Genomic DNA, 143845 nt, shown 5'->3' with positions numbered 1-143845 from the left:
CACGCCCACATGATCAAGGGTTCCTCCTCCCACTGGCCCAAAATCAGAATAATAAGAGTAATTATGGCATTTATTGAACGCTGGACTGGATTCAAGGTTATGAGATCAGACACAGTCCCTGTCCCATACGCAGTTCCCCAGCTCCATTTCCCCACCGTATGGATGAGGGAATCGCGGCCCTGAGAGGTTAAGCGACTTGTCTCAGGTCACACAGGCAGTGGAGGGAATCTGGGACTCGAATCCAGAGCTGACCCCCAGCCCTGTGCTCCTCCCCCACTTCCATGCTGCCGCCTCCTAGAGCTCGAGCAGTGGGAGCTCAAGGTGGCTTTCCCCCAGTCAGTCCAGGGATTTATTGAGCTCTTACTGGGTGCAGAACACTGTAAGAAGCACTTGTGAAAATCATTAGACACAATCCCTGCCCACAAGGAGCTTACAGTTGTCTGTGGGCCTTGCCAGGAGCTGCCTGGCCTGCCAGCCGTCTGGCATACTGCCATCCCTTCCCCTCCCCCCAGCACTGTACTCGTCCGCTCAACTGTATATATTTTCATTACCCTATTTATTTTGTTAATGAGATGTACATCACCTTGATTCTATTTATTTGCTATTTTAATGAGATGTTCATCCCCTTGATTCTATTTATTGCTATTGTTTTTGTCTGTCTCCCCCGATTAGATTGTAAGCCTGTCAAAGGGCAGGGACTGTCTTTATCTGTTACCGATTTGTACATTTCAAGCGCTTAGTACAGTGCTCTGCACATAGTAAGCGCTCAATAAATACTATTGAATGAATGAATTTGGGCCCCCAGCCGGTGGCACCGGGGTGGAGCCCGTTTCCTTCGCACACACCACCGTTCCAGGGAGGGTCGGCCTGCAGCTCGTCCCCCGGGCCACCGTGGCCTCCCCGGTTCCCACCGGAACATCCGGCCCGGCTGGCATCATTTAGCAGCTGCCCGTTCCGAAGGATTCCCGCTCACTTAGGGGAATGTGTGTTATATCAGAGTCTCCCAAGTGCTTAGTTGAGAGCTCTGCATCCAGCCATTAATATTCATTAAGTGCTTACTGTGTGCAGAGCACCATGCTAAGCGCTTGGGAAGATACAATAATGAATAGTGACCATCCCTGCCCACCACAAGCTCACAGTCTGAGGGTGGTGGGGGGAGACAGACATCAATACAAATAGACATCAATTCAATAACAGAGCTCAATAACTATGATTGACTGACTCCACCCTGCCCTATTATACTGTCTGTGTGCACAAAATACCAGGTGAGCAAAACTTAAAGGTACTTGCAGGGCAGATAGGTGGGGATTTTTGAAGTTCTTTACATCCCCCACCCGGGCTTTCGGGGACGTTTTCCCCTCCTGCCAGCAATAAAACACTGTTTCCAACCCAGTTAAATGTCATTGAAGTCTACTCACCAGGAGGATGAGCAGAATGGTTTTTCCTTGATATTTTATTCGGTTGAAGACTTTGCCTTCCTGCTAATCATAAAAAAGTGTTTTTTGTTAAGCAATTTTTTTAAAAATGGCATTCATTAAATGCTTACTCTGTGCCAGGCACTGTACTAACTACTGAGGTAGACACAAGGTTATCAGGTTGGACACAATCCCTGTCCCACATGGGGCTCACAATCTTCAATCCCCATTTGACGGACAAGGTAACTATGGCACGGAGTAGTGAATCTCCAAGATCTCCATTTGGGAGTTCGTGTTTTCAGGTTAGGGGTGAAAAGTTAGAGGGGAGGTAGACCTAATTTCCGTTACTGGTCAGAGAGTGCGGGCTATCCACGTAAAGAGTGCTTCTGCTCTCTGCAGGTGCATCACCGGGACATTTGCAAAATCATTGGCATAGTTTTCAGGAATTGTTTTGTTTCAGAGGTCTCCCTTAGAGCAAATATTCTCCATTATAAAAGGGCAGAAGAGGACTTTGGCTTTGAGTCTCTCAGGAAATTGCTTTATCTTCCTGACCGTCCTGGAGCATTTTGACAAGCTATCGCTGTTTGCTATTTTTTTTTCCAATTACTCCTGCCATAATTATAGTCCGTTCTGCCCTTCAGGTGAAGGCCTCCAGCTGCCAGCCTGCCAGAAATCTGAGAATGAGCGAGCAGGTGAAGCGAAGATGGAACAGAGATTTAGCTACATGATTTACCTCCCGCCCCACCTTGAATCCCCTTTGATGTCCAAATCTCGGTAGTTAATCAAATGCTGCTGCCATTAACAACAGAGCCGGAGTAATGGATGCCAGATCTCCTTCTAAGTTCTACCACCAAACTCAATCTTTCCTCTTGCATTCATTTTTTTTTTAAATGCAAAGGAGAAAAGGACACGTTGACTTTCTGGACGGCAGAGCCGCATGAAATCAACAGCCTTCCCTTGCAAACAGGAAGGGCTTTCCGCCCTTGCCGAGGTATATTTTCTGCCTTCTACAGAGTTTATAACTACAGTGTGTCTATGGGAGGTAATCAATCAATCCATTCCAGTCAGTAGGCTCGTCGTGGGTAAGGAACTGTTAAATTGTACTCTCTGAAGTGCTTAGTATAGCGCTCTGCACATAGGAAGTGCTCAATAAATACCACTTGGATAAGTATTCCAAGCAGCATGGCCTCAATAGAGAGAGCCTGGGCCTTGGGGTCAGATGGAGCTGGGTTCTAATCCCTGCCCCACCACTTGTGCTGGGTGACCTTGGGCAAGTCACTTCACTTCTCTGGGACTCAGTTACCTCATCCGTAAAATGGGGATTGAGACTGTGGGGCCCGGCCTGCGTCCAATTTGCTTAGCTTGCATCTACCCTGCGCTTAATACAGTGCCTGACACAAATATAGTACTCTGGTTAGGCCGTCTCTCCATCAGTTATACAACAGTTCAAGGATCGACGGTTGTATTTATTGAGTGTTTACTGTGTGCAGAGCACTGTACTAAATGCTAGGGAGAGAGTACAATATAACAGAGTCAGTAGACACTTTTCCTGCGCACGACCAGTTTACAATCTAGAGGGGGAGAAGTAGTAATAATATTTAGCTTGGTGGAGTGGATAGAGCACCAACCTGGGAGTCAGCAGGTCACGGGTTCCAGTCCCAGCTCCACCCCTCGTCTGCTGTGTGACCTTGGGCAGGTCGTGTCACTTCTCTGTGCCTCAGCCACCTCATTTATAAAATGGGGTTTGAGCTCCACGTGGGACAACCCTATTTTCTTTTACCCACCCCATATCTTAGTACAGTGCGTGGCCCATAGTAAGTGCATAAATACCACAATTATTATTATTTGAGGGCCCAAGCATAATCCCTGCGTTCTATTTCAAATGGTCAAGAGCTTGACTTTCTCAGCAAATAGAATGATGATGATGATGATGGCATCTTTTTAGGGCTGAGTATGTGCCAAGCGCTGTTCTCAGCCCTGGGAGAGCTGCATTCTGACTGACTGAACTACTTGTAGGTGCTTCTTTGTCCTTGAATTTTTAGCCCCGAAGTCGTTCCCCTGGAGAAGTTGCAAGAGCCCCAAGGTGGCTGCAGAAATTGCGGGGGGGGGGGGGGGCTGAGGCTGAGTGTCACGGTGACTTCAGTCCCTCGTCCTCCCACAAGGGGGCAGCACTCTGACACAGAATCACCCTTCGGGGCCGGCCAACAGTCCCAACTTCTTGGGAGGCCTTTAAGGGGAAAAAGAAGAAAAAGGGGGGGAAAAAAGAAGAAAAACGGGGGGAAAAAAGAAGAAAAACGGGGAAAAAAAAGAAGAAAAGAACTAAAAAAAAGGTTGGGACACGAAACAGCCGATTTTTAGATCATCAGGAGAAGCAGCGTGGCTCAGTGGAAAGAGCCCTGGCTTAGGAGTCAGGGGTCATGGGTTCTAATCCCGACCTCGCCACCTGTCAGCTGGGTGACTTCGGGCAAGTCACTTCACTTCTCGGTGCCTCAGTTCCCCCATCTGTAAAATGGGAATTGAGACTGTGAGCCCCACGTGGGACAACCTGATTACCCTATATCTCCCCCAGCGCTTAGAACAGTGCTCGGCACATAGTAGGCGCTTAACAAATACCAACATTATTATTACTGTTATTATCGGGAAAGGCTTGGCCTGGTGGGTAGAGCCCGGGCCTGGAAGTCAGGAGGTCACGGGTCCTAATCCTCGCTCTGCCACTTGTCTGCTGAGTGACCTTGGGTAAGTCACTTCACTTCTCGGTGCCTCAGTTCCCTCCTCTGGAAAATGGGGGCTGAACCTGTGAGGCCCATGCGGGACAAGGGACTGTGTCCAGCCCGATTTGCTTGTATCCACTCCCGCGCTTAGTACAGTGCCTGGCACATAGGAAGCCCTCAACAAATACCATCATTATTATTTTATTATGATCAGTCTGGGTGGCAGTAAACGTGTGCAGTGTTCAGGGGCGTTTGGAGCCTCCCGGATCTCCCTTAGTTATGCATCAAGTTTAATTTTGTTTTTGCTGTCCTTGCAGAGATGGCAGTTGAATGCAATTCAGCCCTGCATTTGGAAGGAACTACTGTGGTGTGGGAGAAACCCTGTTTGCCTCATTCATTGACTGGTGGATTTTCAATGCTAATTGAGTCATGGTATTTACTGAGCATTTACTATGTGCAGAGCACTGTACTTAGTGCTTGGGAGAGTACAGTACAAAAGAATCTCAGATTAGTCACATTCTCTGCCCAACATCTTTTAAACTGGACTCCCTGTTTCACCTGCTTGGCAATGCTCCTGCTAGCAATTTGCTCTGCTCTAATCAGCCACTGGCTATAACTTACCCACCACATCATTCTGCAGAACAAACTCTGAAGAGGAGAAGATTAAGTGCTTAGCACACAGTAAGTGCTCAATAAATACTATTGAATGACAATACAAAATAATCCTAATAAGAAGCTCTTACAAAGAAGTTTCTGCTAAATTTTCCAGGATGGTATTTTTGTTCCTTTTGCTTCCCAAAGTTTTTCACTCAGTGTCTTTTGAATACCATTTAGAGTGATACTACTGGATTTTCAAAGGGAACTGTGCAGCGATTTAAGGCAAAAAAAAAAGTTTTCCAAAAATAAAAAGGGAAATAATCAGAGCCATAATGCTTCCAACTGCCCCCCTTCCCCACCCTTAAATTAGGGTTTTGATTTCCTTTTCCAAACTAAGGTGATGTCTCTTCATTTAGGATACCAGCATATGTTTAGTTCAAGAAAGCAAAAAGTCACTGTAGCCTGACTCAGTGGTTGGAGCTCTGTATTCTTTTCGTTAGCGTTAATCCTGAGACTTTATATTTGAGGAGTGCACTGACATTTTCCCAGTCTCAGGCCAAAAAATGCTGATAGAAAATATATACACAAATCAGTACACCACTGATTCACTCAAATAAAAAAGGTAATTGCTATAAAACTATGACAACTCCTTGATTGTGGAATTGGAATCATTCTCCATATAATGACAACTGTAATTGCTCAGATTAAAAGTTACAAATATTTTCAATAGCAGATGAGTGTTTGTGGGAAAACTCTAGTTTTTTGTATATGCTTCAAGAGGCAATTGGTTTGTCCTTGCACATTCATGAACTTGCAGGTAGGAAAAGTTAAATGAACGGTATAAATTCTTCTTGATAATTTCCCTCCCCACCCAATATTGACTGTACGAAGCACAGTCAGTGTAGCTTAGTCTAGATTCCTTAGAAAGAGCTCACAAGAAATTTTCAACTTCAAATTTAAGTCTAATACACATATCACATCAGGGGGACCTTTTGTCAGCAGGGTATACAGAAGGAACAATTTCTTTACTCGCATCAATTTTTTTTTTCCAAGCTTCCACCCGGAGAAATCATATGGCTGAATTTATGACCTCTTTTTTTTTAAGCTGTGAGCCCCCCCAAAACCCAACAAAAGGTCCCTCTGTGAAACCTGAAGCTCTAGTCACTGCTTTTCTAGCTGATGCAATTTATATGTCATATGTTTGCCTGCGATAGAGCCACAGCAGGCTTCTGCCTCTCTTGGTATTTCCGTCTGTTCCCTGGCGGAAAAAAAAAATCTCTCGGGAATTGCGCTTAATGTATTGCTCCCGCTTCTATTAGCCTCCCAGTCTTTTAGACTCCCAGCATCTATTCCAAGGGGAGGAGAAACTTCCGAGGAGAAAATTTACTTACAGAAAATTAAATTCTCTACTTGTAGTCCTGATCTGGAAATCAAGTTTGAGCGATCTCCACCTATGGAAGGGAAATGTTACCAACAAAGACACTTTCCAGTTGCTTTCCCCCAAAGGAAAGATTTTCTCAAAAGAATCCTGTGCAATCTCCCTCATTTAGAAACAATTATGATTGGAGCTAATTTTCTCTGACCTATTAGTTAGTCACCCTCTCTGTTTGTAATCCAGGAGCAAATTCGCTCAAATGGTCCTGACAGTGTTGATTCTAGACGAAAGAATCTGTCTTTTATAGCAAATGACTACAATGAGTAGAAGAAATCCATGATTGGCTAGTGGTCCGTTTTCCTGACAGAATGGCTTTCTATAAAATTAGAAATTTTAGAAATTTTAGAAATTCTAAATTAGAATTTTAGAAATTTTAGAAATTCTAAATTAGAATTTTAGAAATTTTAGAAATTCTAAATTAGAATTTTAGAAATTTTAAAAATTTAGGAATTTTTAGAAATTCCTGGAGTGCATTAGATTTGCTCCTGTGGGACAAGAGCATAACTTGCTTTCCTTAATATAAGCAGAAGGTACTTTTGTTTTACCTCAGGATGACCGCTTTGACTGTTTTTGGCTCTGCCGTTAAATCCCTGAACTCAGCTCAAATTTAGACTTTTGAACACCTGTAGTGCCAAAGTTGGTCAACTGACTGGGGCAAAGTTAACCAGTCAGTCAGGCAATCGTATTTAGTGAGTGCTTACTGTGTGCAGAGCATTGTAATGAAGGCCTGGGAGAGTACAGTACAACAATATAATGGACATTCTCCCTGCCTACACAACAAGCTTACAGTCTAGAGGGGGAGACAGACACGAATATAAATAAATGACAGGTACATACAGAACGGCTGTGGAGCTGGCAATGAATAATGGGAGCAAATCAGGGGGAAGCAGAAAAGAGTGAAAGAAGAGGAGAGAAGCAGCGTGGCCTAGTGGATAGAGCATGGGCCTGGCAGTCTAATCCCGGCTCTGCCACTTGTCTGCTGTGACCCTGGGCAAATCAAGACCTTGGGCAAATCACTTTATTTCTCGGGGCCTGTTACCTCATCTGTAAAATGGGGATTATGACTGTGAGCTCCATGTGGAACAGGCTGTGGCTAACCTGATTACCTTGTATCTACCCCAGTGCTTGCCCCTCTCAGGTCCGCACGTGGAGAATTTTTGGTACTCTACAGTCTCGACTACGGGAGGGAGAGTCAAACAGAGGCAAATCCAGGAAGGCAATCTGCTACAAGTCAAAACTCACCTGTGTTGGGCAGCAGCAGCACGGGAGAGAGTCAAGGGCGGAGACGCAAGTTGACTGTGCAGAAGGCGGCAATGGTAAATTGCTTCTATATTTTTTACCAAGAAAAGTCTATGGATACACTAGCAGAATGATTGCAGGTGGAGGTGGGGCGTTCTGGGAGAGATGTGTCCATAGCATCACTGTGGGTCAGAGACAACTGGACAGCTTAAGACAAGATCCCAGTGCTTAAAACAGTGCTTCACACACAGCAATAGCTTAACAAATACCATCATTATTAGGAAAGGAGGGCTTAGTCAAGGAAGGCCTCTTTGAGCAGATGTGCCTTCAATAAGGCTTTGAAGGCAGGAGAGTAGTTGTCTGTCAAATATGAAGAGGGAAGGCATTCCAAGCCAAAGACCACCAGGACAGGATTTTAAGAATGAAATAGGGTCTTAACTGCCTACACCAAGTTCATGCACTAAAAACCCCACCCCCGTTATTGGCAGAGCCTGGTTGTGAGAATGTTAAGACCCCTTTTGGAAATGGAAATAGGTTGGCCATCCTGCTTTTAAATGAGACAGTCCAGTTTCAAGTGGCTAATCTGCTTTCCGGTGCTGGTACAATACCAGGTGCCTACATGATCTCATCTATCTCACCGCCGACCCCTTGCCCACATCCTCCCTCTAGCCTGGGACTCTCCCTCCATATTCGAAAGACCACCCTTTTCCCCACCTTCAAACCCTTATTAAAATCACATCTCCTCCAAAAGGTCTTCCCCAGTTAAGCTATTTTAATTTTTCCTGCTTCTCCTTCTCCTTTCTGTAATTTTATTATAAACTCCCAGGCTCCTTCCGCCTTTACTCCTGCCTCCTTTCCCTTGGCAGCAGGAATCATAAGCAATATCTTGCTCACGGGGCTCTGGGAGGGGAACTCAGGGCCTCTGGAGCAAAGGCGGGGATAAAGTGGTCTCCGCTGGGCTATGCGGATTTCCGTAAAAACTTCCACATGTAGCGTAACCTGCACAACAAACATCTGGTTCTTCTGGGTCAGCAAAAGAACATCCGGTTTCCATGCGTGTCATCAGGGTCCAATCTAGATGGAATCAAGATCAAGGGCCTGAAGGGAAAGAAGAAATTTATGGCCATGGCACTGGCTGCCTGAGAATGGCAGACAGCCTTTGAAATTCATTCATTCAACTCGACTGTATTTATTAAGCATTTACTTTATGCAGCACACTGTACTAAGCACTTGGGAGAATCCAATATTAGCACAGGAGAGGGCACACTTTTTTTTAACCTCTTCCTGCTTATCAGGGCACTCTCTGGAAACGCTGTCAGATGTCCTGTTCCATGTGCTGATTTTTGAAGACATCCGTTCAGGTCTCTGTGTACCTAAAGATACTTGCATATTTATGGTAATTTGTATGTAATTTGTTTGTGTTTCTAGGGGTGTTAGGCTGTATCTAGGCTAAGCTGGCTTTTACATAGATGGATGGAAGTGACCGGATATTTCCCAAAAGCTCAGAAATGAGGAAACTTCTTCCTGAGCATCCCATTCAGAGGAAAAGCTGTTTGACCTACGGTATTACTCTCTCACTGACATCAGCTGTAATCCAGTCCATTACTGGGAGGCTGGGGGGAATGGGCGAGGAAGCAGGGACTAAAGAGGGAGAGAAAACTTCAGTCTCGAGTGGAAAGACCAGGCTCTGCAAGGTTTCTAATTTGGATAAGCTGAAACATTCCCATTTTCTACTCTCTCTGAAAAGAGCAAGGGCACTGAGCTTCACTATTCCCAAGTGGACATATGATTCCCATTCTTTGTTTGGAATAAGCTGGTCTAGGAAGGGAGCAAGAAGGAAAGATGAGAGCCCAGGGACTGAGATCTAGGCAAGGGAATCCAATCTCGCCTCCGGTGAGTGTGTGTTTTGGTGAGCATTGGTGCTTGGCCCCACTGGGGCTCAGGACTGTTAACTTGGGGTTCTGGGGATGGACTCCTCGAGTCAGCAGATCAGCTCCATTTCCATGATTCTGGGCTACTGGTTGACCTCTAAGGGGACAACTCCCGGGATCGGGGAGCTTTCTTGAGTGACTGCCAGCAGGCCCTGGAGGTGAAGCTGCTGGCTAATCAATGCCCTCCTTCCTGTGCTCTAGACTGAGAGCTCATTGTGGGCAGGGAATGTCACTGTTTATCGTTGTATTGTACTTTCCCAAGTGCTTAGTACAGTGCTCTGCACACAGTAAGCGCTTAATAAATATGATTAAATTGAATGAATGAATGAATGAATGAATGAATGAACTGGGCAGATACTGGAATACCGGGGAGAAATATTCCACAGGGCCAATAAATGAATCCCCACAGCTCTTATGTATATATCCATAATTTATTTATATTAACATCTGACTTCCCCTCTACACTGTAAGCTTGCTGTGGGCTATCAACTCTGTTATATTATGTTAGACTCCCAAGCACTTAGTAGACTGCTCTTCGCAAAGTAAACGCTCAATAAATACGATCAATCGATTGATTGATTGCTCAAATCACTGGAAATAAAGCAAATGAATCTCCAAATAGGTTTGATTTCCTCCTGTGGGGCTTGGAAGTCATGGAAGTAGTTTCTGCTGAAGAAAAAGACATTTCCACCAGTTCTGCGGGTTGGTCAGGAAAGGAGATATCACGAGAGTGGAAAGATTTATTTTACCTCTCGCCAACCCAAACAAGACAGTCGTGGGGTTTCACAGGGTCCCCGGCATAACAGGATGGCCATTGTGCTCTTCATCTAGTAATTTATACCTTCTGACTGTCTGAGTTGGTGTTCCACCTTCTCAAGAAAAAATCTGTCTGACAGTCGAAGAGAAACAACACAACTTTTCAACGCTCCCCCAGCCCAAATTCCTGGAAAAGAACGATAAAACAAAGACCTTCTATTCCTCCTGTCAAACGCCTGTCTGTTTTGGATTGTTTAGTATAAACTGAGGCTCCAGCTCCTTGGCTGGAGGGAGGAGGGGAAAGGTCCCCATTGTAAGGGAGTGTGAAAGTGGAGAGTGTGTTCTGGGTGAGGGAGGGAGAGACGGAGAAGGACCATGGGTCGGAGGGTATGGGGATGAAGGAGACTGAGGGGAGCAGGAAGATCACTCCCTCTTTTACATTTTCAAAGGAGCCTGAAATTGTCAGGTCTGGCTTCATTCTGCCACACCCAATGACTGACGGTACAGCTAGGGAAATGCTGACATGGACAGTCCCTGGGAAAGGAAATTGAACATCCCTTCTCCCCGAAGCAAAATTTTCCAAATCACCGTTTCAGCGTAATGATTTGCTAACGTGGACACCAAAAACAGCTTTTTGAGTTCAATATTAGTTTCGGGACAGCGGCCGCATCTGCTCCGATGATCTTGTATCCATCCCGGTGCTTACCAATAGTAATACTAATATTATGATATTTAAATATTGCCAGGTACTGTACTGACTGGAGTGCTGGGATAGATATAAGTGGCACATAGTAAGTGCTTAATGACTCTGATGATGATGGTGACAAAATCAGCGAGGGACTCAGGAAAGCTCTGAGGAAAGAATGAAGCAGTTTTAGCATCTCTGTTCCCAAACACAAAATTCTAACTTCGGAGAGGATGTCACTCTGCTCAATCCATCTGCAAGATCTCCTGCAACCCATTTCCTGAGTATCCAGAGAATGCTCAGACCACCCCGAGAGCCGGGCTGACCCCCTACTCTCGGAGGACTCACCGTGACTTTTCGGTTATAAACCAGATGACGACACACCAGCCAATCCCTTGACTGGTCAGCCCGTTTCAGTTCTGCCTTATTAAAAGCTCACTGTGTTTCTTTGAGATTCTGTAAGGCTACAGGGTGGCACTACAGATTATCTTTGCAAAGAAGAAATGTGTATTGCAGATGTATATTAGAAATGTGGATTACTTTCGGCCCCCGCCCCATAGATTGAGAGGCTCATGCCGGACACGGATTCGTACCAATCTGATTATTTTGTACCAACCCAGGCTCTTAGGACAAATACAGGACATATCAGAGGCTCAGTGAATAGCATATTAGGTTAACAATTAGACCTATCACAGTTTTCCTATGCCCAGCAGCACATTTCAATCTATTTCTTTCATAAATTTTCATGAGTTACTCCTCTAAGTGATCACAGACTCACTTTAAATGCAGTTCTAATCCCCATTTTTGACCCATATATTTGTTATTTTAATATTTTCTTTATTGAATCAATTTTTAAATGCATTTACCCTCATAAATGCAATGGAATTTTATGGATTTAAAGTGCAGGTCGGAAATGAAAGTTTAAGTGTGTCAATTAATGCACAGTAAATGTATTGTCATGACATTGTCAAGGAAACACAATTGCATGTGTGCACACACAAGCGCACATACACATACCCTGCTTGGCCTGTCTCTCATCCCCATCCCCCTACTTCAGCTTTTCAATAATGCTTCGTATTTCTCAGGATATTAAATTCAAGCTCAAGAAAAACCAGACATCATGTAATCCCTGTTTGGAATAATAGTACATCTAATAAAAGTGCAGGGAACTTGCCAAAGAAATGAAATCTTGTTAAGAGGTGTGTGTGTGTGTGTGTGTGTGTGTGTGTGTGTGTGTGTGTGTGTGTGTGCGCCCCTGTGTGTTTGAAAGCCAAGAGCAGGGTAAGAGACAGTGTGAATGAGAAGACTGATCTCCAGGGCAGACGTTGGATGAAAACAGAATCCTTGAAATGGGGAAATATTTATTGCAAAGTATGCAAGGAAGGGAAGAACTGGATCAGGACTGGAGTCCCTCAGAAGGGACAGAGCTGATATAAGGTCAGGGGGCCAAGGGGGGCACTGAGAGTCAACTTGGCAATTCCTCTGCAGCTGGGTAGTATCCTCCCTTTTTGAATCTCGCAAACTCACAGGCAGGGAATTCCTCGGGCCTAATCTAAATCTGTCATGCTGCAATTAAAAACCCATCTCTTTTCTCCTCCAAGGAGAAAGATGGGAGCTGGCCTCTCTTCCCTTTATAATATTGTACTCTTTGAGGTGGTTTTAAGTCTCTGCTGGGTCTTCCCTTCTTTGAGTTGATTCACCCCAATACCTGAAGCCTTTCCCTCTAAGCCCTTACCATCCAAAACACTTTATCTTCAATTCACTCTGAAACCTCCCGGGTTGAGAACCGGATAGGAAGTTTGTCGTACCAAAAGGTGTTGGATTCTTCCATCTGCTAACCTGTGAGGGAAACATACTCCAAGCTTTTCTCACCAGAGATAAGATGTTGAATCAGAGGATCTACGACCACCCTCGATTTGACCCTTAGGGAACAAGGTCAAGCTAAGTTAAGGACAGACTCAGACCCCCAACTTGATCCAAATTGTACATTCCAAGCGCTTAGTACAGTGCTCTGCACATAGTAAGCGCTCAATAAATACTATTGAATGAATGAATGAATGCCATTGGCTCTCTTGTCCAGGTAAGGTCTTGTCCTGGACCTTGATCCTTCTAACCTATGGCCCAGTGGATAGCACATGGGCTTACGTGTCAGAGGACTTTTTTTTTTTTTTTTTGGTATTTGTTAAGCGCTTACTATGTGCAGAGCACTGTTCTAAGCGCTGGGGTAGAAACAGGGGAATCAGGTTGTCCCACGTGGGGCTCACAGTCTTCATCCTCATTTTACAGATGAGGTAACTGAGGCACAGAGAAGTTAAGTGACTTGCCCACAGTCACACAGCTGACAGGTGGCCGAGCTGGGATTCGAACTCATGAGCTCTGACTCCAAAGCCCAGGCTCCTTCCACTGAGCCACGCTGCTTCAGGGTGAGATAAGGACTTGGGTTCTTATCTCAGCTCCATCCCTTATATGTTGTGTGACCTTGAGCAAGTCACTTCATTTCTCTGAGCCTCAGTTTCCACATCTGTAAAATGGGGACCGAATACCTCTTTTATGCCATTTGTTAAGTGCTTACTATGTGTCAGGCACTGTCCTAAGCACTGAGGTAGATACAAGCTAATCGGGTTGGACATGGTCCCTGTCCCACAATGGGGATCACAGTCTCAATCCCCACTTTATAGATGAGGGAACTGAGGCACAGAGAAGTTAGTGACTTGCCCGAGATCACATGGCAGATAAGTGGCGGAGCCGGGATTAGAACACACACCTTTCTTTCGGGCCCATGATCGAAACACTAGGTCAAACTTCTTCTCTCTTATTCACCCTTTTCTCTGAACTGTGTTCCCCTTATGTGACAGGGATGATAGCCAACCTGATTAACTTTATACCTACCTCAGGGTTTACTACAGTACTTGAACATAGTAAGCACTTAGCAAATATACTAATAATAACCTTGTTTCCAAGCTTTGAGGATACAAACCTCAACCCTCTCCAGAACAACTGTGGACAGAAATGGCCTTCAGGTGCTTCAGAACGTTGGAAAAATACTAAAAGAAAGTGGAGGAAATCTTTGTTTTTTTATAACTACAGGACCTTGAGAAGAGCTGAGGTGTCTAGTTCAGGCACAGGTTTCTCACTCTTGCTGTTAGATTACTGCCTCTCCTCTCCAGGATCTACTGAACACCATCTGTGTGCAGAGTGCTGCAGTAGACACTTGGGAGCCATCCAGAAATTCAGTTAGTTCTCCTATACCATGTGCTCTCACTCTGCCTTTTGGGCTAGAATGTGGTGTCTGAATTAAGGAATGTTCTTTTTGACAGCTTGGATCTCTCGGAATGGGGTATGATGCGGTCGGTGTCAGAGGAAATGGCTGTATAAAAGCCTGTGGTGGAGGTAAAGCCTTGAATGCAGCTGGGCAAGCTTTGATTTACCTGGCATTCTCCCCTTCATGTCCCCACGTTCTAGGGCTTTTGGTGAGGGTGACAGAGTTAGGACTGGCCCAGCATTCTCTACACTCAGGGGAAGACATGCATTTCGAAGTGGATGATCTCTACCACCTCTACTGCTAGCAAAAGTTGCTACTTGCCTGCTGTGTAACCCTGGGACTCAGTTTCCTCAATTGTAAAATGAGGATTCAATACTTAGACTATGGGCCCTATGTGGAACAAGGACTACATCCGAACTGATTAACTTGTATCAAGCCCAGCACTCAGAACAGTGCTGGACACGTACGAAGGGCTCAACAAATACCATTAAAAAAAGGAAAGATGTCCAAAGATCTCCTGCTCTTCCCAGATTCTAATCAACAGTATTTATTGAACATCCGTGTGCAGAGCACTGCATTCGACACTTGGGGGGAGTACAACTATATAAAGCGTGATCCCTGTCCCCCAGGAGCTTACAGTCCAGAAGCAACGTGGCCCAGAGAAAAGGGCATGGGCCCAGAAATCAGGCAACCTGGGTTCTAATCCCAGCTCTGCCACTTCTTCACAGAGTGACCTGGAGCAAATCCATTAACTTTTCTGTGTCTCAGTTTCCCCACCTGTATGTAGATAGCGAACCCCATGGGGGCTGGATACCGTCTGACCTGATTATCTTGTATCTACCCTGATGCTTAGTAGGGTGCTTAGCACTTCACAGATGTCATAATTATTATTATTAGGGGAGAGAGATTCAAAATAATTTACAGCTGGAAGAGAAAGGAAAATGGATGATTAGGTGAATAAGTGCTTACGTAGTAAGGGATGGAAGTTACTTTCTACAGATGTGCTGGTGCATAGGTGTGTGATTAGCCCAGAGTACTGAGGTGGCAAAAGGGGGATATAGAATCTGGGGAGAAGAAATAAAAATCCTACCTAGTAATCCTCGGGCTCACAATTGGTTCATTCATTCAAATGTATTTATTGAGAGCTTCCTGCCTGCAAAGCACTGTACTAGGTGCTTGGAGGAGTTCAATATAACAACAGGCACATACTCTGTCCAAAGCAAGCTTACAGCCCAGCAACCCCTCTCTAAAATAGTAACGTCCACTACTGATCATCCAAAAACCCTAGAGCTCCAGCAGCAGGGAGGGTTTTGAGCTAAATAGCAGAAGTGAAAGAGGGTTCTGTGTCATTTCCCGGATGACTCTGAAAGGCCTCAGCCTTAAATCCAGGCTTTGCCTCGTTGACGGGTTATCATCTGGAAATTCAACGAGAACTTTCAATTACGACCTCCTTCCTTTTTAAGTCCCCCAAGGCATCTAGGACAGTGCTCGGCGCCCAGCAGGGTCCGTAAATGCCATTGGCTGACTGACGGGTCACGCATACCTTGCTCAGCAAGCCATCGACTGGCGGGAAGATTGAGATCTATGACCCCTGTTGCAGCTACTCTGAATATTGCTAAAATAACACAGCTATATTTGCTATGTGGCCTTTGAGAGTATTAAATCCTTCAGTGAGAAAGCAAGCATCAGCGTGGGAATATTCTATCCTCAGTTCATGCACAAATCCCCCAACTCTGAGGTCCGTGTATACATGCAGAGGCCAACTATATTCTTGCAGAAGAAGGCTAATCTGAGGGAAATTCAGGATTCACGTAGACTAATCCCTGGCACGATGAATTTACAACTTCTGCAGCCTGGAAGGAGCCGGTTTAACTCTGAAGACCAGAATCCTGTTCGTCCCCTCTGAATACAGGGTCCTCCGTCTCTCAATACAGGATCCCATCCCTGAAAGGTCTTGACAAAGACTATCTCAGTATTCCTCTGGAGAGGCAGCATGACCTAGTGGATGATCACGGGCCTGAGAGTCAGAAGGATCTTGATTCTAATCCCAGCTCTGTGACCTTGGCCAAGTCACTTCACTTCTCTGTGCCTCAGTTACCTCATCTGTCAAATGAAGGTTAAGACCAAGCTCCATGTGGGACAGGGATTCTGTCCAGCCTGATTAGCTTGTATCTACTCTGTGCTTAGTACAGTTTCTGGCATCTAGTAAGTGCTTAATAAATACAATAAAACCAAACAAAAAACTAAGGGGAATTGGGTGGGTGTTCCTTAAAAGGGCTTCAGGAAAGATCTGCAATAAAGAAAAAGAAACTCAAAGGGAGAAAAATAAGCAAGGTGGAAATGAGAGAAAGAGTTTTCCTTTTTCAGCACGCAGTCATCACCAAAGCCCATCACCAGGTGAAGTTGAAACGAGCCTCTTCCTGCAGGGGTGATGAAGATCAGCGAGGCCTCTGGTAAATTCTGCAGTGCAAACTCCTGCTGTTTAAACCAAAGGTGGCTTAGACTGGGACAGTCATCATCAACAATGGTATTTATTGAGTGTTTACTAAATGCAGAGCACTATCCTAAGCACTTAGGAGAGAAGCAATCTGGCCTAGTGGATAGAGCACGGGCCTGGGAGTGAGAAGGACTGTGTTCTAATTCCCACCCCACCACTTGTCACTTAACTTCTCAGTTACCTCATCTGTAAAATAATAATAATAATGGTATTTGCTAGGCACTTACTATTTGTGTTCCAGGCACTGTATTAAGCCCTGGGGTGGATACAAGCAAACCAAGTTGGACACAGTCTCTGTACCCCGTGGGGATCACAGTAAAATGGGGATTAAGACTGTGAGCCCCATGTGGGACATGGACTGTGTCCAACCTGATTAAGCTTGTATCTACCAGCGCTTTAACACAGTGCCTGGCATGGAGTGTTTAACAAAAACTTCATTAAAAAAAAAATAGGGAGAGTGCAACACAATAGGGTTGTCAGACATATTCCCCGCCCACATATGCTCCCAGCTCTTAGGAATAATAACAATAACGATAATAATAATTGTGATATTTGTTAAGCACTTATTAGATGCCAAACACTTACTAAGAGCTGGGATGGGTCCAAGCAAACCAGGTTGGACACAGTCCCTGTCCCACGTGGGGCTCACAGTCTCAATCCCCATTTTACAGTTGAGATAACTGAGGGACAGAGAAATGACCTTCCCAAAATCACACAGCAGTCAAGTGATGGAGGCAGCATTAGAACCCATGACCTTCTGACTGCCAGGCTCGTGGGCTACCCACTACCCCATGCTGCTTCTAAAGATCATCAAGTCAGACATAGTCCCCTGTCCCAGATGGGACTCACAGTTTAAGGAGGGAGGAGAAGAGGAAGGAAAGTTTGGGCAGGTAATGTGTCTGTTATATTGTTATACTGTACTCTCCCAAGCACTTAGTACAGTGCTCTGACCACAGTAAGTGCTCAGTGAATACGACTGTCTGACAGGTGTGGTATTCCTTAAGCGCTAGGTGTCAAGCTCTGTACTAAGCACTGGGGTAGATACAAGGTAATCAGGTTGGATATAATTCCTTGTCCCTACCAAGGCTCCCAGTCTAAGAACAGGTATTCAGATGAGGAAAGAGGCCCAGAGGCTTGCTCAAAGCCACACAGCAAACAGTCACCCTTTCACGGGACAGCCACACGGCTCCAATCCATTCTGCACTTGGAAATCACATAGAGTGTGAGAACCTCACAAGCTGAAACCTCAAGGTGGGGGCTATTTCCCGCCACATGGAGCAGATGTGCTGGTCGTTTGGGGTTCTGTGCTGGCCGCTCTTGTGCTTGAGGTCACAAATGGAGCTGGATGTTCGCAAAAATCTGGCCCTGACGTTACTTAAATATCTTGAAAATTTAGGGAAAGGCAAATGACCTTGGCCGGAAACCCAAGAACAGCAGGAGCAAGGGGAAGAATGCACGGCCACATGTGTCCGGGAGGCCTCCGCACTGGGCTGGAGGCCTCCACCCCCGGCTGAGGGAGAGGCTCAGTGGAGGCAGAACATGAGGGGGGCGAGGGGCGGGGGAAGGTGGTCGGGGGCGGCTGAGGCCCGGAGAAAACTTGCTAAACTCGGACCAGAGCCAAGACAGAGGTGGAAAAAAAATGACTTCTGGAGAAGGCCAGATCTGACAATAAACACACTCCCTTGCAAATCATGATCACCTAATTTAGGGCTTCACAAGGAAGGCCTTGCATTTTAATTTATCTGTTTCTTTTTAATTGACCAGATTAATTATTTCCACCTTGCCTTCTGGCAGGTAGGTCACTGCTCCTTTTCATAGCATTAATGAACTAATTCCGTTTTTCTCCATGTAATTAAGACTGTGAGTTACAGATCTCATTTTGAAATCGGTTTAGTGTACAGTTAATTCACTCTTTTATTAAATAAAATATATGACATCAGCTATTTCTCACAGGGAAAGGGTGCTGGAGTTACATCGAGTTTTTCTGAAGGCGAAAGGAAACTTTCTCCGCAGGGAAAGCAATATAGACCAGAAAGCTGCAATAGGCTGAGCTCGAACTTCCTTCTCGTGAGCTCGAGGTCCGTGGACTGATAGGGCAGAATCCCTTAAGCCATTAAAACCTGACCGAGCTCAGCCACAAATCGTCCCTGAAGAAATGTCCCTGCCTCTCTTTGTTCTGCTGAGTTTGGTGCTGTTAGCTTGATTTCAAGGCCATTTAAAGGAAGCTGCAGGAAGATTAAGACTCACTGCAGTCAACGCAGTAGCAGAACGTAGTCGCGGGGGCAGGGATGCTTTGTCGGTGGTGACTACAGCATTCGAGAGCAAATTTCAATTATGACAACTGGAGCTATCCTCCAGTCACTGACTGCAAATGGGGATTTTATATCTCAACCCGTTTCTCAGGGAACCCGATCTATCTGGTGCAAACTCAAGCAGTCCTCATTTTCCCATTCCTCAAGACCCTACAATGGTTGCCCATCCACCTCCGCATCAAACAGAAACAAACTCCTTACCGTCGGCTTTAAAGCGCTCAATCACCTTGTCCCCTCCTACCTCACCTCCTTGATTTCCTACTACAACCCAGCCGGCACACTTACACTTTGCTCCTCTAAAGCCAACCTACTCACTGTAATCTCGATTTCTATCACTGCCCACCTCTCGCGCACATCCTGGCTCTGGACCGGAACACCCTCCCTCTTCATATCTGATAGACAATCACACTCCCCACCTTCAAAGTCTTACCAAAGGCCCATCTCCTCCAGAGGCCTTCCCCAACTAAGCCCTCATTTCCTCTTCTCTCACTCCCTTCTGCATCACCCTTGCAGTTGAATTTGCACATTTTACTTAGCCCTCCTTCAGCCCCACAGCCCTCATGCACATCTCTGTAATTGATTTATTCATATTATTGTCTGTCTCCCCCTTTAGACCTTAAGCTCACTGTGGGCAGGGAACGTGTCTACCCACTCTGTTATATTGTACGCTCCCAAGCGCTTAGCATACTGCTCTGCACACAGTAAACACGCAATGAATATGATTGATTAAATACAATTGATTGAAAGCCACTGGCCATTCCAGCAGTATATCTAGGCCACTGATAAATTGGGGGATCTCATTGCCTACAAAGAAAACAGTGTTACCTAATGGAAAGAACATGGGCCTGCGAATCAGGGGACCTGGTGATAATCCCAGTTTTGCCACTTGCCTGCTGGGTGATTTTGGGCAAGTTGCTTAAATGCTCTGTGCCTCCATTTACTCATCTGTAAAATATGGATGCGATATCTTTTCTCCCTCCTGCTTAAACTGTTAGCCACCCCATATGTGTCTGACTTGATTCTCTTGAATGCACCCCAGTGCTTTGCATATAGTGGGGCTTAACATAAACTCAATTTATTACTATTATTAGTAATGTTATTATTAGTATCAAATGGACAGATACAAGCTTGGTTATCCACAAAGCAAGTAGCAGCATTCCACACCTCCAGAGACATCTGAAATATGTCCTTGTTCACAGTTTCCAACAGGAATAAGCAAAAACATCAACAATAATAACTTACATAGAAATAGATATTTTTCAAATTGCCAAACTCCTGTCAGCAAATCTAAGAGGGCTAGCTTAATGCAACGGGATCATGATGCAAAATCTAGCAACTGCTGTTTCACTCATTCTAATTCCATTTCTCAATGGAAACTTTCTAGCAACAGCTAATAACTAAGCTTTCAGAATCAACTGGGTGACAAAACCACTGAATTATGTGATAAAACATACTAAGTTTGGGGTTTTTTTGTGTTTTTTTTTAAACCGGACCCTACATGTTGTAACGTCCTACCCTACTGTTATAAAATTTTATGACCTTCTCCTTTGTCTACTGAGCGTTCAGGTGGTTAACGTCTGCATTTTTTTAGAACAAAAAACGAAGCTAGTAATAATGGTATCCATGTGCTCCTGTAAATGAGCGCTCGCTGAACTTGGACCACAGTTATAGTGTAATAGATACACACACCCAGATCTACACTCACATGCACCACGAGTCAGAGACTTGATCGCAGCAGCTGCCTCACTGCTGCCATATTTAGCAGCAGCGTGGTGTCAGTGAGGAAAAGCATGGATCTCCTTCCTATGGGTCCCTGGCATACCCTGCGATTGGGCTTAGCACATAGTATGTGCTTAGCAAATATGATTTTTTATTAACACTGTTATTGTTATTATTAGTTTAGGAGTTAAGATCTTGGCTGCGGTTGGGGAAAAGGAAGAATACGAGTCTGACAATTTTGGTAGTGTATCACTGTCAGAGGGTACCCAGTGCTGCCCAGTCAGAGAGGACTGAAGAATTTTAAAAGTTAAACAATAATAATAATAATGGTACTTGTTAAGCACTTAATATGTGCCAAGCATTGTTCTAGGCATTGGGGTGGATACAAGTTACTCAGGTTGGACTCAGGCTCTGTTCTACATAGTTTTCACACTCTTAATCCCCATTATACAGATAAGGCCCAGAGAAGTGAAATGCACTCATAAGAATACCACATCTATTCTCCCTGTCAAAATCTCCTCTCTCCATCACCCCAGGGATAGCACCAGACAGACCTGGGAAGCAGTATGGCCTAGTAGGTAAGAGAAAAGGTCTGGGTTACCCAGTGCTTGGCATGTAGTAAGAGTTTACCAGGATAGCACAAGTATTGTTTTAGGTTTCCCACACATTAACAGCCCAGCTCTTCCCAGTAAATGGTAAGAGATCTGGGTGTGGTATTCAGTTGGGTGCATAAACATTTCCACTGCCTCTTTGTCATTAATTCATTCATTCAATGGTATTTATTGAGCACTTACTGCATGCAGAGCACTGTAGTAAGTGCTTGGGAGAGTAGGATATAAGAATATTGTCCTGCTTGGAGCAAGTCCCCTGGATCCCAGTTGGCCAACTGGGGCAGGGTCACCTGGGGTGAGGGGTCTTGGGCAATTAACCCCATCATCCTTCCCCAGGGATGGTTGCTAGAATGTAAAAAAGGGAACTTCTCCCCTAGCAGCCTGGCCTAGTGGCAAGAGCACAGGCTGATACGTGGAGGACCAGGGTTCTAATCCCAGCTCTGACATCTACCTGTTGTGCAAAATGGGACTCACGGTCTATGTAGGAGGGAGAGAGAACAGGTATTGTATGCCCATTTTACAGGTAAGGAAACTGAGGCACAGAGAAGGGGTCCAATGTGGGGTAGGGACTGTGACCCACCTGATTATCTTATAGCTATTCCAGTGCTTAGTACAGAATCTGCCCTAGAGACCCAGTTGATTCTGATATTTACTAGAGAAGACCTAGAGAATCAATTCTAGTTTAGATACAAGTCAGCCATACGATAGCCACAATAAGGGACCAGTATTCCCTTATTGCCAAACCTAGGAGAGTAGAGATATAGCTGTTACTTTAAAGCAAAACTCTGCAAAGAAGCTCTGCAGAGAAATAAGGTAAGCCAATTTGTAGGATAGAGAGCCTAAGAGACCCTGGGGTGAAACTGGCCTGGAAGGATTGAGGGAGCCATTCAGCCCCCTACAATCAATCAATCGATCAACAGTGTTTATTGAGCATCTATTGTGTGCAGAGCAGATGTTCTATTTTGGCCCTGTCTGGGAGAGGCCAGGAAAAGACTTGCAGAGGCTTGCTGGGCTGACCTAACTGGGTGAGGACTGGAGACAAAGTCAGAATTTCCCAGAGTCCCGAGAAGAGACACTTTCAGCAGGGTTCTGAGGCTCCCTGCTCGGTCAGGTGGATCCAACTGTGCCCGACCCCTCCCCTTGTCGGTGCCGACCGTTTGACAGAAACAACGGTCAGTGGATCCGCCGGGCCCCGGCCGTAGCATCTGCATGTTAAATCTCCCGAGCTGGCTCGTGTTCCAGATCGATCCGCACCCGCTGCCCCGGCTGCCATTTCCAGAAGCCCCGGCACCAGAAGCCCACAAATGACACTGGACAAAGAATGGGGCAAACTCTCCTATGGGCGGAATCTGAACGCAAGCTCGTTTCCAAGATGCTGCCTTCTTTTTTCTGTGTGGGACCCCGATCGACCTAGGGGACTCACTCTCTGCCCTTGGGACTCAGAGCAGGGTGGTTTGAGAGGAATTGCTTTCCCATCGGCTGTTTTCCCGCTGGGTCTCCCACCTGACCCTCCGTTACCGGCAGCTGGACTGCCAAGTCCTCCCATTTCTAAACGGGGAAAGGACCATCTGAGGCTCAATCCCTGCCAACACTGACTCAACGAACCCAGAAACTTCATGATGTGGCTTCACCCGTTTGTGCCCTGCAGAGATCTGGTGCCTCTTTCCAAGCTGAACTCTGGCACCTGGCATATTTTCCTCATCCTCTGTCCCCGCTGCTTCCCAGGCTGCTCTCTCTGCTCCTCCCCAGTTCATCTTTTCACTGTGTCTCACTCCTGATTCTCTCATCTCTGACCTTCCCCCTACAGGGGACTGCCTCCACCTTCAAACTGATCAATCAGGAGTACTTTTTGAGCATGTTCTGCGTGTAGTAGCATTGTATTAAGCCCTTGGGGGCTGTACAAAAGAGTTAGTAGGAGCTTACAATCTCTGGGGGAGATGGACACTAAAATAATTCGCAGCTAAAAGGAAGAAAGAAAGGGAATAGAGAAATGTTCTCACAACTACCTTTAACCCTTTGGAACGTAGCCTATTATGTAAGCATTCATGGTGCAAAATGCAAGGTGGTAATTGTGGAGTGGAGATAAGATGCGGGGAGAGGAGAGTAGAGGAAGGCATCTTGAAAGAGACTGTAAGTTCCCTGAGGGCAGGGATAGCATCTATCAACTGCATTATGCTCTCCCAAGCGCTCAGTACACTGCTCAGTACAGTGATTGATTGTGAGTGATAAGATTTCAGAAGGGCTGTGAAGATGGGGAGAACTGAAGTCTTGTGGATTTGAAAGGGAAGAAAACTCCAGGCAGGAGAATGGATGTGAACAGGGGTTAAAGGCTGATGAGATGAGAGCAGAGTACATCTTCGAAGGAGGAATCTCCCCCAGCCCCAATCTCCAGCACACCTGGTTGTGGCCCCTCAGTAGTCTCTCAGCACCCATGTGTTACATCATCAATTCATCTGTAACCATTAATGTATGTACTCCATTTTACTCATTAATTTTTTTCCCTAGACATGGATGCTCACCAGAGAAAGAAGAACAAACTCATTGAGTCCGCTGAGCCTTTGTGGGTCCTAAGAGCACTCATTTCACACTATTCAGTACTTCCGCTTTGTCCCATAAACAAAGAAGCAATTTATTTTTTTATAATGGAGTGGAGGTGGGAAGGTTTGGATAGGACAATATTCTAGAGACCCTCATCTTTCCTTCTACGCTGGACCATTAAGCCCTCTAAACCTGGGAAATGGGAAAGTCTCTGCACTGGGGCAAAACAGAGGCAGAAAGACAGGTTAAAAAAGTGAAACCCTTGTCAGTGTTGAGCTGTCAGCAAGGCAACAATGTTATGGGGCCTCATACTGTATAGATAGATTTGAGCCTGGGAGATTGTTGTTCTTGGCCAAACTCCTGTTGAATGAAAACTCGGGTTCTACTACTCACACATTGAACACCATCTTGCACGTGACCACAGTTGTTTCTTCGGTCCCAGCTCTGCCGCTTGCCAGCTGACTTTGGGCAAGTCACTTAACTTCTCTGTGCTTCAGTTACCTCATCTGTAAAATGGGGATTAAAACTGTGAGCCCCACCTGATCACCTTGTATCCCTCCAGCGCTTAGAACAGTGCTTTGCGCACAGTAAGTGCTTAATAAATACCACCATTATTATTCGGTCACTGTCTGGATGCGTGCTATCGGAACAAAATGGTGTTCTATCCAAAACACATGGTAAAGACATGCGATATGGGACAACTGCCCGAATGTCCATAACCATAATGCTCTGGGACTTTGTGTCCTGTGGCCACACCCACAGAGCCACGGCGCCGCTGGACCTGCGGCCTCTGACATCAAGCGTTTCCTAGGCTGACATAATCCATTAGGCAACACATTCCAGGCGACTCGACATGATCCCGTGTTGACTCGGTCCTGAAACCGTCGGAGGCAGTAGATTTCAATTTATGGCTACTGTAAACTTTGGCATTTGGACTGCTGCAATCTGGGGTGTGTTGGAAATAATAAGCAGGAGGCAGGCATTTTGGGCAGCACTCAGAGTTTACGTTTTGCCAGGAGGCTCCAGGGCTCAAATCTGTGGTGCGTTTGTTAATATCCTGTGGATTCCACAATGCTCCGAAACATTGTTTTAATTAGACTAAGATGGTTTTAGTGCTCTTTGCTCAGATGCCTTTGATGGAGTGGGGGGGGGGAGGGCCTGTGCTTTAGAATGGAACAGCAAATCTCCACCAGAAGGTGCCTCTCAGAAGAGGGTCGCCTGGTTTTATTTCTTCCCTCTCTCTTTGCCTCTCCTCACCACCCATTTTGTGCGATTGCATTAAGGAAGGAACCATCTGAGGCTGACCAGTGCCTTCTTAGTAACTTGTTGACCAATCAAGCATTGTTATTGAGTGATTACTGTGTACAGAGTATGAGAGAGTTGGTAGACATGATCCCTGCCCTCAAGGAACTTGCACTCTGGCGGGGTTGCCGGAGGGTGACATTTTCCTACTTGCTAAAGCAAAGCAACTGCGGTAACGGGAATAAACTGGAACTTTGGAGAAACTGTTCATTCTGAAATCCCTTTCCCGGGTCTGACAGTTTGCTACTAGCCAAGAGTCAAAACTTCCCAATCATCAACAGGGAGTGGACAGGCCCTGGTCAATACTTGCTTCTGTCCCTTTCTGTTAATGCAGCATTGGAATAAAAATCTCTGCCTCAGTTTCCTCATCTGTAAAATAGGGATAAAATACCTGTTCTCCCAGACTGTATCTGATCTGCTTATGCTGTACTTACGCCAGTGCTTAGCACAGTGCTTAACAAATACCATAATTATTATTATTATGATCATTATTCTGTCCTTTGGTTTTAAGATGATGCAATTACCAGTAAGAGTGAGTCTTCAGAGAGAACCTCTCCCAGGCTTGTGCACTGCCCGCAAGAATGCCACTGATTTCCCAGCATCCAGGAAGTGTGTCTGGAGCAAGGGGAATCAACAGGAAACCGGTCTGGATTTGTGTTCCGACAGCTTAGATTCTCTCATCAAAGTCAGACCTCGCAGGAAATGGAGAGAAACAGAAGCCAGGAGTCTAGAAGCGACAGATCTGGGACATTCTGGGTGTGGAAAAAACAATTCAAATGAGACACTTCAAGTTACAGCCTAAATCGTACTCGGGGGAGAAAGGGGCTGAGGGAGACAAGAAGGCCAGGGGACTTAACCTGTCCAGAATGAAATAAACATGCCCTGAACTCACCCCGGAGACTTCCACTGGGTCACACTGAAACCCGTGGACGAGGGGAATTCCATCCAGCCAAAAGGCTGGAACAGAACTAAGCACATATGAGTGCACAAGAGTGCATTCAGGGCCCAAGTGGTGGGGACCAGCTAGGATCAGAATCGAACACTCCCTGCTCCAGGTAATGGCTCTTCCAGTGACCCATTAACACCTCGTAACAGTAACCTGACCCCGGCAGCAGAAATTTTTCCAAAAGAAAGGAACCCCACACCAGAAAGTAGTCAAAGCTGCCGGTGGAAAACAGACACTTCTTCCAAGAAACGCTGTGCCTTGAACAAAGTGCTGCATTTGGGGATTTTTTTTTTTCCCCTTTGCAGCCTCTGGGCTTGGATTGGTCATTCAAATATGTTGTTCCTGGCAACGTGTTGGCATTTTTCTTTTTTGTGGGCTGGTTTCAGCCTCCTCAGGGATCCATCTTCTTTTCAATCCATTCTGAGGGGGCAGTGCATGGGGCCACGGGGCCGTATCTTCCCCACCATCCTCCATCTCCCTGCATCTGTGTGACATGGACTGAAATAGACGGCAGATCCTTGCTCTGGCAGGGACTGGAAGGCCCAGGGGTTTGGATGTGGGGGATTTGAAATTTAAGCAAGTTTTCGACCAAAGTGGCAACCCCTGAGTGCCTGGTAGAGGACCTGAATGATCGATCGTTTGAACACCTACAGTTTATTCAGTTACAGATACATTAGTATCGAAATCTTCAGTTAAGGAAAAACAGGCACTCGATCACTCAATCAATCGTATTCACTGAGCACTGACGGTGTGTAGAGCACCTTACTAAGAGCTTGGAAGAGTACAGTATAGCAGAGTTGGTAGACTCATTCCCTGCCCATAGCGAGTTTACAGTCTAGAGGGAATATTTAAGCACTTGCTATGTGCCAAGCACTGGGATAGAAATAAGATAATTAGGTCCCACGTGGGGTTCACAGTCTAAGTAGGAAGGAGAACAAGTAATAAAAATAATAATTGTATTTGTTAAGTGCTTACTATATGCCAAGCACTGTTCTAAGCACTGGATATGGGGGGGATACAAAGTAATCAGGTTGTCTGGCGTGGGGCTCACAGTCTTAATCCCCATTTCACAGGTGAGGTAACAGGCACAGAGAAGTGATGTGACTTGCCCAAGGTCACACAGCTGGCTGGGGTTAGAACCCATAACCTCTGACTCCCAAGCCCATGCTGTTTCCATTGAGCCACACTGCTTCAAGCCCCATTCTGCAGATGAGGGAACTGAGTCAAAGAGAAGTCCGTGTCCCTTTTAATTCACTAGATTGGGAACCCATTAAAGAGGGAGAATAATTTGAAATAGCAGTATGAGAGAGGCACCATTAGAAATATTGGCAAAGAGAAATTGTTGAGACCTGTTTTGAACCCCTCTGCTGATTCTAAATCCCTGCTAAAGAGAATCTGCATCACCTACGAAAGTTGTTTCCTTAAGGAAACTATGCTGCTTTGCACATTTTAAAACACAAAAATAATTTAAATAGACTTCCTTTCTGGTTCTGTAGTTATTATACAGAACTGCTCACAATTCTATAGAGTAGGCCTTGAGGCTCCACACTGCCAGGAAGAGACGACACAAAGCTTCCATCGATAACCCCGAGAGTGTAATAAACCCAAACATCACAAGAAACATGATAAAAATTCAAAACCACCTGGAACTGCAGGTAGGAGAAATAGGACTGAATCCCTGGGCCAGCAGTGTGGCGTTTTGTCTTTTTTAGTACCTCTAGGTTTTCATAACATAAATTGCTGTGGTGATTTGATTACTTCCTGGCCAACTCCAAAGTGGATTTTGTGGGGACTCTAGGGGATCAGTCTGGCAACTCACAGTGATCGAATCACCTCATCTCCCCTTTCCTTTGTGGAACTTTCAGGTGTTCCTTGTCGTTTTACAGCTCTCTAGCTCACCAATAGTAAATACTGACTACAGTAGGGGTTAACTTTTCATTTTGAGTCCAGAGGGGGTAGGGGACCAGGGATTTTAAGAGGCCTGGGAAGGGCTTTGGAGAGCTAACAGACCTGGGTCTTTCCAGCTGTAATTGTTAACTCTCAAATCGTGTCCAAGATTCTGGGAGACCGGCTCACAGAATTAGAAGGGCCGTCCTTTCCGAGGAGCAGACCGACACCTGTGCCCTCCTTAACACAGAATGGTGATCCTGGCCATGCAGCTACCACTGATGACTTGTGGAAAGACATCTTAACTGGTTCTGCCACTTGTCTGCTGTCTGACCCTGGGCAAGTCACTTAACTTCTCTGTGCTTCGGTTCCCTCCTCTGTAAAATGGGGATTTAGACTGTGAGCCCCATGTGGGACAGGGACTGTATCCAACCCGATTACCTTGTCAGCACTTATTACGGTGCCTGGAACATAGTAAGAGCTTAACAAATACCATTTAAAAAAATCCAGAAGTCCAGATATCTCAGATGGGATCTCTACATTTGAACATATTGGTACTAATAATTATTATAATTATGACATTTGTTAAGCACTTATTATGTGTCAAGCAGCATTCTAAGCATGGGGGTAGATCCATGGTAAAAAGGTTGGACACAGTCCCTGTCCTACGTGGGGCTCACAGTCTAAGTCTAATCCTCATTTTTCAGATGAGGAAACTGTGGCACTGAGAATAATAATAATAATGTTGGTATTTGTTAAGCGCTTACTATGTGCCGAGCACTGTTCTAAGCGCTGGGGTAGACATAGGGGAATCAGGTTGTCCCACATGGGGGCTCACAGTCTTAATCCCCATTTTACAGATGAGGTAACTGAGGCCCAGAGAAGTTAAGTGACTTGCCCACAGTCACACAGCTGACAAGTGGCCGAGCCGGGATTTGAACTCATGACCTCTGACTCCAAAGCCCATGCTCTTTCCACTGAGCCACGCTGCTTCTCTGATAATGTTGATATTTGTTAAGCGCTTACTATGTGCAGAGCACTGTTCTAAGCGCTGGGGGAGACATGGGGGAATCAGGTTGTCCCACATGGGGCTCACAATCTTAATCCCCATTTTACAGATGAGGTAACTGAGGCCCAGAGAAGTTAAGTGACTTGCCCACAGTCACACAGCTGACAAGTGGCAGATCTGGGATTCGAACTCATGACCTCTGACTCCAAAGCCCATGCTCTTTCCACTGAGCCACGCTGCTACTTAGGCAACTTGCCCAAAGTCACCCAGCAGACAAGTGGGAGAGGGAGGATTAGAACCCAGGTCCTCTGACTCCCAGTCCCTTGCTCTTTCCACTAGGCCACCCTGCTTCCGGTGCCAACGGTGAAAGTATCAGTGTTAAGGAGGATGGTTGGATAGTCACAAGTGGGCAGCCTCCCCGTCCCTATTCGTGTTCAATATGCGTAATGATAAGCCTGAATTAATAGAGTCCTTTTATTTCTCCAAAGAACCTTCCCCTCACAGATCTCGTTTCAATCTCCCAACTTCCCGGGGAGGTGAGGAGAGGCAGGGATTATTATTTTACCTCTCTTGGCCTCAGTACCTCTCCGGGCTTTTGTTAAGCAGGGATAAGTGACTTGGCCAAGGTCACACCACAGGCCAGTGGCAGAGCTGGGTCTTAGGATCTTAGATCTCCTGACAAACGGCCCCTGTGCTCTCTCCGTTGGACCTTGTTCCCTCATAGAACTAGAATGGGTTGAAGTGATCAAGACGCCTACTGAAGTCCTTCATCCCTTCTGTAAAAGCCATAGACCACAGCAGGTGAACAGAGATGGAAGAAAAGTAGCTTGGAGGGGTTTGCTGAGGTGTTACTGATTTTCCTCTGTGGGTTGGGGTGTCTTTACCCCAGGCTCTGATGACCACATGTAGTCCTTTGACAGATTCAAGTGAATTCCTGGACTTCTGTTATTATCTAAGTGGCATGGGGAAACGACATGACCTAGTGGAAAGAGCATGGGCCGGGGAGTCGAGGGGACCTGGGTTCTATTCTCAGCTCTACCACATGTCTGCTGTGTGGCCTTGGGCAAGTCACAACCTCTCTGTGTCTCAGTTTCTTCATGTGTAAAACAGGGTCTCATTACCTGTTTCTCCCTCCTACTTAGACTGTGAGACCCATACGGGATCTGATTAACTTGTGTCTACCCTAGCAGTTAGTATAGCACGGGGCACATAGTAACCACTTAACAAATATTATTACTATTATTATATCACTATTATTACAATATGGATTTTGGAGATTGCTTCTGGATTCTTCCCAACATGCCACATAGAGGAGGTTCCAACATAAGACAAAGGAGCACTCCACCAATTGGACCGTATATCCAATTTTTTTTATGGTATTTGTTAAGTGCTTACTATGTTCCAAGCACTGTACTAAGCGTTGGAGTAGGTACAAGCTAATTAGGTTGGACACATTCCATGTATCCCATGGGATTCACAGTCTTAATGCCCATTTTTACAGATTGAGGTAACTGAGGCACAGAGGAGTTAATTGACTTGCCCAAGGTCACACAGCAGACAAGTTGCGGAGCAGGAATTAGTACCCAGTTCCTTCAGACTCCCTGGCCCGGGCTTCTCTATCTAACATGTAACCAGCTCACTTTTCATCTGTGATCTAACCAGCACCAATGGCTCTGAAGGAGAAGATGGCTAGGAACAGTGATCGAAAAAACCTCCTCCTCTCAAGCAGTTCCTGGGTCTTGGCTTGGAATTAAGATTTACAGAAAGTCAAAACATGGTCTAGACATAGAGTAAAATCAACTGAAAAGCTAGAGGTCCCCTTATTCAATGTCATTTTCATCGTGGCAGGCAAGTAGAAGGTGACAGCTGTATTTATCACCAAACATTTAACTCCAGAGCAAGTAACTAGAATCGTTCACCCTGCCAGGCTCATGGGGAAGGAACAGACAGCTGCTGCTGGTTTTCCGACTAGTGCTCTCTCTGTTGTTGCCTAATGCTTTCATAATTCAAGTCCTGGAAAATTTTTTTTTAATTCCCCTCTTTTCTTCTTCTGCTCTTCCCCAAACAAATCTCAAGGAGAGGTTCTGGAGATTCTGATGTACCCCTGCTAAGTTCTCCATTTTACTAGAAAAATGGGCTAAACAACCCACCATCTCAGGAAGAGGAGTGATTAGTTTGGCCAAGATAGAATATCTCACATTTATCCCATGGCCGGGGCCATCCTATCGGCGAGGGGGTGTGTCAAGCTAAGAGAGATGGCATTTTTCTTTTTTGGATAGATTTCCTGCTGCTAAGGAATTTAAATCTCAAGCAATGGAAAGGTGGAATGGGGAAGTAGAGAGGCAAGCTTTAGGAGGGTGGCCTGGAAGCTTCTTGGGAAGGAAAAATAGTTTCCACCCATCAATGATGGATTTACAGTAGTCCTAGCCAATGGCCTTGGGCAGGGGGCCCTCCCTGGCATTAAGTAGGGACCACCCCCCCGCCCCCGACTCCAAATGGACTAGCCTGTGTGAGGGGGCACTTGGAATGCCCACATAAGATCGATGGTTGAGGACTCACCTCTCCGCCTACTCCCACTCTCAGTTAAAGCCCAGGGAAGGTGTTCTGGACTGAGACCCAGAGAAACTTTTCCCCAACATGGGTCAGGAAGGACCCAGAGTTTGGAGCAGAGAACCCCCCTCTACCCCGCCGGGGGAGAGAGCCATTGTTTGCACCCACGGCTGTTTGTCCATCTGAGCAAGGCTGGGAAACCAGCCCAAGGCCTAGCCCGGGAGCTGAGCAGGACTGACAAGAGCCAAGGGTGTCTGAGCGGGGCATTGCCCGTCTGCCCACCATCATGACTGCCATTCCCAATTCCACACTCCCAAACTCTCCCACCCTCTTCTCAAATAAAAGGTGGAGCACCACCCCCTCCCTCTGAGAATGATGATGATGGCAATGGTTTTTAAGTGCTCACTATATGCCAAGCACTGTTCAAAGCACTGGGGTAGATACAAGTTGATCAGGTTGGACACAATCCCTGTCCCATATAGGGCTCACATTCTTAATCCCCATTTTATAGATGAGGTAACTGAGGCCCAGAGAAGTGAAGTGACTTGCCCAAGATCACACAGCAGACAAGTGGCAGAGCTGAGATTAGAACCCAGGTCCTTCTGTCCCAGGCCTGTGTTCTATCCACTATGCCACGCTGCTTCTCTAGAAACGAGAAAAGACAAGATCCCTGCACTCAGCGAACCTCAATCAATCATATTTCTTGAGCACTGGAATAATAATAATAATAATGATAATGTTGGTATTTGTTAAGCACTTACTATGTGCAGAGCACTGGTCTAAGCACTGGGGTAGATACAGGTTAATCAGGTTGTCTCACGTGAGGCTCACAGTTAATCCCCATTTTACAGATGTGGTAACTGAGGCACAGAGAAGTTAAGTGACTTGCCCACAGTCACACAGCCGACAAGTGGCAGAGCCCGGATTCAATCCCATGACCTCTGACTCCCAAGCCTGGGCTCTTTCCACTGAGCCACGCTCCTTCTCCGTACTAAGTGCTTGGGAGAGTACAATATAATTCATTCAATCATATTTATTGAGTACTTACTGTGTGCCAAGCACTGTAATAAGCTTTAGGAAGAATACAGTGTAACATTAAACAGACACATTTCCTACCCACAATAAGCTTACAGTCTAGAGGGGGAGACAGCCATTAATATGAAGACATAATAAATTAGTTATGTACGCAAGTGCTGTGAGGCTGGGATGGAGGATGAATAAAAGGGGCAAGTCAGGATGACGCAGAAGGGAGTGGGAGAGGAGGAAAGGAGGGCTTAGTCAGGGAAGGCCTTTTGCTCTTTAGTAAGAGAAACTCCCTAAGTCTCTGGATCCGCAGAGTTGGCAGACACATTCCCTGACCACAATGAGCTTACAGATAGCCTAAGCCAAGCCCAGCTGGGAGAAAATCATAGGTTTTGTAAGATGAGAAAACATCAGCGCTAGTCAGTGCAGCCGCGAGGGCGGCAGACCCCTTCTTCAGGTGCTGCACTTTCCAAAACCTGCCGTCAGCTTGGACCCAGGTCGGACCTCCAGCTTCCCTCCCAGGGAAGAATAGACTGACCTTGTGGAAAGCCCACATAGCCCGTTGATCATTTCCTAAAGGTCGCAAACTACCTAGAGCAAGAAAGAGCCCGGGCCCAATTTTCCAAACCCCTACGTATCTTAAGAGAAAACATCCATCTGTTTCTGATCGAGTTTTACCTGCAAGAGTCCGGCAGTGCTCAGGAAACTTTATTGGCTTTTTTATTTTGAGCAAGAAAGTTGCATTTTTGTCTGAAGAAAATGAAACAGACCTCTGACTCTCCCACAAGCTCTGTGTGCTGCCATCTATATTGCTCAAATAAAATTAATCAAAACATTTTTTTCCCACCTCCCAAACAGTGGGCTCTTTTGCTACAAAGTCCTGGCCACCATAAAACTTGGGCTCTGATGTGTGCTCCTAACTCTGGCTTCCTTCAAAACAGGTTTGGGAAAAAAGGCCCCCATCCAATGAATGCTCCATTCTCCCACCCTCTTCAACAGCATCGCTCCCTCCACGCCCAGGGAGGCGGTGGGGATGAAGCGGCCTAGTGATTGGTCCAAGGAAAGGTCTGTGGGCTCTGCGATAAGGCAGATCTGCCCTCCAGTCACCCTCAAATGGGCACTTTCCTTCACCCCGGCATCAAGACTTTAAAAAGGACAAAACCCTCACAAAAAAATCCCCTTCCTGAAGGCCCTTCATTCTTCTTTCGTAGCCCAGAGCAATATGTTAGTGTGGCCTTTGAACTCGAGGGGTTGGATTAGATGATTTTCCACATGGTTTATTGTGAAAGGTTTTATTGTGCAATCAAATTGCAGGTCCCCCCCACCCCCGGCCCCCCAACACACACGCACACAATTTAATTGCCATAAAAATGGGTAACACATGTGGCAGGTTTGAGACAGACTGGGCCAGTGGTAGAGTCCGCCTTCCCCGGCCACCCGGCCTCAGTGGGCTCCGGCTCACGGCCGGCAGCCGACGGAGTCGGCTCCGGGGTGAGGCTTTTATTGACTGCACCATTACCAAATGGGCTTCTGCATCAGGGTGGAGACAGATTCTGTCACCGCGTCCCTCTGAGAAGATTCACGGCCTCCTGTGAACGGAAAATGCCGCGGCAGTGGCTTTATCTTTGGGCTCTTTATTTTCAGTTCGGAGGGGTCTGTGCGCCAGAGTCAATGGCAGCCAAAGCACCAGCCCAGGTCTCTTCCCTAGAAACCAGGGTGATGGTCATCCCCCAGAGGTGGGTTGAGGGTGGGCAGAGGGAGAGGAGCAGCAGACAATCAGACCTAGCCAAATAGAAAAGCAGTGTGGCCTGCTGGATAGAGCACAGGCCTGGGAGTGTCCGAAGTACCTGGATTCTAATCCCGGGTCCACCACTTGTCTGTTTCTTGGGAAGGAAAAATAGTTTCCACCCATTAGCTCTCCAAAGCCCTTCCCAGACCTCTTTAAATTTGGTGACCTTGGGCTAGTCGCTTCACTTCTCAGGCCTCAGTTTCTTCATCTGTAAAATGGGGACTGGGAGCCACATGAGACATGGGCTATATGTCCAAGTTGATTAGCTTGTACCTACGTGTTTAGTACGGTACCTGCCACGTAGTAAGCACTTAATGCCATGAAAAAAGAACGCCCACTTGTTGGGTTGGACCATTAGCTGTAGCTCCTTTACTCATTAAGATCACACAGCGGGCAAGTCACAACGTCTCTGGGCCTCAGTTTGCTCACTTATAAAATGGGAATTAATTACTCATTCTTCCTCTTCCTAAGTACAGTGCCTGGCACATAGCAAGCATTTAAAGTGCTGGGGTGTATACAGTGCTGTTACCTACAGCCCCCATCTCACAGAGGGTTCACAGCCTAATACCACATTACGATGTCTAGACCGCACCTCTCTGCGGGCAGGAATCGGGTCTACTAATGTAATTGTATTGTACTTTCCTAAACAGTTAGTATGGTGCTCTCTGTACCTTAAATGCTCAATAAATAAAATTGATCGATTGAGCTCTCCTCTCTTTAAAGGGTCACCTCTATCAGGAGTGGCAATTTGTGTATACAGGGGAAAGGAGGATTTGGGGAGCTAGTCTCTCCTCCCTCTGCTCTGCTGGGCAGCTCTGGCCAGTTGCCATTTTTTCTTTTAATGGCATTTATTAAGCACTTACTGTGTGCCAAGTACTGTACTAAGTGCTGTGGTAGATACAAGTTAATCAGGTTGGACACAGCCCATGTCCGGCATGGGGCTCACAGTCTTAATCCCCATTTTACAGAGGCACAGAAAAGTTAAGTGACTTGCACATGGTCACCCAGTTACTGACTCTCAGGCCCAGACTTTATTCACTAAGCCAAGCTGCTTCTCGTTCCTGATGGGGTTCTTTCTGCCCCTTCCACCCCCACACATCCCCATCAAACTGTAGCTGCGCTCCCAGACCCCCCTTCACCTCCCATCATGACTCGAGACACGTCCGCTAGTGCTTTGGGAGCTCCGAGGTGGTGGAGAGGTCATTGTGTGGGCCCTTCTCCTTAAGGTCTGTACCCCAAATTCTACCAAGTAAGCCCAGGCCTCGGGCTTTGACTCAACCTTTGGGACCTCACTGTTCGGAAGGGTAGAAGCCACCACAAAGTTGCAGCCTCCTTTGAGACTTGGTCACGACACACACAGAATAACGTCCTTGCTGTAGCCCCCACAACAGCGAGACTGATCTTCCCACCCTGTTTAAAATGAGCGAGATGCAGATTCTGCTACCGCCACGCATGTGATTGTCCTGCAACAACCCCAACTTCCCTTCTTCCCTTCCAAGACAGAGCGGCAGAGCAATCTATTCTCAGAGTTGAGCTACAGCCTGGGTTAAAGGGACTCCTAGACACCAGAGAGTCAAGGGAGATCCAATCCCAACACAATCTACTGTTCAATGAACAATAATAATAGTATCAATATAAGTCCTTACTTATGCCAAGCACTGCTATACACGCTGGGGTACATAAAAGATATTCAGGTTGGATATAGCTCCTGTCCCACATGGGGATCACTGTTTCTGGGAAGGGGTGTTCCCCTTTTCAAGAAACCCAGCCCTCATAACACTGCGTGGCACATAGTAAGCGCGTAACAAATACCATTATTATTATTATATGAAGACCTCTGCAGGCCCAAGGCCGGGGAGAGAGTTGGTAGCACTAGAGCAAAATGGGTGGGAGCATATCCAAATGTAAACTTTAAATGAAACTGTTTGTGACTGTGCTATGGGCACTGGGGGTGGAGGGAAGGGAGGAATTGGATTCCTTTACTGCCAAGGAATCCTGGCACTAGTCAATCTAATGCCTTCAGTGTGGGAGCGTCGGAGCGCTACGATTATACACCATCCAAGGAGGCAGGCTTGAATGGACAAGCTGGCTGAGGGACTTGTCCCAGAACCTCATTTGTCTGCATGTCTGCTGCGTTACACCACACAAGACCACACATACACAATGACACAATGACACCAGGCCCATCGCTTTTCAGAAGTCTGATCCTGCCTAAGGGCCCAATGCCGCCACCTCCACGTGCTCCAGAACTTTTACGAGAGCCTAGCAGGGGAATGCGAACAGAGGCACCACTTCCATATCATGGAACTCGGTAGCGGCAACTGATGTGAGGGAAGGTGGGGAGCGTATAATAAAAACACCAGACATGAAGGTGGGGGGGGGGCCATGGCAGGCAGGGACTGTACACACTTGATTGACTTGTAAGTAACCCAGTTCTTAGTATAGTGCTTGGCACATAGTAAGTACTGAGTACTTATATACCACAATTATTCCTAGTCATACCAGAGAGAGGACAGCACCTGATAACTGGGCAAGTAGTAATTATAATTATGATACTTGTTAAGCACTTACTATGTGCCAAGCACTGTTCTAAGCCCTAGGTAGATATAGGTTAATCAGGTGGGACACAGTCTCTGTCCCACTTGGGGCTCACAGCCTTAATCCCCATTTGACAGATAAGGTAACTGAGTCCCGGAGAAGCTTACTGACTTGCTCAAGGTCACCCAGCAGCCATGTGGCAGAGTTGGGATTAAAACCCAGGTTTTTTTTATCCCCAGGTCCGTGCCCTAACCACAAAGCTACACTGCTTCTTTGGTCAATCACTTTAATCTCATAGGGTATTGGGAGTGGTCATTAACATTTGGGTTTTTTTGTTCTTTTTTTTTTTAAAATGGGCCCATTCAAACTTTCAGACATGATCCCACTCCAAATTGGCTCTCCAAGCTAGGATGCTGCTCATTAATGTACTTTCCAGGAAGCTGTCACAGTGGGTGTGCTAAAAATGGGGGTGGCTGGGGATGACCTTACTCCATTTTTATCCAATCCAAACTCCTCCGTGCACCTCTCTCTCTGTCTCTCGAGCCTTACTGCACTGGGAAGGAAATGGGATTTTAGAATGTGTTTGTTTACAAGATTCCAGCCTTATTTTAGCCAACTGCCTCTAAACAACTTTTTTAAAAGCATCCGTGAGGATAATGTTTTCCGCACCAAAGCAAATGTTTTCCAGATTCCATTTTGGAAAAAGCCCAGCTTTTATTCTGCCACAATTTATTTACCCAGGTGCTAGGTATTTGGTGGTGGTGGTGGTGGCAGCGCGGGGGGGAGAGTGTATGTACAATTTGGCTTTTTAGGACATAAAAAAAGAGGGGCTTCTAACCCCCAGGCACTGGGCCAGTAGGATTTCCTGGCTCCTAGGGCTACTGCACTTTGCATCAGAAAATCCTTCCTGCCGTCACCACCATCCAGAAGAGGAATAAAGGCCAGTTGCAACGCCTGTCCCTTCCCATCCCCCAATCCCCAGAGAGCTGTGGTGTCGCGTCTCGCTGGAGAGCAACAGTGCAGGTCGGCGCACTTCCCTGGCATTCTCGGGATGGGAGCGCCAGGTGTCCCACTGGGAGCCTGTCGCTGGAAGATCAGTACTCCAGATGGACCGACGCTTCAGCTTTCAGTCTCACTCAACTGGGGAATCTGCCATTTAGGTCCTTGGACTTTAACAATATTCTGATCATCAAAGAGCTGCACTGGGGCATTATTCCTCTCATATCAGGAGGACTCCGCTTTAAAATTTGCCAGAGACTTTTAGCAGTGTAGGGATATGTTTTCTCTAAGCCACAGCACTAGACAACATCCTGCTTTGGAGCCTACAAAATCGTGTTCTGCTCACTGACTGGGGATCCTCTTGCCGAGCATCTCCCTACCCACCTACTGCGTGGTTACAGTTCAGGCCAGGCCATGTGCACACGGGACTACGCGGGTGGTCTGGCACAAACACGGATGCCCACGAGTGAGCCGGGGAACCCTCCAAACAGGGTCACGGCTTTGCTCGTCGTGGGGTACCCACAGGTCCAGGTAAAGACCAAAAGAGACTCACCAGGTCTCTGCCTCCAGCTGAATCTCGGCAATGAGAAGTCTGCTTCTTGGTGGTGGGGTGGTTTCAGCTCACTTCCACTTATCCATGAGTGCCACCTTTCCTGCTTCCCTAAGAGCCCTGCCCTTAGCTATGCCACTGCCTCTTAGGCAGGGGAAGAGGGAGGGAGAAGCAGATGGCACGAGTCAGTCAATTGTACTTACTGAGTGCTTACTGTGTGCAGAGTACTCTACTAAGCGTTTCAAAGAGTATGACATAATATAACGGAAACATTCCCCACCCACAATGAGTTTACAATCTGGAGGGGGAGACAGACATTCATATAAATAAAATTACAGAAACGTACATTGAGTGCTGTGGGGCTGGGAGGGGGGCTGGATAAAGGGAGCAAGTCGAGGTGACACAGTAGGGAGTGGGAGAAGAGGAAAGGAGGGCTTAGTCAAGGATGGCCTCTTGGAGGAGATATGCTTTCAATAAGACTTTAAAGCCGGGGAGAGTTCTGCTTCTCATTAGAATAGACATAATCTGACGACAGTTTGTTGGGGAAGAGACTCAGATATCATTTTCACTATGGGATAGGTGAGAAGATGCTTTGCCCAAGTTTGGGGCTCACGTTTCCTTCACTAAGCTTCTTGCTATAAATCCATCTAAGGCACGGAATGGGAAGCCGGGAGAAACTCTTCTCTGAAGATGGGCTGGGGCTGACAGCCACAAGGAGCAAAGTGAATCACTCAGACCCATGCATGGGATGTTGGTTCTAAGGTACTGCTCTTGTTTGAAACTTGGATCCTACAAAAAAAAAAATCGACAAAGCTTCACTGTTAACAAGAGCCAGACCCAATCCCTTTATGCAATTTAGCCTACGCATTTTCATGATGTAGACTACATCAAAGATATCCTAATTACAATAGTAACCAAGTACTTTTCATTCATTTTCCCATTCAGAAGAAAGTGGAAAAAGCAACCCGGCACCTCCATAAAGATTTATAACTCATAAAACACAAAACCCAATTCTTTAGGCCTGTTTTCCTTTTATTAATAATATAAGTTCTATTATCTCTGAACATTACAATCGTAGTTTTACAGTTAATCTCACACTAAGACAAACACTGTTAGGTTTAGATAGCAGAAAGTTAAGTAACTTACATCCTTGATATCAGACACTAAATTTCAAGACAGTTTGAGGAAAACCTTTTACAACATTCTGGATTTCAGTGCTAATGTATATGTCTCTCTTTACTGCACAATTTCAATTAATGCAACTATGGAAGAGCCATCAATTTGGTGCCTTGTCTGCACTGCAGCTTTGAGACAGTAAATGACACTTGTGTGGTCAGCCAAGCCAAGCCCATGATATCTACAGAGCTAAAGGTTATCTGTTCCTTCTGCTTTCCATCTCCTAACGTGTTCTGTGGCTTCCTCTTAGATTGTGAGCCCTGGAGGGGCTGGGACCCTCTCTAATTCCCACCTGGATTTCTCTCTCAGTGCTTAGTACTGTGCTTTGCACCCAGTAAAACACTTAATAAATGCTATTACTTCCCCTCTGCATTTGCCACTTTTGGGTTAAAAAAAAAGAAGCAAAGTTTTTAAGGGGATTAAAGAGGAGGCTGGAGTTGCTCTGAACTAGGGCAAATCTCCACAGCAGCCCTTCCAATGAATTTGCTGGCTATCCTGAAACAAACGCTTCCCTTCCTCCACATTCAGCTTTTATTGGAGAAGCACAGAAGAAAATCAGCTGCTGGGAAATGACTGTTTCCCACAACTTGACTTCATACCTGGCAAGCTGCTCTTCCACAATGACTTAGAATGCAAACGGAGTTTGAGATATGGCTTCAGTTTGAGATATGGCTTCAGTAACTGTCTTGCCAAGTAGGGGGAAGGGCAGACTGAGGCCAAAGAGTGGGAAGGAGAAGGCCACGGAGGACATCGAGCGCTGCTCAGACTGAGAATTCTTCAGAGACAAGTGTATGCTCGTTTTTGCAGCTCCCAACTTACCCGAACAACAAATGCCTTGTCTGGGTCCTCGGTCCTCTTGACGACACCCGCTAAGAGAGAATAAGTGCGCTTCGAATCCCTTAAATGGAGTAAACATCGTTCTCAGCCTTTTGGGGGGAAAAACAAGCCAACTGCTTGGGAAAACAACAGGTGTTTAACCCTCGTTCTCCTGCCCTGTTTTAAAAAACACTCCCAAGCCCACGATGTCTTCACTTCGATTTCCTAAAAATGTGTTGCGAACCATGCCCCAAATAACTGCAGAGAAATTTTAGCGTACTTACCATGCCAAAAAAAAAAGGGGGAGGGGGAGGGGGAAGAGGGGGGCATCTTTCTCTAAACGTGAATGAGCACTACTACGGAGAGTCCTCGGACAGTATAGCGTCACTCAGCTCGCTGGCAGGCAACGTGTGCTCCTGTTCCGTCTCCACCCACCAAAAAAAAGGGCAGCTCCCTTACCCTCCAAGTGAGATCACCAGAGTCCCAGAAGCACGGCTCGGTAAAAAGTGTCTGGGGGAAGCCAGATAGCTAGTGAGCTCCCATTACATAACATAAATCAAACCTCGATGGATTTAAGAGGCCCCATGGACACCACGCCCTTCGGCCTTCCAACTGGCGCACTGTTTCCGCAACAGACTGATACTTCCGGGTTAAGAGGTATAGGGAAAGAGTGCTCCAGGCATATTTCTCCCCAGATTTACTCTTCCACAGGTCCTCAGTGTATACTGAGGTGAGGCAAACAGTACAGTGGGAGGAAAGAAGAGGGGCAGCAATGTAACAAGCAGGCTGGAGTACCAAAACCACTTTAAGATGGGGATTTCAAAATTACCTATAGAAACCTTGCTTCTAAGTAGACAAGGGGCTGTTCAACCCAGTGCACACAGAAAGGACCATGGAGACATAAATCAAGGGCTTCCATAAAGTTCCTGGTGACAAAGGAGTACTTAACCCTGCAGAGCTAAAACCCAGCGTTTCCTAATGCCAAATGTGGATTTCTGAGGGTGTCAACGCAGGAATTCCCTGGGAATGAATCAAATGTAAATGCAGGCAGTGGAAGGGAATCGATTAACCTACGACACCAGAATCTGGATAAAACTGAAAACTAATAGGGGACACTCTCTCTTTCTCTGACACACACGCACACGCACGCTAAGGGTATTAACGCCATATTAATTTCATGCTTTTGATCCACAGATTAGAGAAGGATTTTAATTTGGCATCTTCATGAACTGACAATGATTTTTATGGTTGGAAGGTGATTTTCTTCATCAACTGGCTCAAAACCCAGGGGCCTCACGCAAAGTCTTATGATCATTTTGCAGTCATTTTTAAGCAGAGCCAATGACGGAAGGCAGTTTATAATAAAGCGGCGTTGGTCGTGTTTCCATGACACGACAGTAAGTTAGCTTGTTTACAGACTTATAATTGATTTTGTGCCAATTTTAATTACCCTAAAAATCAGTAGTCATTTTGAAATCTTAAAAATAGTACCCTCAAATTAAAATTTTAAGTGTTTTGGAGAAGGTTATTTCAGATATAAAAGGTATCAAACTGCCCAAAACACACTCTGGAACTGATACTACATAGACAGACAGTATGTCCTTTTAAAGGATAGTCTGCCCATAGAGTTGCTAAATCTGATCCGATACTAATATTTAAAAAAAATATAAAAAATTCAGGTAATTTGCATTACGAAAAGAATCCACCTCAAAATGTGACTCGTGAACTGACAGACACTGATTCAAAGTTTTTGTTTTGCTTTAAAGATCCAGGTTTAAATGCAGAAATGTTGATTAAATGTGATTAGTGGTACTCTACTTAATATATAAGAAAGATGAAGGTTCAGATTTTTCATTCTGGCATATGAATTTCAATGTTACAGTTGTGGTTACTGCTTCTTTCAGTTAAGTCAAGAATCCAGAAAGACATCAGGTCATTGTTAAAAACAACTATTCATCCAAAACTGAAGGTTTCCGTTTTAGATTAATAAAAAGATTTCAGCACTAAAATTGTGGAAACTTTCACAAACAGTGCTGGGTAAAGCTTAGGACAGCATTTGTTTCAATAGCCAAACCACTCATACTGCTGAAAACATAAAATTTAGCCTTTTTTTTTTTTTTTTTTTAACATCCTTGGTGTTTCAGCAACAAGAAAGTGAAATCAGATACACGGGGACCATGGTTGGGGGAGGGGGGTGGAATGGGGATTTGTTTTACATGAAACCTGTTCTTTACATATAGTATGAGAAAAAGTCAGCTTTTTCTGTACAAAACGTGTGATGAATAAACCAGGATAGTACAGGCGATTATCCCAGCAATACAAATACAACTTAGACCTCAGCATAAACGGAAGCATACAGAGCAGAAAACAATCCAGAATAATGGTATCATTTCTGTAGCAATTCATTGTCCTTCAAAATAATTCTACAAATCCTAACCAAGGTGGAGCTAAGCCCCTTAGAGAATTGGGTGTTTTCTTATGAAAGACCACTGCTCCTAGAACAAACTGACTCCAGCTCCTCACCTTCTTTCCCAACCTTACTCACACCTCAATCATCCCCTTGATGGCACCTTATCTCTGATCTTGTGCCTCTCAGAAACTTTTTTTTCTTTGCAGAAGGAGGCTGGAGAGGCACCAGTCTCAACGAGAGACAACACCAATGCTAGCTCTTTGGTCCCCCATTCCTGGGACGCTTCAGTTCCCAATGGCTGGCTGCCCCTTTCCCAGAAATTCCCAGCTCCCAGCTCCAGGCTGCCTAACTTAAAGTGACTTCTATCTTATCTCCTGGCTGAGGTGAAGCAGATTGACCCATGCTCACTGGTGCGTTCTGGAAGAAATTGAGCAACACCTCCAGCCAAACTATGCACATATGCGATGAGAGTAAAAACAAAGCATGAAAGCGGCCTTTTTTCAAAAAACAAAAGAAAAATACCCAAAATACAGTCCATGATATATTTGCTTACTGGGATAACCGTACAGTAGTAGACTAAAAAACAAATTTGGAAAGATTTCAGGACATCAGATTGCAGTGGATTTATAAAAGGTTTCTGTTTCCAAAGATATTCTTGGGGTCCACGTACTCCTTGACAGACTTCAGCATTCCAAAGCCGACGTCAGAGATACTTTCCTTCAGCCACTGTTTCCGCAACTTGCCCACTGAAAAAACAAAATCAAAAACTGCTTCAATATACAGCGTGATGCTGGGAGCCAATCAATCTTGTGACCATGAATGAGCAAACACTGTGTGATAAATGCTTTTATTCAAAAATGAGAAATGTTTTGCTTTATTTGATTTATTGAGCCCACCAGACTATCAAGCTCATTAAGCTCAGTGCATTCCCAGAGGAAGGCTGTGTTCCACACTGTCTCCTTTCTTTGCAAACTCTGGGAAGGAGATGAAGCTTAGGCCGAGATTAGGGGCCATTTTACAAATAACAAAATGGGAAGTGCTCTTATTTCCAAAGAAACCAGCCCCTACTTAAAAAGGAAATTACTTAAAGTAACTGACTAAACTGAAAAAGTCATGTTGCTTGGGAACTAGTTTGCTATGACTTTACACTGAAATTTCAAAAGCCAAAGCTCTCGGATTTTTACACATTCGAGGAGCAAAATAGTTTTAGAATGTACAATTTAAAACATAATGTGTACTTGGTTTAGAAAAAAATTATTTCTGGCAATCCAGTTTAATTTTCTTTTTATGACACTTTAGCTTGAAAGCTTGGAATTAAATTTTTGTGTCTCACTTATTGATAAAGCAGCATACCTCAAAGGAAGATTTCAATGATCTTGAAAAATAAACATCTAATTTCTTTGTACTAGGACAATCCAATTCTGGAAAATAAATCAGTTCAATTCTATTCATTTTCTCAGAGTAAAATCTTCTTTTCCTCCTCTTTCTAAAGTCTTGTTAACATAGTGTAAGAATGAAAAAGATTAAAAAAACCCTCAGAAGCACAGGAGAAAATTAACCTAAACTTTATTTTCCAAATAAATAAAAATCTCTGAAGTTGAAGCAGATATTTTCATCTTTAATTTTTATGGTATTGCAAACTTGTAGGCCTTATTCATCCTCCTGCTAAAGAGGGATAGTCTAATTTCAATGTCAAAAAGCAAAAAGTAGTTACCACAGCTCTAAATTGAAGCCACGGTCAAAAGGGGACTCTTCCAGCTCAAAGTATCAAGCATATTTCAAACATTTCTCAAGTAAACTTAATTATTCTAATGATTGAATTTAAATGGTCAATTTCCACAAATGGTCATTAATTAAACTAAAATCATCAACACTGATTTAATAGGGGAATCAAAATGGTGAACAACCATTCAGTGGAAGGTGGTAGAGTCTTAGACTTGTCATCTTAAAATGCAAACCCATTCATTAGGATGAGGCGATTCACAGTAGCATCTGCTTTTCAGAAACCTTAAATACCAGTGGAAGTTAAACTCGAAATGGTCTTTTGTGACCCACTCTCTGGGTAACCATCAAACTGTCGTCAGAATAATAAACGACAGGAACACCCCAGGAAAGCGGAATATTTTTGTTGATACCTCTGAGGGATAAAGTGCATCAGTGGTGCCGAATTGGGGGGGTGGGGGTAGGAGGGAAGAAGAACAACAGAAGAAAACCTTTAAAATCAGTTAAGGAAAAAAAATTATTCAACGTACACGTTTTAAGCGAAAAGAGCAAATGGAGTCCAAGTGTAACTGTTCTCGCAAGTGCCAGAGTCTCCTCTAAATTACTTCCCAGCCCTCCTCTCCGCCTCCCCGTAAATGAATCAGTCCCTGAAACGCTCTTTTAGGAAAAGTAACCAAGCAGTTGTTTGGAGATTTGCTCGTGCATCTCGTTACGTTCGTAGAAATATGTTTATCGGCTACCGTGGGGTGGGTCGGACCCAGCTGCTTCAAGCCACACTGACAAGTCGGGCGGCTTATTGCCGGGAAGGTGGGGAACACAAGCACTGTCAACTGTTATCAGTAATATAGTTTCACTGAACGTGTCCTGTGGTTATGGATGTAATTGTCCTGAAAAGGCTGCAAACAACTGCTCCAACAAGATGGAGCACATTAGAACCTCAGCAGGATGCCCAACAGCTAGCTTGTCTGCCTGGTTTTCCACCTCTAGTAATAATGCAATTCCACGAGGAACTGAACTAACGTCTGAGAAGCCACCCAACAGCCATTGCATATTTAATGAAGTCGCTCGCCAAGTGCTGGAAAACAGAAGGTGCTTGGAGTGCATCATTAGTTCTGTCAGAGTGATAATTTACACATCTATCTTGTCAAATTTTCTATGGTTTATACTTTTACAATAATAAATCTAACATACATTTGATTAGTGAACTAGAAAGTTAAAAAAAAAAAAGAGCTCTTCAGCAGGCAGAGCCATGGTCCTTCATGAACATATTTGATGGAATATTTTTAACCCCTTGAAGGCAGGGGTGGTGAGCTCCTGCTTCTGTGGATAACTGATTTTGATCTGGGGTGTCACACTGAGGCTTTTTTTCCAGTGGAAGGGATAAGTCAAAATTGCGTTTTCTGTGCTCTCGACTGCACAAGATATTGGCAAATAAACATGATAAAAAAGCTAAAAAGTGGGAAAAATTCTGAACTATTTGTGTTCTGTTATGAAGCAGGGCTTATCTTCAGCAGGGTTTATCTTGCAACGAGTTTCCCCAGCACAGGTGGAACACTTCCTTGCCCTGCCCTTATTCGCCTGCTCACCTTAGAAACTAAATAAATGGTCACTAGAGAAAGTGTGCCAGACTTTTATCACTCTTTGGAAAGTGACCAGTACACCACAGTAGAAAAGCAGGAGAAGCAGCGTGGCCTAGTGGATAGAGCAGAGGCCTGGGAGTCAGACGACCTGGGTTCTAATCCTGACTCCGCCACTTGTCTGTTGTGTGACCCTGGCCAAGTCACTTAATTTCTCTGAGCCTCCGTTACCACATCTGTAAAACAGGGATTCGATACCTGTTCTCCCTCTTACTTAGGCTGTAATCACCAGGTGGGACAGGAACTGGGTCCAACTTGATTACCTTGTATCTACTCCAGTGCGTAGTACAGAGCCTGGCACATAGTAAGCACTTAACAAGTACTATTTAAAAACATTTACAAATGAGAATACTCAATGTGCAAATGTGGAATTTTCCATTTTATCTCTACTTAGAGGCCATTATCCCCCTAGATCAATTGATAAATTGCATTTATTTAGGATTTACTGTGTGCAGAGCACTGTACTAAGCACTCGGGAGAGGACAATATTGAATGAATGAATACAATATACAATCACACTCATTTTCCCTCCTACTTAGATCGTGAGTCCCATGTGGAACAGGGACTGGGTCCAATCTAATTTGAATGTAACCTAGCATTTAGAACAGTGCTTGACATAAGTGCTTTACCAATAGCATAAAAAAATATTACACAAGTACAATTTCAAGTATTTTCAGCCCTCTACCCCTCCTTACTCTCTCTCCCCCCCCCACCCCCCGCCCACTCAACTCTTTACGGTTCATTGCAGACACTTTCATGTAAAAATTTTTCATGCTCTAACTGGGGACACAACACGTGAACAATCCAAACAACTTAGGTCTGCATAATTTGTAGAGTGTCCTGCACACTGTAAGCATTCAATAAATGCCACTGACTGATCATTAAGTATCTTCAAAAGAGAACTGACTCATTTTTTTGTCACAGGAAAAAAGCAAGCTTCTGGTGTACACTATTACAGTGATACAATACAGATGAGATGGGACAAAACCAATTAAATGTATAAGGGAGGTGATATTTCATTAGTTAAAGATGCACCCTTGAGCTTTGTGCTACAGATCAAATAATAAAAAATGGTCTTTTTCTCTAGGGATCTCTGAAAAAAGACGTTACAACTGAAAGCTTACGTGTATGTCCTAGGACATACTGGATATTTGATGTACATGGATATAACCTCTGTCCAAACTTTACCCAAAACATACTGCCAGGGTTTTCTCTCAAAGTACCAGATGGAATCTTGCTCCTGTTCTGAGAATTGAACAAGAAAAGTCTTTCACATCACAGTTGGGGATGCCTAGGTTGTTGGCTTCTGAGGTGGGGAGGCTGAAGGCGTTACCCTCTTTCTCTTTCATTCATTCATTCATTCAATAGTATTTATTGAGCGCTTACTATGTGCAGAGCACTATACTAAGCGCTTGGAATGTACAAATTGGTAACAGATAGACACAGTCCCTGCCCTTTGACGGGCTTACAGTCTAATCGGAGGAGACAGACAAAAACAATAGCAATAAATACAATCAGATGAGGTAACTGAGGCACAGAGAAGTTAAGTGATTTGCCCACAGTCACACAGCTGACAAGTGGCAGAGGCGGGATTCAAACCCATGACCTCTGACTCCCAAGCCTGTGCTCTTTCCACTGAGCCACGTTGCTTCTCTTTCAACCTTTATATTTAGTCTGCCACCTAACCCTGTCGGCTCTTCCTCCACAACATATTCAGGATCCACACTTCCCTCTCCGGCATTATGATGGTTGAGGCACACACCATATCCTCGCTTGACTACTGATTCAGCTGTCTCATTGGTCTCCGGGCCTAGAATCTCTCTACTATCCAGTCTGTTCTTCACACAGCTGTGTGGACAACTTTTCAACCACTAACACTACGCACATTATACCACTCCTCAAAACCTCCTATGAGAAAAACCTCCAGCCACCTATTCCTTTCTGGCTACCTTAAACCCAGTAGTATCCTCTTGAGCCAAAAGGCTCTCTCCTTCCCATCTAGCCACTTTTCTGTCACCACACCCCAGCTCACACTCTTCATTCCTCTCTTGCTAGTCTACTTACTGTGCCTTGTTCTTCTGTCTCACCTGGAACTCCCTCCTGCTTTACACCTGACAAAGACCAGAGGTCGTGGGTTCTAATCCCAGCTCTGCCACTTGTCAGCTGTGTGACTTTGGGGAAGTCACTTAACTTCTCTGTGCCTCAGTTACTTCATCTGTAAAATGGGGATTAAGACTGTGAGCCCCAAGTGGGACAACCTGATTACCCTGGATCTACCCTTACCTTGTATCTACACTGTGCTTAGAACAGTGCTTGGCACATACTAAGCACTTAGCAAATACCATCATTAATTAACTCTCCTCATCTTCAAAACTCATCTTCGCCAGGAGGCTTTCCCCAGAAAATCACTCATCTCCCCACCTTATATGCTATAAGTTCTTAGAATGGCAGTTATTACTCACAGATGACCTCATTCATTCATTCAATAGTATTTATTGAGCGCTTACTATGTGCAAAGCACTGTACTAAGCACTTGGAATATACAATTTGGCAATAGATAGAGACAATCCCTGCCCAATAACAGGCAATTTCCAATAGCATATATCCTCAACCCTTGAATAAATTACAGGTAGGAGAAATTAAGAAAATATATGTTTCCTCCGGCAAGACTGTAAACTCTCTGGGGGCAAGGATTGTATCTTATCTCTTCTATTCTGCTCCCCTAACCTCTGGTTCTGCTCAAGGCTAAGGCTCAATAAATGGTATTGACTGAGTGCTATTAGGTCCAGTTTTCCTGTTGGTCTTGGGTGAGCCAAGGATCGCGTGGTACACAATCACACATTGCCCAGAAAATTAACGGATGACCAGGGTCCTGGAGTCAACACTGCACCAAAAGGTGGCACATGACAGAAATATTGCAGAAAAAGTGAAAAAGAAGATGCCTTCAGAAGCTGAAGCCAGCACCTGAATTCCAAGCTACTTCATCGATGAATCCAATTTTAAGAAGCACCTATTTTACACTGGCTCTGCTACTGAAGAGTCACTTCCCAAAGCCATAAGTAATTGCCTGCTGACCTAACAAAGTACAAGGGTGGTCCTATTATCATCAAGTAACACACACCAGGCTGAAGACCAATACACAGAGAGAAAACTACTCCTCAACATTGTGCAGACCACCTTAGAAATAATGAATACCAAATGAATTCAAGTATCCTCAACTTTAACTTACTTGAGAGGCAAGCTAACCTCCCCTCCCACTGCCCCACTAATGGAAACGTACCATAATACTGCTTTAGGACTTTTAAGCAGGGGTTTGCTTTCTGTTGGGTTTTTTTTTGGTTAAGTGAAAACATTTAAAATGTTCCTTTAAAACGATGCTTCTTCAACAGCTATTACAGGAGTGAATTAAAACAAAATAATAAATCCATATTCATTATTTATATTCCTATATATAAATGTTTTAAACTGCAGTTCAATCACATGCCTACGGTTGAGAAAATTCAGGGTCCAGATTCAAGTCCAGATTTGGGAGCAGAGGGAGGTGAAAAGGCCCTATGAGGAACATAGGACTGGAAGTCAGGAGTCATGGACTGCTTGTTGCCTAACTTCAAAAGTAGGTCAACTTATCTGTGTCTGAATTTCCTCACCTTAAAATGAGGAATCAAAACATGGTCCCTTCCCTCTAAGACTCCGATACACAAATGCGGAGGAAATGCATCTGATCCAATTGTGCTAAATTCTGGAACAAACACAATACAGTGTTTGGCACATAGTAAGCATTTCAATACTATTATTATCATCGTCGCTATCATTATGATTATTATTAGGCTCTCCCGGCTAGACTGTAAGCTCTGTGGAGGCAAGGATAAGTAATTATTAATAATAACTAAACACCATGTGTAAATAATCAGACAGTTTGGGGATCTCCAGTCTTCTAAGCTTCTTTTCTGTTCCCAAGGAAGGCCTTCAAAGATGTTCTACCCTTGGATTTCATACGATACCTCTGATTGAATCCTGAATAAAGTTTAATAATGTCTGGATTGTGCAATCAATCAGAAGTATTTACTGAGTACTTACTGTATGAACAGCATTTTACTAAGCACTTGGGAAAGTACAAAAAGAAGTCAGAGACATGGTCCCTGCCCTCAATCTAGTGTAGCAGAGAGGTACACACAAATTATACATAAATAGTGGGAGCAAATGGAAGATCAAGTAGCAAGAGTTTGGAATGATGAATAGCTGAATAAATAAGGTCAGTAAATAGATCAATAAATATAAGTGTTAAGGATTGGGGAGAGGACAACCTGATGTAGTAGAAGTCAACCATGAGAGACGCAGCATGGTGTAGTGAATACAGCATGGGCTTGAGAGTCAGAAGGTCATGGTTCTAGTCCCAGCTCCATCACTTCTCTGCTATGAGACCTTGGGCAAGTCACTTTACTTCTCTGTGCCTAGTTCCCTCATCTATAAAATGGGGATTGAGACTGCGAGCCCCACAAGGGACAGGGACTGTGTCCAACTCCATTTGCTTGTATCCATCCCAGCACTTAGTAGAGTGCTTGGCACATAGTAAGCACTTAACAAATACCATCATTATTATTACTCATACAGGTTTTAGTAAGAGGATATGGGCACTCTGACGACCAGCAGAACTACACTCTGGATGATTTGTTGAAGTACGAAGCTCTATGCAGAGGGAAGGGTGTGAGCAAGTCAGGAGAGTTAAGAAAGAGGCACATTAAGGTCAACTTGGAGGAGTGAAGAGGAAAAAAAAGTGCCATTCAATTATATGTTTGTGTTACATAAGATGATCCTGACACAAATTTTCATGCATGCAACAAAAACCAACATACACTATTTCTCCAATTTTCTTGTAATGGGATCATGTTGCTTATTACACCATCAAAGACTGGATTGAAAGACAAAAATGATAAGACAACCATGTTGAGGAGAGAACTGTTAGAAAAAAACCCCAAACCCTACAATATTCACTATACTGTCCAATTCACTACATTCCACACAGAAAATGCTCAATGAACAATGATTAGTGAATGACATCTGAATCTAAACCTTTTTTCTAACACTGCCATAATTTTTTTCTTAGTCAATAATTTTCAAAATAAACATAAATGAAAATCTAGATCGTTGATATCCACTTCTAGAAGATTCAAACTACATTAAAGTTTTTGAAGGGTCGACTCTATCAAGTTTTACCCTCCTAAGAAGACTGAAATCACGGTGGCTTATAATGGAGACAGAAATGTCAGGTGGGGCCTTCTAGCAGCAGAGGGGCAAATGGGGGACTCCCCCCAAATTCCCACTGATCGCTGCACTCTGCTCCTCTCCTCCCTGGGAAGACAACTGCCTATCATGTCTCTCCATCAATGTATACAACAGCCCTTTCCAAAAATGTCTGAAATCTGCCTGCCCTCCCTGAATCTCCCCACCATTCTTCTGAATCCAAACTGCTCGGATTCCTGAGAGTTGACTTTCTGAGCACTAATGCCCCATCTGGAACACTGTAAATTCTTAACAATCCACACGGTCTCAAAAAATTAGTAACTGACTGAAAAGTTCAATTTAGTTTTCTGCAGGAGATTTAATTGGATAATTTTTACTTGACAGTTGTTGGCATTAACTCTGCATTCAAGTGCCGGGCCAACTGGATTTGCTACTGAAACTGATTGTAATTACAGGAGGAGGCCTGAAAAACATTAACTAAGGCCTTATAGATCAGATCTTTTTGCTCTATATGACTGCATCCTCCTCGTGCCCGTTTTGTTTCCTGACTGGGGGATCCAACTGATTGACAGCTGATGCCCAGAGGGAAGGGTGACTTTGGCCCTCCTCTCCCTACGGGACTTCCTGAACTCAGTGACTCCAAAGACTGGCCCTAATCTGAAAGAGCTGAAAATGTTCTGTCAATCAGGTGGATGTGCTGAATGCCAGGATTCTCTGGGTGAGCTTGAAGGTGGGACTAATAGTTAATGCCAAAACAACATTCTTGCTTCCTCGGGGAAATGCCTGCCATGTAAACCCTGCCTAGATGTGAAATAAATTCCTGTTATAATAATGTATATTGGGAGTAGACATTAATTAGGCACTAAAACTTTAGCAATAGGTCACACAGCCGATTACTGGGCAGCAATAAGTAGGTTCACTGTAATAAAGGGACCCCTATAAAGGAGTAATTACAATATTTCGGAATGCGGGAAAGGAAAAGCCTTGTGTCTGTACCAGTCAGTCCTCTCTTCAATACCTGCAGTGGTATTTATTGAGCGCATACTCTGTGCAGAGCACTGTACTTAGCAGTTATAGATTAGTTTAAATGGGGTGTGTTTTCTTAAGTCTGAATCAGATATATATTTCTGCATCTAGCTCAAAGCAGTTGTCTTTACTATATTCTTAAATTTGTTTTCTATTTTATATGTTGATGAAGACTAAGCCTGCTTGGACTTGAAAAAAAAAATCCAGCTAAAACATCATGCCTGACATTAAATCAATTTACCAAGACCTGAGGGAATGGACAGGTCAAAGAGACTAAAATCTATGGAAAAATAATCTGCTTTGCTAAATTTTCTGGCCATTTTAGTAGTAGAGGCCACCTTTGGGGTGTTTGAGCGAATATAACAAGTTGAAGGCAGAAATACAGGTGCTAAGCTCTTAGGTGAAGCACAATATTAAGCTTTATAAGGAGAATATACGAGATAATCTTATTAAAATCTTCCTTGGTCAAGTGTTGTCCTGCCTTTAGTGTTTCTGTTGGTGGGCTGGAAAAGGCCAACATTCTTTGTTGCCACAGACTCAGGTACAGATTCTTATTAAGTGGCTCTGTCTACAATGTAATGGGTCTTTCACTTTTGTCTAAATAATCTTTCACCGTCTTTAGTTTGGAAAAATGATCAACTGAGAAGATACTTCCGACCTGAGATTCCCACTAGAGCCTAAAAAAAAAAGCCTAAAAAAAAGCACAGGCGAAAAGAACAAGGTAAAAAAAAAAAAAAAGCTCTTGGACAATTTCTAGTCAAAGACGGGGATGTTAGGAATAGCCTGTGAAAACCGAGGCCTGAAGGCTCCACTTGTTTGGAGTCTGAATTAATATAATTGAGGAAAGGATTATTTTTAGTAGCTGACTTACAGTCCATCAAGATTTTTATTTCCCAGTAAGGAATTTTGTGTCAGGTTTCAGAACACTTACAATTAAAAAGTTACCCATTAACTGAAATAAATATGTTTCTAGAATAAAGTTTGTTATTTAAACTGACTGGTCCTTCATTTACAAAAACAAGCACTAGGAAGATTAAGTTAAGCAGGCTTTATATTTCCTATAGCCTCAAGTCCCAGACTACATCTGTTTTCTTTGATACACAAAACCAGAGTTAAAATAGCTCCATTTATCACAGAGTGATTGTACGCAGACAAACCAGCCTGTCTGTTTCCAGATAGCGAAAGCAACTGTTATTAATCACAATTACAGGCCAAACACTACAAGAGAAATTGCATCAATATTCTCCCAACCCCCAGCCCTTCCACTCCAGACCTCAAAAGCAGTGCTGAGAATGTCATGACAGGACCTGAAGGTCAGTAAATAAAGAGGATGCTATCGGGATAATTCCGCTTAGTAAGTTTATGGTGCACAGTCAGAGAAGATCGGGCCATAAATTAAAAGCAGTGATTTCTTTTCATGGATCTAGAACTGGACCAGTTCAGAAGCACAATGAGTACTAACCATTGTAATTCATTTATACGTACGACTCATTTATACGTATGACTCCTATCGTCTACCAATCTGCATTTAAAGGTTTCTGTTTCACTTATCTGAAGCTGCTATTCAAAAATATATTTAGGATTTATCGGTGGGTGGTAAATTACAAACTACTTTCTGAAGAAGGTTCCGAATGTATGGCACTTTACAGTGGAGATATTTGTAAATGTATTATTGCATAATGGTGTTACAAAATGAAAATGCATTAATATAGGAATTCTCCAAAATGAGTTTACATCCAATCCTGGGTCAGGAATCCATAACTTCTTTTATATACAGATTGAAGAGGACAGCCTATCCTAGTAAGTGAGAATAACTGCAGGTCACAGATTGATAAAGTATTAATGGACCACTAGTGAATCTCTTATCCCCAGAGTGTGGTAATAACTTGGAAATAAATTCTAACCATTTCCTCAACAGTTAGGGCGAAGGACCCTATACTGATTTATTTCTTACATATCATTTACAAAAATACACTGAACATTTCCAGATGGGACTGTCCATTAAATCTCAGACCGCATTTTAAGGAGAAGAATGAAGGGGACTATGTGTACCCTTTTTTACCTAGAGAACTGAAATGCCTAATGCGTTCACATGGTAGAGAAATGGGTACCACTCTAGTAAACTCCTACTTACCCTGTTGGCTAAAATCTAAATTTGCATACATGCACATCCCAAAATAATGGAATAAATCAATACTTCATGGTCAAATTCCAAGACAATTATATTTATCTGCTATTTAGTAATTAAGTTATCAAGAATTGACAAGTAATGGTATTGCTGATAGAGAAATTTGGAAAATGGCACAAATACTCAATAAAAGGCACTATTGTCATCCATGCAAATTTCACCATTAGGCACCCATTTCAGCATCACAAGGAAAGATATTGGCATTTTTAATTAGACAGACTCTTTGGATTCTCTGTTGGAAAAAGAGTTATACAGATAAAGGTTTTCAAATTTTTACACAGATTTTAATGCATATAAATTACAATTCAAGTTTTTAATCCTTTTATTATATTTGTTAAATGGGCAAAAAAATCCTTTTCAATTCTTTATCTCTTGGGCTTTGAAGTAAATGAAAATAAATATTTATTGTTCCTCTCTTGGGAAATGTTTTGAGTCTAAACTCAGTAAAACTGTGTTGGGGTATAAGAAGCAAAAGTTGATTATGGCCCAGGCATAATAAAATCAGTTATCAAAACAGTGAGCATCAAGTTGAAAACTTGGAATGGTATTTTCAGCATTATCTATTTCATTCAGACCCAAGGAAAGCAATACAAATTCTAAATATCACCTCAGCTCTAGCTAAATGAAGTTGAATCCCCATATGGGCTGCTCTTAGCCTTCCTATTCAATTTTAAGGATCATTTATTATTAAAATCTATTTGGGAAATATGTAGGGGTAAGGCAAGTCCATATAATTCAGTAAAATTAATCAGTTTATCCTATGCAGTTCTTTGATATTTGATATTGTAGGTCTGTACCAACACATTTGATTGAAAATAATGCAGTGTAAATCACCAAAGTACACTTCATAGCTCTTTCCCAAGAACCATCTATTTTGTGCTCACAACTAGAAGACATGAAATTCAAGATTTCCGGCTCTATTAAAGGGAACAAATCTTTTTTGGCTGGTGCACTGTGGCTTACTACTAGTGAGTTTGGGGAATACTATAAGGAGAGCGCTCATTTAGCTTTCAATTGTCTTATGGCATTTTATAATTTAGCCAAAAACGTTTTTGAATAATATAGCTCAATTATTAACTTGGCTCAGTAAATGTGAAATATTTTTTGATTACATTCCTTATATTACTACATGAAAGATCTTCTTTTGGGCATTAATCTTCGCTCAAGAGATGAGGAATAATGCACTTGTAGCTTCGTCAGTAATGAATTATCTCTTATTTCCACACTTGTGAAGATAAATGTCATTGAGATTAATACCCAGCTAGACACACAGACCTATACTGTAAACCCATACAGCACATCACGCAAAGTATTTCCTCTCTGTTCCCCCTGTAATCTTTGTTAAAGAACAGTTTCTACATACGATATGCACGACAGATTTCAGCCATGCAATTTAACCTTTTAATTGTGGTTACTAGGTCATAATGGAGACTATCTGTAAAGGCAAATGTTAAGGCTTCAAGCACAATTTTACAATAGAGAGCAGAAGTATATCCTAGGGTCCTACTTTAATTCTTTTATCAGCATAGGCAGTTAAGCTCAAAGACTGGGAGGTAAAGGAAATCAGTGGCTGAGGAAAGCTCTTTCCTGGCTCTCGGTGACTACGGTTTATCCTCACAATCCTTCTCCCCACTAGGGGGAGGCTCCGTTCTCCCCTTTGTGTCTGAAAAGACGCTGGCAATGCGTCCTTTGTGGGCGGAAAGCATGAAAGATTCCTGACATGGTGGTTTGGCCCTGCGGGAAGATTTAGGGGGGGGAGGGAGGGCGAGGCCTGGATTGCAGCCGCAGGGAGAGGCTGGGAGATCCCACTCGCACAGCTCTTTGCCTGGCTGTGGCTCCGATTTCTCAATCCTCAGTCCAGAGCTGCACTGGCCCACGTCGTCCTGGGCCCTGGCTCACCCGGCCTAGCAAGGCCAGAGAAATGGCCAGAAAGGTAAGAACTCCTGGCCAGTCAGGTATACATACCTAACCAAAAGTGAGAGTTTCTCCTTAGTGGATTGAACCTACTATTCCTTCCCATGACAAGCAAAAATTCTAACCACTGGCTTCAAGGCATTCCACCTGCTGTTTCCCTCTTACTTATCCTCCCTTCTCCCACTACACCCCAGCTCAAACTCTTTGTTCCTCTCAAGATAGCCCTCTTGCTATGTGTTTCTTCCGGCTCTGACCCCTTGTTCACCCCTTCCTAACTCCCTTCCTCCCTTCTCCTTCCTACTTGCCTGACCACTGCTCTCCCAATTTCCAAAGCCCTCCTGAAATGTCATGTCCTCTAGGAGGCCTGCCCTGAATCCTCTTCCCTCCTTTTATCTCCCCACTATCATCCCAGCACTTGGGAAATTGGGATATGGCAGTTAGTTATTTTAGTGTCTGCTTCCCCAGCTAGACTCTATAAGCTCCTCAAGAACAGAGATCACGTCTGTTAATTCCACTACCTCAACGAGGAGCAGTGTGGCCTAGGGGAAAGAGCACAGGCCTGGGAGTCAGAGGACGTGGGTTCTAATACTGTTTTGTCATGTATCTGCTCTGTGGCCTTGGGCAAATCACTTAATTACTCTGTGCCTTAATTACTTTATCTGTAAAATGGGATTCAATCCCACTCCTTAAACAGACTGTGAGCCCTGTGTGGAACAGGGACCGTGTCCAACATGATTAACTTGTATCTAGTGTGTAGAACAGTGCTTGGCACATCGTAAGCGTGTAAGGACGTAAGCCTTTTGAAATGCAGTACCTGCTCACTAACTTTTTCATGATGTTTCTTCTTCAAAAATAAACCTCCACCCAAAAAAACCCAAATTTTGGCTCTGACAGGCTGCAGCCCCAGTCTCATAGGAAGTGCACTTCACTGGGGTTTATTCCACTAAGCAAAGACCAGCTGAGAAGCAAGGGTCGCTCAATAAATACAGCTGAACGAAAGAATGAATGAAAGGGGGCCGGGGCCACAATGATCACCATCTCTGGCCTCTCAGCTCACCCTGTGGCCCTTGTTCCTTGTTGAAGGCCAAGAGCCCAAAAGGCTACAGAGCCAACCTACTCCCTAGAGCTCAGATCGAGCCACCAGATAAAAGGATCCCGAACTTGGGAGAGATTCTGAGCAGTAGCAGTGGAGAGACATTTGAAGGAATGCAAAAAAATCCCAGAGTCTCATCTCCACTATGCCTCCAAGCACCACAACAAGAAGTAAAACATTTTCAAGCACAACAAATTAACTATTTTAAAAAAATAGATGTGTTCATGAGAAATACCTCCATGGTGGTGAGACAGACTCCCTCCATTGGCAAGAATTTCATCTCTTGCAGCTGCCTAAATGAGGAAAACATTAAAACAGTTACTAATTTAACACCACTCTGGAAGCATAACAAAGGAAAAAAATAATCCTTAAAAGCCTTAACCAAAAGTGCACTTCTCAGATAAACACTGAGGACAGGCATGTCAAATTCAGGGTGCCCTGCAGAGAGTTCTCTGACACACACGGGACAGCTGGCCATATCAGAAAAGAAGCAGGAGAAAGATGGAGCTCAAGTACCATCTCCCCTTCTGGCAGGCTTAGTGGATAGAGAATGGGCCTGCGAGTCAGAAGGACCTGGGTTCTAATCCCAGCTCTGCCACATGTGTCACTTAACTTCTCAGTGCCTCAGTTACCTCACTGCAAAATGGGGATACAACTGTGAACCCCATGTGGGACAGGGATGGTGTCCAACCTGAATACCTTGTATCTGCCCCAGTGCTTAGGATAGGGCTTGGCATAGAGTAAGCACTTAACGAGTACCATAATTATTATTATTATTACTCCGGGTTAAGCTGAAGGGAGTGATTCTGCTGCTCTCCAGGGTTTCCAAGCCTGAAGATGCTCTGCCTGCAGCTAGTACGGGACCTACACACTTGGAAGAACACAAGCCCTTCTGGCTCTGGGGCAAAGTGTCCATCTGCTTGACATACACCTGGAGATGCTCAGCCTCCAGCTTGCAGACAGAGGAGAGAGGTGCTCTCCATCAACCGTTCTCCTCCCATTGCTGCTGTTGCCGCACTGTCTTTCTGAAAGGAAATGACATGTGCGTGTGTGTGCTTTGCACACGGTTAGGTGCTCAGTAAATGCCACTGATTATGTATGTGTCCCTAGTCTTGGAACACTGACCCTAAGGAGGTCCCACCTACTAACCTGGTATCTGATCTGCAGGGAGAAAAGACAGTGCTAGATTCCACTGTGCCTTCCTTTTGTTCAATTCAATAACGAACCAGGGGCTGATGATACTTTGTGCTTAAAACTTTAAGGTGTGGTCTGGACCAAGATGTTAACCTAATGTGGCCACTGCATAGGAGTGAGTTTGACGTGCCTGGTCTTCGGGAGTCATGAGCTCCTATTTCTATTCCTAACGGCCACTGTTAACTGCTGGATGATCTCTGGTTATCAACAGCAATTACGGAGCCTCAGCTAATCTTTAGAACCCAATCTGTCCAGCGTTTTCTTACGAATCGTTCCAATGTCTGGGAAGAGTTTGAAGTTTGGGGGCTGACAGAGCGATAACACAATCCAATTCTGCTTTGAGTCTGAATGCCTATATGATTGTCAGTGAGTGAGGAGACATTAGCCTGCTCTTCAGTGCAGTCATGGCTCAATGTTATCCATGGGGCAAAGGGTTATATTAACAAGGTACCAGAGGTCGGGGCCTGTACTTTTATCTAGTAGTTTTGTAAATAATGAGGTTTAATATGCTGACACATTGATAGATTAATGATTTAGCAAAAAGGGAGTGTGTAAAAAGGCGCAGTATAGATGGGTACCTGAAGGTAGCTAATGTGGATATTTTCCAAAGTTCTCTCCAAGTTATAGCATGCAAACTGGGTACCAAGAATATTTAGAGAATTTTGGAAAGTAACCAAAGGAGACCAACCCAACTGATTAATGGCTGTAAAAGTACAACTCATGATTAAGGGTAAAAGAACTGGGATTATTTTAGCTGGGAGAAGAGAAGGCCAGTGGGTGACTTAATAACCATATATCATAAGAGGTTGTCCAGATTCCCTTTTTTCCCACTGAGAACAGAAGAGGAAATGGGCTCTAATTACAGGGGTGGGAGGGAGGGGACTCAGAAGAACTTCTGAAATAATGTTTCACTGGAATGGAAAAAGAGAGTAGTTTGAACATTTTCTTTCTTGGGGAATAGGGCAGGCACCCATTTTTCTGGGGTGGATTGTGCACAAGCTTAATGGAGTTAGAAAGATGAAAATTTTTGGCCACCAATCGATGATTCTCTCGGGGTTTGTATCTCACCTATAATATTCTACTTTGAAGCAAGAGAATTTCAAATAAATATTCCCTCAAAAGTAAACATGTCAAAGAAAAGTTTCCTAAATGTACAAACTGTACTATTGCTAATTTGAAATCTAGAAAATGTGTTTTTGGGTATTTTAGTGTGCCATGCAGAATTATAAATATTGGAAATTCCTAATGGTTTGAAGAAGCTGATTGCTCAAGCAGTACCTATTACCCATTATAATGACCACTATTTAGACAACTGCCTCTTTAAGCAAATAGGAAGCCCCACATTCTCGAATGTAAATATTTCCTCCCATTGGCCTATGTCTCCAAATCTGCCTTCTATTCTCGAGTGTAATCTCCTTGCAGGGAGGAAATGTGTCTTGGGCTTCTGTTCTACTTTCCAAGCAACTAGTATAATGCAGAACACCGCTGGCAGAACACCCCTCCTTAATTACCACTAGCATTCTCAAAACAGGGTTTTGTTTTGGGTGGAAAGGACGACAGGGGGACTAGTGCGGATGGGTGATGGGGTAAATGGAAAACCAGAGAACTGTACTATCTGAAATACAGCATCACCAGGAAAATGACATTTATTAAGCATTTACTATGTGTTCTAAGCCTTGGGGAAGATACAAGGTCATCAGGTTGGTCACAGTCCCCGTCGCACATAGGGCTCACACTCCTAATCCCCATTTTATGGATGAGATGACTGAGGCCCAGAAGTTGTGTGACTTGCCCAAGGTCCTAAAGCAGATAAGTGGGGGAGCCAGGACTAGAACCCAGGTCCTTCAGATTCCCCAGCCCGTGCTCTACCCACGAGGCCACGCTGCTTCAAGCGTCGAAATAGAAGCATTATGGCAACTCAGGCTGCTGTCAACAGCAACCACAGTCTGAAGAGAATTCCATTGCCAAAAAGATGTTCCAGGTCCCCGGCGTACTTCAATATAGAAGAGGTAAGTGAAAGGGAATAACTAAGAGTCAGGTTGAAGGCCTGGTCTGCAACTGAGGGACAGTCCTCCTTCATAACCTGAATTCCAGCACCATGCCAAAACACTGGAAGACCAGGGCAAATGATGTTTATGGAGTCCCTTAGGCTAGTAGTCAAACAGTGTTGCCTTGACTGTCACAATAAAATTCATCGATGAGTATTACGAATTGACCCGAGAGACTACGAATATCAAATCCATACACAGTTGCCCAGAATTACCTCAGTTTGTTCAAAGACGGTCAATGGGTCGCTGATTCCCCTGTAGTTAAAGGCAAAATAGAAGTAGATGCATGCGCCTGCATCATAGGTCTGTGTCACCCTAAAAAACAAACCAAAAAAAACAAAAAACACCCAAAAGTGAAGGCTTCAGTGTCACATAAATTACAGTACTATATTCTATACAGCTACCAGGTACTTAGAACTAATATGATTTGTAAGATCAGTTCAGGCCATATTCTCATTCCTCATGCAATTTCCTTTCCTGCCATTGCATTTTTTTATTTCCATCTAGAAGAATCAGGATTAGCTCCCTTTGGAACCCCTGCCAAAATAGCTGGATTGAGGAAGCATTAGGAGAGAAAAGGGTCTTATTTTTATTTAAGTGCAATTTTAGTCAATATTACTGGGCACGCATTCAATCATCCCTTTTCTATTTAATCCCACAGCACTAAAGATTCTTCTGGGAAATAAAGCAAAGCTTTTACACCTTCCATCAGCAGCACTGGCATTTTCACTGCTCTTATCAAAGTAGTTTTATAATTTAGAAGAAATAGGAGCTATTAGATGCTCTTTGGTACCTAGTCATCTGAGTATATCTATAGATGGTTTTACTACAGAGTGAAAATCATACCGTTAAACCAGAAAAGCAGGTAACACACATGTGCCCAAACACAATGTGGAACATCAAACTTGGGGAGAAAAAAATACCTTCAAAAGGAAAAGGAAACCCAGCATATCCTTGACGTTTACATGTCGAAATACAAAGTTTGTCAAAAGTTAGTTAGCTCCTTGTGAGCTCTTTTGGAAAACGACTCAGGACTTGTTTGCCCGGAAAACAGTCCCTGGCAGCATCACTGCTTTGTGCCTCCTGTTTTCCTACTTCTTGACCAAAGGAGGCAATGATAGTTGCACTGTAAATAAAATCAATTTCTTATGGTGTAGGTGTAAACTGACATGAAATAATTTTCTTCATAACGAAAATAATACGGAGAAGTACACTCTGTGGAATAAAAATCCGGCTTCGGCCACTGACTCAGTTCTATTACAGTGCTGGACAATCCGTGGACCTCCAATACTGGATGAAGATTCTGATCAGATCGTGCCCCGAGCCTCAGTTTCCTTATTTTTTTTTTAGCGGTATTTGTTAAGTACTTACTATGTACCAGACACTGCACTAAGTGTTGGGATAGATACAAGCAAATCATGTTGGACACAGTCCTTTGTCCCACAAGGGACTCAGAGCCTTAATCTCCATTTCACAAATGAGGCACAGAGAAGCAAAGTGACTTGCCCAAAATAATAATGTTGGTATTTGTTAAGCGCTGACTATGTGCAGAGCACTGTTCTAAGTATTGGGGGAGATACAGGGTCATCAGGTTGTCCCACGTGAGGCTCACAGTTAATCCCCATAACTGAGGCACAGAGAAGTGAAGTGACTTGCCCACAGTCACACAGCTGACAAGTGGCAGAGCACAGCAGTCAAGTGGCAGAAGCGGGATTAGAACCTAGGTACTTCTGGCTTCCAGGCCCGGGCTCTATCCACTACACCGTGCTGCCTCTCATCGGTAAAATAATGTACATCCCTTCTTCAATGAGGTTTTGGTGAAGATAAATGAGAATGGGTGAACATATTAAGATCTTTGGAAGCAAAGCATCTGTGTTTTTCTGTAGGGAGCAGCCCCTTTCCCTGCACAATTTTCAACAGGGAGCTCCTTGATGGCAGCACCTAATTTAAAATACTGTGCAGGAAGCAGCAGTGAATTACAGCAACAAAGTGGATAAGAACACAAAAAATGCCTTTACTGGGAAATCACTATTTTCCATCCAACCCAGGATTGTTTCTCTGACCACAGCACTAGCCAGGCTAGGAGGAACCATCCTAATAAATGGCTTCAAGTTTCTCGGGTTTTGGGAAGGAGATGGTTGACATTTTTAATAGGATGGGGCAGATGGTAAGAAGGCCGTGGAGGGAGGAGAAGTCAGCCTTTGAAAAATAGAATTTTTTATAGCAGCAAGATATCCTTGATACTCAGGAGAAGTGGTAAGGCTGAGCAGTGAAGTGAGGAGAATGATGAGACTGCTTTCTTGCCTGCTGTCCTGGGGGAATCTCATCCAGAGACCTAGGGAGTTTCCACTATTAAAGACCAACTCTGTTATATCGGACTCTCCCAAGCACTTAGTATAGTGCTCAGCTCACGGTAAGAGCTCAATAAATACGATTGATTGATCAAAGATGGAAGGTCAGGGAGGATTCGATGATGTAGGAGTTGGCAAGACAGCAGCAAAGGGCTGGCTAGCATAGAACATGGATTCTAAAACCAATCTCATTGAGCACGGTCAGCTAGCAGCTGTGGTGGTATGGTTGAAGAAGGCCAAGCTAGAGAGTAAGCCTGGACCGGTTCTCAGAATGCAATGGGGGAATCAATACATGCCGTTGACTGAGCAGACTTAGCTTTCTGGAGGTTGCTAGAAATCTCAGTGGTGTTTTTTACCAAGTGGCTTGTATAGAAAATACAACGGAAGGAACACTGGAAGCAACTGAAAGTCGAAAACTAGCAACGTATATTCCGAGAGTTCTCAAGTGACTCAGGGGAAGTGAGAGGGATCTAAGGAGGTCACCTATTTCGCCACCACTCCCTATCTCAGCAGACTGTATCAAGGTGGAGAGAGAAGTGTTTGTAAAGCGGCAGAGGAGTCTGGGACACGACAGGGATTAAGGTAGCAGTTGTTTCCCATAAAGAGGACGGATTCTAGACAGGAACTGGTAGGCCGTGTTGATCAGAAAGAAGAGACGCCAAAGATATCGGGGATATGGAGACACCTCCTTGCGACACATCTCTTAGCTTTTCGATCAATATCCACGCCATCACCATTCTCTCTTCCAGACCACTGCCACCGTGGTGCCAGACTCGACTCCTCTCCGTTTTTCACTGTTCACGTTCAGTTGCTCCGCACCTGCTGCTGGTTCTCCTCCTCCATGAACCCACCCCTCCCGCCCCTACTACTACTACCACCTTGGGTCAAATGTTGGTCACTACTTTATGGGTCACTCCACTTCAAGTCTCTCCTCTCAAATCTAAATCTTCGTGAGAGCTGCTCACCTCTTTCTGAATAATAATAATAATAATGTTGGTATTTGTTAAGTGCTTACTATGTGCCAAACATTGTTCTAAGCGCTGGGATAGATACAAGGTAATTAGGTTGACCTACTTGGGGCTCACAGTCCTGATCCCCATTTTACAGATGAGGTAACTGAGGCAGAGAAGTTAAGTGACGTGCCCAAAGTCACACAGCTGACAAGCGGCGGGGTCGGGATTAGAACCCACAATCTCTGACTCCTAAGACCTTGCTCTTTCCACTAAGCCACGCTGCGAAACACCGTTTGAACACTTCATTCCCTTTCTCAAAAGCCATCAATAGATACCCATTTCTGTTTACATAAAAAAACTCCTCACCTCATCATCCAGGTTCCCTGTCAGTCTCTCCTTCAACTTTTCCCTTTATTATTAATAATAATAATAATTGTGGAATATCTTAGGCACTTACTATGTGCCAGGCATTGCGCTAAACGCCGGAGTGAATAAAAGCAAATCAGGTTGGACATAGTCCCCAACTCACAAGGGGCTTACAGTCTTAGTCCCCACTTTCCAAATGAGGGAACAGAGACACAGAGAAGTGAAGTGACTTGCCCAAGGTCACAGTGAAGACAAATGGTGGAGCCAGGATTAGAATCTAGGTCCTTCAGACTCCCAGGCCCATGCTCTATCAGTAGGCCATGCTGCTCCTCAACATCTTGCTCTTTGCTCCTCCTCAATCTTCTAACCATTCCGGACTTGAAAATCTACTGCCTCCAACTCATGGTCCACACCTCCACAAAACTACATGTCCCTTTGAATCGATCAAAATGTTCTCCTGCCTTCAAAGGCCTCATAAAAAGTTATTTTCTCCTAGAACCACTCCTTGATCAAGCCCCGACCTTAATGGCCATCCCATCAGCCATCCAACCTCTCTTTGGGTTTTCTATCATTTGCATCTATATTTTTACCCTTTTATTATATATTTAACAAATTTGGGTCCACTTGTTTCCACCAGAGGAAAGTATGTTCTTTGAGATCACGGATGGTGTCTTTAATTTTATGCTCCCAAGGGTTTAGTACAGTGCTCTCTGCATGTAGTAAACACTTAAAAAATATTAGCATTGAAGAGGATAATTGTTTGGGCAGGAAAGGACACAATTCCTGTGGTCTCCCTCGTCTTCTGAAGAATACACAGATAATTAATATGTCTGAATTATTTTGAATTGGCAGAATTCTCCAATCTCTCTAAGAGATGTAGAGCTCAATGAAAAATTTTTTGTTCTAGAGATCTAAGGAAACTGGGTAATTTTTGGCACAGAAAAAGTTTAACACTTGACTAGCAAATCTCAGTATCTTCATCTTTTATAAAGCAGAAGTTACCGAGGCTATGTGAATGTAATGAGCTGAAGGGTTTAAGTGGAAGCAAAGGTAATCACAGTCAAATCTACAAACCCAATTAGTAAGGTTCCTGCAACGAATCCAATTTAGTAAAGGGAATAATACAGAGAAAACACCCCTTTTACTACACAATGCAAATAGAATCTAATCTAAATTTTTAATGTCTTCTCAGGCCAAATGTTAGGTGCTTCAGTACAGAAGAAATTAGCAGTTTAACAATGCTTAATTTCTTCCTGTTACCAATTTGCCAGCTGTGAGTCTCTGCTCATATTGATTCCCCCATAAAAATGATAGAATGAAATTTATAAATTTTAAGAAAAAGTTGTATACGTGCAATTCTGTTAAGGATTTAACTTTTGGTGGAGGTAGTGGCAGCCAATGTATATAAATCTAAACACATTTTATGGAAGAATTAGACTGGGAGAACCAAGTGGGACAGGGACTATGTCCAACCTGATAACCTTGCTTAAAATAGAGTTTGACGCATAGTAAGCGCTCAACAAATAAAATTTAAAAAATGGACTAGCATGGTATCACTTTTAAATAAGAGGTGTCAACACCAAAAGACTGAAAACATCTGAAAAACAATACAGTTTGACCTGTTTTTCTGAAGTGATCATTTTCATCTTGTCTTCGACAGGAGTCGGGAACCTAAAGGCCATAGTCAGGTGGCCTAGGAAATTACTAAATCAATTCATAGTACTATGCCACACTCAGTGCTCCTAAAACACAGGGGTTATATTCTGGACAAATGCAAAACTGGCTCGTGAGTGATTCCCAGGCCCCTAGGCCAAGGTGCTATAAAATCTCTCTCGGTTGGGCTGAATTGCTGAATTACTAAACTGGCAGTTGACCACATCAACTCTAGTGCTGTGAGAATCCAACCCACTTTTTCTGGCCATCTCTCTCAAAAACAGCCACTCTCAAAAACTGTCTTGCTAATGCAGAAACCACCTTGCAAATAACTGCCTTTCTCCTTCCCCTCTTGCTTACATCATGGTGGGTTCAATCGGTATATGAAAGTCATCTGTACTATTCTGAAGTAAAGAGCGGATTTACCAAAAAGAGGACTTTCTACTTAAAATTGAGCAGGAGTAGGTTTGAATGGGATGGAGGCAGTCCTTACTGTCAAAATTATCAATCTCTCTCTCTCTCTCCTTCTCCCCCTCCCTCAGCCTCTCCTCCACTCTCCATCTCCCTCTGGACCACCAGCTTCAAACACATGCTCATTCAAAGGAACATCAAATTCTGGAGCACCCAGGTTCTCAGAAAGGAAGGAGGGGACAAAGTACTATGGGGACCAGAGGAAAAATAGACATGAAAGGAGAGAAGAAAATAAGGGAGAAATGCCAACTTCAAAGGCAATAAAACCATTTCCAATTTAAATTACATGGTAGTAGCATCCACTGATTTACTGGCAGTGCAATCAGAGCAATAACAAATAAAATTGACAGCAGTAGGAGATCTATGCATGTGGCAGTCCTCCCAAGCTCCATTTGGTTGAGTCCGGCTTTATCGCTGCAAAGAAACTTGAGCATCCTTGTCTCACTGGGTAATTAACCCTAAGGCCGGAGTCAGAAGAGGTGCTGCTACCTGCAAGTCACTTGGGCTACGAAGGCAGCATTTGCCAAGCCACCAGAGTGGGGATTTTAGATACGAGATTACTAGGATCCCATATAAGAGTGTCTTCTCCCAAATTCCATTCACTCTCCATGTCACACAATGCTATGACTTCTTAAGAGAGGTCAAATGCTCAAATCAATCTCGTTAAACTTGACAGCCTGATGGGTATACAGAAAATAAATGTCAGAGGACTAATCAAAGGTGATAGTAATCTCTTTCTAGAAAGGATCACTTTCCAATGCCCTGTTTTAAAGTTAACAAAAAGGACAGATTGCTAGGTAATGATTGTTTTGATCATTTTCCCCACCCCCTTTATTAAACCAATATTAAATTAGCTTGGCTTTTCCACTGAAAGGCTAGTACTGTGATGGGTTCATGAAAGAGCAATTAAACACTCACCTGCAAGTGGAAAGAGGCGCAAACTGGACCCCCTTTTCTTTACATTCTCTTGTTATTCTTTCCTTAACATTTCTGCAGAGATCTAGAACCCTAGAAGATAACAGCAGGAAAATGCACAGGTTTTCCAAAGTATTGCAGGAATAATTCAAGGATTTTATTGTTCTTAGTATAATTATTTTCATAGTTATTAAACTGGAAAAGTCTACACAACAGAGCACATGGGTTTACATGTTTGGGTGAGGCTTTTCCAAAATATTGACAGTCAGTATACTTGGCAATCTACTCTTAAATTTTGTCTAAACTGCAGAAGATTGAAGACAGTCTATTTTTAAGATGCACTTCAAATGACCACTTTAAAGAATAATCTTTGAGAAGAAAGTGTTGCTATTCCTTTAAGAAGGAAAACTAGCTTCCAATATCACTAATTTTGGTATGTGACATCTACTTTCTTAAATAGATTAAAACTTTTTGTTTAATTTCAGAAGAAAAAGATGATAAAAGGGAAGGGCCCTAATGGGACAAGAATGATATCCATCAGGAGGACAACTGCTTTGGATCAACTTTCAATACAAATGTCCAAATTTGAAGAATCACTTAAATATATAAGTGTTACCAGTGAAGGTAAAAACTAAGCAAGTACGTATATTATCTCAAAGCAACAAATTAGCAAGCTATGTTTCTGAATGGTTATTTTTTAAAAATGTATTTCCATAGCTACTCAGAGACTCAAAGTCTAAAGAGGGGCTTTAAAGAAAGGAAATTAAAAACTAGATGAACAAGTTTTGTATGATTTTAAAAAAAGACTTAAGAATATAGGAAAAAATAAGTATCACTTGAGCATTTTCTTACCACCAAATTTATGGTCTGGAGAATGAGGGTGATATGGAATTTATTACTAGCAAAAGATGTTCAGGCTCAAGGTATCAACAGGTTTAAAGAAGACCTAAGATAAATGAATGGTTAGAAGGGGAAGCACAAGGGCAGCTTACAGGTTCCAAAGGGATGACATGGAGGGAATGTACCAAATGTAAACATCCTTTAGTACCAATTTTTGAAAGCCAAATATTAGCAGGAAAATTTATCTTGAGAGAGTACACCATTTCTTATTCTGCAGGGAACCTTAAGCCCTTTCTCTTTCAGTTTGTAAATAATAGAGCTCAATAAGCTTTGCTAACTCCAAGGAGAGAATGACTTGATCTTAAATGTACCATAATCATTTATTTTTCAGGAGAGAAAGGTGAAAGAACAGTGACTCTGAAATGTTTGTTCAATCCACCTGATCTCCCAATCTTAAATAAACAGTAAACAAAGTAAATTATGTAAGTTTTCTCTCCTAGACACAAGTATACTCTTGAATAGACACACTGTTTTTAACACAGAAAGGGAAGACAAAAATGTGAAGCAAGGGAAACTCACAGTCTCCCAAGCACTTAGTTCGGTGCTTTGCACACATTAAGCATTCAATATATATGACTGAATAAATGAATACACTGCCAAGTGCCTAATAAAGTGTCACACAGTAGACCCTCAATACTGACGATTTCTCAGAGGTTGAAATATTTCAATTCACTTTCTAATCTCACAAAAACTTGGTCAAAAGACCTGAACTCCCGTTCTAAGGTTTTAATTGTAATTCTCCACTTCTCAGCATCATACTTGTAATATGGAATTTTTGTATTCCAGAAATTATGGCAATTTTAAGTAAAAGCATGAATTTAGGCATGACACCCAATATTGGCAGGCTTTTTTAGTAGTGATTACATCATGTCATATATCACTTAATTAAAAACTAGTTGCTACTAAATTATTTTTATTTAAACCTGATTTTTGTGAAACTTTAACCTGTAAAAGCTGGTTCTATCTAATTCAATCCACTTTACCAATCCAGATGTGGGGCTTAGTTTCGAATCTCCTTCGCAATTGATTGGTTCACTGTTCAACACGTACTCTAAATTTTATAGTGCATAATATAGCCGGTCTATAGTTTTTAACCACTCCTACTCATTTTTACAGTAAAGAGAGGTAAAATGAGAGATATCTTTGGTTGCTGTTGGAAACAGTTATGTTGAAAGAACAATTTTTTACAAGAATTGCTTAAGACTGAAGAACATAAAGCACTTAGTATAATGCTTTGCACATAGTAGGTGCTCAATAAACTCCACTGACTAAGAAATGCATTAATGCAGGGAGAAGTATGCTAAACTTATACAGGGATACTAAATCTGCTGTTCCCACAAAAACCCACTTGGGTTTTACTAAGGGATGTGTAGTAAGACCTAGTTTTAAATGTTTTAAAAATGAAACTGAAAAAAATTATTTAATTTAAAAATCCAGTTCCATTTAGAATTTCAACAAGACTCTTCAAGGCCTATGTGGCCATGAGCTAGCAACTCCATTTTTAACAGCACAGAATTCAAGCCAAAACGGGGTATAGAGACCCAGAAGAACAGTATCTCACATTAACAAGGATTTTGGATTGTCTTTTGCTTCGATTAATGTGACGTGCCTCAGCATTTCTAAAATTTTACATGTTCTACCTATGGCTAAAGACATGAATTATATATACTTCAGCAATTCTGACACAAACCAAAGAAGTGCCCATTAAGGTAATGAATAAACATCGATAGAAAACATACAACATTTTACCTATCCCAAGGAGCAGAGGTCTCAAAGGATTCTCCTATTACATAGTATTCCAAGCCCAGATCCTATTGAACACACAAAAAAGTGGGGAAAATAATAAAGGAACAGAAACAATACAACAAGCATTATTAATCATTTTGTCACTTTTTATCCTCTGTTACAATCCCAATTTATTCTGAGTACCACAAAAGCACCAGAAACTTTGGCCAGTAAGAAGCTTCTACCTGTTGAGAGCATAAATTGAGAATTACGCTTTACGAGCAAGGACAGTACACTAGGAAAATACTGTTGCAGAGCAGACCTTACAGTAAGTCTAGCAAACACTATTTGGGAAAATTTTTAAAGAGAATGACTGTACCTCGATCTCGTCTATCTTGCCGCCAACCTCTCACCCGCGTCCTGCCTCTGACCTGGAACGCCTTCCCTCATATCTAACAGATGATTACCCTCCCCACCTTGAAAGCTTTACTGAAGGCACATCTCTTCCAAGAGGCCTTCCCTGACTAAGCCCTCCTTTCCCCTTCCACTCCCTTCTGCAATCTCCCTGACTTGCTCCCTTTATTCATCCCCCCTCTCAGCCCCACAGCACTTAAGTACATATCTGTAATTTATTCCTTTCTGTTAATGCCTGTCTCCCCCTCTAGACTATAAACTCATTGTGGCGTGGCTCAGTGGAAAGAGCATGGGCTTTGGAGTCAGAGGTCATGAGTCTGAATCCCAGCTCTGCCACTTGTCAGCTGTGTGACTGTGGGCAAGTCACTTAACTTCTCTCGGCCTCAGTTACCTCATCTGTAAAATGGGGATTAAGACTGTGAGCCCCGTGTAGGATGACCTGACACCCCTATGTCTACCCCAGCGCTTAGACAGTGCTTTGCACATAGTAAGCGCTTAACAAATACCAACATTATTATTATTATTGTGGGCAAGGAATGTGTCTGTTTATTGTTATACTGTACTCTCCCAAGTGCTCAGTACAGTGCTCTGCACAGCAAGCACTATTGACTGACTGTCCACTGCTATCCTGGTTCTCTTTGGGTCAAATCTTCAAAACAAGGTGTCAACTCCAAAACTTTGTGTGTTAAGTATAATGGCAAGAGGTGTGATATATTTATTAGACCACAACTGGGCTGTGAATTCAGAATTCCAGAAGGAAAACAGAAGTGGCCTGACCAAATGGAAAAAGAAACCCAGAATCCCAGTCCAATCTCACAGTCCTGCTTTGTGACCACAGACAAGTCTTTTAACCTCCAGTTTCAATTTCTTCATCTGTAAAATGGGACAAGGTTTCCAGTCTCCTTTCCTTGTAAATTGTGAACCCTGTATGGGACAGAAACTGTGTCTGATCTGATTCCCTTATATCCACCCCCCCCGACACTTACTACAAGAATTGACGAAGCAGTGTGGCCTGGTGGATACAGCACCTGCCTGGGAATTAGAAGGACCTGGGTTCTAATCCCAGCTCTGCCACTTGCCTGCTGTGTGACCTTGGGCAAGTCACTTCACGTCTCTGGGCCTAAATTACCTCATCTGTAAAATGGGGATTAAGATTGTGAGCCACCTGTGGAACATGGATTGTGTCCAAGCTGATTATTTTGCATCTATTCCAATGCTTAGAATAGCTCTTAGTGACAGGTACATAGTAGGCATTTAAATACCATAAAAAACTGAATTCCATAATTATTAAATACCATTCACATCAATTTTGTTTGAAACTTCTTTTGCAGCCACAAAAGTCTTATTCTATGTTCAAGCCTGATTAATGGGAACCAGGGAGCTATATTTGAGCACACAGTGAGAGGCAGGGTGTGCTAATCACATATTAGCCATATTTCAATCACCCCCACACTTTAGGTAAAATTCCCTATCTGTAATAACACCCTCAAACACATAGGACTCCAAAGGGTTATTATTTTACTCTTTTCTTCAAGGTCACTTGCTCAAATATGGTCTTGCTGGCAACGCCCAAAAGTTTCTCCGGCTGCCAACTAATAAAGAGGTAGTCTCCTCAATTGTTTTTTAATAGCGACTATTTCTTTTTCTCCATAAATCCTATTGTTATGGACTTGGCTCTCAATTTTTCTTGTTTCTTTAATAATGCCCACCTGCAGTCTGGGCTGCTCCTCCAGCCCAAGAAGTCTCCTTGGAGACAACCAAAAAACAAAGACTGCCAAACATGCCACCTCCAAATGGACCCAAGCTCGGCCATTTGAACAAGTCTGTGGGGAAACCTTCCACTACTATTACAATCAATCCATCTGCAAACTGTATTTATTAAGCGCTTACTGTGTGCAGAGCACTGTACTAAGCCTTGGGAGAGTGCAACATAACATATTCCCTGCCCAGAACCGCTGCCAATATAGCGTGTGTGCTATGTGGCCAGAAAACTTCAGTTTCCAGAGCTCTGAACCCAATATATTAAGAGACTATTAAACACTTCAAAAGCTTCTCTCCACATGGTTAAATTTTTTTAAAAACCCAAGAAAAGAACCTGCACCTTTGCACTGATCCTACTTTTTTCTGATCCCAAACGTTTATCTATTTTTCAACTGCCAGTCACAATTTCTAAACCTCCAGCTTGTAAAGTGAGGAATTCAGCTGGTTCAGTTAGGCTACCAGACACAGGTGCTAGCCCCATGGGAGAGAGGAAGAAGGTGACCTCTCTCCCCTCCCACTACTAAAGGTGGACTCCCAGCCCTCACATTATCCCAGGTCTCTGCAAGCAGTGGAAAGAAGCTCAGCCTAGTGGAAAGAGCAGGGACTGGGAGTCAGAGGACATGGCTCGACCATGTGTCTAATCCTGGTTCGGCCATGTGTCTGCTGTGTGACCGTGGGCAAGTCACTTAACTTCTCTGTGCCTCGGTCTCTTGTATCTACCCCAGCACTTATAAAAGTGCTTAGCAGATAGCAAGCACTTAACAAAAACCACAATTATTATTCTTATCATTACAAGGGCTGAGAATTTCCAATTGAAGCTGAAAAGACTCAGGATAGCAGCTTTCTGACCTAACAGTAATAATTACTATTATTAGAAGCAGTATTGTACTTAAGTGCTTACTATGTGCAGAGCAATGTTCTAAGCACTGGTGTAGACACAAGTTAATCAGGTTGGACACAGTCTCTGTCCCATTTGGGGCTCCCAGTCTCAATCCTCCATTTTACAGATGAGGTAACTGAGGCATAGAGAAGAGAAGTAAAATGCCCAAGTTCACACAGCGGACAAGTGGCAGAGCTGGGATTAGAATCCATGACCTTCTGACTCCCAGGCTCATGCTCTATCCACTTCTTCATGCTGCTTCGTAACAAGTGCCTGATAACAATTTCAACACAGGCCCGTTGAGTCAGCGTTCCTCTCTGCTCACTCACTCGCTCACACTCTCTTGCTCTCTCTCTCTCTCTCTCTATTCCTGATCTAAAAGAAATCCCTATGAAATTTAGCCAAAAATTTGAATTGAAGCTTTAAATAATGACAAGCTAATGCTTTGATAAATGACACATTAAAAAAATCAAATAAGACTTGGTTTCTGGAAGTAAGCTGTACTCTCAAAAAATGTGTCAAAATTTTTGAAAAAAATATTAAGTGAGAAATAAGATTTAGTTAAAAAATGGTTTGATTAGGGAAAATCACACTACTCAAGCAGCTTCAAAAAAACAAAAGGAAGAAAGAAAAAACTTTCAGAACCATAACCCAAATATGACATGAAAAGGATCTGGTTAAAGAAAGCTAGAAAGACACAAGAGATGAAGCCATAGATATAGGAAACCAAGTAGTCTTACAAAAAGGTACAGCAAACATAAGTGGTTAGCAACGTGAAGGAGTTATTCCAAAAATAATAAATCCATATAAAAAGAAAGGAGTAGAAAAATTGAGATCCAAGTCCATGACAATAGGATTTATGGAGGAAAAGAAATGATCACTATTAACGAAACAAGTTATAAATAGAGCAATCAATTGTCACTGGTCTCTCGATCTCACACACTGGTCCCTTAGTAAAACCAAATAAATCAAGGAAATGGAGAGAAATAAAGCTGGATTGTATAGAAGAATGACTGTGTTTCCTGGCTCCAAATGAAGTGCTTCAATTCCCAAACAAAAAGAAAACCCTCCACCTCGTCATTACAAAGCCAATAAGTCCAAATAAGAACCCCCACTGTTTCCATTCAATGAGCTAAACCGGAGATAGCCTAAAATGATTGAGGAGGCTGCTTCTAGAGAGGTTGAGAAAATGCAGAAAAAGAAGTTTTTCCCCCAAGTGTTTCACTGAAGAAGTGGGGCGGAACCTAGATAAAAAGGGAAGCGGAGGAAGATGTCTTAAGAGGATAGTTCAACAGAGATCAATGCCTAAGCTGCAGAGTGTATAGCATGGGAAAGAATAATCCACAGAAGTTGCTATATATGAGGCAAGTCTTGAAAGTCTTGAAACTGCAAAGTTCACATAAATACAATAATTTATTAATCACATTGCAAGCAGCAACAAACACCAAAGGTAAGCTAGATAAACCAAGGTTAAATGTTTACTGATGTTCGAAATCAGTTTTGAACTATTCAATATAAAATTACATTTTTGCAAAACATTGCAACCACTTCCAAAAATCAATACTGTGCCCACTTGATTAAGGCAAAAAGCTATTACGTAGAATAGCTATCCAACAATACGAGAGAGGAAACTAACATATCATAAAGAAAACTATCCACTAAAAATAGGTGGTCCATATTCGCTTGAGAAATTTGCTAGCTTTATCAGCATATCTGCTCAAGACCACCAACAATAGATTTTAATAAAACTCACAAAGGAGTCACTTAAAATTTTTCTCAGCTCTCAGAGGAATTAGGAGACATTCTTCAGACAACACAAGCTTGTTTCAGGCCTGACATAAGAAACTATTGAGGACATGTGCCCATAGTCACAATGGGTGAGTTTTGCTTAACGGGAGGTTTTAGAAATTTCATAGGAGAGGTCTAAGAAACGCTCCCACCTTATGACTATCTTAAAATACTTTAAGACTGTTGTGAACCAGAGTGGATATAAGTAATATCTGCCTGGCAATCTAGTTTAAATCAATTAATTTTTGCATGAAAATTTTTCTCTCTTGATTTTATTTATTAGTTCCTATTTGATGCTTGACTCCAGGTCAGTAAAGCCTCAACTAATATTCTAGGTGCATTTTTGAAAAATACTGAAATACTGTGTAACTTGTGTGATATGAGTTATTAGGGAAACGAGAACGAGCGGGGTTAAGTTCTTAAGAACCTGACTGCTATGATTAAAAAAAAGGTTCTCAAAGTTGTTTAAAAGTGCATTTGAAATATACAATCACTGAGTCTGTATCTAAGTTTCTGGGCCTCTGTGGGAAGAAATAACATCTGAGGATATTGCAGCTCTAATGGTGGTGGAATATAGATAGGGACAATTTTCTTAAGCAGTGTCTAGACTGCAGAAATAATAGCAAAGCCAAGCCTTTAACAGTTTCAGAGGAACATGCTTATTTTTCACATTAAGCAATGAAGAAAATCAAAGGTGACCTACCCTGAGGTATGCAATGACGTACGTCAGCAAGTAACCTCTTTGTCCATTATCTTCTCCAGCTGCCAAGCCTCTGAAAATATTAAGAACACATAATGTGGATATCAAGACATACAATACTGTGCAAGTAGAAAATTTAAATGGAGAAAATGGAAGAATAATCAATTCACACTTATTGAGCATTTACTAGTTTCCTGGCACCAACAAATCACAACATGACTTTCTTGAAGGGTGTCATAAACAACTGTGGCTAACTCCTAATAAACTTAGAGGGAAGATGGTACTGATGACTGAAATTCACAGAGAAAGAAAATCATTTATATTTGCTTTCGTCTTCCTCCCCCACCAAACTTTTCTATCGAAGTTTTAAGAAGTATGAAAATGGGCTGACTTGAGTTTTGCCTCTAATCGGTTCTCAGAGGGAGGGGCCAGCAAATTGTGAAAAGGTCAATAGGTGGATATCAGAAGGGAAGAGAAATTATGGACTTGGATAATCCAGTAATATGCCTAACTAAAAATACCTACATTGGAACTGGGTCCCAAAGATCACCCATGCTGATCATCGATGCTGACACATATGCTTGCTTATCTCTTGCCCACATCCTGCTTCTGGCCTAGAATACCTCCCCCTTTGATATCTGCCAGACAAGCACTTTCCCCACTGCTTCAAAGCCTTATTGAAGGCACATCTTCTCCAAGAGGTCTTCCCCGACTAGGCCCTCATTTTCTTTTCTCCCACTCCCTCTGCGTCACCCTTGTACCTGGATTTACAACCTCTAGTCACCCCTTTCTCAGCCCCACAGCACTTAGGTACATATCCATAATCGATTTATATTGATGTCCGTCTCCCTCTCTAGACTGTAAGCTCGTTGTGGGAAGGGAACGTGTCTACCGACTGTTGCACTGCACTCTCCCAAGCGATTAATACAGTGCTCTGCACACGGTAAATTCTCAAAAAATACGATTGAGTGAAGATCTCCAGGGACTCTGGTCTTCCTGTCCTCCTCACGAGGGCCACTAAAAGTTCTGGATCTCCTTAGAAACCTCTACACCAGGACAAGAAGCAGGCACAAGCCTCAGTGGGTTGGATTTGCACCAGTGGGGCCTACCCATTGACATCCAAGATATATCTCTTCCCTACTGCATTCACGGATATCAGATATATAGTGAAGGGAATGACTTCCCCATCTCTTCTCTCCTTTACTACCCAAATTCAAATTTCAGGGGAGAAGGGAGGGGCAAAGCTATTGGTTCTGTTCCCATAGATCTGCCCCTCCTATAAGCTCCTTGTAGGCAAGGATCATGTCTACTTGCTCCATTGTATCTTGTACTCTCCCAAGCACGTAGTTGAGTGTTCTGCACATAGTAAGTGCTAAATTAATGTCACTGATTGACTGCTAGAGGGTGAAGCTGAAGCCATTCAAAATGGCAGTCAATTCCACTGCCCCTGGTGATGGCAGGGACTGCTCCTTCCCTGGCTAGTGCAGGGCCCTACTCGTAGGTCCCCTTTAAGAAGGGCAAATACTTGACTGTGTTTTATTACAATCTTGGGTGACAGCTGGGTGATTTCTTAATGTCCAGGGTTCCTGGGTTATTTTGTGTATGTGGAGGGTATTTGCTACTCAACAGCATATGACAGGACATTTGTTAAGCCCTTACTATATGTCAAGAACTGTACTAAGCACTGGGTTAGATACTAGCTAGTCAGGTTGGACACAGTCCCTGTCCTCCATGGGGCTCAAAAGTCTTAATCCTCATTTTATAGACGAGGGAACTGAGGCCCAGAGAAGTGAAGTGATTTGACCCAAGGTCACACAGCAGAGAAGAGGTAGGGCTGGGATTAGAACGCTAGTCCTTCTGACTCCCAGGCCTGTGCCCTACCCATTGGAGGCTGGAAATGGAACAAAAAAAAGTGGTTCTGCAAAGAACCAAGCTTCTAGAATTCTCTTGGAAGTGCAGAGCCATAAGCTGAATCTCTTTGGGCTCAGACTCTGCTGCCAGTAGGAGCTACAATGATTTGTGCCCCTGCTCTTGTTCCAGGACTTCCTTATGATAAGAAGCCTCTTTTTCCCTTAATTAATACTTGTGGGAAAACTAGGTCCAAGCAGTATGGGGTTTGTGGTTAGGTTTATGGTTTAAATCTGAATTTCCTCTGGCATGCTTTTGCAGTTAAATTCTTTTTGAGCAGAATTTTATTTATTTACAATCACTGTATTTGAAAACACTCTCTCACTGCAACTAGATTGTCTAGTAGGGTTTTTATTCAAGATCTTTCCCTGAATCTCCCAACGATTCTTGGCACATAGCTAGCTCACTTGGAACCTCTCCCCTTGCTGAATGATCTTGGTTAAACCATTTCTTTAATTTGAAAGATACTCCATTCCTATTTCATAGAAACATTTAGCATTCTAGAGAAGAAAATTGTACTACGGAAACAATTTCAGTTTGGAGAGGATACACTGAAAACTATCAGATCATTCAAACTTTTGTCTATTAGTTATACAAGCCATTTCCTTTCTAATCTCCAGCACTGGCCTATGTTTTAACCATTTCAATCATATTTCCACTCTGGAGAAATTAATTCTCAATAATTCTACCCAATCTGGATTAGAAGCCTTGGTGGTTGGCTGGAGGGTGGTAAGCAAATATCATCATAATCAATATGGGAAAAAAGGTGAGATAATATTCTGAATAGAAATTATTCTGCACATAGCAGAAGAAAATTTCACTACAACTTTAAAGATGATATTCAAACAACCAAACTTGGACAAAATCTGAATAACTTCTTGAAAATGTTATTTCCCGATTAAATCCATTATAATCCTGGTAATAAATGGTGGAGGGTTTGATTCATGATGCAAATGTGAAAAATGCATTAAACTGTGTATCCTAAGAACTATGCTTCTAAACACCAGGTCTCCGCTTCCTGCAGAGTAATTCAAAATATTAGCAAAAGTAAATATTTGCAAAGATTGTCTGCAACTACATGTAAGTAATCTACGTATTTATATAATTGAAAACTAGAAGCATAATTCAAAGATATGGGAAAAAAACGTGACCAGGCAAATGGAATTAAGAGTAGTTATCTGAATTTACAGGCTAGTATCTGCAAAAATGGTAGTTTATGTTTTTAAATAGGACGGAAAAAAAATAGTTCTGATAAATGACATTTTCACTATGGTTTTCATCGATCAGTCTTGTAATCCATCAAACCAGACGGACAGAAACTGCCCTATCATTACTCAGCCTGTTACAGAAGTGAAATGTTTTCTGTTCTTTTGTAGCAGCACAAAACAATCAGTGACAGGGGGTGGGCAATAGATAATTTATCAAATTCTTTTGATTAAACACAATTTCCTTTGGAAAACATACTAGTAGCTCCCTTTACTCTTTTACCATCGTCAATTCTACCTATTAAATATTAACCTTCCCTTCCAGTTCACTGTGGCAAACAATGTTTGGTTTCAGGAGCAACAAATCTGTTCGAAGAACAAAGACTGGCAGAGAACAAACTTTTAAAGAAAATTATTTAAAACACAGAGACACTGAATCTAACACCTTCATGAAACTGCAACTATTCATTTAATGATTCAATGCCTGAATCAAGTTATTCTATGTATAAGTATTCGGTTGTTGGTGTAACTGATATAAACAAAAGCAGAGGTTTTAATTTTTCGTTTTGAGCATGGGAGTAGAACTGGACCAGGTATTTTAGGTCGGATGAGGACTGGGAAGGGACAAGTTTCAAAGTGGCAACGGGGAAAAAAAAAGAGATCTAGAAAGCATCATTTTGTTGCTTTACCTTCCTGATCGGAAGCTCTCAGATCTTGTCAGAGAGTAGGGATGAACGAGTCTGTAGTCTAAATTACAAAACTATGGGAACCAATGAATACAGGACTTAATCAGCGTAAAAAGACAAAGGTAAACAACTCCTTCTTCTAGGGGGGATATGATAACCTCATCTTAGTTTAAAAAATTATATGCTATAAAAAAACTCTTCTCTCCCCGAATTAAATGCTTCTAAAAATCATACCCAAATTTGGCAGCAATATCGTAGACCTGCTTTTCATGTTGAAGCACCTTTTCTCGGTCTCCTTCAAAGAGTAAGGTAGCTACACTTAGCTGGTTGGGGTCGAATCCTTTAAACTGAAATGAAAATATTTTTAATATAAGTCATACATTCCAGAAAACTAAATAAATGTGCATTTATTGATTTTTCTTCCGCCTCCCTTTCAAACACAAGCATCAATGATACCTAAAAACTGAACACTGGCAAAAGCCTCTTTTATGAAAGATGGCCAAGTGAGCCAAAATGAATTCACATAGTCAGTTCTGCTACATGTATATCTTCCCTATGTATTTTGAAGAAAATGCTTTTGAGGAATTAGGAAATGATCTTTCAACAACACACATCTGTGGCATCTGTCAGATGCCTTTCATGGCACCTATCAAAGCAAAAGAACTCTGACAATTTTGATTTGAACCATGATTCTTCAAGATCATAATTCCCAGGTTATAGGGGAACTGACTGTATGTTACTGTTAAAAAAAATAAAAATCCTAGTTTATTTTCAAAACGTATATTGTAGGCCAGGACAGAATACTTCCATTCAAACACCATATCCTGTTTCAAGAATTACAGTTACTGAATGTGTTTAAGGAACAACATTAAACAAGTTTAATCAAGCAAACTATTGTTTTCATCCATTTTACATTTCAAATATTCTCCTGACGGAAGCGGGTGCAACAAGTTCCCTTGTCTTGTTTCTCCAATGCTTCTTCTATTCTTCTGCTTTTCCATTTCAGCGTTTTGTTCTCTTTTAAATACCGAATAATACAGTAGCAGGAGACGCCATATAATACAGTAGCAAGAGAAGAGCCTCGATGATTCTTCAAATTGTCAGACTGACTTGTTGCAGTATAATTTAGTTGAAACTTGGGTCATTTTTTAAGTGGGCTCATTTTTTAGTGAATTTGAACAAGAAAAGGACAACTAAAAGTCACTCCCCCTTGTGGCAATTACACCCTTTGAGAAGAGTATTAACTATTTCAGCCCAGTATGGAATGTGGTAGTATTGAAATACACCCAGACAGTTCCTGCCCAGTGTAGGAAGCAGTGTGCTAAGCAGTTCTCTCATGCAAGGAAAAAAGTAACTCCTCCTCCCCGAGGGCCCAAAGACAAACACTTGTCAACAGATGAAGACAAAAGCCCTTACACAAAGGCCCCTAATGAAATCCTGATGCTAAATTGGGGGTGGGTGAGAGGGGATCCCAGAAAATCTCCCAGCCTGGGTGTCAAGTATTTTCACATTCTCTAACTGAAAACAATAAGGAGTTTCCATTTAAAGGAAGGGATCTGACCTAAAACAATGAGCTGGTCAGTTATTATGAAAACTGAACAATGGGGTTTACTTTGGCCTTGGTGGGGTCTACTTACCTAGGATGAAAGTTAGAAGGCAAACTAGAGATGGGTGGCAGTTAAAGCCTCGGGGAAGGACTATTTTCCCTACATAATGATGTCAAAACTCCTAGAGCAGAAAGACTCTCATTTACTAGATGAGAAATTCAATGACAAGGAGGCAGAGTGAATCCAGAGAAAAGTGAATCCTTTAGAACAGCGAAACCTTAAAACTGTGGTCCACATCAGATCACCACTCTTCTCAAAGACTTTTGCCTTCCACTCCCAGCGGCTTTCAGTTTCCAGTTGTCTGGTTTTACAAAGAGCAATCCAACTCCAGTAGAGATTTGGTGCCAGGTGCCTTTATGTCTGTTACTTTTTCGGTACCAAACCCCTCTACCACCAACTTCTGTGGCTCGGGGTCGGCGCCTAAGTTCGCTCGGACCGGGAATGTAATGCAATGGCCCTGGAGCAAGTGAGGTGGCCAGAGTACTGGGAGAAGCAAAAATTCAGGTAAAACCTGCCCAGTCTTCCTCAACATTGGTGACAGTCTGACGCCTTCCCAATCACTACATGCCAGTGGAGAAAGTGTGCCATCATGTGTGTTCTGGGCCTTTGGTGTTTTTTGAGGGTCTTGTTGGCAGTTCTTTCTATAGGTGTTGCCCTGCTTACGATCTTGCTGTGCTACTCCCTGAAGGAGTTAGCTATATCCCCAGGGAGTTATCGGAAGATGTGAGCGGGGACCAGACTGGAGTAAGATGTGGAACAGAAAGCTATGGGGAGGGAAATGGGGAACTGCTAAGCTCCAGTCGGCACCATCTCACCCGCCTTTCCAGGGCGCATCCCTACAGCCGATCATACCCGCCTCCATCTGCTCCCAAAGTGAGTTCACGCCCTCCAGGGAATCTCAAACTATTTCTTAAACGGAAACCTAGGTGCTTTGGGGACAGGATGTGCTTTTATGCCTTGACAGAGGACCGCACTTGGTCCAGCCTGTCAGCAGGAGCAGGGAAGATTGACAGAGCCAAGTGCCCTTTGACACAGAAGCATGTCGACCAAGAAGAAAAGCACCACAGCTTTTAGGAAACAGACCCCGGAGGGGGGCTCAGGCTACCAGCCCTTTTACTTGGGGAAATACCTTGATACAGTCAGGAAACCTGAGTACTTTGCTCGAAAGGAAGAGCAAGAGAAAGCTGGCTAAAGAGAAATGCAAACATAAAGAAATGTATAAAGTGTCAAAGGTAGTCTCTCTAGGCTGTGAGCCACCTCTGGGCTAGGGACCACGTCTAAATCAATGCCCTTGTATTTCTTCCCAGTGTTTGGGGCACAGGAATTTGGGCACTATAAGCAGTTAATAAATGCCAGCAGGAGAAGAAAAAGGATGGAATCCAGTAACAAAAACTCTCCCCGCCACCATGAAATCAGTGCCTTGATTTTGTAAAATTGAAAGGCTAAAAGCAATTTACATTGAACATTACATATATTAAATGGGTGTGTGGCTATTTCACGTTCAAATAGCCACAATATTAAGTTTGTGTAATACATTTTCAAGCTTTTTAAAAAAACATACCTTTGTAATGTAAAATTTTTTCAATCCATCCAAAAACGATGTAAAAATAGAGGAAACCTGAGGTTTAAGGGCATGACCTAGAATAGAGAGAATGTACATTTTAAGGCAATAAGCAGTACTTGTGATTTCAGAACTTTAAAATACCAATCAAATAGGTGAACAGCAAAATCTTAGACTGTCAGCCCCATTTGAGATAGGGACTCTGTAACACCTGATAAACTTGTATCCATCCCAAGGCTTAGAATGGTGCTAGACACATAGTAAGCACTTAATCATTTCTTTTTAAAAATTGGGTTAAAAACATTTAAGTTCTTGAGTTGTAATTTTTTGCATTCCTTCATCATATAGGTTTGAATTTAAACATTCCTTTTATCATGTTTATAGTCACTTGAAATTTAAAAATTTCATTTCAAAATATGTCAGAAAAAAATTGGTCATGCTAAATGTAATTAATATTAACCTTCTGTTAGATATCTTAAAAGGCTATGGTATACGCCTAGTAAAAACACTTCATTAATTTTCATTTCTTTAAGAATACCCAATGGTGGCTGGTTTTACTTTTATTTTTTTTAATTATACGGAAACAGTGAGGCCGATAACCGAATATGGAGTCAACACAAATTTTAGAGTTTATTTTAACGGTTATGTCACTAATGCAGAATTCTTGGCATAAAACTAGTAATTGCTTCTTTAATCACACACGGAGAATTAAAATTACCAGAATAATATAAACGGTATCTCAGAGTCTGTTAAATTAACATCTTTGCCTCAGGACTGAGTTAAATTGAGATGAAAGTCTTTTTACTGTCTTTCCATTGTTTTCACTTACTACCAACATCTAAATTCCTGTGACTACTTGATTTTAAGAGTCTTACATCTGGTCTTCCATCCATGAGCCCAATTCATAAAAAGGTTGTTCCCCCATTTAAATGAAATTTTTAAAGCATTCGCTCTAAGACCACTTTACAAGTTATCTTGAAAAATAAAAGAAAATGATTAACCCACATAGAGATCCTACTGTTATTTGGATTTACATAACTGCTAACATCTTTGCGAGATGAAGTTTAAAATCTTACCTGGTGCTCTGAATTTTAAAACTACGAGTTTGGAATTTAGATCCCGAATCCCACAAATTTCTACTGACCTAAAAGAACCTAGGACCGATTTATAAGAAGAACGTACAGTTTGGCAGTTGGACCAGATACTGAGTTAAGATACCCAAATCTAGGTTACTTTAGAAAGTGTTACTTTGCTTTGCTTAACCTGTTAATCAATCATATGCATTTATTGAGTGCTTAATGTGTTCAGAGCACTATACTAAGCACTTGGGAGACTAAAATATAACAGAGTTGGTAGATATGTCCCCTAAAAATAATATATATATAATTATAATACTCTGATAATACAATACTACATGCTAAAAATATTTATATATTTATTTGAACTTCTGTCTCCCCCCTCTAGACTGTAAGCTCGTAGTGAGCAGGGAATACATCTGTTTATTGTTGTAATGTACTCTCCGAAGTGCTTAGTACAGTACTATGCACACAGTAAAGCGCTCCATAAATATAATTGAATGAATGAATACTGATAGTGCCACCCTCTGGGATAGCCAAGAGTTCAGGGACTCCAGTCAGGCTTGTGTAACGCACCGACCTCTGGTTACGAGAATGCAACTGGAGAGAAGAGTGCTCTTTAGAGTCCAGCCGCCGGCCCCTGAAACAGGAAAACTCCTGGTATGTGCTACCAGGGCTTCAAAACTGTTCTCCCCACAGTTCCTCTCAGAGAAATGTGCTCTTCATAAACTACTGGGTGGCTTGACCCCAACCCCGGCAAGGTGGTCTGCCTTTGTGAAAATCATAAAGACCACCTGAAGGCAAAAACTTTTTCCACACTTCTAAACCCTAACTTAACAGTTCATAATGCAATTTTTTTTGGTGTGTCAATTTTATCAATTGGACACCTGATTCTCATATTTGGGCAAATATGCAGGAGGGATCTGATTTACTTCTCTAATTGGATATAACACTTAGGGGTAAAATGTTCATCTCCATAAGCAGAGATTTACATGCAAGACTCCCATTAACACTAATGGCAGCTGGGCCCATAAATTCCCACATATTGAGTTGAAATGATATGCCTCGACGCCTAACTTATTATGAAAGAGCTGCCGACATTTGAGTGGGTCAAGCTATAGTATTTGCTGGAGCATATTAACTGTTATCTTTTACTTATTCTTAAATTAATGTTGCCTATCAAATTAATTGCCTTCCAAACTCATCTACCCTATTGTGTGGTGTCATTTATAGCCGAATGAATTCCACGGTACCACATTCCAATAATCTGAGTATGTGCCACAGGCTATTAGTTTATGAAGCATGTGTCCAAAAAACTACACCCCGATAACAATCTTCAGGTTTGATTCTGATCCTGACATTCAGAAAAATCTAACAAGTAGTCATTTGAATCTCTGCTAAAGAATCTGAATCCCAAGATATAAAAGGAGGGTTTTTAACCAAAAAGAATAATCGCTCCTATCTTTTTCTTCCTCTTCCCCCACCCATTACCTAGTGGGAGAAAAAGGTCATCACAGTCTGGCTGGGTCCCAAAAAAAAGGATAATGTGGAAGGAAGTTTCTTCCCCTCTGTACTTAAAACTTATTACAGGAATTGTGGTATTTGGAAAGTGCTTACTGTGTGCCAAGAAGGCCTGTGTTAAGCGTTGAGGTAGATACAAGATAATCAGCTTCCACATAGGGGTCACAGTCAAAGTAGGAGGGAGAATGCATCTCTATTTGCAGATAAGGGAACTGAAGCCCAGAGAAGTGAAGTGACTTGCCCAAGGTCACACAGCAAGTCATTGGCAGAGCCGGAATTAGAACCCATGTCCTGTGACTCTCGGGTCCCGGCCTTTTCCACTAAGCCATGCTGTTTCTTCAGGTTTATACAGCACTTTCTGTAACTCCAGCTGGAGCCCAGAAGCCAGTTGTCATTTTCAATGCAATATGGCTTTAGACTAATACTGAAGAATTTCAATAACAGCCATTCACTTATCATGACCAAGTTAAAGTTAGTGAAAAGTCATACGAATTCCAAACCCAAAGCTTTCAAGCAGGGCATCTGTAACATAGTGCTGATGACATGATTTAGGGGCTAAATGGGTAACTTTCTTGTTTATATCATGCTGGACAGGTAATACATTTGGGTTATTGAAAAGGTTGTTTTTGAGTTAATTTTCTTGGAAGTAACAATTCTATCAAAACTTCTAGTGTCAGAATGCATAAGAATTCATATTGAATGCCAAGGCAATATCTAAACTTGTAAAATATGAATAACCATAAGCATCAAGGAGTTCTGGAACCTTGAGTGCCAACTAAACTACAGAGGAAAATTTTTAAACTTCATACACTTAAGAGCAACCTTGCAATTCAGCAGCTTACATTTTTTATGTCCTGGAATGTCCTACTGCATTTCTATACAGTTTTACAATATTTATATAAAATATCAATTTTACAGCTAATGATCACATCATTTTTAACTTGTCTGGAACTACATTGCTAACCCTGAACCAATGAACATAAAAACGAATAACATTTCTGATTAATTTTTGCAGCAAATTCAACTAAATTATTTCTCAAACTATGATGTACATAACTCCTTTACAACTTCAGAAAATAAAAGTTGCCTGAATATGACTTAAAGAGAGCATATAATTTGTAAAACTCTACTCTCTTCAGTCTAAGGGTGTATGAAACAACAATCTAGTTTTTCTCCCAAAATACCACAAAATTAAGTTTGTCAAGATGTTTCAAAAACCTTAAGTGTCAGAACACAATAAAGTGTGCCTTCCTCTGCACTGTAACCTCCGAGGGCAGGTAACATTTGTATTGGTTCTGTATTAAACGCAGTGCGTTGCACCCCATAAGCATTTAAGAAATTATTTCACTTATTCTTATCCAACAAGGATTTGGGAGGCATAAAGAGAAAATATTAAATCATGCAAACATTTTGTAAAGCTGTGTTTTCTTACCAAACTGAAATTGCACATTGTCCATTAGGCGGATAGAAGCTGGAGCACATCTCTGCATGGAAAAAAAATTGGTTAATTTAAAACTACTGAGCAGCTGAACAAAGCCAGAGAGACAGAGCATCGGTTCTAATTGAAAACTTGTCTGACCATGGGAAGCAAGCCCATGGCAGGATTCCCAAGAACATACAACTAAGCATACTCTTCCCTGTGGCACGTAATTTATCTATTTACATTAATGTCTGTCTCCCTCTCTAGACTGTGCTATCATTGTGAGCAGGGAATGTGCTTGATGTTATATTATACTCTCCCAAGAGCTTAGTACAGTGCTTTGCACACAGTAAGCACTCAATAAATACGATTATTAATAATAATAACTCTATTCAAATATTAGTTCGGAGGAATTTTAACTTTTAAGGAGGACAAAGAGCATCTGAGAAGGCTTCATGTAGTTCTTTAGTGTGATTTCCCCCCCTCCCAAAGTCATGGTTTGTCTTTTGGTAAAGACTGAACAACTGACACATTAACCATTCATTCTTTCATAGATCCAGAGGGTAATGGCTTTAAACAAACTATGGCTGGCCGATACCAAATTGGCCTGCACCCAAATAAATACTTTTAATAATGACTGAAATTTGAACCACCCACTACATCATTTCAAGAAGGCATTTTTCATTTATCAGCACTTAATACCAGTAAGTGTAAGAAAGGTGGGAGAAGGCTTTGTATGGGATAGAGGATTTTTTGAACTCATCTGCAAGGCTCATTTAACATTATGAGCTGTAGTCATGAGAGGGAGAACTTTTTGGTGTGTTTCAACCCTTCAACCACTTTTCAGTAAGAAAAAGTTCTCTCGTAACCATGAGAGTTCTGACATACTTCAAAGCAGTACCTATGCAAAGGGTAATAAGCTTATGGCACATACTCTAGATGGATAAGAATGCATGGTTATTCTTTAAAATGCTTTAAAGGCATCTTCACTAACCGCTACGCGCTGTATAAATAACCTTACAATATTTCAGTGAGGCACAATCCCTTGTGATTGCAATGCATAATTAAGGAGACAAGGTGCTTTCAATTATGTAATGCAAAATATACCCCATCACTTAAGTTCAAAAAAAAACAAAAAAAAAAACCAATTGTAGTATTTGTTAAGTGCCACACGTTATACTAAAAGCACTGGGGTAGATACAGTACAATCAGATCAGTCGGTCTCTGTCCCAAATGCAGCTGACAGTTTAAGAGGAAGGGTGAACAGGCATTTGATCCCTATTTTACAGATGAGGAAACAGAGGCACAGAGAAGTTACGTGACTTTTCCAAGATCACAAAGTAGGCAAACGGCAGAGGTTGGGTGAGAAACCAGGTCTTCTGACTCCCAGCTCTGAGCTCTTTCCACTAGGCTATGCTGATTCTCTCCCCAGAGTTCTGGTTTGGTTACTGAGGAAATTCTGCAATCTTCCTCTGTTGCTAATGTGACTCTCTGATACGTTAATATGGAATGTTTGGTATTAAGAGTACATTTAAATGGATTATCCACATTAAACACACAAATTAAGATGGTGCCAAAATGCTTAGATAATTTAAATGGCTTAACTGATACTTGTTTAAATATTTGTTTAGCTATTATGTGCCAGACAATGTACTTAAGCTCTGGGATAGATATAAACTAATTAGTACCCATCCCACATGGGGCTCAGAGCCTTAATCCCCATTTTACAGATGAGATAACTGAGGCCCAGAAGTGAAGCAACTTCCCCAAGGTCACACAGCAGACAAGTGGCAGAGCCAGGATTAGAACTCAGGTCCTCTGACTTGCAGGCCCGTGGCTCTTTTCACTACACCATGCTGCTTCTCCTTTTGGATTCTTAACAATTTAACTGCATTATCTGCATTATCAGTTAAAAGCAAAGCATTTATCTCCTGAAAATGTTTATAACTTCAGGTAGCAATATTCAATATGAAGCTGGATAAAGTTGCCAACATAAGATAAGGCAGGAGGCATTGGGATTCAGAACCTAATTTGGCTTTCAAATTGAACACAAACCATCTAAGGGAGGCCTACTTTTCTTCATCTAGAATAAGTTAAATTTGGAAATTCTAGCCACCAAAATTAAAAACAAAATGAAGAACACAAAAACCCAGCCAGAAAATTACAAAAATACTTCTTCAACAATGGACTGAGAGTTCTGCTCTTTCTAAATTTCTTATACCTTTGCACCTTTTCTCACAACTCATCGAATGTCACCCCACTGTTTCTCTTGGTCCAACAATGAAGACATCGTGTATTCAAGTAGCCCCTTGGGCACAAGACAATGGAAGAAAGCTTTGGGTATTTACTGAAACACTTCTACACAACATTCCCTTGTCCTATTTGTTTTTTCCTGTGTGGCTCTCCAAAATTTTCATTCCCCAGTCTACAGGTGGGACCACTAGCTGCAGTTTCAGTTGCCTGTTAGTAGTTTAATATGAACAAGCAACGAAAAATTATTTTAGGTAAGAACGATGTGCAAAAGTTCTAATTTCAATCTCTCGGGCTTCAAAACCAGCAAGGACGGGATGTGCTCTACAGGTAGGTTAGGCAAAGGAATCCTAGCAGCATCGACCAGCAGAGGTCATTTGCACTTGCTTTAAGTGACCTCCGCTGGTATTTTTGGAATGCACCCTAAAAGGGAATCTTACTCTGCTCCCATTTCAAAAGAATTCTACTAAATCCACTCTGGTGGTGAGAAGGGATTCAGAACTGGGCCTTCGGATAAGATCACTCAAACCACAACTTGGGTAGGGTGATGCCGGTGAAATATTAATAATTGTGGTATTTGTTAAGCGCTGGGGATGTGCCAAGCACTGTACTAAGCGATGGGGTAAGATCAAAAATAATGAGGTCAGACACATTCCTTGTCCCACATGGGACTCACAGTCTAAGTAGGAGGGAGAACGGGTATTGTCCTCAAGTGGCAAGTGAGGACACTAAGGCACAGAGAAGTTTAGTAACTCGCTCAGAGTTACACAGGAGGCAAGTGGAGGAGCCGTGAGTAGAATCTAAGTCTCCCGACTCCAGGGCCTGTGCTCTTTCCACAAGGCCCCACAGTTTATTACTGTTTAGAGGAATGCCCTTTAAACAGCCTAGTTGGCTGGTTAATGGCAATTTCTGTACTGAATAGATATGTTTATTACTACTGTCTTTACAAATTTTATTGCCCTCATTCCTTATAAAGAAGATAAGCCATAAAGATAGAATAAATCCCACAAATGACATCAGTAGTTCTGTTTTTCATGTCCATTATCTTGGCAAAGAGATAATTAGTCTTTGAACTGAAAAGGTTAGGCTCTTCAAAGGATAAATCAAATATTATGTTCAGGGCAAACCAGAATCCCTGAGCCATACCCAGAAATAGCATCTTCTCATCATTGTGCTGAATCAGAGATTTCAGCTGCTCAGCTAATGCTTCAAAAATTTCTTTTGGACAGGGCTACTGAATGCGGAGCAAAGATAATGAATGATATAACTGAATTGTCTGAATGTTTAGAATGCAGGTTACTAAGGGCAGAGGTGTAGTCTGCATGGATTGAAGGATATCAGACCTGAGCAAAAGGCCAATGCTGATCCCTGCAAATCACTAGAGCACTGCAGACTGCTGTGTGTCAATACATCACGTTTACTGTCCTCAGCCCAAAAATCAATCTATCATCATCATCATCATCATCAATGGTGTTTATTGAGGGTTTTACTGTATGCAAAACACTGTATTAAGCACTTGGGAGTGTATAGCAGGGTTGAGTGCTTACTGAGTGCAGAAAACTGTACTAAGCACTTGGGAGAGTACAGAGATGGTAGACACATGCCCTGCCCACAACAAGCTCACGGTCTAGAAGGGAAGACATACATTACTACAAATAATTTACAGAAATGTATATAAGTGCTGTGGGGCTGAGGTGGTAGTGAATGCCCATTTCACAGAGGGAAAGTCGAACCCAGTTAGCTGGTATCCACCCCAGCACTTAGTATGGTGCCTGCTAGTGTATAGTAAGGCTTAACAAATATCATTGAGGGCAGGGGGCGGGGGTGCCTTTGAAAAATTTTACTCATTTTTGCAAAGTACCCTGCCATCAGAAGAAAAGTTAGTGGTTTCATGTCTACTCCGTGGTACTCTCACAAGCGTCTACTATGGTGCTCTGCACAGAGTAAGCACTCAGTATATAGCATTGATTATAAATCCATTACCATCCTAAGTAAATCTAGAGAGGACTGTATTTAGGATCAGAGCTAATCACAATAATCCTCCTCCGCCCAATATTCCTTTTTTCCAGCACACAAAGCAATGGTAAATTGAGAAAGGCCATTTTCTCAAATTGCATTCCGTAAGATGACAGATTCCTCCTCAGAATATTCAACTACTGATCACATCTACTTCTTCCATCAACTGACAAAAAAATGTGAATATCAGCAAACCCAGTTTTTTGTAATTGATTAGAAGAAAGCATCAACTTAGAATTCAAAAACTGAATGCAACTCAGTGAAACTGGACTGTAAGTTCATTGTGGGCAGGGGATATGTCTGTTACACTGTTGTACTGTACTCTCCCAAGCGCTCAGTACAGTCTCTACACACAGTAAGTGCTCAATAAATATAACTGACTGAACTCATCTTAAGATCAAAAGGCCCCCGGTGGGGGGGGGGGGGGGGGGGGACAAACTGCAATTGCACAATGGGAAACCAACAGCTTGTGCCGCAGATAATTCTTCAGAAGAATCTAGAGGTGTAATACAAACTTGCCCAAGCTGTTCAAAAGCCATTCATGAGTTGTTACTCAAATACATTAGTCTAAGAAGAGAGAATCAGAGTTGATGGTGAGCAATTGACTGTGCTGTATTTACAAATGAAGCAGCAGATTTGGAAGGAAAATGAAAGAATTGCACATGTCATCACACACAGCTCAGCTAGATATAAATCCCTAGAAGGCCAATTGGGTACGTAAAATGGCCTGGGAAGAACCATTCATCTAAATGGTGAAGAAATCCAAGAAGGGGAATGCTTCATCTATCTTGGCCAGAAAACAAACAAGGCCAATATAGTTGATGGTGAGTAAAGAAGGAAGAGGAAAGCTTTACATCGTCACTGTCGGGAGTCAAACGGCCCATTAAGAAGAAAAGTGAACTTTCTGACCCTGCTGCGATCAATGATACATGGATCTCAAGATCGATCGCCGCAGGCACTAAAAAGAAAATGTAAGTAACGCAAAGACCAACTGAGGGACGTGGGCAAAACCCACATTGAGAACATTTTCCAAACTTACAAATTAGGACTCCTACAGGTGTCCTGTAGGACACCAAATAAAAAGATGACAGAATATTCAGCTTGCCGACAGGGCAATGGGAACTTGTCCTGCTTATAACATTAGCTCTCAGAAAGGAGTAAAATACCAGAACACGTGAGAATGTGCCGACTTGATTCTTGGACAAAATATTTTGCTGCAATAAATGAAGCAACCTAGGGATAGGATAAAATATTTTAGTATTTGTTAAGCACTTTCTATGTGCCTCGAGCACTGATCTAAGTACTGCGGCAGAATTAAGTTAACCAGGATGGACCGAATCCCTGTTCTATAGGGGACTCACGATCTAGATGAGTGGGGAGAACGCTTATTGAATCCCCATTTTACAAATCAGAAAACTGGGGCACACACAAGAGACTTGCCCAAGGTCACACGGTGGGCAGACGGCAGTGCTGGGATTAGAATGGCGGTCCTCTGACTCCCAGGCCTGTGTTCTTTCCATCATGCCACGCTGCTCCTCTTATTGAGCACTTACCGTGTGCACAACACTGTTAAACACTTGGGAGAGTGTACTACAATAGAGTTGGTAGATGTGCTCCTGCCCTCAGGCTTACAGTCTACAGCGGGACCCCAACGCTGAAATAAATTACAGATAGGGGAAATAGTGCAGTGTAAGGATATATACATACATGCTTAAGGGATACAGAGCTGAGTGCCCAGTGGATGTCTTCCAGATTGACGCTCTAACTTCTCCCACTTTGTTTTTCTCCCAGGTGGTGGATTCTCAGAAGCCCTGCTCTACAGCAGGAAGGCCTTGGTGCATCTGAGAAACAACTGTCTCGTGGGCGACAAGCAGCCGGGACTGAGGTATACGCTGTAGGCCTGGCAGGTGAGCGTACAGAACAGAAGCATACACAGCCCCAGCCTGAAACGAGGCTGGAGCCCAGGAATCTCTCGGATTCAAGCACAGAAGGACAACAATCTTACCCCAGAGTCAACAGGTAGACCCCAGCCAGAGTCCACTACTCAACCCCACCATATTGTCATGGAATAGCAGGTTGCTCTACCAGGGAACACCCCCCTCACCCCCGCCCCTGCTCAAATGAGACATCCCATCCCATCCCCTGGCAATCGCTCCATCAATGGGATTTATTGAGCACTGGAGTACACAATCCCTGCCCTCAGGATCTTACAATCTAGCGCAATAGGTGTTGTTAAGTGAACACTGACAAATGGAATAGAGAGAATTTAAATCTATCAAAAATTAATTTTCTGGAAGGGAGAATCTTTACAGAAGAGCTTAAAAGACTTCCTGCTGTACATCTATCACATTTTGTCCAGCACGTTTCAGAAGAAAGGTGATATGTAAGCGAGAAAAGTATCTCTGGTTTGGAAGGAACAATGCTGCTTATTTTCAAGCACGGCCAAGAAAAGGAGGATTAATTACAACCCAAAGTATCAAGCAAAATGAGTAAAGGAAAACGTTATGAGGCTTTCCTACACCTAGATCTCATTCATCTAAACAATATATCCGTAAAATAATTAAATTAGAATAAAATTATAGAGGTAGAGCAAGAGGAGAGAGAAAGAACAGGGGAGATAGATGAATATATTTGCCAGGAAACAAGATAAGACCTCGTGCGGACTTCAGCTTTATAACACTCTACCAACTTTTATGATCCATGATTTTTCAACGTACTCAAAGCACACATTCACAGGGGCTCAGTCAACTTACTTCATGTCTGTGACAGTTTGTCAATCTATAAAATGGAATACTGGGAGTTACTGGCAAGGAAGATACTTGAGTATTACAATAGGAGACACGTAAATATGTACTAATAACATCTCGGGGGAAAAAAAAACAGTATGTCAAAAGATTCAGAGAAAAATTAAACAAAGAAACCCCAGGACAAGTGACCATCTACAATGGAGATTCTTGAATCTGAAAGAAGCGCTTGCGTTCATGCAGTTTTGAAAGTCAACTTTACACAAGTTGAGCTAGATTTGGGGCAACACACTGACGAGATTTAGGCTGCTGGACGTATTCGGACAGTCTGGACCCCAATTCTACTAGGTTTGGATTGAGATGGAAGAGTGGATTCTAGAGATTTTACAAAGTTAGAATCAACAGGATTTTGTGATATATTCACAAAGAGATGAGTAGAGGATAATGACGAGGACCTGATTTCAGCACTCTTCATTCTCAAGGAAGTGATATGCAAATGAATTACAGACAGGAGGAAGTAATAAGGTACATAAGACATGTACAAAATTACAACTTTGACATTCTAGACAAATGCTTTTTCAAATGCCCAGGACTCTTAGCTTACTAGCTACCACTTCGAAAGCTATTCTTTTATTCACAGTGATTGGTATCATCTTGGTCTTGCTAAGTGCCACCACCTCACGTCTTTTGGAAGCATCTTTAGTGTCTCTCAATTGAGGGCTCTTGAACCACTGACCTCATTGCTTTTCTTTTCTTCACCCATTCGCTTTATTCAAAATCGTCTCCTAAGAGCATCACGATGCAGTCACCATCCTGAGATTTCGCACCAAGTTTTGCCCGAACCAAGTGGCACTGCTCATCTCAGTGTTTGTGTGGCCATTTGGACTCGCCAATTCACACAACCCCCTGAATCTTCTGGTCACGTGACCCCTAGCTACATCTCATTAAAAATGTTGTCACCTTCAATCAATGGTAATTTTGAGTGCTTACTGTGTACAGAGCACTGTACTAAGTGCCTGTGAGAGAACAACAGCTTTGGTAGGTACAATCCCTGCCCACTCGAAGCTTACAGACTGCAGAATAATGGTCTTCCTTCCAAATGATTCCAAAATTGTCTTGGAAACTGAAAGTTGATCTAGTTTTTACGTGCCCTTGACAGAGAAATTTCTTGATCACAATTTTAATAACCTACTACAGTAGGACTGCAAGGAGCAAACAGATACATGTATTCTCCCCCGGGGCTTAGTACAATGCTTTGCACACAGTAGGACCTGAAAAAATACGACTCCAACTGAACATTTATGGGAATTGTGTGCGCTGGGCACACCTCAATATTTTGGAACCACCTATTGCTAATCCAGTCAAACTCATCCTGATTTCGTGTTCTAATTCTGGCTCTGCCACTTGTCCGCTGTGACCTTGGGCAAATCACTTAACTTTGGTGTGCCTCATTTCCTTCGTCTGCAAAATGGGAATTAGGGCTACGAGTCCTACATGGGACAGGGACTGTGTCCAACCTGATTAACGAGAACTACCCCAGCACTAAGTTTGGTGCCTGGCACATAGTAAGCGCTAAACAAATACCATTTAAAAAACACAAAATAATACAAAATACATAAACACAGAAATTAAAACAGTGTGGGGAAGTGATCTAAAACTGCCGGCATCTTCAGGCATTAAGTAGCTGTGGTTAATTGGGTGGATGGACTTCTGTTCAAACAGGATGACACGAAAATACAATTTCATGGAAAATGGTAAATGGAAAATAGGTCCCATTTGCCCATTTGCCCTAATGCTTTTGAGTTCTACCACAATGAATTAAGTTAGAAACTACTAAAATATTAAAATCAAATCTTCCCAAATACTACCTGGCCGATATGAGAAATATTATTCAGGCCAATGAGATGCATTCAATTTCTATAAAATGTTATTCAACTTCCATTGTGTGTATTTCACTTTCCAGCCTATACTTTATAATTATAATATTTAACAGCTGTCAGAGCTAGAAAGTCCTTGAAAAGCCTGGTCTTGAGCCCAAATCCAGAGTGTGGTTTCACTCAAAAACATAACGGGAGTCTATAAATCTTGGGCCCTCCAGAATTCATCCATTTTACAATTCCCTCAATGGCTATCATCCTTAATCAGTCTCTGAAATGACTTGCTGGGGACAACTGAATACTATTTTCATTGTTCAACAGGCACTATGCACTAGAATATTATATTTCAAAAATACCTTCTAAATAAATAACATGTCATTTTAAGAAACCAGAGAAGAGTACAAATATCTTAACCAAGCAAAATTTAGCACCCTTTAAATCCCAGTGCTTTGTGTAATGACACAGAGAACAGCATATTTACTGAAATGCTAGACTGGTTAATCGACAATTGAAATGAACTAACATACGGCCTTAATCAAATATTCTAGAATATATTCAGTAAAACACAAAGGCCGAATATAAAAGACAACTCAGTAGGATGAGACCTATTGGAATCCTGAGCATTTGTTGTACTTCAAAAACATGAATGGCACAAAATAACCTGCAAAAAAGAGAGGATTAATTTTACCTGCTTTGCGATTTCTCTTAAACAGGCTACTCCTTGCTCAAAATTTGGAAATGCTACTGAGCCATACTTTTGGTATGCAGGGACTGGTCTGATTTTTATTGTAACTTCTGTAACTACTCCAAGGGTTCCTGTAAAAGAAGAGGGGAGAAAAATTCAACCCTTCACAATGCCACTTTTTTTATCTTCATTTAAAAAAGGATTACTTCACTTCAGAAAAGAGGAATTTTTAAATGGGGTTCCTTGGAAAAATAACTTCCACAATTCCTAATTGTTTTAGAGCAAGTTGCAATAAATTAATGGGGATACCATTATATCAAAGTACTAGAATATTTTATGATCTCTTTGTAAACACCCTTTCTCCGAGAACCTCAAAATGTTTTCTGAATATTCCGTTCATAATGACCAATTTCCAGAACTGTCATGAACAGATAGAAATGGAAAGAAAACCAAGAGGCTGGATTCAATTTTTTCTGGACTACCATATTTTTCCCTATACTTCTTGGGTGTACTTCAATGAAAAGTTATATTTTGCCTTAAAGATACCTCTCATTTTCCTGTTTAACCCAATGTAGCATATGGGAAAGACCCAGCTCTTCTTCCTTGCCTTTATTTTTTACACAGCATTTATCGAGCACCTGAAGCAGTGTGGTCTGTTGGAAAAAGCATGGGCCTGGGAGTCAATGTACCTGGGTTCTAAACCCAGCTCTGCCACTTGTCTGCTGTCTGCCTTTGGGCAAATTGCTTTAACTTCTCCGTAAAATGGGGATTAAATCCTACTCCGACTGTGGACCCCATGTGGGAAAGGGATTGTGTCCAACCTGATTATCTTATATCTATGGCAGCAGCTTAGTACAGTTCTTGGCAGAAAGTGCTTAAAAGTACCATAAAAAAATGCACAGGAATTGAAATTACATCTCCCTCGGGAGGCTTTTCCCTACTAATTTCTTATCTCCTCATCCTACATGCCCTCACTGTCACTGCAGAGGAGCAGCATGGCGCCACGGCTAGAGCACGGGTCTGGGTTCCAATCCCAGCTCTGCCACTTATCTGCTGTGTGGTCTTGGGCCAACCACTTCACTGAGCCTCAGTTACCTCATCTGTAAAATGAAGATTGTGAGCCCTATGCAGCACAGGGACCGTGTCCAACCCAATTTGTTTGTCAACTCCCCCAGGCCACCCCCATACACTCAACACTTAAGTACACATCTTTATCAATCCATCAATCAGTGGTATTTAATGAGTGCTTACTATGTGCAGAGCACTGTTCTAAGCACCTAGGAAGGTATGATGTACTAGAGTTGGTAGATGCATTCCCTGCCCACAAGCTTACAGCCTACAGGGAGTAACAGAAATTTTTATTCTCTATTACTTCCTCCTATCAGTAATTGGCTTTAATGTCCATCTCCCTGGCTAGACTGGAATCTCCAGGAGGGCAGGGATTATATCAATTAATTCTACTGTACTCTCCCAAGCACTTAGTACAATGCTCTCACAGTGCAAGGGCTCAGTAAATACTATTTGTTGCAGTTGCATAGGGAGCTATACCATCTTCAATATCAGGCTTTCTAACAAAAGCAAAGAAAATGAACTTCAGCACTATTTTTGGCTTCAAAGGGACAGCAAAGACTCTAAAAACTATAAAGGACCCAAAACAATACGTCTGCAGTGTGAAATCATTGCTCTAAAGGAGAGCATGACTCGACAGGGCAAAAGGAGCCAGTGTTACACCGGAAAACAATCCTTCCACATTTAACAACACTATTTGGTTCCTAAATGGAAATGCATATAGTCCCACTATATCACAGGGGTTGGGTCCTCACAAAATTCTGTGTTAAAGAAAACTCACCGTGTTTTCTCACAATGCACGTGACCACAAGCTGTATGTTCTGATATTGTGGCATGATGTACCCAAACCAGTTCGTGCTGACACAACAGTGTTTTCCAATTCCCTAACAACTCTCTAACCAAAATGCATATTGAAAACACACGTTATGGAAGAACTGAGTGTACAGTGACTGGTCTGGGACTTCCTATTATAGGAACAATGTTCTAAAAGGGGTGTGTATTAAAAAGCACCTTGGCAAAAATAAAATGGATTAAAGGACTAGAAATGGACCTTACAGAAATAAAAGAACAGAGTTCATCAGTAATTAGGTGTGAGAGATTCCCAAATACCAAGTGTTTATAAGACTAATGATAAGACAGTCATTCTGTCAAAGAATTAGGAGCAGCGTGACCTAGTGGACAGGTCTTGGGCCCGGGAGTCACAGAACCTGGGTTCTTATCCCAGCTCCTCTTCTTGTCTGTTGTGTGACCTTGGGCAAGTCACTTTACTTCTCTATGCCTCAATTACCTCATCTGTAAAATGAGGATTAAGACTGAGCCCTCTGTGGGACAAGGACTGTGTCTGACATGGATTATCTTGTATCTACCCAGGGGTTGGGTCCTCGCAAAATTCTGTGTTAAAGAAAACAGTGTAGAGTGCCTGGCAAATAATAAGCACTTATTATTATACTAACTGTGGTATTCGTTAAGCACTCATTATTTGCCAGGCGTTATACTAGGCACTGAGGTGGATATAAGCAAATCAGGTATGACAGTCCCTGTTCCACAAGGGGCTCACAGTCACAACCCCCATTTTACAGATAAGATAACTGAGGCACAGAGAAGTGAAGTGACTTGCCCAAGGTCACACAGCAGACAAGTGGCAGAGCCAGGATTAGAAACCATGACCTTCTGACTCTCAGGCCCCATACTCTGAGAGTGATACATTCGCTTACGTACTGGTACAAGTAATAGCAGGTTGATGAAAAATATTTCTAAATTTGGCTCCGTATTTTGAGAGGTTGTTCGGTACTTTGAAATGAGTTGATAAACCTTGAGTGTGTACTTTATATCTATCTGTATTAGTATATCAGTGTTCTTTTAATAATTTATGGATAATTTAATTAGGTTTCTAAAGGGCTATAGGAAGGACAGAAAAGGATATGCCACTTTAAATTAAGAATTTTAGAAGCTTTTAGAATCTTTTGAAAACAAACCAGTGTACAGAAGTCTTGGTACATTACTTATTAGACAAAGTTACAAACTGGCAGAATCAGAGTTTTTAAAAATAAACATCTGAACTTAAGTTTCTTGAGTACAGATTACGACCTGCCTTGCAATAATATATTAAAAGAATATCTGCAAGAGAACACAGATAATACTTGAATCAGCTCAGTAATGCCGAGTCTCCCATAAAATCATTTTCCATTTCAAATGGTATATATTTCTCCAGGTATCTATAAATCATATGAGAAAAAGACCACATATGCAAAATGAAAAATATACAGCCAAACTTTATCCTTCCTGACTACACACCTGTTTAATACCCTTTGGTTCACTTTCCCAACATGTTTTTACCACCAGTTTTTTCTTCCAAACCACTCCAATGACAGAATGCTTAAATGTATACCCGTCTAAAATTTCTTATCTGAAATTTCAGTAGGAAATTAAATGAATACATGTTGACACTGGGACTATGAATCAGAAATCTATGAGAAATTTAACAGGAGTTCCACACAAATAAAAGGTTTACAAATATTAAACTTGGGTTATAAAACCAAACATTCCACAAGGATATTATCTTGTTATTGTAAAGCGTGCCTTTGGTTCAAGGGTCTCAGATATCACAATATACGTCCCAGAGATGTTTAAAACACCCAAAACAAAGAATCACTAATGGCTAACTCTCTAGAATGAGTTTACTTTTATATTTACCTTCAGATCCCATAATGAAGTGATGGATATCGGGGCCTGTTGACATGCGAGGTCCTTGACAGCTTTTTTCTATTATACCTCTTGGCGTTACCATTTTTATATGTACCACCTGTTTAATACAACACACAATGCCAATTCTATGCATTTATTAAAGAACTCTACAGAGAGTAACACATAAGTAAGAATAGAGCAATATAAAACCCCTTAGGTTTTTTTGTGAGGTTCGTGACAGATCATGCTGACTTCCCAGAATTTGAAAATCATTTTTTGTCAAAATCGTTGGACAGAAACTGACGGCATGACTTTAGATGGAGCAAAATGCCCGGAAATAAAACTGAACTGAAAATCCTGCGGAGCATTACTGGCATGAGATAGGAATTACAGGATTTTGGGAAGGTATTGATCAGGACAGTCTACTGAGCCGGCAACCAACCTTGCATTTGTAAGTAACAAGAATAGGCTGAGGGGCACCTCAATGCTCTCGGCCTTCCTGAGAGTTACTCACGGTCACCAAGACTTCACTTTCAATGCCATGTCTACCCACTGCCTCCAGGGTACAGAGCTGCAAGGTTTAAAATTTCATTTGATCCTTCCTTTCCAGCCAGAGGGACTAAAGGAGGGGATAAAGGAAAACAGATGCAGAGATGACCGGCTAGAGTGGTAAGAGGCCATGGGGGCTCACTCAGAGTGTCTGTGTAGACAGGGTCAGTTCATGTGCGCTCGTGAGAGAAATGGGATTTCACATACTGACTTGTGAGCCCCATGTGGGATGAGGACTGTATCCAGAGAACCTTGTAGATACCACAGTGCTTAAAACAGTGCTTGGCACATAGTAAGCACTCAACAAATATCATAATTATTATTATTAAACTGGTCCCTTGCTTAGCAAGGAAAGGTCATCCCTGTTTCAGACAAATGATTTACAATTCAGGTAGAAACATGGTTCTCCCTGTGCCAAATATGAACTTCTGGCTTTCTACAAAATCTGATCAATATATTTCCCTAATCGCTTTTGAAACATGTTCATCTCAATCTCTGTCTTGCAGCCCAGCAGCCAGTTCAGAGTACCAACTTTTTAAGGCTAAGAGCTTTAACTTTCATATATGGACCAGCAGCAAGCAGCATGATAGGAAATTTCTGCTTAGCTGACAGAATGGCATAGTGGATAGAGCACGAGCCTGGGAGTCAGAAGGTAATGGGTTCTAATCCCATCTCTGCCACTTTTTGGATGTGTGACCTTGGGCAAATCACTTCACTCCTCTGTGCTTCCACTACCTCATCTATAAAATGGGGATAGAGACTGTGAGCCCCACTTGGGACAGGGACTGTGTTCAACCTGATTTGCTTGTATCCACACCTAGTACAGTGCCTGGCACATAAGTGCTTAAATACCACAATTATTATAGGACTTCTCAGGCTGACCTTCAACTTTTCAAGAGCAGTGAGAAAGAATTAAGAATACTTTCAATCCTTTAAAAATTTTTATAATACTTTTGGCCCCAAACACATTGGTTGTCAATGACAAGTCCACATCAAGAAAAACTGGATAACGGCTGGTAAAAAATACTGTGAAATAGATGCAAAGCCATAATAACAATGTAGTTAGAAATTCATAATTAATTAAGGGTGGAAGTTCTTAACTTCATTGTTACAGATACATATCATAGGGATTTCTAAATACTCTAAATATTTCTAAATATTGTTGGAAAGATGTATGAGTAAATTTATTTTAAAACTAAACAACTTTGTTGAACATTCTAACAGATCTTTTCTCAAATTTCATTTAAGGTTTATAAAAACTTGAAAAAACACACTCCGAGGCTGGAACTGGACAGAGACGGTTTAAACCAAATGTGCTTAGTCCCAGAATTCTATTCCAGACACCTAAATGAATCAGAAAATCACCACTAAATCAAGTTTTTAAAAATACTCAGATGTGATTTAAATATCATGTCAAATGGTCAAGAGCACCCGGCATTCAAAAATAACGATCTTGTCTTTGAGTTCCTTATGCCTCAAAGTAGATGTGTTTAGAACAGATTAGTTGTTTTAATGCTACTGAATAGTGTGTCAGCACTATCTTAACTTCTAAATGAGAAAAAGTCAAGAGGTCTAGTAGCAAATGCACTACCAGATAAATGATATCCAATTTTCCTCCTTTAAACAGAGCTTGAGTTTTGTTTCAATTTGAGAAAAGTGCACTTTGCTTTTTTATTCCCATAATTATTAAAACTAAATCTGGGGCCTCTTTAAGGTTAATAGGAAAATGCAAACATGCTCACACTGCAAAACTTTTCTAGTCTTATTCTTAATAACCAAGACTCATTATTAATAGTGGTTATTCATAATACAGAAACAACTGCTGAGAATATCAGAACTACAGAGCAAAGTGGGGCGGTTCCAGATGTAAAATCTTCAAAGGGCATCATCACCTGAGCTTTTCAATAATGTATAGCTATTATTACCCTTCTGTGAAAGGCTTTTAAAAATCCTTTTGGTACAAACCTGCCCACGACTGGGCACAGAGAGGGTATTCTACTGACATTCAGTTGAAGTCTTCAGCTTCGGAAGAACATTTTCTTTCCCGAGGTCCAAAATAAAACCAAAGACTTCTTTTGTCAAGTGGGCACAGAGGCACTGGCGGAGATACTTCCCGCTTAACCTGCAGACTGAGTTCTTTGATAATATGTGTGAGGGAGAAAACACTGTCGAGGGACTGGGGAATGTTCGGAAGGCAGAGACTTTCCCCTTACAAGCAGCAACGTCTAAGGAGCGAGGCCTATAACTCGAATTTCTTTAATGCAAGGTTCAATGGGATCCCATCTTCCCTGTTACAGAAGAACTCGTTGTTGATAAAGTGCCAGTATTTGCACATTTTTAAAAGTCAGACACTCTAGAATAAGCCGCAACCAACCCCCCTCAGAGATTTTTCGGAGAGGGGCCACTAAACATGAAATGGAAGCTTCAAAGCCCAAGGGAAATAGAAGGTCAATTATAATTTTACACCTGGAACTGCATTAAAACAGCTGATTTTCCACCCTCCCTTCCACACCAAACCAATGACCACCATAGCACTTTTGAAGGCTTCTTCCCCCCACGTTTTCATGGCAGCTTGTAAAAGAAGCGAAGAAGTTTTTTACCAGGTCCTCAATATTGCCATAGATGTTCTTTTTCATGCCGGATGCTCGGGTGGATACCCAACCTCCCAAGGTGCTGAATTCCAGAGAATCAGGCTCGTGACCTGTACAGTAACCACTCTGTCCGAGCTGCAGAACACAAAAGAGTGAGGATTCACTGGTGAAAGACAGTCCCATTTGGTTTGGCAACTCAACACATTAGCCTCTCGTTCAGAGTCTAAAATAGGCCTCTTTTTGGTTTTAAAGTCGAACGGCCTAAAAATCGACCCTCACAACTTGCATGTCATGTTTACCTACAACTTTTAGTTCTTCCCCCTTCTCCTTTGAAATCCAAGTCCCCTTTTGTTGGGAAGGGTGCCACTTAAATACATATGGAGAACAGATTAAACCTAAACAACGGCCAACTTCACCTAAACGCTTCCAATAAATAAAGCACTTAATCTCTTGTTCGCTGTATCCTAATGTGATATGCAGCAGGTCTGCAGAAAATCTGAGCAAATTGCCTGTACTTAATTCTCTCACAGAGTGATGTGTTTTAATGTACAGCCATCTGGCCGGGTTTCCTGTCTGCACTACCATCCTCTATTTGGGATGCAGGGCATGCATTCCTGTACATTAAATAGTCACTTGTTTCTCATTTTTCTATATTAGCTTGGCTTTGCCATCTGCACAGCACCTGAGGTTGAAGAGATGCCCCTATACTGCAACCAAACCAAAGCAGTCTCACTGAAATCATTTTCAAGACTCGGCAGTCTCCCGTCAAATGATACGGACGCCATCTGCAATCGCCAGTAGTCACTGTTCTCAAGGCCATCAATCTGTGTTGATCGATTTGATAACGGTCCAGTTAAGTAAGTGCTTCTATTTTTCAAATAACTCATGCAGAGATGTAGAATTGTCAGCTATTTTGTATCCACGTATTTAGGCATTATATGAACAGTGTAATCCGAAATGTAAGAACCAATTAAGTTAAATGTAATTTATTAGATTTCACAAGCAGTGCAGAGTGTTCGGGTTTTTTTTTTTTGCTTCCAGGGGTTTTTTTAGGAGAAAAAACAAAGCTGAAGGGCTGTTACTTCATCTAATCATCCCAAAATTGAAAATGGATGGCAAGCCTGTGTAAAATCCAAAAAAGGATGGCCGAGATGCTAGAGAGCAAAGCTAGGCGCTAATAAGAAATAACCCTAATTTAGCTACCACGATTCTGTTTTTGAGCTTGTCTTGAAATACTGTTTGCTAATATTCCATAAAATGGGAAAATATGGGAGCTAGGGGATGTGGGTTCTAGTTCTAGGCCTACCACTGGCCTGCAGGGTTACTTGGAAGAAATCATGAATTCACCCCATGCCTCAGTTTCCTTATCTGTAAAATGGGGAAAAGATACCTATTCTTCCTACCTCTTCGATTTGGAGTTCTGTATGGGACACAAAATGAGTACAAGTTAAATATCCTGAACCTACCTCAGTACCATAGCACTGTGTTTTTGCCCATAGCAAACACTAATTTAATAATATGTCCCCTTGGAAGGGCACTTTAAGGGATGGTGTGATAGGTGGAAAGATGAACAACCAGTACATAAAATCAAACAATCTACATATAAATAATGTGTTTGTCAAATTAAAATATGCTTAGTGTACAAACAAAAGAAAACAGACTTTAAATATTGGGCAACCAAGAGAAATATTCCTCCAATCTTTTTTTTATTAAAAATCACATTTACACCTGCTCAATTTAAGAAAATTTAAGAACTAATGAAATATAATTTATTAGACTTACAAAATTCAAATGCATGGCTGACATGACAACGATTGGAGGCTGGTACACAGGTCCAACTTCCTTTTAGCCCAACACTACGAGAATTTTAGAGGTGGGAACCGTACCTGTTCAGGCACATAAAACTCGCGGGGGTTGAGGGAAAAGTTAGGAGTGTTGGAAAGCAAATGCTCAGTCCCGAGGACAGATGTCGAGGAGGATTGTTAATCACGCTTTCACCACTCTTGGAGATCGACTGTCTAGTACTGAAGGACCAAATGAATGGATCAAGTTAGGGCATTTCTTATGTTGTGTACATGTGACAAGGCCAAGAAAATATTGATCAGATCCAGAAGTTGATTAACTGCTGCAATGGGTGCACTGAATGCGTCCAGATACTGATACGTACACACATCCCCACCCTTTTTTAAGCAAGAAGTTAGACTATCGCAAGAGGATGGTAGCAAAAACTGTAGATTTATCCTTTTTATCCTTTTAGTCATTTTATTTAGGAATATTTAACCATTTATTGTTCATTGTTAAGAGTAGGAGGAATGAATTGGACAGAGTGCTGTCCTCTGGGGTTCAAAGATAACTCTACTGAAGATGAGAGTGTATCCACAGTGGCTGTAAAAGACTGATGCCTAATTATCCTTTCCACACACATTTAGAGATTATCCCTGGCTGCAATACAATAGTAATGGTAGCAATGATATTTATTAAGTGCCTGCTACGTGCATAGCACTATACTAAATGCTGGGGGAAAAACAGGCAGGTGAGAATTAGGTCTGATCTCTGGTTCCCAGATGGTTCACATTCTGAGAGGAAATCAGCATAGCCTGGTGGGACACAGCCCCTGCGTGGGAATCAGAAGGACCTGGTTTCCAAATCTGGCTCTGCCACCTGTCTGCTATGAGACCTCGAGCAAGTCACTTCACTGCTCTGTGGCTCAGTTCCCACATCTGTAAAACGTGAGCAGGATGTTTGGGAAAGTACAATATAGGAGAGTGGGTGGTCACGATCCCTGCCCACAAAGAGCTTAAACTCTACAGGGTGAATTTAATACTGCCTGTTTGCAAAAAATATAAAGAAACACATATAACTAAGGTATAACAAAGTAAGACTGAGGCAGAGGCTAAGAAGTGTAGGAGTACAACTTCTTGACTGATGCCAAGAACATGCACACAACTGTTCCTTCCTACACTGAAGCTATTTGTATCAAATTGTGGAATGTGACACACCAAAGACTTGTGATGCCGGAAGAAGTTCCCTAATTAGTCTATTGCATTGCATTCCAAATTATATAATGAGAACATGCTTTGGGATGTGACTACCAGCTCAATTATACTGCACTCTCCCAAGCGCTTAGTACAGTGCTTTGCACACAGTAAGCGTTAAATAAATGATTGATGTGTTACACCCCAACTCTGCACTTTTCTTTCCTCTCAAGATAACCTACTCATTATGCCTCACTTCCATCTCTTCCATCTTCAACTCCTGGCTTTTGCCCTCCCTCCTGTGTAGAACTCCTTCCCCCTTCTTTATTTGGCAGGCCACGGGTCTCCCTGTTTTCAAGACCTTCTGAAACCCCACCTTCACCAGGAGGCCTTCTCCAGAACAGCTCTTCTCCCCATCACACACTCCCAACCGCTACCTCAACGCATGCACTCACAGTCCCTCGTCTCACTTTTCACTGGCTGAGATACAATAAGCGCTATTAAAAAAATTCTAAAAACTTCCCCAGGGAGTTTCTCCAAAACTTTTTGGTTATTTATTTCCATCTGGTTTATCAATTTGGTTGCCCTATTTGACTAAAAAAATTTGCTGAGTCTCAAAGCCACACTCTTTATCTCTGGGTGCCTTTTACCCCAAAATGCCTCAGTTAGCTTCCTGCTTTGATATACTTAGAGAATATTTAATTTTTAGATTTAGCCTTCCCTGCAAGATACTCTTCAAACTCCTCAAGGAGGAAAGGTATCTTAAGGTTCATAGTTAAAGGTTGTCTCCAAGAAAATATATTAAATTGCTAAGAGACGAATAAGATTATATTTTCAACAACTTTATTATAGTTCAAGAAATGAATTTCTAAATCCCAAATTTAGAATGTTGAAGCTCATCTCTTCAAAACCATTTCATCAAAAAAGAAATAAATTATCACTCTGTATCACCCTATTACTATGCTAGGGACATTTTAAAGCTACTAGAAGTATGAAACTACACTAAAAGATAGGCCTGAAGATGTCAAGTTTGACTACAGTGTAAAATTTGAGGTAGAAATTAGAGGACAAACAAGTCTAATTTAGAAGAAGTTCAACCAGTATCAAAATAGCTGCAGAGAAGATATTATGTCCTACCAGAGAGGCAGAAAGAAAGTTGCATATCACTAGTTAAATGAAATGGCCAGTATGTAAAATATCACAGGTTCTTAGCCTGGGAAAATGTCATTTAAGTTTCAAGGAAATACATTCTTTGCATTTTACTTCTAACCTTTTGCAAAAAAATGAAAAGGCTGGAAAGGTTAAAATACTACATCAAATGATATGTACATATAAAGAGATATAAAATGAAAACGTGAAAGGCTATCCTCAGTCATCAGAAATTGCTGTTTTGGCAATGTCTCAATCAAACATGCTGGAAATCAGAACTATAATACTTCCTGAATTAGGTTTCACGATGAAGCCTACCTATCCAGATGCTAAAGTTCATAATGGAGATTAGGATCTTCCTTACAGACAAGAATTTCTATTTTTTGAAGGCCTTTCCAGTTAAAAAAAGTGGCATGAGGTATAGTGGAAGAAAAGACCCCTGGACTTGATTTAACAACTCTTTCCTTCACTAATTTGTTGAGGAGGGGGAAAAATAATCAATTCAATGTTATCTGAGTGGTTACTGTGTGCAGAGCACTGTGCTAAGCGCTTGGGAGAGTACAAAGTCATCTGCAACCACTTTCACTTTCTCCTAGTCTAGAATCTGTTTCTGTGGTTCTCTAACTGGCTCGGAAAGCCCTCTAGGACATTGACTGACCTGAAACTGGCAAGTCAGCCCAATCTACCAATCAATGGAACTTATTGAGCACTTACTGTGTGCAGTGCACTATACTAAGCGCTTGGGAGAGGACAACAGAAATAGCAGACACGTTCCCTGCCTACAACTAGTTTACAGTTTAGAGACTAGTTTGCAGTCTAGAGGTCCAACTTAGAGTACACCCAATTCTACCATAATACGCATCTTCACTACCCATTTTGGCTACAACTGTTAGGGAATTAGGAAATGTTCTTCCAACAAAATGAATTACCAAGGTGAATATTATCACTGTGAGTTTTAATTTAATGTGGCGTTTTGCAAGAAGGCAACACAGCCTTATAGGAGTACTGTACGCTTTACCAATTGAGAACCAATGCAAGATTGCACTGGGATGCAGCATGGCATAATGGATAGAGCACGGGCCTGGGAGTCAGAAGGTCATGGGTTCTAAATTCGACTCTGCCAATCATCAGCTGTGAGATCTTGGGCAAGTGCCTTCACTTCTCTGGGTCTCAGTTCCCTCGTCCATCAAACGGGGATTAAGACTGAGAGCCCCATGTGGGACAGGGACTGTACCCGACCCAAATTGCTTATATCCACCCCAGCGCTTAATACAGTGCCTGGCACATAGTAAGTGCTTAACAGATACCACAATTATTAAGAAGGGCACTGTTGAGAGAAACAGGTAGGCAGAGTTTGTGAAACAGCCCTGAACACTGCTGATGAGCCTGAGCCCGGGATCTCACCTCAACGGTCTGCCGGCATCTCCGGAACACAGTCTCTTAGGCTTTCGAGAGGAGGACTACTATCTTCTGGAGAAGATCACTGTGGTTATCCTCACCTAACTGTTACTCTTATTTCAGGCAAAGCCAGAGAAAAGTGATTTTACCCCCTGTGAGGTGACCCAGGGTGGAGAGATCCAGTCACTTGTGGAGGAACCCGCTTCTATGAAAATGGCATTCGTGGAGGTCAGATGCATGACCCAGTCTTGGAACAACTGTGACCTGGTTCCACTGCCTGAAGAAGTGCCTTACCTGTCTCTCCAAGTCTTGCCCCATGATGCCAGCTTCCACATGGGCAGTCAGGTTGTTTTCATCCACCCAAAGGATCCGATTCTACGGCAAAGAAAAACAGGGATTGGAGCTCCAGAAGGAACAGTCACGGACTTATCTCTAAAAAGAAAACTATAGGAAAATGAAAGGGGACAGATTCTGTTTAGCCAAGTGGTGAGATTGTTTAGCTGCTGTTGGATACAAAGGGACCCCACTTATTCACGGTATGTACCGACTGGAATATCGGCTTCTTTACATGAATTGCCACTTCCAGCGAACAGAAATATAAACGTCTTTCTCTTGCGCGATATACCCATAGTCTGTGATTTAAAGTAGAGGGTCCATCTTCCGATGTCTCCATAAAGAGTGCAATAAACAAAGTCCATGTTCTTTATCCTGCTACTTTAACAAGTTTGGTGCTCAGGGTGTACTGCTAGCTTCGTGGTTACCACAGCGCTTGGGCTGGGGTGAGCAGGAGTTGAAAGAGCTCCCGCTTGTTTCTCAAATTCTGCATGGAATACATGGGCTGGAAGGGACCTTCGAATGTATGTCCCCTGCCTCTGGACACAATTACATCAAAATCTTCCCCTAAAGATTTCCATTCGTTCTTAAAAATCTCTAGGGTTGGAAATTTGATAATTTGGTTAGCACAATCCAGGGTCCCAGGGATTTACTGAGTGCTTATCTTATAACCAGGAAAAATTTACTTATATTAAATGCCAATTTATGTATCATCATCATATGTATTAGATACTTTATATATATAGTGTGAGTGTGTGTGTGTGTGTGTGTGTTTGCCTGGGTCTAATCCCAGCTCTGCCACTTGTCTACTGGCTGACCTTGGGCAAGTCACTTAACTTCTTGGTGCCTCAATTACCTCAACTGAAAAATGGGGATTAAGATTGTGAGGCCCAAATGGGACATGGGCTGTGTCCAATCTGATTAGCTTCTATGTACCCCAGTACTAAGTATAGTGCCTGGAAGACAGTAAGTGCTTAACAAATACCATTAAAAAACCCTGAAAATATTAAACTTTAAAGTACTTCATATGGCAAGGGGGAGTTTCCATAAACCATACATGATGGTTTACAATGGGCAGATATACAATTGACAAGAAAAATGCTCAAAAGGTATCTAGGCTCGCAAAATATTCTACAGCTTATATTCATATTTTATTTTAAATATATTTACTTTTATCACTGACCAGTCATTTGAGAGGAACTGTGAAAGCACACTAATTTTATTCACAGGGACAGGTTTTTCACCACTTCATTCCTCTGCATTCAATATTTTATCCATTCGTTCTTTAAACATCATGAAAATCACCTCTTCGGTAATTGTTTCTATTGAGACTTCTGTATTCAAACTTTCCCTGCACTTTTATTGCATCTTTTACTATAGTTCAAAAAATGGCTCCACATATAAAAAAAATATGGCTAATTATAGCTATAATCAAAGTTTCATGAGTCTTGCCACCAGGGGCCAATTTCCTTATTCTATTTAGAGCAAGCTTCACTTCTCTTTAAATTCCTAATGAGGTATTCTACAGTGCCTATTTCCCTTTACAATGCCAATTCCAGTCGTTTTTGAACTTTTTTTTTTACTGACGACATTAATCATCTCATCTCTCTTGGCTTCATATATGGAGTCTGAAGTTTTACTTTAAATTACATCACCAATTCTGAATTATCGGCAGAGAAGAAGGTTAGCAATAACACGGAGTATAGAAATCTCGGGATAACCCCAAACCTCGCATTAACCTTGGTTTTCAGGCTCTCCCTGTTATCAACCTTCTGCTAAAGCTGACAACAAGCAGTAAAGCTGATTTGAGTTTCACCCACCCCCTCCCACTACCCACACTCTGACACATGCTAACATTCAGTGAAATTACTAAAAAGCAAGTAGTAGGCAGAAGAAAAGAGCTTATAAACCTTACAGATGACTCATTCACCAAGCAATGGTATTTACTGCACACTTGCTGTGTGCAGAATGCTGAATAAAGTGCTTAGGAGAGTTCAGTAGGATAGGTAAACACAATCTTCAAGGAGTACATCATCTACCTAGTTAAGAGTGCTTGGTGCATAAGTGAAGTCTGACTTGTTCCTCAACAGTTCTCCTTTGCCACACACAGACAATTACTAAGAATCGAGCAAGCATTTTATAAAATCATCAAGAGCAACCTTGACTGGCTAAAAATCCCACTTAACTAAATACTTCCAAGTAACAATCAGACTCCTAGGAGAGCATACTGTTTCACTTTATTATTCAAACCAGGAGATTGAGAAATTACTATTACTATCAACATTAGAGCTCAATTTGAGTTTAATGGAAAACAATTTCTCACTAAATATCACATGGAACCCTCACTTCCGAACAAATTGCACGTGCTGGTTCAGCGTTCAAAGATTCCTCCCTAACCAACATCAACATTCTTCCACTGCATAGGAAATGTGTTGACTACATTTACAGGAAAATGTCACGGGATTTTTAAATGATTTTTAAAAATTAAAACATCAGCAAAGAAATGCGTGTTTTCTACTCTTCTCAATGCAATTACTTTACATGGTTTCATTATGCTATGCAACCATGCAGATTCTTCCCTTTATATGCTCCTATCTGATCAAAGTTCCTATAAATCTAAATGAAAGAAATAGATTTGAGTTTCTACAAATCTACTTTATTCATTTCCAGACAGGCTTCGTTGAGATAAAAGGTACAGTTGGAAATACATGGCCTTTTGCAAACTGAAGGGACTTGCCCAGGGTCGCAAAGCAGGCAAGAGGCGGAGCCGGGATTAGAGCCCAAGTTTGTGCTCTATCGTCTAGGCCACCCTGCTTCTCAAATTCTGCTTTAAGAAAAGGTACTGGTCTAGAAATCAAGAGACTTGTGTTACGGATCCAACAATTCTCTTTATTTATTTTGATGCTACTGATGCCTGTCTACTTGTTTTCGCTTTGTTTTCTTGTCTGTCTCCCCCCTTTTAGACTGTGAGCCCATTGGTGGGTAGGGACTGTCTCTACTTGTTGCCGAATTGTACTTTCGTGGGATGAGATCAGCGGCCGGGCCAGGTCGCCAGCCAGGCACTCTCCTCCTCCTCCTCTCCGTACCCAATCCAAGTCCCTCCCCTCCCGCTCCCATTTCTAAGCCTTAGTGACAGCACATCTCCTCCAAGAAGCCTTCCCTGACTAAGCCCACCTCTTCTCTTCTTCCACTCCCTTCTACATCGCCCTGACTTGCTGCCTTCATTCATCCTCCCTCCCAGCCCCACAGCACCTATGTATATATCCGTAATTTACTTATTGATTCATTAATTTATTTATGTATATTAACATCTACTTGCCCCTCTAGACTGTGAGCTTGCTGTGGTCAGGGAATGTGTCTGTTTCTTGTTGTACTGTCCTCTCCCAAGCACTTAGTTTGGTGCTTTGCAAACTGTAAATACTCAATAAATACGACAATGACTGAATGAATGCTCCACCTCAAATCTGTCTCTGATTAGGCACAGCAATCCACAGCGTCACACCCCTCACCTCTCCCTCAGACAGCCGCACAGCATTTAGGAACAGTCGTAATTTATTTATATTAATTTCTGTCTCCTCCTCTAGACAAGAAATGTGGTTAGCAACTCTGATATACTGTTATACTGTACTCTTCCAAGGCCTTAGTACAGTGCTCTGAACACAGTGAGCGCTCAATAAATATGAATGATTGACACTCAGAACCACATAAAGCTGCCATGTCCTCTCTGCCTGCTCAGATTAGAGCCACTGAGACTTGAAATCACTGGCAATAAACAATGAGAAAAGTTGATACAGAAGGTGTGATTTGCCATTTTTGATCATTTTGAGGTGGTAATTTCAATACTCGCATGCGATCTTCCCATGTTTCAAGCTCCAGCCTACACGATTTCTCTCAGCAGTATAACGTACCATCTGCGAGGTGTCCAATGAAACGATGGTTCTCTTCTCATCCGCTGGGCACGTCAGTGCATATGAAACACTTGTTCCTCCTGCCAAAAACAGGAAATAGAGTAGCTTAGGAGGTTTAAATGCTTGATTTCAACTCTGTTATCCACATTGAACAGAGGTAATGCCTGAAAATTGAATGAGCAGATGTGACTGTGAGGGAACGAGTGGCCGCTCCTACTTGGCAAAATACAACACTGACAGGCATAATGGCAACCTCCTTTCGCCCACTGTGAACTAAATATATTACAGTTCAGTAACATAATCCATGGGAGTTGATGATGAAGGGCCTGGACTCTCCTAGGGAACCTGAGTTCCCCAATCAGTTCTCTATTTTTTATTGTGGTATTTGTTATGAGTTTACTATGTGTCAGACACTGTTCTAAGCACTAAGGTAGGTACAAGTTAATTAGGTTGGAAACAGACCCCCATCCTGCCTGGGCTCACAATCTAAGTAGGCGGGAGAACGGGTATTTAATCCCCATTTTACAGTTGAGGGAACTGCGGCACAGGGGAACTTCAGTGACTTCCCCAAGATCACGCAGCGAGCAACTGGCAGTGCTGGGATTAGAATCCAGGTCCTCTGGTCCTCTACCTCTGGTCACAGCAGATGGGGAAACTCCCGGTAGCTGAGGAGGCAGGGAAGACTGGCACCTCTCCTCAGTTGAGGGAAGTGTTGAGAGATGGCTCCTCCCTAGCAGTGAGGAAACTCCGAGGCTGGTGACTCTCTGGGAGCCTCACTTGCGTTCCGCCCTAAGAGAAGCCCAGGTTTTCCACAGGACTCTGGGAAAGACGTTGGAAGGCTTCCTCAGGGTACTCATGAGTCTAGGATGTACGACTCCCTCCAAGCCCATCCCTATCCTACCTTTCAGAGATCAGGAAGTAGAGGCTCTCCCAAACTCCAAGTGAAGATGCAAAGACCATATCTCTTTGTCAAGCGCAGGAAAACTACCTGACCCTTCAAAATGTGATAAATACTACTTTTTTTACAACTCCTGATACAAATAAATCATTTAAGAAAACCCTCCTGACACACAATAAACCCTTGCACCTTTCTAAACATATGAGGCTGTTTTAAGTTATGGCAGGGCTAACAATGGTGTGAAAGTGCTCTAGTTGAAAGTAATAAATAAAAAGGTGCAATGAAAAGTTTTACATCAGAATTAACTAGGTACAACACTTACCCCCAAATGGTATGATACAAAGATTGTGTTTACAGGCCAGTTCCACAATTTTAACTACATCATCATGACATTCTATGACAAAAGGAGCAGAAAAGAATTAGTCACTGGTATTTCAATACTTCATTCAAAATGGGATCATCCTTTCATGGCTGAATCTACCTCCCTAGACTTCAAGTAAGATTCAGTGTATCTTACTCAGGTGGAGAACAAAGTAAACCCATAGAAAAAGATTGCATTTGGCTCTTTCTCAACTGCAGGGTAGGTTCACAATCAAAGAACTGCTAAGAACCTGCTAAGAACTGTTAGATTGTTTTAACCAGGATCAAGACAAGAACACACATGTTGAGCACAAGCCTGTAGAAATGCAACACAAAGGCTTTTTTCAGGAGAAGCCGGGGTGATGTTTGAGGTCACTTCACGTCGTTCCATAATCACTTAACAGTTGTTCTCATGTTAAAATTAATGGTAGATTTTTTTCAGTAAAGTTAATTTTTCAGTGGCAGCTTAAATGACCAAAATTAAAATCAATCCTGAATTTTTGCAACAATTTCCTCTTGAAGAAAATTAAACAGTTCTGTTTCCTGTGCAGTAGCATCCTGCATGATACAATTTCATCCTCTTCAGCCATCTGAATAGAGTGAATATGAATATTTTTCAAAACCAATCACGGTACACCAGAAGGCTCATATACAATTTTTAAGCATTAAATATTTGATCTATGAACATATGGCATGTTTCTACATGTACTGACCTACACAAGTATCTAGGTCTCTTTTAAGGTAGCACAAAGAACTAGAACTTTCTCAGGGAATATTTCACACAGGAAGGATAGTTTATGAATGATATATGGAATATTGAAGTTTGCTAGAAAACTTGCACATTTTCAAACAATATTCTAATTCATCCCAGGAAACTCGCCACAGGCAATTCCGAATAGCATGCATGAATGGTTGAGGATATTGACATGAGAGGAACATCCCTGATGAGACAGAGAAATCTTGGGCTGATTAATGGAAGCTAAGTTAGTACATCAAGTAGCGTAAATGGCAAACCAAGCCAATCGCTAACATTAGTCTGGACTGGGTGACTCAAACTCAGCCCTACCTTCACCCTGAGAGGATAGTGAACCACTCTGGTTGTAGTACCTGGCTTTATAAGCCCAACCCACGTTTAAGCTCCTGGGCCCGGATCCAGTTATGAACTTAAAAATACATAAAGATGGAATTCACTGCAGCCATCAGATTGCCTCCTCACTCTGAACTTGTCATGATACATTTATATGAACACAAGGTGTAGCTTTTATTTTATATGTGCTATAAAAAGGTGAATGTTTTTCAAATGCCAATTCCTTTCAGATGTTGGTTTCAGAATAATTAAAATGATTTAAAATGCTTACTTGGCCACAAAACTATATCGGGAATCCGTTCGAACATTCCTTCCCTGAGCACAAATATCTCGTGAAGACAGTGACCTGAAATGAAAAGGCAGCAGATATAAATTGAAGTGTTACTAGAACCTTTAGAAAGTACAAAGAGATATAGTGTCTCTTACCATGAGCTCTGAATACCCTATCCTCTGCCTCTTGTGAATACGAAATACTAGTTTCTTTAAGATCATCTAGAAAATCTTCTTTTACAATGGAAGGAGGTGCATCACTAGCATTTAAGGATGCCTAAAAAATAAATAAGAATATCGGTCACTTAACTGAGGGCTATTAAGCATGATTTTGTCCAGCTACAAACCACAACAACCCCTGGAACAATAAATGTCACATATAGCCCATAGTATCTAAGGATCCTTTTCCCGCCCCCTAAGTCCTAAGAGCAGAGAACGGGGATGAATGGAGGACTTGAAACCATAGCTTTTAGCTATAAGTAAGGCTGAGTATTCCATCTGTGGGTTATCTGTTTTCTCTGCCTCCCCTTCACCCTGCTGCCTGTTCTTCACCCAAGGACCTCACCCAAGGATGTGAAAGCCAAGCAAAGGGAGATGAAACATATTGATCAGTTTGGCACTAGCTGACATTTGATAAAAGTCTGGCGGAAAGGAGTTGAAGCTAGAGACTTCTGGATTATTTATCTCTTTTCTCCTGAAAGAAAAATGAGACCAGCTCGTGTGGACAGGGAATGTGTCCTTTTATTGTTGTATTGTATTCTTCCAAGTGTTTAGTATCCTGCTCTGCACACAGTAAGTGCTGAATAAATATGACTGAATGAATGAACTTGAGACAGTATGTCAATTTCCGAACAGTTTATTTTTAATTCAAAATTGCCTAACAGAAGATTTTCACATGAATATAGGGAGAAAAAAATGGAAAGAAAACATGTGGCAAAGACTTATAGTATTCAAGCAACTATGCACGAGGATACATTGGACCTAAACTACTTATAAGATGCTCCCGTTAAGGATTATTGCCTAGGAGAGGCAACCATGAATGTGGATGAAACATGAACTTAATGGTTAATGTGTATGGGGATGCTGCCTGCTTTAAGTAGAGGCCGCTGCTTCTGCTTACTATAACCCCCAAAGTGACACTACAGTATTAAAAAAGTGTGTGATGGCCTATGAATAATATATATATGTGAGCAATAAAGAGTGTGGGGAAGGGTCTCGGAATGCATCTCTTTACTATCCACTGAAATATTCACCACTAAATTTAATGCCCACAGTGTTGATTGTAATCTGTATCTTAAATACTGTCTTCCAAGAGACATTCTTATTGGTCTATCAGAGGGTTACATATGAATTTTATAAACTTTAACGATCACCAATATAGAAGACTCTTGACAAAAGTTTTCCTTTCCAAATACCGATTTTAATATGCAAAGTAGCCTAAACCTATTTTTCTTAAAACAACATATTATTTTTGTAGTGTGCAGTGTGATGGTTTAAAGAATCCAGGTGAAACTGAGATGCCCAGTAAATTCCCACAGGAAGCATTGTTTTGAATATTGGGAATCATGAAGATACAGTTATTGATTACCAAATAATTTTCTGAGGCCACAGACCAATCACGAGTTTAAGCATTAACTGGTCAAGAAGGACGCTTATTAGAAAGGTAATGCAATAGTCAATTGGCAACCATTTCGTGGCTCAGTGGAAAGAACACGGTCTTTGGAGTCAGGGCTCATGAGTTCGAATCCCAGCTCTGCCACTTGTCGGCTGTGTGACTGTGGGCAAGTCACTTAACTTCTCTGTGCCTCAGTTCCCTCATCTGTAAAATGGGGATTAAGACTGTGAGCCCCATGTGGGACAACCTGATTCCCCTATGTCTACCCCAGAGCTTAGAACAGTGCTCGGCACATAGTAAGCGCTTAACAAATACCAACATTATTATTATTATTATTATTAACCATTTACTGAGCACTACAACATACACAGCCGGGCATAAGAGTGGACCTCTGGATTAAGAGTCTCAACAAACACTACTATTACTGTTTCCCACAAAACATACATTCCTGCCCTCAAGGAATTTACCCACTTCTGGGGGAAGATACAAAGATTATTTAGGGAGAGCAAAAACTGAGGGAAGAACAGGAGGCAACACATAAACCGGATAAAGCAGTTAACCAGACGACTATAACCAGGGCATTTCTTAAGTTAAGCACCGTCCTAAACGCTGGGATAGACACAAGCTAATCGAGTTGGACAGAGTCCCTGTCCCATATGGAGCTCACGGTCTTAATCCTTAGAGATGAGGTCACCGAGGCACAGGGAAGTTAAGTGGTTTGCCCAAGGTCACACAGCAGACAAGTGGCGTAGTCAGGATTAGAACCCAGGTCCTTCTGACTCCCAGGTCCGGGCTCTATCGGTATGCATACAAGGGTACTTAGGATCCAAACATACAAGTATTATGGGTGCAGTAAGAATGGGAAGTGTAAGAATGGCTTAGCTTGTTAAAGGCAACAGTCCATTAAAATCACTATTTTTTTTAACCTATCAAATATTATAGCACATCCTATTAACCCTAATAAGTTTTATTTTTTTAATTGCATATACTCAAGTAATTCTATCCACACAGAAATGCATTTTAGAGTTAAATCTAATCACTGGTTAGGTCATGAATAACTGCATTAGTCATTTGCTTACTTTAGAGGTAGTTCTATGTTCCAGATTGACGCCGAGAGTGCTTTTTAACCAGTCTTTAAAAGTTGGTAAAACCATGCCACTCAGAGGATACCTGAAATACAAAGGCTAGAATATTACACACTAGAAATTGGGGCCAAGGAAAAAAATCTTCATTTTGAGATTTAAACAAAATACCCTTTTGGGACAAGAAAAAGGAAAAAAAAAGTTTATTAAAGCCAGGTGCTTTAAAGATCATATTCTTTTTTGTAACTATTCGTTAATGTCAATAATGCATAACATGGGCTATTTCCAAGCTAAATTTAAGAGATTCACTTAGTTGTGCCAAGTTTAGAGGACCAATAAAACATATTTAGTGAATCTATTGCTATAAAAATGATAAAACTTCAATTCCTAAATTTTTCAAAATGCTAAACAATCAAACAAATCCATTTTACTTTCATCTCTATGCAAAACTGGGGGGGGGGGGGGAAACCATGTTTTAAAAAGACTAGGAACGTGAGACATTTTCAAAAGTATTGGGCTCCTCTCCTTCCCCCATTTCCAAATTTAAATGAGCACTCAAAGAACTTCTATTCAAGCAAAATGTCAATCAAAACTTTGTTGCACGATATATAGCAAATTACTAGCTTCTTGATTTCAAGAGCACTGTTTTCTATGACAAATTTTTTCCTAAATCTCATCCTCCTGTTCTCCCACCTTAAAAACAGACCAAGAAAAAAAAGCCAAGAGGGAGAGGAAAGAGGAGACAGGAAAAAACCCATCAAAACTATTAAATACTATTTTGATAGTATATTGATATGTTTTAATAGCTGAGACAATCTCTAAACAGCAACAGAATATATCCCAGAAAAATGAGTATCAGGACACAAGACTCTTAGATTGTTAGCCCCAGGAGAGCCAGGACCATTCCCACCTCTGTATTCTCTCCCAGTGCTTAGTACATAGTAAACTCTTATTAAGCACTAGTAAAATAACTGATATTAAAAAAAGACAAGGAGAGTAACCGCAAATCAGCTTCAGTTTCCATAAGCTGGGGTGCTTCTGAAAGCATTTTCTAAAGATTTTTTGATCTGTTTCCCTGGAGTTTGAATGTCTGGAAAAAATACTGAGCAACTGGGCACGAGGGAGGTCTTGGGATTTCAGAAAATGGCATCAGAAGAGCTACTTTTAAATGGAGAAATGGAACGGGTGTGTGAGGACGGGGGTGGCTGAAGAACGGTAAAGGGGAGAAAGAGACGGAGACGGTTTCTGGATAACCTAGCTGCCACCAAAAAGGAGCTTTTCAGTATGTAGCCAATCTATTCCTGTTACAGAAATTCTAGTGAGTGTTTAATATTCTTCCTCCTCGCTTCTACCATTAAAAAAAAAATCCAATCAAAATGAAATAACCCCAAGGTTTTAAGATGTATGAACTGTCATTCAATTCCACAGTACCAAGAAAATCTTCCTAGCTCAACTATCCGTCCTGGAGGGCCAGGTTTTCTGGGTCAAGTTTGCTTTCTGATTCTTGAAGGCTCTTACCTAATATCCAAGAAAATACAGCTACTAAAAGACTAAACTGGAATGGTAGGTTTCATCTGCCTAATATCACACTTCATAATGAAATCATCAATCGATAGCATTTATGGAGCACCTATTGTGTGCAATCAGTACCATCAATCTGTCCATCAGTAGAGAGCACCACACTGAGGGCGTGGAGGAGGAACCACTAAAGCCTCCTCCATAAACCTGGCAAAAAATGTACTAAGAAACGGGATTCATTGTTAAAGATCATTTCGTCGTAAAAGTTTAGTACAGAATCAATATTTTACCTTCACAGATGTATAAATGGCAGGCTCTTTGAAGATGATGATAATATATCGCTAGGCTCTCTCATTGATGGGAAAGAGAAATTTCTTTAAGAGGAAAAAGCATGAAATTGTCAACAGCTCTTCCCTTCTACGTGAACTGTAGACTTATGTTAATTTTCCTGTCTGCATAATTTAGGACCCAACAAAGCTGCATTCCCTTCTTAGATCTGATCGATTCGCATTGCTCTGTGTGTCCCATGAAAGAACAAATATCTTAATTCCCTGAATATTTTGAGTTCCAGCCAAGAGACCTGTGGCTCGCCAGAAGTCCTATCAGCACCAAAGAATTGGGATATGGCTGAAGCCAAGATGAGATCATTATAGGCTTCGATATGACCCACGCTTTTCCGCTGAAGCAATCCATCGTGATCTGTTCTAGCAGGGTCTTTTTCCATTAATAAGTTCAGCCTTTAAAATGAATCAAAAATGGTCAAGAAAAGTCAACTAAAGAAGAATAGACGCTGAAAAGGACAACAAAATTTTATGGGACAAACTGGTATCGCCAAATGAGAACACCCGTGGTAGAGCTTGGTGTTAAAAAAGAACGAAGGGAGGTAAGTCAAACACAGTATCTTTCATAAGTTGATAAAAATTTGCTGCTTGGTTGCAAATCAAGTAAGCTAAGAAACCAAAGTTGACTCTGCAAAACTGCTTTCTGCTCATTGAAGTCCTTTATTCAACTTACAGGAATCTTGAATTCAATTGCAACAAAATAAAATTATTCAAAGGGCATTAACTAAGTGATAATCGCATTTTTGGCATGCCAAACCTGCAGGCAACCTGGTCAGGGTCTGTGCAACTTGAAGAGGACAGCCAGGCAGCCAGTAAGAGAAAGTCAAGAGAGACAGCGGGAAAATGCATTTGGTTCAACCTCTGGCTTTCCTCCTGGGGCTGGCGATCCAGGTGGCTCATCTGCTTGGGGGAGGCAGTAAGGGTTGGAGTTTCTGGGTTGGAGTTTCTCCTCTGCCCCTCTTTTTCCTCTCCCCACATTTTGGATGACTGCTCCTACCTAAACGGATTCTCCCCCTACTGACAGTGCATCTGCGAGACATTAATCACAGATTTACTTTTGTTCTATTCAAAAAGCCTATTAGATGGCTACTAATGTCACAAAACAACGCCTTAGTAATTTTCTGGTCTCTCGAAATGTGGCCCAACCACGTACAAATGTCTAATTACGCAGATAGGCCTGCTTAAGACATACTATGAACGCCTAAAGGTTAGGATTATAGATCAAGTCGTGTTTTGCAGATTAATGATCTAACAATAAATGGTATTTAGTGAGTGTTTATTGTGGGCAGAGCAATGTATTAAGCGCTTAGGAGAATAGGCATCATTCACATCCTCTGCCAGCCATGTTGGTTTACTACACAAAGGTGAACTGCTAACAAAGAACCTTTGTCAACAAACTTACCTCTTTCCAGTCAATTCTGCTTGACCCTTCTTATTGAAGATGAACTTGGAATCGCTATATCCCCATCCATTCCACTTCAGAATTTCTTGTCTAATTAAAAAAGGGAGGAAAAAAAGTTTAAATGAGACCCACATTCATTCAACTCAAATTTGAACAAAAGCTGTGTCAAACAGAAAACACTTGGAGAGAAATACGGCACCTTGGCGGAGACAAACACTAAAACATACCTATTCATGGGCACATTTGTACTGGAAGGAAGCTAAATTCAGAATCTCCCTCAAGTCACTGAAACAGCACTAAGCATTCATTCATTCGTATTTACTGAGCACTTACTGTGTGCAAAGCACTGTACTAACCTCTTGCAAAGACAGCAGCAATCCTTACTAATAATAATAATAATGTTGGTATTTGTTAAGCGCTTACTATGTGCAGAGCACTGTTCTAAGCGCTGGGGTAGACACAGGGGAATCAGGTTGTCCCACGTGGGGCTCACAGTCTTAATCCCCATTTTACAGATGAGGGAACTGAGGCACAGAGAAGTTAAGTGACTTGCCCACAGTCACACAGCTGACAAGTGGCAGAGCTGGGATTCGAACTCATGAGCCCTGACTCCAAAGCCCGTGCTCTTTCCACTGCGCCATGCTGCTAGGGCCCAAGGGCTAATCACTTTTGCGAGGACCCCATGTGTCACGTCAGTTTGTCAATCATATTTATTGTTTACTGTGTGCAAAGCACTGTACTAAGCGCTTGGGAGAGTACAACACGTAAGTAAGGACATCACTGAGTAACAGCAGAGACACAGACGAGGAAACCGAAAGAAAACTGCCGAATTTTCCAGAGTTTTCCAGGACCTAGAGCATCCACTCCACCCCCAAACCATCGGCAAAGGGCCACAGACGCTGGGACTTAAAGAAAAAAAACAAAAAAAACACAACCCAAAAAAATCATGGATCTGGAGAGAATGCTTTGTCATGCATAGAAAACCGGCTAAAAGGTAGGAAACAAGGAGCGTGAGTGGAGAAGTGCACACAGAATATAAATGGTGAGGTTCCCTGGGGATCAGTGCTAGGAAACAGATTTAACATTTTCCACAGCGATCTCCAAGAGGGAGTACACCATGAAATGACACTAAACCCTTCCAGTTGGCGAAATGCTGGACCGATGGAGATAAACTATGGGAAAAATCTCTGAGGGAGTGGGCAGGAGAGTGGCAGATGAGCTTCAGTGTAAGCGAGTGCAAGGAAAACGCACCTAGGGAAAAAACACTCAAGTTAAAACTGGTCTGAGCCGTCAGCTGTGGCTCGGGAAAAGATCTTGAAGAGACTATCAACCAGTCCCCCAAATCACTGATTTAGTGTGTGGGGAAGTCTTAAAAGATAAACAAGATGCTGCTCGTTTTGGGCAGGGAACATATTGCCAACGCTGTTGTGTGTAAATTTTTTTTAATGGTATTTGTTAAGGCTTATTATGTACCAGACACTGTACTAAACGCTGGCACAGATACAAGCAAAGGGTTGGACACAGTCCATGGTCCACATGGGGCTCATGGTCTCAAGTCCCATTTCACAGATGAAGGAACTGAGGGACAGAGAAGTGAAGGGACTTGCCCAGGGTCACACAGCCGATGAGTGACGGAGCTGGGATTAGAACCCAGGTCCTTCTTTTAGGCTCGTGTTCTACTCACTAGACCCGCTGCTTCACTTAGGACAGTGCTCTGCACACAATAAGCCCTCAATTAATACCACTGGTTTATTGATTGATTGAAAAGCAAGCAGTCAAAATAAACGAGGGTGGTTGGGAACAGTTTAGGTGAAACCCCAGTACAAGGGGAAGGAACTTCTTACCAAGGTGGAATGATCATGACTGTAAGCTCGTTATAGGCAGGGAAATGTCTGATCATTTTGTTTAAACAATTTATTAAATTGTTTACTCTTTCTAAGTGCTTAGTATGGTGCTTTGCACATAGTGAGTGCTTATTAATAATAATTGTTGAGCAAAAATAATTGTTAAGCACTTACTATGGGCCAGGCAATGTACTAAGCACTGAGATGGATACAAACAAATCAGGTTGGACACATGGGCCCCTTGTCTCGATCCCCATTTTACAGATGAGATAACTCAGGCCCAGAGAAGTGAAGTGTCTTGCCCAAGGTGTCACAGCAGACAAGTGGCAGAGCTGGACCCATGACCTTCTGACTCCAAAGCCTGTGCTGTATCCACTACACCACAGCAATAAATGTCACTGATTGATAATACCCGCTTTTAGGAAGGATGGTACATCTCCACCTGGATTACTACAAGCCCTTCTGGTCACAATGTCTTCCGGACAGAATAAAGTCTGAAGTTTCTCAAAGAATCATTTGTTGTCAGCGTCAGACCCAGAATCCTGGCTTGGCAAGACCCCCTGAACCGACCAGCTTGACTCTGCATATTTTCTTAAAAATCTAGCAAATGCTAGGTACAATCTATAGTCCAGAGTAAGTGAATAACATCATCGGCATTTAAAAATAGGCAAATATTTAAATCGTTTATTGTTTAAAATTGTTTAAACATTTCTTCCAAAATCCTGGAACCTGGGCATATAAGAAAAGTGCTTAGAAACACCAGGACTTGCTGCCTGCCATACTTAAAAACCCCTTATTCATCCTTATCAAAAAACATCTTGCCAGAGGTTTTTCTTAAAGCTAAGTGGCTTTTCCTTTCCCCCGCCCTACGCTTAGGCCTACACTTCAAAAAGAAAAAAAAAATCTAGTTGTATTAATTCTCTCCACAAAGAACATAGCGGAGGCTTATGAGTTGCAGGTACTTTTGCGGCACTAAAACGCATTTCAGGTATTACTCTTCCCAAGTCTTATGTTTCAGACCTCTTGAGAAGGTGAGAAAAAAAAAGTGAGACTAAAATTCCCCCCCCATCAGTGACACAAAATTATTTCTTCCTGACTTCAGTGAAGGCTAGGGTTAATGATTTTATTCTTCTAACAGTACTCACTTTCTCTAGCATTCCCAAACATGGAAAATGGTGACGCATTAAATTTCGGCTAATGGACACGCGGTGGCAGTGTTTCTCCATCATAAGCAAAGATGCTTATATGTATTCAGCCCTTCCATACGCATATATTTCCCAATTCCCTATGGAAAAGCTCAAAAGAGGTAGCCTGATTGAGAAGGATAAGATGCATTTTTTTATTAATCTTTAAAAAAAAAAAATCCGTCACCCTTACGTCTCTCATTCCTATGCTTTCTGCCCCAGGCTACTTTTTCACGTCTATCATTCGACACCCCCAAACTTCTGCATTTGGCCATCACTGAGTTAATTTCTGAAATGGAACTTCACCACTGTGGCATGAAATGGCATTCTTTTTTTTTTTCTGCCTCCCACAGTCTGGCTGCACTGCTGATAAGGTAAAAATGGGAGGGAAAAAACTTCAGTCTTATTACCTTAAAATAAGGTCACTCAGGGTAGCAACTGAACAGTTATGTCAAATAGGGCCTAAAATATAAATCCACATTAGATTTTAAACCAACTCACGGAAGGATCATAGAGGATCAACTAGTCATTAGTCTGCTATAAAACAAATGGAAATTATTTTAACGAGGTTTTATCCATTTAAAAAGATGCCATCATGGGCATTATCTTGAGAAAGTTGTGCACTGGGAATTTTTCTACTCTGCTACATTGAGAAATATATTCTCAGATGCAAACATAACTCCCCCCAGCACTAATGAAAATTCCAGTTCAAGAAGAATAAATAATAATAATGTTGGTATTTGTTAAGCGCTTACTAATTGCAGAGCACTGTTCTAAGCGCTGGGGTAGATACAGGGTGATCAGGTTGTCCCACGTGAGGCTCACAGTTAATCCCCATTTTACAGATGAGGTAACTGAGGTACAGAGAAGTTAGGTGACTTGCCCACAGTCACACAGCTGACAAATGGCAGAGTCGGGATTTGAAACCATGACCTCTGACTCCCAAGCCCGGGCTCTTTCCACTGTGCCACACTGCTTCTCAATAGGATCTTAGGTCTCAGCCCTTCATTCAACTTGGGTGAAGAACTTTGACCTCATTTACTTTACCAAACAGTTGTGTTTTTTTTTTTCAAAAGTACACCAAGCGTTCAGGTGAGATTAGGTCAGGCTAGCCCAATTTTGAAGAGGGAAAACAGCCACAGTTCAGAACCTTGTGCTCTTGGAAAAATGGGACGGATCAGCCTAGCATGTAAAGACTGAAAAATATCAACTCTATTCTCTACTAAATCAATGGTAGTTGAGTGTTTACTGTGTGAACTGCACTGTACTTCGCATCTGAGAGAGTTCAATACAGTTGGTAGTCATCAATCCTGTCCACAATATTATTGTCAATTATATTTTTTGAGCACTTACTCTGTGCAGAGCACTATACTAACACTTGGGAGAGTATAATATAACAATTTAACAGACACACTCCCTGCCCACAACAAGTTCACAGTCTAGAGGTGGAGACAGACAAATTACAGACAGATATATGGCCTTAACTACTCAGAGAATGACGGCCTGACAAATTGCAGAACTCAGAAAGGGTTCAGAGGAGCTTAAATAAAAATGATAGAGAAAATGGAAGAGTGAAACCTGGAAGGAAAAATAAAAGAAATTGAGATCAATCATTCTGGAAAAGAAAAGCCCAAGAGACATACGTAGAATGCATATAAGGTAATTCAATTGTATTTATTGAGCGCTTACTGTGTGTACAGCACTGTACTAAGCACTTGGAATGTACAATTCGGCAACAGATGGAGACAATCCCTGACTGGACACTCTCCCTTGCCACTGGGAGTAAAATACATTTAAGGAAATGGTTCAGACTGAAGATGGAGAGATAATGTCTGATTTACATAAACAAAGAGCTTTGTAAATTAGCCATGGCCCACAGGAATGACCTGAAGAGTGGGTTGTTCATTTTCTATACAGCTGTTTTTTCAAATTAGAAGGAAATGCTGCTCACTGTTGGATTCCATCTATGGGTGTATCACAGGATGCTTACTTATTATTAATTATATATACTTGTATCTACTCATTCATTCATTCAATTGTTTTTGAGCGCTTACTAGTGCTTTGCACACAGTAAGTGCTCAATAAATACAATTGAATGAATGAATGAGTAGATATAAATTAATCAGATTGGATACAGTCCCCATCCCACATGGGGGCTCCCAGTCTTCATCCCCATTTTACAGATGGGAGAACTGAGGCCCAAAGACATGACTTGCCCAAGGTCACAAGGCAGACAAGTGGCAGTGCCGGGATTAGACCCCAGGTCCTTCTGGATTCCAGGCTCATGTTCTTTCCACTAGCCCCTCTGCTTCTCATGCTGCTTTTCCATGCCACACTCGCAAAACTCTAACCAGACCCATTTCGTGGTCCTTCGACCCAGAGGGGTGAGCAGGTCATCGCTAGGTTGTGACACTGGGGACCAGAAGATGCCACGGGATGGTAATGCCAGGGGGCCAACACGGTTCATTAAGGCCCTGGAAGGGAGAATGAAAGTCAAGAAGTTATACCTTCAAACTGCTCTTGCAAGCAAGACACTGGCTAGCCATCCTTGATTGGAATCAATCAATGGTAGTTATTGTGTGCTTACTCTATGCAGAGCACTGTACTAAGTGCTTTGGAGAGTGCAACATAACAGATTTGATGGATGGGTTCCTTGCCCACAATGAGCTTAGAGGCTAGAGGGATGATCAAAAAGCTAAATACTCTCTCTTCTGGATAAAGCAGCGGAGAGAAAAAAAGACTGATGACCAGTTTAAGGACTCTGGATAAGAAGGCCTTGCATTCTATCAGTGTGGCCTCATGAGAAGATCATATGCCTGGACTCAGAGGACCTGAATCCTCACCCTGGCTCTGCCGCTTCTCTACTGTGTGACCTTGGGTAAGTCACTTCATTTCTCTGGGTCTAAGTTCCCTCATTGGTAAAAGGGGGATTTGATATCTGTTCTCCCTTCCCCTTAAACTGGGAGCCCTGAGTGGGACAGGAACTGCACCCAACCTGATTATTTTGCATCAACCCCAGTGCTTCGCACATAAGCTCTTGAAAAATGCCAATTATTATTATTATTCTCCTTCTTAGCTGGAATTTAAGTGTCTGCCTCACTTTGAGGGAACAGATGTATCCTAACTCTCTTACATTCTGCCAAGTGCTTAGCATAGTGCTCTGGACAAAGTAAGCATCCTCATCATCAGTGGTATTTACTGAATATTTACCGTGTGCACAGCACTGTTCTAAATACTGGGAAGAGTAAAATACAACAGAGTTGGCATTAAGAAGCAGCAAGGTGTAGTGGATAAATCACAGGCCTGGAAGTCAGAAGGTTATGGGTTCTAATCCTGACTCTGCTACTTGTCTGTTATGTGACCCTAGGAAAGTCACTTTACTTCCCTGTGCCTCAGTTCCCTCATCTGTAAAATGGGGAATCAGACTGGGAGCCCCATGTGGGACAGGGACCGAGTACAACCTGATTACCTTTTATCTATCTCAATGCTTTGTACAGTGCCTGGCACAAAGTGCTTAACAAATACCACAATAATAATAATAGTATGAACACTACTAATTGATTGAAATGGATTCCAGTGCTCTGGCTGGCCCAGAAAGAACACCCAGCTCTTTGCATTACCAGCTCTTGATCCTACAGAAAAAGGTAACTACGAGAGACGGAGTGAGAGAGAGTGAGAGTAAGTAGTTTATCAAATTTGCACAAAACTGCTCCTGCCTATGTTAATGTATTTCCTTCAAAGTGCATAAAAGAACAGATTCAATCAGTAGAACTCTGCATCTAACTTACTGCTTAGCATAAATACCATCGCAGTAATAAGTTTCAAGATAATCAAGTTTGAGTTCATTCAGCTAGAAAAATCATAATTACACTTTAAATTCATTAAAATATTCAATTGTAATGCTCCAAAAAAAAAAAGGATTTTGAAGCCTCTACCAGCAGCATAGGTATGCCTCAATTTCTAAAGACCACCTACTTCCCACAGATCTGCCCAATACCTCCCTGGAGAGAGCCACATCTCACCCCCATACCACTTAGTTCAGATGTGCTACTGGTCTCACTGTAAAATACAGGAATTTCAGAGAGAAGGCAAAACCAAAGGGCAAGACTTCCTGTGGGTGCAAACATTTTCAGATAGGTCAAGCCTGCCTGCAAATTCCAGAGGAAAGAACATTATTCTTCGGATTGTGACTGTGCTTCCAGATTATTTACAGTGCAGATTTAGTGTCACCATGAAACATAATTTGCAAGTCCATAAATTACTTGCATAATGAAGATCAGTAAAATTCAAGGAAATGAGTTTTCCACTTGCAGGGATTACAGAGACCATGTGCTTGCTTGTCAGGCTGCCCATCCACATTTGGTGGCTTTAGAGTAACTGGGCACTAATAGCCTCTTTACACAGCTTGTCAACTAACCACCGTTTGATTTACCCAAATAAAAGAGTAGGTTGAATATAAAGAGAACAAGAAATAAAGCTAAATTTGAAAAGGCTGTAACGTGTAGGTCTTGAAGCTGTTCGAACAAGCTAGAATCCCTGGGTCTTGAAACCCTAAAAGAGTATTTTGGGGATTTTAACTATTTGTAACCTTTACTACAAGCCCTGAAGGAATGTTAACTTCTTCATGTGTGTGTGTGTATACATACTTATGTATATAAGAATGATTAAATTATCATGCAGTAGTAAAGCAAAATAACAAATGGCATAATTTTGAATTTATTACCACCAAACACACTTAAAACTAGGTAACTACTGCTGCTGTTTCCAATCAATTGGACCGAGTGCTTACTGTGTGCAGATCACTGTACCAAGTGCTTGGTAGAGTACAATACGAGGGAGTTGGTAGACACATTTATCTGTCGAAAGGAGCTAACAGTCTAGAGAGAGAGAGACAGACATTAACATAAATTATGGATTTATCCATTCAATCGTATTTAGTGAGCGCTTACTGAGTGCAAAGCACTGTCCTAAGCGCTTGGAAAGTACAATTCTGCAGCAAATAGAAACAACGCCTACCTAAAAATGGGCTCACCGTCTAGAAGATATGTACCGAAGTGTTGTGGGGCCTAGGGAAGGTTGAATGAAGGGAGCAAATCAGGGCGCTGCAGAAGGGAACTGGAGAAGAGGAAATGAGGGCCTAGTCAGGGAAGGCCTTTTGGAGATTAGTCTTCAATAAATCCAAAGTGCAATACACTGCATTAGATATACTGAGGTGTGCATCTGAGAGAAATCTAGGTCTGAGCAGCTGCTCTTGAGGAATTTACCCTTTTTCCATATTTGGTCTAATGTTTACTGCATCCTGGAATATTCTAGTCCGGGCCCATTTAGGATCTCTCTGATCCTTCAAGAAAAAAAACAAACCAGACCCCAATCGATGAGAACTCCGACCAAGATATTCAATGCCCAGTTCCTGCCAACGAGGAAGTTACTTTCTGGCAGTGCAGCAGGCACTTTGGGAGGAGCTCTTCTTTCCTATACTAATCAACAGCAGGGTATGGGCCAGACAGAATTAGGAGTGCCTCCCCAAAAGCTTAATGTACTTGCTCACTGGCAAAGCCAGTCCTCAACAGTTCATCTTGAGGATTTTCTCTCATCCTCCTCTCTCTCCCTGACTTCCATTTGATCATTTCCCTGGCATTTCCAACAGAAGGTGTGGAAGAAAGAAAGATGTTATGAAGCAGCATGACGTAGTGGAAGGAGCCCAGGCCTGGGAATCAGAGATCCTGTGTTCTAATCCCAGCACTGCCACATGTGGGCCGGGTGACCCCGGACAAGTCACATCTCTGTACCTCAGCCCCTAATCTGCAAAATGGGGATTCAATACCTGTCCTCCCACTTAGACTGGGAGCCCCATGTGGGACCTGATTATCAAGCCCAGTGCCTAGTACAGTTCTTGGAGCTTGGGAAGTGCTTAATCAATGCCACAATCATTATCATTACTATGAAATTCAAGCCAAATAAAGCCACAAAGAGTTGCAATTTTTTTTAAAAAAACCCTCTGATAGGAAGTTTGAAACTAATGGCTAAAGTGGGGCTTTAGGATTCTGTATGCGTTTCATGTACACATGAAAAACACAAAAAATCTTCATAGGAAGGCAGAGGGGAGTCGGTCAGTCATATTTATTGAGTGCTTACTGTGTGCAGAGCACTCTACAAAGCACTTGGAAGAGGATAATAGAATAATAAACAGACACATTCCCTGCCAACGAGCTGCAAAACCAGAATGCTGTTCCTCAAGCCAGGCTCCTCGGGGTTTGAGACCTTGCTACTGCCTTTGCCCTCCATCATCAAGTATCCTACACTGTAGACTGTCAGCTCCAGACTGCAGAGTCAAGAAGTCTTACCGTCCTCTGGACTCGACGCTTGTTGTGGGTGGGGAAAATATCTCCCAACTACTCTCCCAAGCGCTTAGTAGAGTGCTCTGCACACAGTAAGTGCTCAATATAAGCCATTGATTGATTGATTACCCAAGTCCCACCTCTCCAAAAGAGGTGAGGGTAGCGATAACACTTTAAACTGGGCTGCTCGGACACTCAAGTGTCCCCCTCCAGACCATAAGCTCATTGTGGGCAGGAAATGTGTCTATCGTTCTAATGTACTCTCTCAAGTGCTTAGTTAAGTGCTCAGTAAATACGACTGCCTGAAGCTGTGCTTTAGCCCACGACCCCAGCCACCGAGGCCAAGTGGCAAAGAGGCACCAAGACGTCACCTCTTTCCCCTGGAGCAGGAGGAGCAACTACCAACCTTTCTGAGGAACAGAAGCTGGAGAGCCCCCTGTCCCCCCACAACTTTTTCAACTTTGGAGTATGGGTATGAGCCAATAAACCATTGGGTTGCGGGGAAGATGAAGGTCACCGGCTGCTCTCAGACCCTGACCGGACAGAGCTGGCTCATGGATTTAATTGTTGCAATTTGCATTCCGGATGCTGAATTGATTGTTTCTGTTTGTCAGGTTGTGAGCTCCCTGAAGACGGAGAATGGGGCCAATTAATTTTCTCTATTTATCCCGAAGCACTGGGTAGATCACGCTGCACGACGTAGGTGTTCGATAAATAATTTTGCGGCGACCAAGATCCATGCAATATCCTTCCTAATTACCGTGGATAATTGAGGGTCCGGTGCTGAAGCTTTAAAGTCTGCATGGCTCAGAGGGCTAAGCAATAAACTGTGAATTTGGGAGCTGCAAACTCTGATTTTAATTCTGTGACTGATTTGCTAAGGAATAACAGTAGGTACATCCCCCTGCTGCTAGAGATGCAGTTCCTTGTAGGCAATTAGCTTAAAAGATTGGCCCCTACACTCTGGTAACCTCAGGTACCCTGAAACTATCCTCTGCTCTTCTACAACACGTCTGCTCTAGGAGTTTTGAACAGAATGCTATTAAGGCAATGGAGAATGCTTCTCAGATCATCCATTTAGCATCCGTCCAGGTGCCTGAGCTGTAACGCAGGTTTTCTTAAAGTGGGGTTTGTCCAGAACTCAACCCCATCGCTGAAGGGGAGTGGATTCCATTTTTCTTGAAATACAAACCTTCCCTCTGGAGCAGCTTGGCAGGAGGTGAGGTCTAGGTCAATCTGGGGGAGAGGTCTGGCCTCATCGCTCCGAAAATTCAGCCAGCATGGCTCAGCAGCCTCGCCAAACCTCTCTCCCAACAGCTGGGGCCAAAGAACTCGCACAGAGAGCGGCTGCATTCTCCGGCTGCCTGGCTCAGAGCCTTCCCAGTGATCTTATAAGCTGGGGCACGGTCGATCCATGAGCAGCCCATGAGCAGACCTGTCTTCTCCTCCCTTTCCAGCCCCCCGAGGAACGAGGGGAGGGTGGAAGGTGGCCGCGGATCGTTCCAGATAAACAGGGAGGTCCCTGCACTTGGGTGTCACCAGCTTCAGTTGTGCACAAGCGGAAGTGCAGCCGTGCGAGTGAACGGAAAGCAAAGGCAGCAGGGCCCCCAAACTACTGAGGTACATCATGAAGGGGCCCAAGTCCAATGCTTTTGGGGAATCCCAGGCCTAGTTAGCCCAAAGACAGAGTGGTGGGAGGAGGACAAGGAAAAAGATGATGAAGAGGAGGAGGAGGAGGAGGAGGAGGAGGAGGAGGAGGAGGAGGAGGAGGAGGAGGAGGAGGAGGAGGAGGGAAGCTCTCCTTCTCATATCCCCAAGGACATATTATTTACTCTCTCCTGGACGCTAAAGGACAATCCAAGCTGCCTTGGTCACCGAAGGAAGCCGAAGGAACCCTATACACCACTGACCTACAGGACCCAGAAAGTTTCTACAACCGTTTAGCCGGCAACTCAGCTTCTCCACTGCGGAATCTCTCTACAGTCCCGGTTTTCTTTCCCCGTCCCAGTCTGGCTTCAAACACTTGCTCCTCTTCCTGGGCCGCTCCTCAAGCAGCCCTCCTCAGCTTCCCACATTGCCCCACTTGTCCCAAACCCCTCGAGGCTGAGCCGTGGCGCCACCACCCCCAAACATCTGGGGAAGAACCAGCCATGGCCCAACCCGCTGGCTCGGGCTGGATGAGGTGAGGACACAATTCCTTTTTCGTACTTTCTTGAGGCTATTCCCGCTCGAAGGAATGAAGTACCAGGAAGGCCCTGAGGCCCTGGCAGAGTCTGCAGTTGAAGCTCCTGCCTGTTCTGGACTGCCAGCCTGGGGCTCAGAAGAAGCAAGGAATTCAAGTCCCGCTGTGGTGCTTGGGATAACTCAGAATAAAAAGAAGGGGGTGGTTTGCCTATAGAATGCATCTTTTTTAACAATTTTTTTTGGAAAAAAATCTACGGATGCTAAGACTTCGTTTGGCATTTCTGAGAGCACCTGGAAGGTTCTCCCCATCTAGACTGTACGCTTGCTGTGGGCAAGGAATATGTCTACCAACCCTGTTATATTATACTTGCCTAAACACTTAATACACTGCTCTGCACGCAATAACAGTGCGATAAATACAGTTGAATGAGTGGAGTTAAGGCTCAAACCAAACGTCCAGTGTCCTGTAGGGTTCTTGTCCTCCCTATACATGTTGGTCTGGGAGAAAAAGTCAAAAGCAAGACTAACACACTTTCTGTCTTTAGCTAAATCCATCTCCCACACTTACACTAAGAGGAGTGGACACATGCTTTAGGATACACAGACCCACACATTCTACTCGTAATCTACTGGTGTTCGGTCTCACTGCAAACCAAAATATCAAGGAGCCCTTTAGGAAAGTAATTCATTCACCAGCCACTGGCTAGATAAACCCTGGGCAAACAATTCTGGTGCGAGATACAGCGTGGCTTAATGGCAAGAGCACGGGCTTGGGAGTCAGAGGATGTGGGTTCTAATCCCGGCTCCACCACTTGTCCGCTGCGTGACCTTGAGCAAACCACTTAACTTCTCTGCACATCAGTTACCTTATTTGGAAAATGAGGATTAAGACTGTGAGCCCTACATAGGACAACCTGATTAGTTTGTATCTACCCTAACTCTTAGAACAATACTTGGCACATAATAAGCACTTAACAAACACCATAATTATTATTATTATAAAAGTGAAAGATAGAAGCTAGTAATTTCAGGATGCTGTAGCACAGAAAGAGTATTCCAAGTGGACTTAATCTTGGTATTTACTGAGTGCCTATAGTGTGCAGAACATCGTACTATGCAGAGACCGTAAGCCTGTTGTGGGCAGGGAATGTGTATATTTACTGTAATCTCAAGTGCTTAGTACAGTGCTGTGCCCATTGTAAGTATTCAATAAATATGACTGAATGAATTAATGAAGACCCCCTGACAAGTTCAGCCCCTGACCTCTAGACTCTAACAGTTCTTAGGGAAATAGCAGACTGAGTTACTTTAGAGATGCAGAAAACCAGAAAATCTTTCACTCTGGTGGAAGGTGGGTATGGAGAACTGTTCCATGTTACAGGAAAATGCTGTATTGTTCATTCACTGACAGTTTAGATGGGGCGAGCGGCAACCGAGACACTTTTGAAATATAAATCAAGTCCCAGATAACAAGGTTATCGTTCCATTAAGGGTGGATGGCTGAGGGAAATAACAGCAAGTGTACGCCGAAAGCCAAATTCTAGGAGGGCATAAGCCTTGTTGTTGACTCAGGCACCAATTACTCATGAGTCACCTATAAAGAGTTTAGAACAATAATGGCAGAGCTCTCAAACTGGCATTACCAACCTAGTCCTCATGTTGGAAAAAAGCTGAGATCATCATCACCATCATCATCAATGGTATCTAGTGAACGCTCAGTATACGTAGAGCACTCTACAAAGTGCTTAGGACAGTAGAGTATATCTATTGAGAAGCACAACCTCTCATCAAAAGACATGTAAAGAATTTAAGAAGTTTTAGCGCTCCCAGCATTTGGAAAGAAAATTTTTAAAACAGAAAATACAACACCCTAAGCAAACTTCAGTAGGATTACCTATAAAACTTCAGCTTGGTCATAGGACAGGGGATCTGAAAAAGACGGATCATCAGAGGGAGCTGAGCCCTTACTGCGTGCCGAGCACTGTCAGCCAATCATACTGGCCTCCGCCACTTGTCTGCTGTGTGCCCTTGGGCAAGCCACTTCACTTTTGTGCCTCAGTTACCTCAGCTGTGAAATGGAAATGAAGAGTGTGAGCCCCACGAGGGACAACCTAATTACCTTGTATCTACGCCAGCGCTTAGAACAGTGGGCACATAGTAAGCACTTAGCACCATAATTACTACTATTATTACACTTGAGCCCTTACTGGGTGCAGAGTACTATCCTAAGCGCTTCGGAGAGTACAATGCAACAATAAAACAGACACACTCCCTGCCCAGAACGAGCTTACAGTCTAGAGGACTGTCCTGCGATTGCAGTCACTATGTAAAAATCTAGGTGCTCAAGCATGTTGAAAAGTATAAATCTCAGTATGCTGCTGAGAAACCTGTAAGAAGACCCGGCAGTATTAACCAGAGGGCTCTGTCTGAATACAGGCGTGTTGTTCTGCACAAAACAATACACTGTGGAAAAGAAGATGGTTTAATCTTTCTGCGAAACAACAATCCCCTGAAGGACTTTCACTGCACCTTTAAAATTCTGGGAAAGACAGAGGAGGTAACAATGGAACTGTTAGGCACATTATCCTACCACAGAAGCAGCATAGCGCTATCCCAACGCTTAGTACAGTGCCTGGCACATAGTAACACATAGTAAGCACTTAACTATCCCGTTTAAATACCCAAAACACACACACACACACAAAAAAAACCCATACAGCTCCTTTCAGACAGAGATGGAAGCCTATTCACTGTTAAGGTAGGCCCATCCATGGAAGTGTCAGGTCCGTATCTTGATAGAGGATTCAGTCCCTTAACTACTCACAAATAAGATGCCAGCCCTTCTAACTCAAGAAAAGAATGGTTGCTCTGTGTCAAATGAATGGGCCACCTTTCAGGGATTGTCAGATCCAAGTCCAAACCAAGATGGTCAACTGAGAAGATAAGTTGCGTTGTGTTGAGAGGGTGACTAGGAAATGAACTCATTATCGCAGAAAATTTCCTGCACCCTCAAACTGATCATATTAATTGTAGTTACAAATGAATTCTTGCATGTGAACCACAGGGCCTGCAGCTATGAACCAAGCACTCACCCTTATAAAGTTGGGGAAAGTCTAGCAGGGGTTCAGATAAACACACACGTTCTCAACTTCAGGGATGGGGCAAACCAGCAAAAAAACCCTGGCTACTCTTAGCCTGATGCAAACTACCTCCATCCCTTCTGTTTCAGGGTCTCTGAAGACCAGGGAAATTACGGTGCGGCAGTTGGAGTAGGCTTAGATGTCGGGCTTGGGTTTGCTTCTTCAGATTTTTTTTTTATGGTATTTGTTAAGCGCTTCCTATTTTCCAGAAGGTGTTCTAAGCACTGGGGTAACTAATCAGGTTGGGCACAGTTCATGTCCCACATGGGGCTCACAGTCCAAGAAGGAGGGTGAACAGAACTGAGGCAGAGAGAAGTGACATACCTGAGGTCTCACAGCAAGCAACTGGCAGAGCCGGGATTAGAACCCAGGTCCTCTGCTTCGCAGGCCTGTGCTCATTCCACTCGGCCATCATCTATGGACTGATTGATGGACAGATAATCCCCTCCACCTGCTGCGCATGAGGATCTAAAGATATCTGTGTCTGAGATATAAGAATATAAGACAGTCCTCGCTCCTCTTCACTTGTCACTTTCCCTTTTATTTTGGGCCATACCCACCAAGGACTCCAACCCGCAACCCACCTAAAGGCAAGAGCAATCTGGTCAGCAGACTATTCGCCAGTAACCCCACACAACCTGTGCTACTTGGTACCAACCCGCAGATCCAGTGGGTTCTCAATCACCCGACCGGGACTTCATTCACTGGAGGGGTTAAGGGGACCGGTGGATCCCGTGACACCAGGTGCTACCACTTAGCTCTGGGCCCCCACAATCAATGGCATTTACTGAGCACCTGCTGAGAGCAAAGCACTGTGCTGAGCACATGGACTGTTACAAGGAACTTTCAATCCAACAGGGGAGAAAAATGTCTTTATAAATAATGGGAGCAGGAGGTAAAGCACCGATATATAACAGGTAAAGGGACAAGTATATCAGATTGAAATAGTTGAATAAAGTAATGCATGTATGAATTCAGCTCACTGTGGGCAGGGAATGTGTCTGTTTATTGTTGAACTGTACTCTCCCAGGCGTTCAATACAGTGCTCTGCACACAGTCAGTGCTCAAGAAATACAGTTGAATGAAAATGTACATACATACCTAAGTGAGAAGTACTTAAGAACTAGGTGCTGGCCAGACAATGACTCAGTAAGCAGGTGCATCCAATACCTAGTGGAGAACCCTCTTCAGAGTGAAGCCTGCCAAACCCATCAGTTGGCACAGGCAAAGGCTTGATTTCAAACAGACCAAAGGTCCCGTGACCTTAGACCTAGTGGCCGACTTTCCTGGCTAGCATGCCATGATGCAACTGACATTTACCTAGGAGATTCCAGAATCAACACCGAGTACATCTATTCTTAGAGAGGGCTTACATCCTGGATGTAAGCACATGGCTCAGAGGGTTTCCTCCTCAATGCTCATAGCACTGACTAGTTTCCTGTCTGTCTTCTCCGATAGCCTGCAAGCTCCTTGAGGGCAGGAATTGTATCTTAACAACTCTATCTGCACTCGGTAAGTAGTGGACAAATACCACCAATTGCTTGACCTCAGGGTCCAAAGTCACTTAAAATTCTTGCTCTGCCCAGGTCAGCTAAATTTTACAGCCGATGTACCAGCATTCACTGAAGTTCGGGGGCCAGAAAGAGTCTTCACGCCAAGCAATGGCCTAGGAATCAAGCTTGCCTTCCAACGGGCCTCCAGACACGGGTCGTCCGTTGCCAGGGAGGAAGTCTCCTGGGATCGGCCGCCAGGCTGCCAAAGCCTTCAGCTCCTAGATGGCATACCAGCCAGGAAGCCTCCTCTTCCTCCCCCAAGAATGGATCTTTACGCCTTCCTGTGCCTTGATGCTGCAGGAGTGAAGCCCCGCTTCAGAAGCAGAGGGTGCACAAATTCTACCTCCCCTGAGGTTAAAACAGGGGGCTCCCCCTTAGACTCTGACCCCACTGTTGGCCAGAAATCGTGACCTCCAGGTCATTACCCCAGCAATCATTACGATGTGCTAATGTCCACTGGAGAAGTAATGCAGTCGAGTGGATAGCGCACGGGCCTGGGAGTCAGAAGGACCTGGGTTTTAATCCCGGCTCCGCCACTTGTCTGCTGTGGGATCTTGGGTAAAGTCACTTGGCTTCTCTAGGCCTCGGTTCCCTCATCTGTCAAAAGGGGATTAACATTGTGAGCCCCATGTAGGGCATGGACTGTGTCCAACCTGATTATCTTGTATCTACCCCAGCACTTAGAGCAGTACCTGGCATGTAGAAAGCACTTAACAAATACCATTTTAAAAAACGTACACTAGAGGTACTTATACTTGCTAACATCAATCTCGTCAGATTAAACTGCCCCTATGATACAGACGGAGTCCCGCTGGGCAACCTACATTAGTAGCGCAACTCAACTCGGACTTTTTGCCACCGCATCCTCCTGGACCAACTTCTAAACATGAGACTCGCCTCGAGCTAGGCAGATGACATCTCCTGTTGCTCAAGCAACCACACTTCCCTCCTGCAAGGATTCCACAAAGCTGCTGGATCTTCGGTTACTTAACTCTTGGCAAAACAAGGGCGGCTCGCCTTTGAGAATGGTTCTCCCGAAAGGGGCGTAGCATGACCGGATCGGGGCCCCCCGCGGGTCTTCCTCTCAACTCGGTAGGAAACGGACGCGATTTCACTGAGGTGTTATTTTTAACCTGAGTTCTACCCGTCTGCCCATTAATCCCTGGCCAACACCATGGAGTGCACTTCAAGGGGCTTGGGGAGGACACTATGGGCCCATGGGAGAGAGAGACTCTGTCCAACTTGGATATATTGTATCTACCCCGGTGTTTAGTACAGTGCTTGACACCTACCTGCTTAATACCACAATTATTATTCTCGATATCACCCCCACCGAGACTTTGAGCCTACTGTGGGCATTTGCTTGTGTTGTGTTTTATTGTTTCATCATTCTTGATGTGTCTGTCTCCCATCCCTCCCCCACACTTAGACTGTGAGGCCCTGAAGTGGCAGGGATGGTGCCTAATTTCCACCTGGGTATCCTCTCCCAGCGCTTAGTAAAGAGAGCTTAATAAATGCTACTGCTGCTATCAGAGAAGGGCCCCGGGAGAGATCAGGGCTACCTCTCCAAGGACAACTTCTGGTCTCCCTGCCCAGATCCACGACTTGTAAAGACCCGGCCCAGAGCTGATCAGGAGTGCTGTAAGACTCCCACTTTGGAGAACTGTTGTCTTCAGGCATCTTCCTACACAGCACAGCCAAAACTGAGTTAAGTTCAGCAGACTTGCTTTTCTTCAGGTCTATCCCCAAGTCTCCAGCTGAGATGGATTTTTACAAACCTAAAACAATTCATAGACACACGATTCCTGACACCACGATGTTCACAAAAAGAAAGGGTATTTTTTTAATGAACTAGCTGTTTCCAGAATTCTGAAATCAGGTTGCAATAATAAGAGCTATTCTGACGAAGACTGTAGGAGTTGCAATACTAACAGCTATTCCGATGGAGACTGTAGGAGCTGAAGCACAAGTTTGGCAACAGTTTATCAGTTGATGGGGAAGGAAGAAAGCTAAAGGATTTGCTCTTTTCTTTCTCATAATGGTGCAATCAACTTTGCATGCAATTTTATTTTTAAAAAAGCAGAAATAATGCAGTCCCCCAAAATAATTCAATCATCAGTCGTATTTATTGAGTACTTACTGTGGGTACGGCACTGCATTAGGCTTTGGAAGAGTACCCAGTATAAGAGGTGGTAAACACGTTCCCTGCCCACAGGGAGCTTAGCCTAGAGGGAGCTTACAATCTAGATGGCGTAATGGCTAGAGCTGGGACCTGGGAGTCAGAAGGTCATAGGTTCTAATCCTGGCTTTGCCACCTGTCTGCTGTGTGATCTTGGGCACTTCACTTCTCTGGGCCTCAGTTCCCTCCGGTAAAATGGAGATCAAGACTGCGAACCCCCCGTGGGACAGGGGCTGTGTCCAATTCAACTTGCATGTATCCACCCAGGTGCTTAGTACAGTGTCTGGAGCATCGTAAGCACTTAACAAATACCATGATTATTATTAGATTTGCATTAAACCTTTTACAGTTCTTCTTACACTATTAAAAGCAACCAAAGAGGTGAAACTCCACCGGCATCGCTCCCTGAAAGAAGTGAGGGCCGACAGTCTTGTAGCCAAATCGATAACTTGAAAAGACCAAGACCCAGGAGATCCGCTAAATGGTGGCCTGTAATACATTTAACTAGTCATCAGCCAGATCAGGGAGAACAAATTAAAACCAATTGCACTTCGGTCCATCCTCCCCAGATGCTATGATTCAACCTCATGAAACTTGAGGTTTGGCAATCCTTCCTTCCCTGGCCTGCACCAAAGGTGGATCACACACACCCTGAAGTGCTGGGGCGACATTCCCTGGGGCAAAGCCTGGAACTCCTGGCCCAGGGCAAGTGAAACTGGAAGGTGAGGAAAGTTGGAAGGGAGGTGAGGACAGGGAAGAAGAGCAAAGGAAGAGGGAAGAACAGCCAAGGCTTATTGATCTTGTTGGACTCAATCCCGATCAGCTCTGACTTGTGGTTTTATGGCCTTTTCATTCATCCCCTCGTATTTACTGAGCGCCTACTGTGTGCGGGACACTGCACTGATGATGCAACGCTAAAGGAAAGAGCATGGGTTTGGGAGTCCGAGGTCGCGGGTTCTAATCCCGCCTCCACCTGTCAGCTGGGTGACCTTGGGCAAGTCACTTCATTTTTCTATGCCTCAGTTACCTCATCTGTAAAATGGGGACAGACTGTGAGCTCCACGTGGGTCAACTGGATAACCCTGTATCTCCCCCAGCACTTAGAACAGTGCTTGGCACATAGTAAGCGCTCAACAAATACCATCATCACCATCACTGGACTAAGCGCTTGGGACAGGACGATGCGACACTAAATGGACATAATGACTGCCCATGGCTGCTTTTCCCGGGGAAGAGAAGGGGGCGACCAATTTGGCTGGATTGAACACCTAATTACCTATATCTCCCCCAGCGCTCAGAACAGTGCTTGGCAATGTAGTAACCACTTACCAAATAGCATCATTATTAGACACATTCGCTGCCCACGGCTACTTTTCCTGGGTAGAGGAAGGGACAATCAGTTTGGTTGGTTCCCACTGTGAGCCCCATGTGGGACAACCTGATTACCTTATATCCAATCTAGTGCTCCGAACAGTGCACGGCATGTAGTAACCACTTACCAAATAGCTTCATTATTAGACACACTGCCAGCCCAGGCCTTTCCTGGGCAAGGAAGGGGGCGACCAGCTTGGTTGGATACCGCTGTGAGCCCCACGTGGGATGCCCTGATGACTTTATATCCACCCCAGCGCTTAGAACAGTGCTTGGCACATAGTAACTGCTTACCAAATACCATCATTACTAGACACACCTGGGCGGGGAATGGGGTGACCAGCTCGGATAGATCCCACTGTGAGCCGCACGTGGGACAACCTGATGACCTTATATCCATCCCAGCGCTTAGAACAGTGCTTGGCACGTAGTAACCCCTTACCAAACACCATCATTACTAGACACATTCCCTGCCCACGACCCCCTTTCCTGGGCAAGGAAGGGGGCGACCAACTCGGTTGCATCCCACTGTGAGCCCCACGTGGGACAATCTGACTACCTTATAACCACCCCAGCGCTTAGAACAGTGCTTGGCACGTAGTAACCCCTTACCAAACACCAGCATTACTAGACCCACTCCCTGCCCACGCCCCCCCTTTCCTGGGCAAGGAAGGGGGCGACCAACTCGGATAGATCCCACTGTGAGCCGCACGTGGGACAACGTGATGACCTTATATCCATCCCAGCGCTTAGAACAGTGCTTGGCACGTAGTAACCGTTTACCAAACACCATCATTACTAGACACACTCCCTGCCCACGACCCCCTTTCCTGGGCAAGGAAGGGGGCGACCGACTCGGTTGGATCCCCCTGCGAGCCCCACGTGGGATGAACCTGATTACTCCGCATCCGCCCCCGCGCCGAGCCCGGTGCCCCGGGCGCCTAAACCCCATTATGATGAGGATTCTTCTCCGACGCCGAGGCGGTGGGGGCGATGGAGGGGCGATGGAGGGACGGTTCCCCCTCCCGCCCCCCCCCCCAGGACCTGCCGACTGACCGTCTCTTGGGGATGGCGCTGGGGCCGGGCGGCCGGGCTCCGCAGGCGTTGGGGGCGGGCGCGGCCGGGCCCGGGCCCCCGAGGTGTCCGCTGAGCACCCGCAGCCGCCGGCCCGCGCGCTGCCGGCCCGGGCCCGGACCTCGGCCGGCCTCCGGGGCCTCCGGGGCCTGGTGGGCGGCGTCGGCCATGGGTCGGGGCTGCTGGAGCCCCGGGCGGCCGCCGGGCGCGGGGGAAAGGTCACTCGCCGCGCCGCCCTCCCCCCTCCCCCAACGCCCATTCGCTGGGCCGCTTCCCGGCAGCCACCGCGGCCCCGGGAGGGGGGGGGGGCGACGCGCGCCGACAGGCTGGGGCTCGCGCCCCGCCCCCTCGCGCCGCCGCGCGCCCCGCCCCCAGCGCGCGCCCGTCCGCCCCACGGCCCTCCTGTCATCCGGGGACCGTGATTGGCAGCCCTCGGGCCACCAGGGCCCCGAGCACAGCCGCCCTCATGGCACCCGAGCCCCGTGAATGGCCGCCCTCCTGCCACCAGGCCCCGGGCGCAGCCGCCCTCCTGCCACCAGGGTCCCATGAATGTCAGCCCTCCTGCCACCAGGCCCCGGGCACAGCTGCCCTCATGTCATCCGCACCCCATGAATGTCAGCCCTCCTGCCACCAGGGTCCCGGGTACAGCTGCCCTCATGGCATCCGAACCCCATGAATGTCAGCCCTCCTGCCACCAGGCCTCAGGCACAGCCGCCTTCATGCCACCAGGGTCCCATGAATGTCAGCCCTCATGCCACCAGGCCCCGGGCACAGCCGCCCTCATGCCACCAGGGTCCCATGAATGTCAGCCCTCATGCCACCAGGCCCCGGGTACAGCCGCCCTCATGCCACCAGGGTCCCATGAATGTCAGCCCTCCTGCCACCAGGCCCCGGGCACAGCCACCCTCGTGCCATCCGGGTCCTGTGAATGTCAGCCCTCCTGCCACCAGGGCTCTGGGCACAGCTGTCCTCATGCCACCAGGGTCCCATGAATGTCAGCCCTCATGCCACCAGGGCCCCGGGCACAGCCGCCCTCATGCCACCAGGGACCCATGAATGTCAGCCCTCATGCCACCAGGGCCCCTGGCACAGCCGCCCTAATGTCTTCCGGGCCCTGTGAATGTCAGCCCTCCTGCCACCACGGCCCCAGGCACAGCCACCCTCATGCCACCCCTGCCTCAAGCAGGTCCTCCCTCATGCCACCCGGCCCCGTGAATGTTAGCCCTCATGCCACCAGGACCCTGTCAACATCGGCCCTCATGCCACCAAGGCCCCATGAGTCAGCCCTCATGCCACCAGGGCCCCGAGCACAGCCACTCTCATGCCCTCCCCTCCCTCCCCCTCCCCACCTTACTCTCTGTTACTCCCCCTCCCCACTTCCCCTCCCCTCAGCACTGTGCTCATTTGTATATATTATTTATTACCCTATTTATTTTGTTAATGAGGTGTACATCCCCTTGATTCTATTTATCGTGATAACGTTATCTTGTTTTAGTTTCGTTCTGTTTTGCTCTGCTGTCAGTCTCCCCTGATTAGACTGTGAGCCCGTC

At 43.0% G+C, this 143845-nt stretch overlaps 1 protein-coding gene across 3 annotated transcripts; it reads right to left on the bottom strand.

Annotated features, from left to right (window-relative positions):
• Positions 1–39312: 39312 nt before the first annotated feature.
• AGPS (alkylglycerone phosphate synthase) lies at positions 39313–142526 on the bottom strand. Of its 3 annotated transcripts, XM_039913181.1 has the most exons (21): positions 142278–142526; positions 121429–121518; positions 118165–118255; positions 115627–115747; positions 115472–115546; positions 114076–114147; positions 112856–112935; positions 108909–108989; positions 103102–103227; positions 99962–100070; positions 96203–96330; positions 86640–86691; positions 82611–82687; positions 79677–79789; positions 75647–75716; positions 70125–70186; positions 67479–67568; positions 60982–61081; positions 57760–57817; positions 44057–44124; positions 39313–43449 (listed from the first exon to the last, which is right to left on the bottom strand). In XM_039913181.1, the coding sequence occupies exons 1-21, from the start codon at positions 142463–142465 to the stop codon at positions 43423–43425; spliced, it is 1878 nt and encodes a 625-aa protein (XP_039769115.1). In that variant the 5' UTR covers positions 142466–142526; the 3' UTR covers positions 39313–43422. The 3 variants fall into 3 exon arrangements, with proteins under 3 accessions (XP_039769115.1, XP_028927519.1, XP_039769116.1); XM_029071686.2 differs by lacking the exon at positions 44057–44124 and having other exon boundaries at positions 142278–142522; XM_039913182.1 differs by lacking the exons at positions 44057–44124; positions 121429–121518; positions 142278–142526 and adding an exon at positions 119976–119996.
• Between the last annotated feature and the right edge of the window lie 1319 nt (positions 142527–143845).

The sequence above is a fragment of the Ornithorhynchus anatinus genome, chromosome 9, assembly GCF_004115215.2.
Source record: "Ornithorhynchus anatinus isolate Pmale09 chromosome 9, mOrnAna1.pri.v4, whole genome shotgun sequence".
In the NCBI taxonomy this organism is placed as follows: domain Eukaryota; kingdom Metazoa; phylum Chordata; class Mammalia; order Monotremata; family Ornithorhynchidae; genus Ornithorhynchus; species Ornithorhynchus anatinus.
This window is presented reverse-complemented; position numbering and strand designations above follow the sequence as displayed.

What these genes read in the sequence shown, in the direction of transcription:
- AGPS (XM_029071686.2), bottom strand. Translation starts at nt 142,465, where the DNA reads ATGGCCGACGCCGCCCACCAGGCCCCGGAGGCCCCGGAGGCCGGCCGA. An exon ending in ACCTCTGCTCCTTGGGATAG is followed by an intron (nt 67,569 to 70,124) that starts GTAAAATGTTGT and finishes GTTATCTTCTAG; the next exon opens with GGTTCTAGATCTCTGCAGAA. An exon ending in TCTGTCTCACCACCATGGAG is followed by an intron (nt 43,450 to 57,759) that starts GTATTTCTCATG and finishes TTGTTTTTTCAG; the next exon opens with TGGGCAAGTTGCGGAAACAG.